Raw genomic sequence first — 144,179 nt, forward strand, 5'->3', positions numbered from 1 at the left:
TTCCGCATTCAATGCATCCTTTGTGTTAGCCAATGAAGCAACTGGGTGAGTCGTGTTGTATCTAATATACCAGGTAAGCACTTTGTCTTGTAACACTGTCACTAGTTGCGCTTTATTCATATCATCATCATTTATCTGCTGTGCTTTCCACATAGCCTCTGCGACGAACCAAAATTGTTCGAGATCTTTTGATCCTTGACCCATGAATACAAGAATTTTCACTGTATTTTCCATACTGAATAGTGGAGGTGGAGGTGTATGATGCATAGGTGAAGGTGGAGTTGGAGTGGTTGGATGTTGAATTGCAGAAGTACCCTGATGTAACATTTGCACCGCACCTCTGGGCATACTAGGGCTACTTCTTTCTCCTTCACTTTCAGACTCTCCCAATAAGGGACTATATTCACTTTCGAAAAATTTGTCTTGATCTACTCTGAATCGCTTTCCACTTCGTGTAGATCCAGTCAGATCCCTCTTAAACATTAAGGTAAATGCATAACCGTCTTTTCACACAAAATAATTTTAATCGATGTTTATAATGATTTCAAATACTTACCTCTCAGACCCTTGAAGAATCGTCGTTCAGCTTCGCTATAAGATACAGACGTATCTATTGTAAATTCAGTGATGAAATCGGCCAAAATATTATCAATCCAGTAATCAACATCCTTCACAACCTTATAATGAGATCTTTCAAGAAATTTGACTAATTCTGGATTCCACGCAATAGGATCATCCTGCTTCCGAGTAGGTTCGCTATCTGCTAATTTGGACATCCACTCGTATAATTCGTAGGGGAACGATGAAAAGACAACTTCATGTACTTCTGTGTAAAGATACCTATGTAACCACTTTTCATTTGATAAGCATGGATTCCTATTCTCTTGGCTTGGAAACTTGTGCAACTTTCGATCTATCCACTTCTCAATTTCCTTCTTAGTCGATATCCACTTATGCCACATCACAAATCCCTCAGATAGATCCCGGTCCTGGCAAAGAAACCATTTGTTGGCTTGGGGGGCTTGGACCCACGTTCTTAGTTAGCCGTGCTAACCAAAAAAACCCTACACTACCGACCCTTTGGGAAACAACCCGCGTAGCACAAGATGTATTCTCACCCGAGGCAATATTGGGGGATGCTAGAACTAGGCTTCTGCATCCATAAAGCTACGTGATGTGGTTAAGGTGATTTCTATAGTTTTAGGTCCGATCGTGAACTTAGTGAACCATTATTCATGAAACTTAAGTGATTTTCAGTTAAAAATAGATACAAACTTTGTGTAAACGTCTAATCATGCATAAAGTAACACATAACAATAGATCCAAATCTTCTTGAAGTATTTAAGACAAAATACAAATAATTACCATTCAAGTGCGTGTAAATACAAAAAATACACAAGTGCATAAAAATAGACACATAATTTCTTCAAATATCTTTTATTACTTCAGATCTTCTTCATACAAACTTTCCAAACCTTGCACACACAATTGCAGGGGCCTGCGCACTCAACTGTGGACTTACCAAGGTCTCCGCGCACTCAGCTGCAAGAGCCTTCCCCTTCACCCGAATACAGAAAGATCTTACAAAATCAACTCAAAAGTATTTCATCCATCAAGTGACTTATTTCCTTAGACTCGCTAAGACACCTTTTTATACTCTTTTCTATTACAATACCATGGTTCGCAAACCATGGGTGGACCTCAAAATAATACCAAAATATAAGGGGTTTTTACTTTCCTAAAACCCCTTGACTCCTATTTGACCTTCGCTACTCATGCTCCACTCAAAATGTGGAGACTTACAATATTTTAACAAAATTGACCCAGGGGACCTCGTCCCAACAGTTAGGCACCTGGAAGGGTTGGTTGTCTCCTAAAGGGTATGTGGTTCATGAGTAAGGTCAGATTGGGTTTGTTTTTTTGGTTCCTATTAGTTTTAGATAAAAATGGTATGTTCTATACTTTAGCATAATTTACTTCAATGATATTTATCATCCCAATGACAATTTCCAATTATATTCAGCAGAAATCACATTAACTTAAACACATTGATAGTAAATGCAGATAGAACATAAAAACATGTGCAAAAGACAAGCCAAGACAAGAGGACACAAGATATGGCAGATGCCAGGGACAAACCCCAATGTGGGTGTTATCACAAAATCACTACTGAGGGCTGCAACCAAGCAAGATTTCATGTAACTCTTTCAACCTAACTTTAGATCAAAGCTTAGCCTCTTTGATCAGAGAGGGCTCTCTCACAAACTCTTGATAAAAATCATTCACTACAACAGATGGCTAACTCTTTACTCAGTCATGAAAGCAAAAGCTGGTTGGAAACATATCAAACTGGTTTTCATTGGGCTATGGAGTCTCATATACTAAGTAAACAGGAAAAACATAGTCATTTCATGGAAGTCAAGGCTCTTTGCATTACATGTCAAACATACTCCATCAAAACCACAGCTTGCCAAACACACAGGAAGTCAGAGCATAAGATTATGAATTCTGAGTGATTGTGTTACAACAAGGCTGTAAAAGAACATAAAATATAAAACACCATCATTATATTTGAACACAATAATCCATCGAGAATCTTGAGAAGAAATCAACACTGTTTTACTATTACTGTCACAAGTCTTACAATGGCCCAAATAACTATGTTTTTCTATAAAATGTCCAACCCTTTCTACATCTAACATTGATCCATATATAGGCAAGCAAACTTAACCACCTCGAGCTTCCTCCTCCAGCATGAGGGGAGCCTCGAAGGTGGCTATTGACTATCCCTATCTAGTGCATAACTAACTTATTAATTACATAATGGCTAAACTGAAATTACAAATGGTTTTCATTTAATCAAAATCCACAATCTTTGCTCCTCGTAGCATGATGCTTTTCTGGCTCTTGACACATGTCCTTTCGCTGCTTGGGTTAAGATGGCTGAGCTACAGATGCAATGAATGCTGACTTTGGATGCTTGAAAGCGCTGATGGCTCATTAATTGACCAAAAGATGTGCTCCTACTTTAACGTTCTCTGTCTCCCAATATTCTCCGAAAGTTCAGCAACATGTCTCAGCTCTTTTAATAACCCCAAGTATGGAATGCTACCATGTTTCTGAATGTGCTGTAGGTGGTATTGATAGACAGATGTCTCTCTTCCACAACTCCCGCTCACAGTATCACACTAGCTGCTCTGCGCTTTAAAATCATCACCTACAGCAGTTTCGTAGCGCGCTACGAAACTGCTGTGTGATTTCAAAAACACAGTCTTCTTCCCTGCCTTTAAAAAATTCACCATGCCTAATTGATGCTTTGGACAAGGTTATGAGAACAACCTGTAAATGAGTATGGTTAATAGCCTCAACCTTTCTGCACAGCGTTTAACACATTTACAATTAGTGCAAGGGCAGCTGGTGAAGTTTTTTGCTTGATTTGCTCTGTCATGATGATGGTACTGCTTAAAACATTTCACATGCTACCCTACCTTTAGGGTTCATCTATTCTTCCTTTAGTGCAGTCTCACAGCCACACTCTGTACTGTCTTCATTTTTTGCCTTCATAGATCTGTTCTTTGTAATCTCCATCTTTCTTTCAAAAGGGAGGGTTATTATTGACAAGATTTTCCTTTGGCTAGTGCTTAAACACAATGAAGACATTACTATCAAAACAAACCGAAAGCAGAAATATGTTTATCATAGAAAATTCTACTTCATGCACAGGCATCATCTTGAAAAGTTGACCAGCCAATGTTCTTAGCAACAGAACACGAGCTCAAATGCTGAGGGTCCCCTGTATTTCTTAGATCCATCCATGGTGCCATAGCTGATCTCATACTATCATAATGAATGGCAGTATTCACCAGAACGGAATTGTTTAAAGCGGTAGGCATAAAACTTCTGACATAAGAGCTATTCGGAGGCATTAAATAGAATTAAAAACAAGTCTGCTACCAAAGGACTTGTTGTTTCCAAACTGAATGCTATTGGCATAGGATCCATGTATCCCCAAATCTTCTAACACTGGCATAATTGTCTCTGTTGGAGGAAACCTGTGTTGAATGTTGGAATCGACGTCCATCCAAGGCTGCAAAAGGTCTGGTGAAGGATAACCGCCATTGATTGGTGGATAAAACAGAGGAGAAACCTCATGTTGAAAAACTGGTAGATGATGTCTGGCAACCTTTGGATACAAGAGTTCTCAATATCCTTCCAATACATGTCCCTGTCTAGCTGGCTGGAGCATATCTGTGCTTGAGCTGTTTTGCGAATAACCGTTTGTATATCACTTTCTTGCCCAACTCTCGGAGACTCAGGTTGTGGAAGTATGAATCTCGCTCTATCAGCTCTTCCTGCATTTGAAGTTTGTTTCCATTCGTGAGTAACTCTGACGAAGACATCACTGCATTTAGACCATATTTGGTTGCGGCCATGCCATAAATTTTTCATTTTCTTCTCTCGGCCTTTTCTTATGCGCTCCTCAACCCATACAAAGCAGGCTCTGACTTCATTATTTTGTTCATAGTTTGGGCCGAAAGAGGCGGCTTTGAAACAAGAAAGCAATTACCAAATGCAGAATGTAAATTGCAAACAAGATCGATTGCAATCATAACACCAGTGGGTGATGAATAAATGAATATATTATCTGTTGTAAAGTCTAAGAATTTAGCTCTCGTACACCGTTCACGGTCATGAGGATCCGATCTATCATGATACCGATTATGTGGACGCATATAGATCAACCAAATGGCCAAACCTATCTCCTTCAGCGCCATCTGTATAATCACTTATGTTGGTGTCAAACAAACGTCCTGAAATTTCGGCTCTTATTAAAAAGTGCATTATGTCCACTTTATGACCACCGCAACCTTTGCTTGTACAACCTTCTCTTCAGAAAAACCCTCTTCATTTTCTCCAGTAAGCGAATAAAATTCATCATCTTGTGTTGGCGGTTTATGTTCAGGCCGTCATTCCTCAAAACCCTTTAGTAGCTCAACCTTAATATCCCTCAGTTTCATGCCAAACTTGCTGAATCATTGCAGATATATATATAATGCTTTGAGTTACTTAAATTGCGTCTGCAGAGTGAGGAATTGTTGGTATTTCCCATTCAACTGTATTTTTCTCTGGATGCCACTGTACAGCAGTCACTGGATTATTGAAGGCCTCCATATTTGAGACATATGTCATGGTGACAGCGTCCAAAGGTGTAGCATTGTCACAGCTTAGTTGAATTTATTTGGTGATATGTTCTCCACACAGCTTGAGAAGCCAAGCAATGTAACCATGCCAACATTGATAGATGACACCGACGTTTTTTTAATCATTTGTATGAGATTGTGGTTTCTGTATGCGCAAGAGGGCGCCACAGTAAAGAGCATTGCTAGGCAGAGGCAACTCAGTTTTGTTGTTTTATCTCTGAATTCACAACCCTTACATATGTTTCCTGACCCAGATACCAGGTATCTAGATTTTAAGTTCGGAGATTCCACATGCCAACATTATCTAGAGATACTAGAATTGCTGTCCAGGCATTGGGGAAAACCTGCGCTGTGGCACGAGCAACTCCATCCCATTTATTGTATGTTCCTCAGCTGTCTTCGATCCAATCTCCATAGTCCATCCCGAGAACGAAAAAGGCATAACCATCCATGTGATAACTTTGCACAGTTGTATCATTTGCAACTTCAGAGATACCTCTCTCGGCCCTTTCCAGAGCAGGGAAAACAATTCTCTCTTCCATTTGAGCATGTTCCATTAAAACCTTCAATTCTCTAAGAAGTGGACACTCCCCCGCGCAAACATTATGGCAATCATTTTTGAGACACTGAATGTGGTCTTCCCATCTGTGAACACTCGAGCCAATGTTCCAGCTCCTATGGACAGCAAACCACCTTGTAGGCCCTTCGTGCTAACCTTGAGGACATGACTTTTGATAATAAGAAAAAGTTCACACCTTCAATAACTTCTGGTAATATGCTGTGACAACACTCGACTCAGGAAACAATATGACCATTGCATACTTGAGCATAAAATATATCAAAACTTGCACCTTTACATGCTTCGTGACTAATTTATATGCCTCAACAATTGAGCTTGTAGGTTTTCGACTGTCCTTTGAAATACATCATAGACTCACAACCTGTGGATGGTGTAAAGACCTTGGAGGATCCCTGAGAAAAACTGTTGGCATGAAGCAACCAGCAATTCTGCATTCTCCTCGAAACTATACTCAATCCAAAGCAGCAGAAAACCTCTGTTTATCCTCTGTAATCAAAGATACTCTAACATATTCCTTTGGCTTAAATGGGCATTTTCATCCGAGCATTAGCTGAGAAATCTTCAAGATTTAGCCGATAAGTAAGACTATCAAGAGTACCACCTGCAGTTTGCATTACTTTGTTTGGTGATTGCTCATGTGTGTTTGTAAAGATGTTCCTTGTTGCGCTGACTGCCTTTGTTCCAAGGGTCACAAGCAATCTTGGGTCAAGACCATCTGCAACAGGCTGGGAGAAATAACCCACTAAAGGAGCCATATGTATCCTGCCTATAGTTCAGAACATCATCGGAATGTCTGAGTTGTTTATTTTCAAGCCTGTACTCATGCATAACTCAATGGATTTTGATAAACATGACAGCTGGTGAAAATGGCAATGGTTTCGGACAAATTCCCAATTTGGTAGCGCAGCCAGTGCAAGGTCAGTGTTTTCGCTACGAAATCACTAAAACAGATGGCGCTGCTAAACTGCTAACGAATTTATGCGCTGCGAAACTGCTAAAAAGAATTCAGACGCTGCGAAAACACCCTGGTCTTTAAACTAGGCTAAAAATTTTTGGCAACAGCATTTTCAGTGATAACAGTGGGGAACCCTTTGATAAAATATTCTTATTATTCTTCAATATTTCAATAGAGAGAGAGAGTACAAATATCAAATTAACTTGCCCAAAATAGTCCTATCAAAATCAGCAGTCAACAATAGTCAACTGCAACCATGACCAGAAAGTCAACACTGGTCAAAGAAATATGAAAATTTCCTCCAAGTAGCTCGGTCAACAATATGTTAATTCAACCTTCCAACATAGTCAAAATCAACCCGGTCAAACCAGTCAAAGGAGAGAGAAAACACTGCTATAATTTTTGCAGTCAAATCTGAAGTCAATGCTGAAGTCAACACTGGTCAAACTATCCCAATCAACTGGATTTATGTGTCAATGACTGCATCCCCAAAAATCAAAATTTTGCCCTCAAGATTGAATTCAACAGAGCTCAAACAACAAGGGTCAACGTTGCCCTATACCCCTTAAAATTTTGGCCTGCAAACAATCCAAAAATTTGGCCTCCTGCCACACGTTCGAAGAAGAGAGAGACATTGTCTTAGAGCTGTACGAACCAATCAAGAGAGGAGAGAGATGATGGGATGTGTTGATTGATGTCCAAATGAGGAGAGAGGTTACTCCTATTTATACACTTCGTTGAGGTTGAGGAGACACATCTAGTAGGCTTCATGAGCCTACATTTGATTGAGGTCGACCTTGACAATTTTTGCCTGAGAGAGAATAAATTCAAAATTCTATTTTTTCTTGTCAGAATGAGATGATACTTATATCAAAATTGGACCTCTCAAAAAGTGGAATCCGATGCAATAATCACATCTATCATGTGAGTTTTCATAAGGTGTAATTTTTCCCTAGTTGCTAAATTTAACACTCCCTCTCAACTAGGGAGAATTCCATCTTCCAATCCACATATCATCATGCCATCCTGTAATGCCTTGTTATACTCTACTCTGCTGAACCATGAAGAACTAATGAAGAAGAAGTGATTTAGAGTCAGTCATAAGATCATACCACTCTCCACTGACAAGAGTCAGTCCTTGATCCCATATCAATTTATTAAACACCAAGAATCCTAGTCATAGGGAGTACGACAATACATGATACGTCCATTAGTGGTGCTATGGTCCCTAACCATATTTTCCCAACTCATTGGCCATATAAGAGGTACTTCCCATGAGTCCCGGACTCCATGGGTAGGATGCATGCTATAACATCATCAGGAGAAGGTTAACTACCCATCCTTCTCATATGCCATAGGAGAAGGTGAACCACTCATCCTATGCAGATGTCAATCATAGGGGAAGATGAAATACTCACCTTACATACGTGTGTCTTGGTAGGGGAAGGTGAACCACTCAATCTACATACATGTAAATCATCATTAGGTATCACAAGGGAAGGTGAACCACTAACCCTGTATCTAGCGCACCACTAAGGGAAGATGAACCACTCACTCTATGGTCGTTCATAGCTCCAAGAAGTATCCCAAGCCCCTAGGAGATTCCAGAGCTCAGTGTCCAACTGATACGAGACCCTCATAGGAGAGTCATTCCATGAATACAAGTCTCTCTTACAAGGTTCAGAATTTTACCTTCCCTGAAGGCTTTGTGAGAATGTCTGTGACCTGCTCATCTGCCCTGATGTGTTGGAGTCTTATTGGTCCCCATTGTACATATCCCAGATAAAGTGGTACATGATATCAATGTGCTTGGAGCGGTCGTGGTACACGAGATTCTCTGATAGGCGAATCTCACTCTAACTGTCGCAGAGGATAACAGTGGTATCCAACACGTGTTCAAAAAGCTCACTCAAGAGCTTCCTCAACCAAAATACTTCACAAAAGGCCATACTCACAACAATGTATTTGGCCTCGGCGGTGCTTAGTGCAACCGATTTCTGCTTCCTACTCATTCAAGATATTGAAGAAGACCCTAAAGAGAAGAAACACCTAGACTTTCTCTTATGATCTACCACACTGCCAACCTAGTCAGCATCTGAATATCCATGCAGCCTAAAGTTCCTGATAGTGTATCTAAGTCCATAGTGGATTGTGCCCCAGAGATATCTCAAGGGATTCTTAGCAGCAATCCAATGAATTTGATGAGGCTCAACCATAAATTGACTCAACATGTTCACAACGAAGCATATGTCAGGAAGAAAGTTGACCAAGAATGTCAGGGGCCACATAAGTTGATGATACTCTGAAGGGTTTGCTAATCCGGGCCCAACATAACTTCCACACAACTTCATAAAGTTGAGTTCCATCAGAGTAGTCATGGAATTGCCGTCCACCATCCCACGTCTCTCAAGAATCTTCACAATGCATTTTCCTTGAGAAAGGAAAATCTCACCTAGATTTTTCCAAACCTCCAGACCTAGCAAGTAATGCATTAGTCATAGGTCTTTCATCTCAACTTCAAAATCCAACTCCCTCTTGCATTAATGAATGAGAGGGTCACCACCTGCCAGAAAGAGATCATCCACATAAAGGACCAGAATAAGGGGCTTGCCCTTTTCAACCTTGAAGTATAGGTTTGGGTCAGTATCTCTCCTTGTAAATACCAACTTCATAAGATATCTATCAATCCTCTCATAACAAGCCCTAGGGGCTTGCTTCAACCCATATAGGGATTTATTCATCTTGCATACATGTGTCTCACGATCTTGAAGTTCAAACCCGTTGGGTTGTTCTACATAGACTTCCTCCTTAAGATAGCCATGCAAGAAGGAAATTTTGACATCCATTTTGTGTAGGCTCCATCCTTGCGAAGCGACAAGGGATATGATCGAACAGATGGTGGTATATCAGGAAACTGGTGAAAATATCTCATCATAGTTTACTCCTTCCTCTTGTGAGAAGCCTTGAGAAACAAATCTTTCCTTGAACGTTTCACCACTCCCATCAACTCCATGTTTGACCTTGAACAGACATTTGTAAGTGACCACTGAATTATCTTTAGGTCTAGGAACCAAATCCCAGACATCATTATTCATGATCAACTCATATTCCTTGTTCATCGCATCCTTCCAAACTTGGTGTTTCATGGATTCTTCGAATGTGCAAGGCTCATATTGTACAATGGTACTCATGGAAGCTAAGTAACCTTGGTACCTATTCAGCTTCTTTCTTTCATGAAATGTCCCCCTCGATGCAACATGTTTCTCAACATATTCAAGAGTATCTTTGAGCCACAAAGGTATTTTTCTTGAAGTAGTGGGTTCACTAGGAGGTGGATCGATGGGATCCATCGTACCTTCAACATCGGGCATCGGTTCATCAGACAGAGGTTCATCCTTCTTTTCTGCATCAGCATCAGCATTTTCCTTCTTAGGGATAGGAAGATCTCATACCTTTCTAAGAGAAAAATCTTCATCAAAAGTGACATCATGATGTAATTCCACTTCCCTTTGACCAAGCACATAGATTCTATATTCCTTCAAAGTTTCACTATAGCCCACAAACGCTCCTGTCTTCCCAGATGCATATAGTTTGTTTCTTTTCTCTTTCGGCACATGAAAATATACAGGACAACTAAAAATTCTAAAATGATAAACATCAGGTTTCTTACTGGTGAAAACTTGTTAGAGTGTCTTGAAGTCCAATGCTTGATGTGGGCATCTGTTTTGACCATACACATCGGTGTTGGTAGCTTCTCCCCATAATAAATTCGGTAGACCTTGGTCATGAAGCATGGCACGAGTGGCTTCTATGATAGTATGATTCTTCCTGTCGACAACACCATTTTGTTCAGGAGAATATGGAGTAGTGGTCTCCCTATTAATTCCAACTTCTCTACAATAGTCTTTGAATTCATTTGACTCATATTCGGTCCCATTATCGGTTTCTCAATAGTTTGATCTTCTTCCCTGTTTGATTCTCGACCAAGGCTTTGAAAGAGCAAAACCATTTGAACACTTCATCCTTCTTCTTTAAGAAATAGATCCATATTTTGCGAGAGAAGTCACCAACAAAAATAACATAGTTAAAATATCCACCTAAACATGTCACGGACAACATACCTGATAGATCAGAATGGACCAATTGAAGAATATCAGTGGTTTGAGTTTCACTTGAGGGGACTGGTCACCTTGTATGTTTTCCAAATTCACAAAATTGACAAACGCCTTCATGGTATAAGTTGAATTCTAGCATACCTGTTACCATATTACTTACATCAGGTAAGGATTTGAAATGAAGGTGAGCAGATATCCAGTGCCATAATTCAGATTGAAGAGAAGTATCACAAGTCATTGCTCCCAATGGACTTCCTCCAACTAGATAGAGACCTTCAACCCTAAATCCAAGAGTGAATGCATCTCTTGGGTTCTTTTGGAAAACACAAACTTTCCCATCAACGAATGTCACCTTAAAACCTTTATCTTCCATCATAGAAATAGAGACCAAATTATTTTTTAGATCAGGTACATATAACACTTCTTATAATAAAGAGTTTGACCTTGATTTAAGTGGAGAGTAACAATTCCAATTCCTTTCATGAGATTTTTGGGCACAATCCAAGTTGGTCCAAGTTTGGGGTCAAATAATTCACGTTTTGAGGACCGAAGCTCGCGGAGCTGGCGAAGTTTTATTCATCGCACGATGTTTTAGGGGATTTAGGGTGGGTCAAAGCCCCTTATTTTGTAACGAGGTTTCAATATTAGTCATGGTTTTTTTGAATCCGTGTTATATGAACCATGTTTTTTGTAATGATGTAATGTATATATGGAGATGTAATACTTTATAATATATCATGATGATAGAATTAGAGATCATTCGTATTCTCTATCTGGAGTCTGTAATTTTGGGGAAGGCTCTGCAGCTGAGTGCACGGAGGCTTGGAAGAGTTTGTAGCTGGGTGCACAGGTTGAAGAAAAGCATGTATTGAATATCATTACTAATAAATAATAAGTGTTGGCGAAGTATTGTGTATCTTTCTATGTTCATTCTATGTTGTTATTATCGTTATGCATGATTTTTATTGAATTGTGCGAAAGAATGCATGGTATACTGTTTTCTATTATTTGATGCGATAAAGGTAATTCTATAATTTAATCATGAGGGAGAGGTTATTCATGTATGTGAAGTTATAGGAAGGTAGAAAACATAAGTAAATACACAGACGCAACAACGCGCGTATCCCTATGGTTTCGTTGACTTGTTTCTCCAGCGTCCCATAACCGCTTCGAGTGAGGCTACGATCTGCTTGCAGGTCATTGCCGAAAGGGCCAGTGGTTGAGGGTTTTGTTAGTGTGCAACACACTCTGAACCTGGGTCAAGCCCCTTCAAAACAAAAAATGGTTCCATTGTCGAGACTGGGATGTGCTTAACGGATATGTTTTGGTGCCCGTTGAAGAAAGAAATCCAGGAGTGGGTTGAATAGAAAGAAAGAGAATTTTCTGAGAAACATAATAGAAACCCTTGGTTATCAACTGAAGAATGGTTGAAGAAGTATATCTTCGAAGAGAAATATGAAATCTTATTTGGTTTGTTCCACATTGAATTGTACGAGTGGGTATCTAAGTTGATCAAGCATAAGACTTGTTTCAAGAATGACGAACCTAAGGAGTGGAATCCTGAATTGATATGGTGACTCAAGAACATCAGTAACAATATATCTAGGGTTGTTGATTTTTGGATCGATAGAATTTTGGGAGGATTTATCACTGAGTTCACAATAGATGCGATCGTGTCTTATAGTGAATATGAACGAATATTTTTCAAAGGACCACGAGGTAAGTTCTTAAGATATTTTAATATCTGGATTAAGATGTTATTGTGTGAAAATGGGATTTTGCGAATGCAGTCAGATTAATGTTTGGATGAAGAGGAAATAAGCCTGAACCAAGGTCTACGTGAAGTGGAAAATGATACAGAACATATCCGAAGAATTTTATTGAAACTGACTATAGCCCCTTTTTAGGAGGATCTGAGAGTGAAGAAGAAAGAAGTAACCCTACAATCTTGTGATATTCCCCTACCCATTCGGAAGGTAGGTCGAGGTCAGGAGCTGAGAAGAATCAGGGTGTCTTTGGGATTCCCCATCCATCCACCCCCCTTACACCCCATCCCCCTCCCCATAATTCCCCTACACCCCCACCCCCTCCACCTAGCCCCCTGAGAAGAAACATGGCTGACGACATTAATATGCCTATTTTCAAAGGACTGGGATCATAGGATCCTGATCAGTTCTGGTTTGTAGCTAATGTATTATGGAAAAAAGGACAAATCACTAATCATGGTGTAAAGAAGGCACAACTCGCCACGTCACTGTGAGAAAGAGCGCTAAACTAGTATATGAAGTACTCTGTGACTAACCAGACTGCTTTGTTGGATGAAATTAAGAAAGCATTGGTATCCGAATTCAAGAAGCCGAAATTAGAATCACAGTGTATCACAGAGCTAAAATAAATTAAATTGAAAACAACTAAATCTGTGTGGGAGTCGAATCAACGATTCAAGGTGTTGATGGGTCAAGTAAGTTTTGATATAACCCAACAACAACATAAAGAATGGTTCATAGTCACGATACTGCCACATATTAGGTTACCTTTGATACAACAGAAGATCACGACTCAAGCTGAAGAACTAGAGATTGCGATGAAACTGGAAGCTTCACCGATTAGGGATACTCATGCAGAAGTACAAAAGATATAGAGTCAGTTAGCCAATCTGAACTTGGAATTGCAGGACCTCAAGAAAGGTAAAGAGACCAGATCAGAAGTATGGTGTACAAAATGCAAAGCAGAGGGTCATTATAAGGATCAATGCCCCGTGTTCAGAGATTATATTGCAAGTGGAGCACCTAATCCAGTAAACCCAGGTCTGTGGTGCGATATTTGTAGAACGAGAGGCCAACATCACTCTAAATACTGCTACCTATTACATAAGTATGTATTGACCCCAAAGCAATTTTTTTTTTTTAGCTTCTGTAGATTTGTAGGCCATTATGAGAAAAATTGTTGAAGTTATGACTTAATGATGGAGCACATTGCTGATAGTTATAGACTACAAGCTGAAGGACATACACACGAGGAGCAAGGCCAGCACGCTGGTCAATGAGGATTTCAATGGCGAGGAGGAGGACGAGGAGGAGGAGCTTGTTGAGGATGTGGCCAGATTATCTGTTACAACTGTGGACAGGTTAGACACTTCGCAAGAGACTTTCAGAACCCTACGAAAACCTGCAGTTACTGTAAGTCTTTTGATCATGTGATAGAATAATTCCTTGTCCTTATTGCGAAGATGAAGGATAAAATAAACCAACAACCTGCAACAAATATCCAAATGATGACAGCTAAGCCAAGGGAAGATCAACTGTGCATCGCTATTGTAACAAGAAGAGGAGCTGTGACTGGAAATGATAAAGCCAATGGGAAAAAGGAATTTGAACTGACATGGGTAAGAAAAACTACTGGAAAATCTCCAACATTTGATATCCTGATGAAAAAGCAAGTATTCATGGAAGCGAGGTGAAGATTTATGGATGATAGAGTCTCAACCTCTACCGCAAAGCTGACTCAGAAGGATAACTGTGAGATAATAACAGTTGCGGCACAAGATGTGGATCCGAATATTTTGAAGTATTTTCTACAAACTTGCATGAACTTATTAAGAAATCAGAAGGCCATAGAGGGATTGCAGGAATTGATAGATTCTTGTGCTCCTAAAGAGGTACCGTAGAGTGAGATGTGCGTAGTGAATAATCTGAATAAGCATAAGAAGCAGACTGGAAAGGAAATGAGGCTTACAATGCAGATTGGGGAATATGACATGGATAAGGTTATCTTGGATCTAGGATTTGATGCCAATGTCTTGCTAAAGAAAACTTGGGAATTGATGGGTAAGCCGAAGTTGCAATGGTACCCTATCTAGTTGAAGATGGCGAATCAACAGAAGATCATCCCTCTAGGAAGATTGTCAGGAATCACAATAGACATTGATGGAGTGTGCACTACCACTGACTTCGAAGTGATTGAGATTGTGGATGACAGTAATCCCTACCTCGCGTTGCTTGGATTGGATTGGGAATTTGATAACATGGCTATAATTAACTTGAAGAAAAGGAAAATGATATTTGAAAGCAATAATATGAGAGTTATTGTGCCATTAGATCCATTGGAGGGAGCGAGATATACTGAACAGTTTGGACAGGGTTCCCTGGCGTAATTTTTGTAAAATTTTTGTTATTATTGTAAAGTATCCGCATTTTGAGGAGTGGAGCACACAGGTCAATATCAGTCAAAGGGGATTTAGGAAGGTCAAATCCCCTTAGTTTGTTAAGTGTTAAGTTGTTTTGTGAGCTGCCCATGGTTTGTGGACCATGGTATTGTAATAGAGAAAGATATAAAAGGACTCATAGAGGGTCATAGGAAGTCAGTCAAGATAACAAGGAGCATAAATAGGCAATTTTTGGGTTTGTATTGTCTATCCTGTACTTGGGCGAAGGGGAAGGCTCCTGTAGCTGTGTGTGTGGGGACCTTGGCAAGTCCACAGCTGGGTGCACGGGCCCCTGCAACTGTGTGTGCCGGGTTGGAGGAATTTGTAGTTGAAGATCTAAGCATAAAAAAGGATATTTTGGAGCATTATCTGTGTATCTGTGTGTTATTATTTACTTCTGAAATTACTATATGTTCTCTTTGTTTACTGAATTCATCATGAAAAATACTTAATAGATGCGTGAAAGGGGTAGATCTGTTTAATTACATGATGTTATGATTTTTTAGAACAATCAAACGAAGATTGTGCATTTGCTATCTGTTAGTTACTGTAATTTCTTGGTTTTAAGGGTTAGGGTTCGCGAAGGTTGGAATAAATCCCTAAGAGTAACATAAACACATCACATAGTCCTTTGGATTCATAAACCTAGTTCTAGCATCCCCTAATACTGCCTCGGGTGAGACTGCAGCTTGCGCTACGTGGGTTGTTTCCAAAAGGGCCGATAGTGTAGGTATTGTTGGTTAGCGCAACTAACTCTGAACTTGGGTCCAAGCCCCCTGGAACCAACAAATGGTTCTGTTGCCGGGATGAGGATCTATCTAAGGAATGCATGATGTAGCATAAGTGGATACCGACTAAGAAAGAAATTGAAAAAGTGGATAGAGTAGAAGCTGCACGAATTTGCAACCCAGGAAAACAGGAATCCACGCTTGTCGAAGGAAGAATGGTTGAATAAATACTTGTATACAAAAGAACACAAAATTTTCTTTTTATCTTTTCTGTGCGAATTATACGAATGGTTGGCTAAATTGGCAGATGGTCAAGGTACTTGCAAGTTGAGCAACCCTATCGAGTGGACTCCAGAGTTATTGAGGTGCCTGGAAGGTTAAAAAGACAAGATCACGAGGGTTGTTGATTATTAGATTGATAGTATTTTGGGTGGATTCATTAATGTGTTTGCAATTAACATGTCTATCAGTTATAGCGAAGTTGAATGCCACTTTTTCAGAGGACCAAGGGGTAAGTATCTGAAGTGCCAGAAAACTTGGATTAAAATGCTATTGTGTGAGAAACAGGTTATGCCATTGAATTGATGTTTAGACGAGACTTGACGGGAGCTACGCAAAGTGGGAAACCATTCAAAAAATATCTAGATTCAAGTGTTGAGTACAGTCCTTTGTTGGGAGCGTATGATAGTGATGAAGAAAGTAGTCGCCTAAAGACACCTCAAGGTGTGCCACAGACGATAAATCATGGTATTGTGGGAATACCACATCCATCCACTCAACCTCCACCATCACCCCCACCTCCACTTGCACTATTTATTATGGCGAATGAGTTGATGATGCCTATATTCAAGGGTCTGGGGATAGAAGAGAAGATGCTATGTGGAAGTCACAACAGATAATGGATGATGACTTGAAGAAAGCGTAGCTGGTAACATCATTGCAAGATAGGGTGCTAAGATGGTATATTAAGTGTAGTATGGCTCATCCATCTACGACATTGAAATATACAAAAGATGTGCTGAATAATGAATTCAAGAAGCCTAAGTCGCAAGCCCAGTCTGTAATGGAGGTCAAAGAAATCAAGCAGAGGGTAAATGAATCTGCATGGGATTTTGATCAAAGATTGAAATGTCTGTTGCAATAGGCTAATATGCAGATCACGGATGAACAACACAAGGATTTGTATATTTCTTCACTATTACCTCATTTGAGATTGCCACTATCGCAACAAAAGATTGGAGCACAGGCTGAGGCACTGGAGATTTCTATGAAGTTTGGGGCCTCACCTATCCAGGATACAAATTTAGGAGTCCAACATATTTAGTCACAGTTGGCTAGCCTGCATATGGAATTGCAGAGTCTCAAAAAGATAAAATAATTCCAGAATGAGACCTGCATGGAAGTATGGTGTTTAAAATGCAAAGGCCATGGTCACGACAAGGATCATTGCTCGGTGTATCAGAATTATCTAGTTGGGGGAGGTCCTGTCCCCTTGAAGCCAAAAAATACCGTTAGGACAAGTACATGTGTGGTACCTTGGTGTGCTATCTTCCAGGTCACAGGAAAACATACGACGAACAATTGTCATTTGTTGCAGAAGTTTGTGCAGACTCCCCAGCAACTGTTTTGCAATTTCTGTAAGTCTATAGGTCATGATGAGTGCAATTGCCGAAGTTATGAATTAATGATGGACAAAACCCCAACATATAGAGTACAGATGGAGGCACATCCTCAATAGGATCAAGGCGCAATTGCAGCATGCGGAGGATTCCAGGGATGAGGAAGAGGACGAGGGGGAGTTGGAAGAGGTCATGGCCAGATTGTTTGTTATAATTGTGGAGAACCAGGTCACTTTACACGAGATTTTCATAATCCAACACACCCCTCTTGTCAATATTGGCGATAGTTTGATCATGTTATAGAAGATTGTCCTGTGCTCATCGCAAAAATGTAAGAAAAGAATACCTAGACCCAACAACCTACTCAGAACATCCATATGATGAGATCATAACCGTGCAAAGATGGGCCCAGTGTTAATATCATTACGCAGACCGATATAGCTACCGAGGAGGATAAAGGGAAAAAACCAGATGAAAATGTATGGATACATAAGGATGGTGACAAAGATGTTGGATTCGATTTGAATAAGGCAAAGGAAATGTTTATGGAGGCAAAGAGGAGCTTTGTGGACACTGGAGATTCTACATCCAAGGCTCAGAGTACACGCATGGAGAAGCCTGAGGAAGTTAGTGCTACGCAGGAAATAGTTCCTTCATTATTAACATCTTTCTTACAGACCTAGATGAAGCTCCTAAGGGATAAGAAAACAATAGAGGGACTGCAATAGCTGATAGATAACTACGTTGGAAAGGGTACGTCACTGCCTGAACATCACACAATGCATAAGGTGGAAAAAGGTAAGAAAGTGACTGGTCGGGAGAAGAGATTGACTCCTCAAATTGGGGAATTTGAAATAGACCAGGTGATCTTTGGTTTGGGATATGATGCAAATGTTTTGTCGAAACAAACCTGAGAAAGAATGGGAAAACCAACGCTACACTGGTCTCCAATCCAGATTCGAATGGCGAACCAACAAAATATTATTCTTATGGGGTGCCTACATGGAGTAACTGTGGATATTGAAGGGGCATAGACCATATCCGATTTTGAAGTAATCACAATAGTGGATGACAGTAATCCATACCCAACACTGCTTGGAATTGATTGGGCATTTGATATGAACACGGTTATCAACCTAAAGAAGCGCAACATGACATTTGAGAAGAAGAAACTAAGGGTTATTGTTCCATTGGAGCCAACCGAGGGTGCGCAATATACTGAACCATTTCGAGATTATTATAAGGAAGATGAAATTGAACATATCTATAAGCTTATTGCATGAGATGAGGATTGAATCAACCCTATGATGGATGGGCGAATTACTTGGGAGAAGGACAACTCCTGCAACTTGAATTCAGATGAGGAGCTCGAACACTGGCAGAACAGATTGCATGAGGTATTGACGTTGGGATGATGATCTGATATTGATTTCTAATTAATGTTGTGCTAGTATCATTTCCAGATATAAAATTTTCTTTTCTTTGGTTTTCTTATCCATAAAGAGTTTATCCATGAGCATGTGATTGTCAATTCATCTAACTTGGTGAAATTTAGTGTTTTGCATGAACTTAAAAGCATGAATTTATATGGCTGAATAGAAGCATATAAAAACAAAACAAGCACAAATAACAGAGCTCAATACACAAATTTTTGTTGAAGGAGTTCACCCTTCGTGGGCTACATCTCCTTGGTCCAGCTTCATAGTGTGGGCCTTTTTATTAGATTAAATAGTGCTCAAATTGCTGTTACATGCATCCAATTCTCTTGGAACCTATTCCAATGATTTTAAAACATTCAAATCTATAAGAAATGACTATTTTTTTACTCAATTTGGTTACCAGCTGCTCTAGGAATGGCCTCCAACACCTGGTGGCCTTAGGCTTCAAAATGATTCAAGTGACCAAAAACACATTTGGATGACCTCTTCTGCCTCTGAAAACTTATCCAACGAATTCCCAGCATGCCAATTAGCCAAAAATGACTATTCATTTTCGAAATTTGGCTGAGAATTGAGTAATTTATGGCTCAAACAATTTTTCCTAGAAAACCTCCACTAAATCTGGAGAACTGCCAGTTAAGTCCACCAAGTTTGGTGGCAGTTCTGGATTTGGTGGCTCCGCCATAATTTCCACCAACTTAATCAACATATTAATTAAATTCTAATCATCATTAGGGCACACTAATCACGCTTAGCACTGGCCCCTAGCTCTTGGTTTTGGCGCTTGGTCGCATGGGGTGGGGGCTGGCCCGCATTCCCCGCCGTCAACAATTAATTCAGTATTTAAATAAAGTGCTACACACCCTCCTCTCAATTCTACTACCTGTGGCTTAATGATAAAGCATAGTGATAGGAGGGGGAGGTCACAGGTTCAAACCCCGTTGTCCCCCATCACTTTTTTTAATATTAAACATAAACATGCCAACCGAAACTTATTTTGGAACTATCCGCGTTTAGAATTCGAATTTTGTAATTAATATTTTAAAATATATAATATATTATATTAAAATATATAATATATTATATTATAATGTATAATTTAAAAAATTATATAATATAACATAATAAATTTATATAATAATATTTGATTAAATAATAAAAAATCAAATTCCACCTTAGTCAACTAGGAAATTTCACCTTCTTTGAGCCAAACTAGAAAATCTGAAGATGACACTTTTCACAGTGTCACTGGCTGAAACTAGAGAATTTTCTCTGCATGCTCACTGGGCATCCAGTCAACCCTAGTCAAACTTTGACTATGACTATTTTTTACCAAACTTTCAGAAGCTGTAACTTTTGCATACGATGTCAGTTTTATGAACCGTTCATGGTGTTGGAATCCTGGTGATGAACTATATCCAGTCATTCAGGTTTGAAGCAATTCTGAGCACTTTCATTTTTTTAGCCAAAACACTGATCCCTAATCATTCGTCCCCAATAGAAGCCTTTTAGACCCCAAAATCTCTCTTGATCACTAATTATGTTGATGAGGGGACTGTTCCCTCATCCTTCTAGTCTTTATCCATTGAAATTTTCCTAATTTCATCATTTGGAGCTTTTCATAAAAAGTCAAAATTTTCCTTGATTCTAACGACCATCTATTGCTGTCTTTGACACCGTCATGCTGCAATATTTCTAAATTTGTAGAACAACAATCTAATTTTGTAGAAAACATCTTGTTCCTACCTTGGTCAACAATCAAAGGAAACTTGGAATCTTTCTCACCTTGCACTTTGTCTCTATAGCGAGTTTTAGCTGCTTTTGCCTTGTACTTGAGTCGAATCTTGCCCAAGTTTCTTCACCATTGTAATGTGCCTTTTGGAAACCAGCAGTGAACATTTGTGATACCCATGCCTTCTTTTCCAAGCTACTTTTTCGTCTTCTCTTTGACCTTTGCAACTTCTTGCACCGACACCTTGTTTTCAACATCGCTCAGCACCAATGTTGGCTGTTGCAAAAGTTTTTCACCTTTTTTCAAAGGCAACTTGTTATCATTATGAAAAACCTCCTTACAAATATAAGCATATTTATGGAAAGTATGATTCAAAACATCTCTTTATTTGATCATCAACAATGTCAAGTTCTGACTTGCATTCACTAGCCTCTTCATTTGCGCTGCATTAACTAAAGAAATGTTCAGTTTCTTGCGATGAGCTCTCACAATATACTTTACCCCATATTTAAGCAAATGATATTTGTGTTCATAGTGATGAAACACCGCTTTCCTATCATACAAATATGGAATTCCCAAGATAATTCCAGAAATGTTAAGTGGAACCATGTCTAACTTGACTTCATCAACAATGTTTGCAGTAATAGCAAATCTAAAAATTCATTTCCTTGAAACTTGTAAATTGGCATCCTTAACTATCCAATCCAAAGGGTACGGTTTATGGTGTGGTACAGTTTCAAGTTTAAGCTCTTTAACTAAGTCTTCTGAAATCAGGTTTGCTTGTGATTCGCTATCAAAGAGTTCATCAATCTTGGTATGGTTTGAGATTACTCTGACAGTAAACAACTCTTTCCTTTTGCCTTCATTTGGAGTGTTGTTGTGACTATTTGAGGAACTAGTACCTTCAACATGTTGACCTTTCAAAACCATTCCTGTAATTTTTGTCTCATCTCCTGAATCTGACCCTAAGTCTTTTTCAGCTATAGCAACAATTTTGCCCTTCTCTTTGGCTTTCAATCTATTTGGTTTTAATTCTGGATGAAGTTTCCAACAATGGTCTTCATCATGGCCAACCTTTGAACATTTTTTGCATGTGATTTTTTCCTTCTCTTTTTTGATACTTGTATTCTTCTTTCCCTTCCATTTTCCTCCCTTCTCTTTTCCCTTACCCTCACTTTCACCTTTCTCCTCTATGTTTTGTTTTCCCCTTGCCTCAAGATGTGTGGCTTGCACACATACTTCATATAAATTGCTTGGGTTAAACATAAGGATAGTATGTTGCAAATAGGAATGTAAACCTCCAATATATTTCAAGAGTGTGTCTTGTGAATTCAAGTTTACTCCCAACAATAAAGCCCTCTTCCTAAACTACTGAGTGTAATCTTGGACTGTTTGGCCTTTTAGTTGCCTAAAGTTTTGCCAACCCATGATGGCTTTTTGCAGAAACAAATTCAACCCAAGAAATGGATATATTACCATGGATTCTCATTTCCTCTTGAGTCTCTGCTTTCCACCAAACTAGTGCAGCTCCTAGCCTTAGTGAAGCCAACTGGATCTTTATGTCATCTTCTTGAAGGTTCTGAATTCTATAGTATACCTCCAACTGTCGAATCCAATTGTTCAACTTTTCTGCATTCACTTCTCTATTGTACATGGGAAGTTCGAATTTTATGTCCAATTTCAGTAATGGAATTTTTCCTTTTGGTGTTTTGGAATGAGTATGGGCACTTGCGGTAGTGGAAGATGATGCTATGTGAGATGGTGAAGATGATGAGGATGGTGGAGATGGAGGTGGATTTCCACCATTCCCTTTGGAATCCTTCTTCTCATCTTTTTTGTCCTCTGAGCTTCCTTCTCCAAGTGGAGGTTTAGAACTCTCTCCAACCATTCTAGTGTTCCTCTCTTCATAGAGGACTTTAACCATCTCAGTCAAAGTATATAAAGCTTTCTTGAATTCTTCCTCTTCTGAAGAGGGACCTTCATGCTCTCTTTCTCCAGACATAATGACTATGGATTCAGGCTCATAAATTTGTACTGATTGTACCTCTTCAATCACTTCAGCCTCTTGTGCAATCTGTGCCTCTTCTATCTCAACTGATGGAGATGGAATTTGAGGTGATTCAGGTGCTTCCTTGAGTGGTACTTTGGGTGAGGATGGTGCTTTCTCAACCTTCTTCCTTCTTTTCCTAATCTCAGGACTAGCTATCAGTAGCTTCCCTTCTCCTCTCTACAACTTCAACCTTGTAATCATAACAACAATTGCAATTATTAAACCCTTCAAGCAAATCAAGCAAGCAACCTTGTGCTTTGATACCAAATTGATCTGAAATTGATTTCTAGTTAATGTTGTGCTAGTATCATTTACAGATATAAAATTGTCTTTGCTTTGGTTTGCTTATCCATAAAGAGTTTATCCATGAGCATGTGATTGTCAATTCATTTAACTTGGTGAAATTTAGTGTTTTGCATGAACTTAAAAGCATGAATTTATATGGCTGAACAGAAACATATAAAAACATAGCAAGCACAAATAAAAGAGCTCAATACACATTTTTTTTTTTGAAGGAGTTCACCCCTCCTAGGCTACATCTCCTTGGTCCAGCTTCATAGTGTGGGCCTTTGTATTAGATTCAATAGTTCTCAAATTGCTTTTACATGCATCCAATTCTCTTGGAACCTATTCCAATGATTTTAAAACATTCAAATCTATCAGAAATGACTATTTGTTTGCTCAATTTGGTTACCAGCTGCTCTGGGAATGGCCTCCAACACCTGGTGGCCTTGGGCTTCAAAAATCTTCAAGTGACCAAAAACACATGTAGATGACCTCTTCTACCTTTAAAACCTGATCCAATAATTTCCCATCATGCGAATTAGCCAAAAATGACTATTCATTTTCGAAATTTGGCTGAGAATTGAGTAAGTTATGGCTCAAACAGTTTTTCCTAGAAAATCTCCGCTAAATCTGGAGAACTGCCAGTTAAGTCTGCCAAGTTTGGTGGCAATGCCGGATTTGATGGCTCCGCCATAATTTCTGCCAACTTAATCAACAAATTAATTAAATTCTAATCATCATTAGGGTGCACTAATCGTGCTTAGTGCTGGCCCCTAGCTCTTGGTTTTGGCGCTTGGTCGCATGGGGTGGGGGCTAACCCACATTCCCCGCCATTAGCTATTAATTCAGCATTTAAATAAAGTGTTGCACGCCCTCCTTTCAATTCCACTGCCTATGGCTTAATGGTAAAGCATAGTTGTAGGAAGGGGAGGTCATGAGTTCAAACCCCACCCTCCCCATCACGTTTTTTAATATTAAACATAAACATGGCAATCCAAACTTTGGACCTTTTTTTAATACACCATATAACTTTGGAACTATGAGCGTTTGGAATTCAAAATTTGTAATTAATATTTTAAGATATATAATTTAAAAAATTATATAATATAACATAATTAATTTATATAAAATATATAAAATAATATTTAATTAAATAATAAAAAATCAAATTCCACCTTAGCCAACTAGGCAATTTCACCTTCTTTGAGCCAAACTGGCGAATCTGAAGATGACACTTGTCACAGTGTCATTGGCTGAAACTGGAGAATTTTCTCTACACGCTGACTGGGCATCCAGTCAACCCTGGTCAAACTTTGACTTTGACTTTGTTTTTACCAAACTTTCAGAAGCTGTAACTTTTGCATACGATGTCGGTTTTCTGAACCCTTAACAACGTTGGAATCCTGGTGATGAAATCTATCCGTTCGTTCAGGTCTGAAGAAATTCTGAGCATTTTCATTTTTTAAACTAAAATACTGATTCCTGATCAAATGAAACATGCTTACTAAGTCACTCTGATGTATATCCACTGAGGTACACAACTTACAATATTATGATGGTTTAGAAGATGTAAATTTATTTCTGGATAAATTTGAAAGGGATGTATCAGAGGAACATCGGTTCCATGCATTAGAAATCGCACTGAGAGCTACACCTACCAGATGGTGGGGCACACATAGTAACAAATTTTTAGACCGAAAGGAATATCGACGGATGATGAAGTTACTGTTTGGGTATGCCAATACCTGCATTGCAAATAAATATATAGGAAAGGATGATCTGCGTGAGCATCTGGCTTGATGGATGAAAGCATGAGGAGAGGCATCACAACTAGAATGGGTTCATATATTCTTCCACACTTTGGATACTATTTCGATGAACTGGTATCTAGAAATAAAACTATGACACGAAACTGCAGAGTGGGATGTTCATAAGGAAAGTTTTTTGTTAACCTTTAGTTTTGAGGATAGATTTGAGTGTATTGACGAAGCATTACAGGAGATCAAAGATGCAATATTCAGAATGCCTAAAGAACCTGTCACGTGGGTACAATCAGACTGGAGTATATAGCTGCGCCATGGTATGGAATGCTATAATGTGACTGCAGAGAAAGGTGAGGAAGATCATAGGAACATCAGTATTCTTGAGTCAGAAGGACAATGTGAAGTCGTGGGGCTTAAGGCAGAAGTCCCTAACATCTCAAAGCCCTTGAAAACTAAGCAGGTGAACATTGGGTTGGAAGCGCAACCGAATTTTGCAAATATAGGTGATTATTGGGATGAGGACACAGTGGACAAATTTACGGAGTTATTGCAGGAGTATCAGGACTTGTTTCCCACAAAGTTCTTTGATCTAAAGGGAATAGTAGGTGATCTGGGTGTCATGAAGATCACTCTGAAGCCAGATGTGAAGCTAGTGAAGCAATGCCCATACCGTTGAATCCTAAGTACAAGGAAAATGTGCGCAAAGAATTAGATAAGATGCTTGCAACAAGAATTATTGAGCCTATAGAAGAATCAGATTGGGTTAGTCCTATGGTGGATGAAGGGTGAAATTCGGATCTACGTAGATTGAAGAAATTTGAATGATGCTTGTGTCCATGGTACATTCCCGACTCTATTCACAGATGAAGTATTGGATAATGTTGGAGGTCAGGAAGCCTATTCGTTTATCGATGGGTTCTTAGGGTATCATCAAATCAAAATCACGTTGGAGGATCGAAGTAAGACTACCTTCACTACAGAATGGGGCTATTTTCAGTTTACAGTTATGCCCTTTGGGCTTAATAATTCCCCTGCAACCTTTTATAGGGTGCTAGTTGCCGCTTTCAAAGAATTTATTCATAAGTTTTTGAAGGTTTACTTTGATGATTGGATAGAGTTTGGGTTAGTAAAGAAGCATGTTTCTAGTCTTCGCCTCATGCTGTATACTTGTCAAAAGTATAAGATATCCCTTAATCTAAAAAAATGCATATTTTGCGTACCATATGGGATACTCTTGGGCCATGTTGTTTGTAAGTAGGGGTTGATGGTAGACCCTGCCAAAATTGCAGTAATTATCAATTTGGAGCCTCCGAGGAATGTCAAACAGTTGCGTGCAACATTGGGCCATACAGGATATTATAGGAAGTTCATCAAAGCATATGCATAGATCACTGTGCCCATGGAGAGATTACTAAAGAAGGATGCGACGTTTTTCTAGGATGATGATTTCCAGAAGAGTTTGGATGTATTAAAGGAAAAAATGGTCACAACACCTATTCTAGTGTTCCCCAACTGGAAGAAGGAATTCCATTTACATGTAGATGTATCCTGTATAACATTAGGAGCTATGCCTTCCCAACCAAACGCAGGTGATATTGGCCATCCGATAATGTTTGCAAGCAAGAAGTTATCTAGGGCAGAAAATAATTATTCAACCACAAAGCTCGAAGGGTTGGAAATGGTGTATGCACTCCAAAATTTTAGGCATTATTTGTTGGGTGCACACTTCAAAATGTACACAAACCATTCCACTTTGAAGTACCTGGTCGACAAGCTTGTGTTGGGGACGAAAATTGTAGATGGTTGCTCCTCTTTCAAGAATATGACTTTGAAGTAGTTGTGAAGCTAGGACGATTAAATGCTGGACCAAATCACCTCTCCCGGATTGATAGTGGTGACAAGCCTACAAATATGGATGAAGGATTGCCTGAGGCACAACTCTTTGCTATGCACATCGCAGACGAACATTTTGTAGACATAATCCAATTCTTGTCCATGGGTACAACTCCTGAAGGGTATACGATACAACAAAAGAAAGAATTGGTGGTTAGGGCTGCAGATTTTTCTGTGATTTCAAGACACTTATATAAAATGGGATCAAATGAAGTACTGCGTAGGTATGTCCTAGATTATGAAAGACAAATTTTCCTCGCTGAAGCACATGGAGGAGTTGCGGGAGGAAATTATGTGGGAAGAGAAACTGTGCAGAAGATCCTACGAGTAAGACTATGATTGCCAATTGTGCACAAGGATTCCAAGGAATATTGCCCAGACTGTGATGTCTATCAGAGGATGGGAAGGCCATCTCGAAGGCATGAATTTCCTCTAAACTTGCAAGTGTCATTACAGGCATTCGATAAGTAGGCAATAAACTTCGTGGGACCAATTCAACCACTAGGAAATAAGACATGAACAAGATACATCATTACGAAAACTAAATACTTAACCAGGTGGGCTGAGGCGCAGTTCGTAAAGGATTGTAGCGGGTGTAGTTCGTAAAGGATTGTAGTGCGGCCACATCTGCGAAGTTCATTTTTGAATACATTTTATCTTGGTTTGGCTACCCTAAAATTTTGATGAGTGATAGGTGTTCATACTTCTTGAATGAAACAATTCCTACATTGCTTGAATAATTCCAGATGTATCATCAGAAAAGCACGCCATATCATTCTCAATGAAATGAAACAATGGAAACCTTTAATAAAATATTGGAGAATTCTTTAACGAAGATTTGTAATGAAATTCAGAAAGATTGGGATGTGTGCATACAAGCTGTTCTGTGGGCGTATAGAACTACCAGTAAAAAGTTGATTGGGCAGACACCATTTAGACTTGTTTATGGATAAGAAGTTGTGATGCCAATGGAGTACATCGTGCCAAGTTTGCAGATTATTTTAGTTACAAATATGGTTGATCAGGATACCATGGAAGAATGCCTCGTGTAGATAGTTGAATTGGAAGAAGATCACTTCTTGGTTGGTTTTCATCAATAGGTGCAGAAGGCTCGCGAAAAGGCATGGCATGATCACCACATTAAACAACACACCTTTAAAAGTGGAGATTTAGTGCTGATATATGATAGTAAGTTCATGAAATTTCCAGGAAAGTTCCAGATGCATTCTGGGACCATACATCGTCAAAGAGATTACAGATGGAGTTGCAGTTAACCTCGTGAAGTTGAACGAGGAATTGTTTCTAGGAAAGATCAATGGGAAATGGTTAAAGTTTTATAGGGGAAATCCCACCCCTGCACAATGACTATATGGATGCGGGATAGTCTTAGAACTCTAGGCATTTTCAAGGAAGTGTGAGAATATAAACTACGCTAGAAGGATAATATGGCAAAGTGAAGGGGGTGCACAACGATTAGGAGAAAGGCTCAGAGGAGAGATGTGGCGAAGGAGCTGCACTAGTATAGTGGGTCTTGTGTAGCTTGGTCAAAAAGTAACTATTGGAAGCACTGTAGATGATTGGATTACATTTTTTCCATTAAAGGGAGTGGGTGAGAGCATTTAAGGATCATATATTTGGAAATATGTTGCCAAAAGTGTATTAATGACAGGGATCTAGAGGGAATGGATGGATTTGAATTAAAATTGGGCTATAAATATAGCATCCCGCTCCACATTCGAACACTTTGCTTCCTGAGAAATTTCCTTGAGCTTTTGTGCTTTAGTTTGCACCAAGATAATTGTTGCATGTCTGGAGGGGCTTGGAAAGAACTTCGAGAGAAGATTTCGTAGCAAGGATTCAAAAATTTAATTAAGTGGCAGTGCAAAATATTCTTGGAGAGAATGGCTGCAACCTTACCCGATCTGACCCAACCCGTGCCTACCACAGTACTTAGATCGCTGAGGCCTAAAACATTTGCCTCCACGATAAGATAAAAGAAGCAAAAGAAGCCCCAACAAGCGCCGGTGCGACAATCGCCGCGAAAAAATCCAATGAAGGTCAGACAAAAGAGTAAGGTGGATAGAACCAAGCAGACAAAAAAAACTCCTGGACTTAGATGAGGAAGAGCTAACTATGGGCATTGAAGAAATTGATGCAGATGAAGCCGTGCCGATTTCTTGGCTACCGCCTTATATACCACCTAGGAAATCCACAACCAAGGTTACTAAAGAGTTAGGTTTGGAGAAATTCTAGATCTCCACACCATTGCTGCTGGAAAATGTACCTTTTGAGGGTAATCTGCTGGCCCAAATATAGTATTTGAAGATGGAGGATTGGGACCTGGGTGATCACATGAAGTTCCCATAGTTGGAACATAGAAAATACCTGAATAAAGTATACTATGAGGAGTCAGATGTTACATGGCTCAAGCCAATGAAGTGGGCGACTGGAGTTGAGTGCGCGAGGTTTCTCAACATGTTAGGGGTGCCAAATTTTAGCCACAACACCATCAAAACTATTTGTGTGCGTCAATTATTGATGCTGGTTCATAATGGGTGCCTTTGGTTGGGAGGGCCCATTCTAATCATTGATATTCTGATTCATCACATAAAATTGTTGCTGTATCAAGGAGTAGACCCTACAGATGCTTTCATAGGGAAATCGTAGGAGAAGAGGTTGGAAAACTAGATGAAAAGCAACTACAGGTTGGTGAAAAAGTCATGTGGCTATGTGATTAGCTCCATATCAGATGGCGTTGTGCAGTTTTTTGCACAAATATTTGTTGGGAAGATCATCTAGCTGTAGTATATTAAGCTGTGCAATGCGGCAAGGGAGTCCAATATAATTAGGCTAAGTATTTATGTCATGAGTTTTTGGAATATTTCCCCGAAGCCTAGGATGACGACAAGGCATTCCACTACACGTGGCTGCTTCTGTTGATCGTGCTAGTGGCATGGAGGATGCCCGAGGAGAGCCAATTCCCGCAGCATGATCTAGACCTATGCGAGGCCATGAAATTTACCTCGTTGTGTGCAACGAAGGACTCTGAGCGGGTCATGGAGACAAAGATATTTTGGGTACTATTTGAATCTAAGTTGAAGATGGTGATTAACCAATGACCACGGTTATCATCAAGCTCGCATGCACAGTATGTTAACATTGTTGATTTCAAGGCAAAGTTTTATAATCTATTTATCTGCGCAAAGAAAGATGCCACAGGAACATAGCATAAGTTGCCATACTTGGTCACTAAAGATGATATTATGGGGGTCGTCAGTAAATGACCAAGCGACTGGCTCACCCCATATGATGCAGGCACAAGAACCAGTAAGGATGCTGAAGTTGAAGCAGAAAAAAAACAACTATGACAGCAACAATGAAAGATAAGAATAAGGAAGCACAGAAGGCTTCTTCGAAAGAAAAGGCCGCGGAAAAAGAAAAGATCGTGTAGTAGAAAGAGGCTTCTACAAAGGAGAGGGAAGCACCAAAAGAGAAAGTCTGTGCTAAAGAGATAGAAGCACAAAAGAAGAAAGTTTCCACCACATCGCAGGCTACTATCGACCTCAATCATTATGAAACAGAGTGCACCAATGTAGAGGTCGAGACAGAGGGTGAAGAGGAAGGAGGGCAGACTTGGAGTCCCCCTTCATTATTAGAAAGAGGCAGAATCGGAGTTCCACGAGACCTTGCAAGAAGAAAAAGTCCGATAAGTCTGGGAGCATGACACCATTGGTCCTCACGGAAGGGGGCCTGGACGAGATCGATGATGTGGTTCGCAATGCAATAGAGACTATTTGGAACCACATGAGGACCAATACCTTTAGACACTAAACAAGGTGCAACAGGGCCTAAGGAAATTGTAGGTCCAGACAGGGGTTATTCAAGTGAGCTTGAAGCAAGTGAGCAAGTTAGCCTTAACAATAGAGATCACCACAAATCTCTGTGCAGTCCAGTTGCTAGAGGGATCAATACACATTGATACTTCAAAATATCGAGCACATCTATTGTATCTGATGAATTTGAGTCTAAACCTTGCGACACCCCCTATTCAGACATTGCACAAGCTACATCAAGGGTTATCGGATGAGCTCAGAGTAAAGGAACAATGAGAATTACTGGTTATCAGTGAAGTAAAGACCAATAACTGGTAGATGTTAGAGGAAAAGGCACAAGAACTAAAGGAACGAGAAGAATTCATTGTACGTAGTCAATAGCTAGAAGCAGCAATAGTGCAAGCCTGTAGTGAGCTTCTCAAGCTCCAGATTCCAGTAGAAGCGACTTCCACAAAAAAGATCCAGAAGTTAGTTGCCACGTTGAAATAATCAAAGGAGGAATCTGATTTGTGCTGCAGCTGTAGATATCTGAGCTTCAACTTAAGCTACAACCAACTACTCCGGAAGTCAGAGAGGAGCGCGAGACTGATATTGAAAGAAGAAATGACTACACTAGAAGCTGCAGTCAAGGATTGGGACCAATTGTTTGAACAGACCATGGAACTATGGACCTCGCTGCAGGAGGATCCACACTTATAGAAAATCTAAACAGACATCCAAGAAAAACAAAGGTAGTTCGATGAGATTAGAGCTACAACACGGACGTTAGCGCCGGTGCAAAGGTTCACCCGAATGTAGGAGTGGAAGTCATATAGACCAAGATTGATCTGCGTCAGAAGGAATCCATCATATCCTCAAGGACACAACCCTAGGTTGATGAGGCAAGCCAGTTGACACATACGATTCAGAGGAAGCTGAAGGCTGTGGAACAGACACAGAGAACCATGGGCCTTGCCGTTGAAGGTCCAACTATTGAGAAACTGGTTGAAGAGGTTCATTAGGCCGCTATGCAGGGAACAACATATCTTCAAGAATTAAAGACATAATTCAACTTTCTGCAGGAAAAGATCGAGGCAACACCAGCAGAGTGACTCGGGACGAGTCACGACTTTGTGTTGGGGGTCTGTTGGGACAGGGTCCCCTAGGGTAAATTTTGTAAAAGTTTTGTTATTATTGTAAAGTATCCGCATTTTGAGGAGTGGAGCATGTAGGTCAATAGGAGTCAAAGGGAATTTAGGAAGGTCAAAGCCCCTTAGTTTGTTAAGAGTCAAGTTGTTTTGTGACCTGCCCATGGTTCGCAGACCATGGTATTGTAATAGAGAAATATATAAAAGGAGTTATAGAGGGTCATAGGAAGTCTGTCAAGATAGTGAAGAGCATAGATAGGCAAGTTTTGTGTTTGTATTGTCTATCCTGTACTTGGGCGAAGGGGAAGGCTCCTGCAACTGTGTGCACGTAAACCTTGGCAAGTCCGCAACTGAGTGCGCCAGGTTGGAGGAATCTGCAATTGAAGATCTAAGCATAATAAAGGCTATTTTGGAGCATTATCTGTGTATCTGTGTGTTATTATTTACTTATGAAATTATTGTATGTTCACTATGTTTATTGAATTTATCATGAAAAATACTTAATAGATGCGCGAAAGGTGTAGATCTGTTTAATTACATGATGTTATGAATTTTTAGAAAAATCGGCAAAGAGTGTGGGTCTGTTATTTGTTAGTTACTATAATTTACAGGTTTTAAGGGATAGGGTTCACGAAGGTTAGAATAAAGCCCTAAGAGTAACATAAACACGTAAGATAGCCTTTAGATGCATAAACCTGGTTCTAGCATCCCCTAATACTCCCTCGAGTGAGACTACAGCCTGTGATTTGTGGGTTGTTTTCGAAAGGGATGGTAGTGTATGGTTTTCTTGGTTAGCGCAACTAACTTTGAACCTAGGCCCAAGCCCCCTCAATCCATGTTGGCTTAGGGGGTCCTTACCCAGGTTCAAATTTAGTTGCGCCAACCACCAAATCCCTACACTACTGGCTCTTTCAGCAACAACCGGCGTAGTGAAGGTTACAATCTCACCTGAAGCAGTATGGGGGGATCCTAGAACCAAGTTTCTACATCCAGAGACTAGTGTGAAGTCTTTTTAGTGCCTCAAATCTGCCTTTGTGCAGATCTATACGCTCTTAGGCCTCACTGCTGCAACTCTGTCCAGATGGTCTTTAGACCTTCGCGAAGGTCTACGATTAGTCTTTGCAAACCTTTAGCAGTCAATTTATCTACTTATGCGCATCAAAAATCAATCCTAAATTAGGGTTCACGAAGATTTGCTTAAGTTATTAGTAAACATCAGAGAATTCATCCGAGGCTTTGCGAAATTACATAAACGTGCTTGCGCCCATCATTTAACAGTTATTCAATAGATTCGCGCAACATTCAATCAACATTCCATAAAGCACATTATTCATCGACAACATATATCATTAATAGAAATAGAGATAAAAAAAAATATACACAGGAATTCTTCAGTAATTGTCTTTATTGATCTTCAGTTCAGATTTACAGACTCAAAACTACCCTGCGCACTCAACTGTAGGGGTTCGCACACTCAGTTGCGGACTCTACCTAGGCCTCTGTGCAGTCAGCTGCAGAGCCTTTCTTATCCTATCTGACCCACTAATCTTCGCTATCACTTCTCTTCTCTTGAACCATTGCATCATTAACTCCAAGACATGACTTATAATCTCTAAGACACACCTATTTATAGCCTTTTTCATACAATTCCATTGTCTGTGGACCATGGGTGGATCTCAAAACCGACTCATACTTTACATAAAAAAGGGGCTAAACCCCTTTGAATCCTAATCATCTACGTGCTCTGCATCCACAAATTATGGAGACTTTACATTAGTTACAAAAATGTATCAAAACTTATGTTATTTTAACCCCAAAAATGCCCCAGGGAACCCCATCCCAACAGGCCCCCAACACAAAGATCATGACTCGCCCTCGAATCACTCGGCTGGCGCTGTGATCTTACTGCGAAGATCCCCCAACTCCACCTGGATCACTGCAACTTAGACATGCTTTGAGTTGCTGCCTTCTTGAATTCCTCAATTAAATTTTCCGTAGCTGGTCCTTCGGCGGCCAGCCTCATTATCTGCTGTGTCTGCTACAAGCCCTTAATCTTATCTTGAATATTAGTTGTGACTTGATAAGCTTATTCCAACCATGGCTGCAATCTGGCCTTCAGCAAGGCCTCCTTTTTATGCGCTTCCTCCACATGTGTTAGGAGTTTCTTTCCTTCCTGTAGTTTAGCAAGGCACTGCACTGGTGCTAGGGAGTGCGCGGTCACCCTGACTTCATCATACTGTCACTGCAGCTCCCTGACCTTAGTGTTCAATGTATGTAGGTTCAGATCCTCCTGTAGATTGGTCACTAACTCCATTTCTTATTCGAACAATGCTGTGTAGTCAGCAACTGTGGCCTCCAGGGTGGCCATCCCTTCCTTTATCGCGGCGCCACGCTGCTCCTAGACCTCAGGCGGAGTCGTGTGCTGCAACTTTAACTGCAGCTCTGTGATCTTCATGTTGAGTTCAAATTGAACTCGGCCAACATCTGCTTTAGCTTCACGCACACTAGAAACCCGTTTTCTGATCTTTGCTTCTGGCTGTGCATCCTCGGGGATATGAAGCTCATGCACTGTCTTGCATGCATCTGCGACTGTTGACTCTAGTCGTGAACTGCGCGTTTGTAGCACCTATTTTTCTTTTAAAGCATGCGCCTTCTTAGTGAACATCTACCTATTTTTTACTCTACACTCGCTGATGAGGTTGAGGGCGTGTTGCTCTCAGGTTCTCAATTCATCTGTCACCCCTGCATGCAACGGTTGGAGGGTCTCGTTGGAGAGCGCCACTATATTCAGTCTGATGTTTTTGATAGTACTTACGATAATGCGATCATTGGTGGACTCTACGCGAAGTAAACCCTCTATTAATGCTATAGTTCTGAGGTCAAGGGACCTAACTAATTCTGCTGCTTGGCTTGTCCCAAGTGCCAGACTTACTTTCTCTGCGCTCGCTTGTTCGCTGCCCACCTGTATTCTGCTTGCCTAGATATACAGCTTGCGTAGATCCTTTTGGACGCTCCCCAGCGTCTGCATGTACTCCTTCACAAACTTCTGCAACACCTCGGTTGTGGTATCACTGATTTTATCCTCGATCTCATCGAGATTGCCTTCTATTAAGACCATGGGATCCGTCTCAGACTTGTCTGATTTCTTCTTTTTCCTTGGATCTTCCTGTTCCTCCTTGCCACACTTCTTCAGAATGAATGGGGTGCTCTGACCCTCATCTCCTTTGCCACCTTGCTATGAAAGTTCCTCCTCCTCTTTCGCCGATGAAGGTGACTTGTCACCTTCTTGTGACTGACGCTGCTCTCATTCCGCCTGCTCCTTGGTAGCGCATTATTGCTCTACCCGAGCCTTTTTAGTGGCTTCCTTCTTTTTCTGTGCCACGAGGTTACACACAACCTGCTTAGCTGCATCATTTCTTTTCTATGAGGTGGAACTCTCTGCACCTGTGCTTGGTCCAGTAGCTAGATCTGATGGGGCGCGCCACTCTGCAGGCCATCTTGCTACCACCTCCAGTACATCCATTTTTGTTACCAAATATGGCAAGTCATGCCACTTCTATGCTGGATCCTTCCTCGCCTAGATATACACCTTGTGGAAGTTAGCCTTGAATGCTGCGTAGGCTGACAACTGCATGAACAAGGTTGGGGACAACCTCAGATGCTGATTAATGGCCATGCGGAGATCCATCTCCATGAGGACCCAAAAGATCTTCATTTCAGTGATCCACATGGCATCCTTGGTAGCCCATAACGAAGAAAACTGTGCTGCTTCTGGTAATCCTTCCTCAAGTGGAGGAAATTGGCTATCCTCCGTCAGTTTCCATGCAACCAACACAAGGGATAACAATAACCAAGTGTAATGAAATGACTTGGTCTCATCTTGGGCCTCGCGGTAGTTTTCTAGGAAATCCTGACAGAGGTATATGGCTCAATTGAACTGTACGCCCTTCGCGCAATGTGAAGCTAGGGACACTACAAGCACCAAAACTTCGTCTGGACGACATTTCCTCATCACCTTCCTTGCTAATATTTGGGTGGCTATTTGAACTGCAGGGTCTGATATAGACATAATTGAATACCCTTGCGACTTCTTCATGAGGTCGTAATCTTTCTTCATTCTTTCTGTAAGGTCCTTTTCCCCTGTCTTTCCGCCAAAATCCTTGGTCGTGTTCATGCCCTTATACTACGTGATTCTGTGTATCAGCATGTTAGTGATGGGGATATGCCCCCCTAGCCATGGGCACCCATTGTGCACCAATGTGAGCAGCTGGCGCACACAAATTGTGTTAATGGGGTACCCACAACATATTGAGTAACCTTGAGTGCTCCACACCATAGATCCATTCATCTATTTCTAATGCTGTCACACCTGATTCTGCATAATAAACCCGTCTCATATATTTATCTTTTGCCAAATGGGGAAACCTAGCGTGAATTGTGAGTTCCCAATCCTCCATTTTTAATAGTGGGATCTTCACGAACTGCGGACCTTGAAAAGGAACCTGCTCAGGCAGCAGGGGCATGGAATTGGTGAATTTCTTAGAGCCTGGGTCCTTTGTGATCTTCGCCTTCCCCTTTCACGGAGGGATATACTTAGGTAGCCTGGTTATGGGCTCCACTCCTTCAGCATCTATGTCTTCTGTTCCCTGGAATTCTTCCGCCTCCAGGTCGACTACCTTCTTTGGTTTCTTATCTTTCTTTGGATTTTGTGTTTCAGAATGCTTTCATGGGGAGGTGGGCACTGACACTAGTTTCTTCTACTTGTCCTTATTCAATTTGGCTGTTTAGGTTTCTCTGGTACCGGTGGGTTGTTATAGGGATTAATGCACAATGTATTGAGAATGAAGGAACCCTCAAGGGTCTTCCCGGGACCCTTGGTAGACTGTAAGATTATCTGCAGCTATCAAAAATACACATGCATGTCCATATTCAATAACTAACTATTAAATCAAGATGGATTCATTACCTCGAGTCTTCGTGTAGAGTTGCTGGAGAGCGCAATGTAGCTAGGCGGAAGTCCCCTGAGTCGACTCCAAATCAAGTCCTGTACATAGAAAATACAAGCATAATCACAAAATAAAACCTTGATAATCAATGCATGAATATACAAAAGACATCTAGTTGTACATAACTAAGCTACTCATGCTAAAAGACATTGAATAAACATATAAATGAATTATAGTACCAACACCATGGAGTAGACAGTACAAATGGAGTTCTATGTTAATGTCGAAAGAGTGATTACAACCATTGGTTGCATCAACCTTCCCTTACCCCTCTAGCTCCTCTCTCTGTCTCCCTTCTTACCAACTTCTTATGCTTAAGTCTGAGACTCCACTCGAAAATCAAGTAAGCTATCCTTTCAAATGATCTGACCCCTTTCACAATAGCCCTAGCTCTGGTTATGTAGCATGCGAGGTTAGGGTTTCCAAGTTTCTCCATTAGTTTCCTTAGGTAAAATCAAAGACGTTGCAATTCTTTTGAGCTCTTTCCCATTTGCATACTCCATTAGGATTAGAAATCCCCTAAATAGGTCAAACTTTGATGTTTCCTTGCTTTTCTGAGTTGATTTAGGAGAGAATATAGGGATATTTCTTAGTCAATCTGCTCCTCTGACCCTTAGATCCTCATGAGGGTTCACCAATGTTGTACCCGAGGTAACAAGTAGAGTTACTTAGGTCACTAACACACCCTTAGGCTTATTGAGAAGTTTTATAAACTAGGTTTTCAGGGTATAGGCAGCGTTAGCTTGGAAACGAGGCTTGTGAACTTGGTCATTTGCTTTAGTCATAATGTCTTTCCCCTTTGAGCTGATGGGGAGGTCATTTTACTATATAACAGATGCCCCCTAAAGTGTGAGATCAGAGGCTGCGATGATGGCCGAAATACTTTACTTAACTGTTCTGTTCCTTCTTGACAAAAAGAGAGAGAGGATCGGAGCTTCGAGCGATACAGGAAACCTGATACAACACATATATATAAAAAAACTAAATCATGTCTTGAGTCAGGAATTCCCACGCTCAATAGCTATATTAGAGTGATTTTCTCATAAAAGAGATACGACGATGCTGGCCGCCGACAAGCACAATGCGGAACCGGTGTCATAATAGGATCATTCTGATGAGCTGTCTCCAAAAAACAATATACACAACTTGTGAGAGGAAACAAGGTTGAGTGGTGCAAGCCTCTACCCAAGGTCTTGATTTATGCTTCACCAAACAACATAGATCGATACATGTGAATATAGGCGTTGATGTCGAACATGCACGAAATTATCTAATTACCAGTCAATAATGGAGACCGTTAACAGATGCGAGGAAGGCCACCAATAATGGTGATGGTCTCCAAGATGCACAACACAATCTAGTGAGTGTGAATTTTTTTTGTTGTTGTCAAACACATAGAATCATTTAACCAGGAGCCAATAATGAGAACCCCTGATCAAACACAAGGTGACCTGCCACTGATGTTTGGAAGTACCAAGGCACTGAAGTGTTCCTGGGTCGTCTTCCTAGATAGAGTGTTGAAGTCGATAGGAAGAGACCCGTCGAAAGGTAGGAAATAATGTGTCCTACATCAATCGACATGAAATAGGACAAGAATGATTTGTTTTTTGAGGAATCTTTGAGCATTGGGTCAAAATGACAGAGGGCATGATTAAAGGATATGCTTGATGGGTTGATGGAGGAAACATAAGAGAACAGGTTTTCCCTTGAACAATAGAAGGCACGAAAATGGTTATAACCATGCAGCACTAGACTCATGAACACCAAAGAGTGTTAGGATACAAAGATGCAAGAACGTCAGGGTATATAGGCTAAACTCATTGGATGGTAAGATTCATATTGAGAGGTCGTCACAAGGAAGGTTTTGTTAGAAAATTATATATAACAGAGCAATGGAACACATAAAATATTGCAGAAATATAAACATAGAAAACACATAAAACAAGAGAGACATAGATATACGTGGTTCACCCAGTTTGGGCTACGTCCACGAAGAAACAACCAATCCTTCCTTTTATTCAAACTAAAGAGATACAACCTATAGTAGATCCGCTGTAATTCCCTCTTCGCTCTTCATCTCCTCTCTCTTCCTCACTCAGAATACAGATCTACATAGACGCAATACAATTCCCTCATAAATAGCGAGGGGTTTCCTTCTAGGGAAAAAAACCCTAAATTAAACATAACTTCTATCGTCAGATCTTTGCCTAATGAATGGCCCAGATTGACTACGAAATTACAACATTTTACAAGGCAGCCGCCCCCCCTGGTCGCCCCTTGCAGCGAATATTTTACGGGCGGCGTTGCCTCCCCATTACGAACTGGGTTCCAATTCGGCGATACCTTTGAATACAGAAGATAATCAGGCTCCACACCCAACAGGTTTATCTAAGGGAGTGCCATGTTCAAGGGAATGACTACTGCCAAACCACGCTTTCAAATACTAAACATAGTTGTATTGTCCACTTTCCCCATCTGATTAGTTTAGTGAGTCCAGACGGGTAAACTCATCGATATTTTCATATTTTAAGAGTTTGAAAAGGACCGCAAAAAGAGCGACTCTATGCCCTATCTGATTAGTTTAATGAGTCTAGACATGCAAACTTATCGATCTTTTCATGTTTTAAGAGTCTGAAAAGGATTGTAAAAAGAGCAACTCTACTTCACATCTGTGTAATTTAATGAGTCCAGATGAGATAACTTGGTGGTCTTTTCATATTTAGAGAGTCTGAAAAGATCATAAAGAATGACTCCATGGTGGTCCCTTTGTCATAGTTGTTAACCGAGTGCGACAAAGGTTTAATAGTATACCCGATCGGTTACTTTTCCGTGAGTTAATCTACTGAGTCCGGATAAAGAGAAAACTATTCTCAATAGATGTTGACCTCATTTTGTTACGAGTACGAGGAGACAAACTAAACTTGATATTCATTGTGAATTTTTAATGAGTCACGTGATGACAAACTCAATACCTTCATCGAATTTTAACGAGTCAAATGAAGAAAACTCAAAGTACATTTTTCAGTTTAGTGAGCAAGGAAAAAGAGGTAAAAGAACTGTTCATTCCTTCTTCGTAGATTTAATGAGCTCGAAGAAGGGAAAAATCGAGGATTTTTCGATTTTAAGAGCGAGAAATGGTCCCAAAAAAGCAAGTTCTCATATTGTTGCCGTAGATTTTTAACGAGCCTGGTGACAAAAACTCAGGATTTTTTAGTTTAACGAGCGAGAAAAGTACCTAAAAGAATGTGCGGATCATCTTCGTAAGTTTTTAACGAGCTTGAAGAAAAAACTCGGGAATTTTTTTATTTTTTATTTTTTTATTTTTTATTTTTTATTTTTTTATTTTTATTTTTATTTTTATTTTTATTCATTTTTTATTTTTTATTTTTTATTTATTTATTTTTAAATTTTAAATTTATTTATTTTATTTTATTTTATTATTATTTATTTATTTATTTTTATTTTTATTATTTTTATTTTATTTTATTTATTTATTTTTTTTAATTTTATTTATTTTTTTTCAGTTTTATGAGCGAGAAAAAAGCGCCTAAAAAGAATGCTCAAGTGATATTTTTCAGTTTAATGAGCTAGAAAAAGAGCAAAAAAGAGTTGCTCAAACCGTTGTTGTAGGTGTTTAACGAGCCCAATGATGAAAAACTCGGGGATTTTTCAGTTCAAGAGCAAGAAAAAATCCCAAAAAAGAACATGCTCATATCTTCTTTGTAGTAGTTTAATGAGCCCAAAGAAGGAGACTCGAGGTTTTTCGGATTAACGACCAAGAAAAATACCATAAAAATAACGCTCGCTCTTCTTCGTGGTAGTTTAACAAGCCCGAAGGAGACTCAAGGTTTTTTCGAATTAACGAGCAAGAAAAATACCATAAAAAGAATGCTCAACCTTTCTTGATCTCATGCTTGACAATAGAAGGGTATATGCCATGCATTTCCTCATAAGACCAAGGGAAAACATCGTGGAAGTCCTTAAAAGGGTAGGTGAAGCTCACAATTTCCTCAGGATTGCAATTGGCTCCAATCTGTATGTTTTCCACGATGCCTATCTTGACTGAAATATCGATGAGCAATGTCTTTGAAAGATTGCCCATGTTTCTCTCCGAGTCCAAAGTCTAGATAGTTGTATAAGGTGAGGAAACGATTTCAGGTGCGTCAAATGACAGAATTTGCAGAGGCATAATCTACAAATCATACAACATGATGGTGCAAGTCCTCCTAAGGTCGCTCTTCTAAATTAATGATCTCTCCAGTAGCTTCGTCCGTAGGTAGGACTTGATTGAGGGGATTGAAAGAAGGAGCAGTCGTGGGAGGGGCGGTGGTACCGTTGGTCGTGACCAAAGTGATCGGAGACTCAGATGCAGATTGAATGGCCTGGTAGGCTAATTTAGCTGGTGACAACGGAATTTTTTCTCCGTAAGTGTCAATTTCTGAAGGGGCCGGTAGGATCCAAGGATCGGTCGATTCATGAGGAATGGATGAAACAATATTGACCATCTGTGGAACCGCTGGCGGTAGAAGAGGGAAACAAGCCATTAGGGAAGAGCCCTTGAGTAGACCGATACCGATACTGACGTAAGAGTCAGGTACACCACCCACTAAGGGTACAGAGCCACTAGGTAACGAGGAATAATCAGGGGTGCAAAAGGACAACTGGTCCACTGTGACTATATTTCCATCTAATGGAAATAGGATGATGCGAAAGATAGTAGACACAATGGAAGTCATGGCGTAAGTCCAACTGCGACCCAACAAGAGATTATAGTCGAGCTTTCTATCTATGACTTCGATGTCCACCGTTACTATTTTCCCATGCAAGGTGATGGGGTAGCTAACTAGGTAACCTTTTGGGATGAAAGTGTGACCGTTGAAAGCTTTAAGGGAATTCGATAGTGGGGATAGGGTTGGAGAACCCAAAGCGAGCCAACATGAAGCTGACATTACGCAGGTAGAAGCACCTTTGTCAATGACAGTTCTATGTATACATTTACCTTTCAAAAAGATTTACACCTGAAATGAAAGCTGGTGAGAAAGGGGAGGTTTACACTTTTCCATGTCGAAAATTGCAAGCATGGAATCTTGTGGGTCGATACCACCAATGGAAGAAAGCAGAGCTTTCCTTTGTGTTGGACATGTTTGTAATAATTCGAGCTCTAACATAGTCGATGACACTTGCGCCAGTTCTTCTACAATACTGTAGTTTTGGGCGACACATGCTGATGTATTATGCGTTGTGTGAGGAAGTGCTCCTTTAGGAGGGCGAATCACAAGATTAGCAATCAACCTTTTGATATGAAGATCGTTAGGCAGTGGTGGGTTTTGACTTGAGGAGGGTTCCTCTGCATGAGCGACTGGAGCTCCATAAGATTTGGCTCTGGTTTGTAGATCTATCATTTCAAAGGTGTAAACGGTAGATGATCCTTCATCAGTTGAAGGATGATGCGAACTGCCATTACCTCCTTGTGGGGGCTTGGGTTGGTTTGAAATGAGGTGTTGCTGCTTCTGAGCAGGGAAAGGATTATTCAGGACAATAGGGGTCCTCTCGGTGTCCTTTTAGTAATGAAACCCGTGCATTCCCAAAGACGCAGACACATATATGTCATGTGTTCTTGTGCACAGATTTTACAAGGGAATCGGGCGGGTTTATCTTTTCCATCGTCAGAGGGCTCAACAACCTTCTGCTTTGGGTTGTGCTGCTTTGTTGACTGCTCTTCATAAGGGGCGGTCTTTTTCTTATTCTTCTTGTTCTTACCACCAAGTTTTTGTGTATACTACACAGAGTTGATCGCGGTGGTAGGAAGAGCAGTAGATTTGGTAGAGGGGTCCACTAACATCTGGGCAATGTGACCGTTGAGTTTTTTTACAATAGCCCCAGAGGTTGCGCCGATAATCCCATCGGCGTGCACTTCGGGTTGCTGATTAGCGGGAGCATTGTAGTTATGAATGGAATTGGGAATTACGTCGTATAGAGTACCAGACTGTGAATATATTAGATCCAAGTGCTGGGCACGATGAATGGATTGGTCTTCTATGACCACACCACCTAAGGTGACATCCTTAGCGATTTGGGGGAGTATAGACTTGCAGAACCAATCCGCTAAGAGATAGTTTGGGAGGGGAGCTTTGACTAACCTTTGCCTATGTCTCCATTCATGTATATGATCAGAGATGGTGGCGGTATCCGGATGTAATGAAGTGAGGAGTTCCATCCCAGTTTCATAGCGGATGGGTAGTTGGAAGTGCTTTAAGAATTCCATCGCTAGAGCGCCAAAGGTATTGATTGACGCGCGTGGTATCTCAATGTACCACTTGGCTGCATTGCCAGTAAGAGTGCGGGGAAAAAAACGTAACCAGATTCCACCATGGAGTTAGAAACACACCATAAATGATAGGTGGTGATGTGTGTACCCGGATCCTCCCCTTGTTTCCCTTCGAACTTAGGGATGTTTGTCGGTATTTTATGCGGGATTGGCGGCCAGAGTAATTTATGATAGATGGGGTCATTTGTAAGTTTGTACAAGTCAAGGATATTAAGTGTTTCCAAGAAAGGCAGAGTGTGTGATGCCCCCGAATTAGACCAAGGCGATGACATATAACTTGAATATCCTTGCGGTCCTCCTATTGTGTTGTTCCAAATATTATACAAAGGTTGCGTGGTATAGTAGGTGCCTTGGGGTATGGTATTGTAATGTGGATTTCCATAGGGATTGTTAGGCTAGGGGATAGAAGTGCCCCCAGGGTAAGCAGTGCCCCCTTGACTCATTTGAGGTTGTGAGTAGGGTGCCCCCATGGATTGATTGGGACCTCCTTGAGGATTCCCACTCGCCACAGAACTAACCATAAGTCCTTGACTAGCATAAGGAGTGTTCATGTCAATCAGTGACTGACCATGCATGCCTGAAAATGGAGGGGGAACTATTATGTTCCTGGCCGATATATGCATATTGGGAGTGCCCCCAGATACTTGAATCTGGGGGTTAGAACTATACAATGGATTCCAACCATATTGTTGGTTGAAGGGACCCACACTAACTGTGCTATATTGAGCGTTATAAGGAGCGCTATATGTAGCACTTGTCGAAGGTACAGGGTTTGACACTAAAGGGGTGGAACCCAAAATAGACTGGGTTCCACTCGTGGAGGGTGTCATGATAGGGGTTGAACCTAGGACAAATGGGATAGCAGGGTTCACCATCAAAGGTGTGGTATTGATTGTCGACTGGGGAAGTGGTGGGGGACCAAAAGTGTCCAAAACATCCCATGACTCGTTAGTCATCAACGGGATGGGTGGAAGTGTTCCAACTGAAGACAAAGGAGGTACAGATGCAACGGGAACCAAGAGTGGGTCCAACGAATTCTTGATTAGAGGGTTGTATGGAGGAATAAATCCTTCAGTAAATAAATCCTCCGGTAAGCTTGAATCATCAGATGTCCAAACTAATTCTGTGTGAGATCTCGGAGACTGATTTCCCAAAGACGGGGAATCCAACTCACTGGAGCTCAGCAGATCCTCCACAGTGAGTGGGGGAAGTCCCAACAATTGTCTAGATTGACGACGAGGGCCGGATGTAGCTACGGTGGTCGATAATTATATCAGTAAATTTTACAGTGATTTTTATTAAAGTCTCAATGATGACACTCTGGCACCTAAAAAATAAAAAATACACTAAGTAATCAATCAACAAGCAGAGGGAAATTACCCTATCTAATAAGCACCGATCACTAGAGATGAAAATCAGTATCACATGAATAACAAAGAGAGCTGGCTAAATGTACAGGTACGGTTACTCTAGAGCTTCGCCCGAACCTCAGATTGAGGGGCCAAGTACTCTTTTGAAGATGAGCACCCTCCCAAAAATTGAAGACAGAGTAGGTTCGTCTGTGTTAGGTACTAAGGCAGCCCGCCCCAGTCACCTTGTGTTATTCCCTAAAAGTATGGCCACTAAGGATACCTCAGATCATAGACACTACTGGGGGGGACATAGTTGTAGATAGTACGCTGTGTGGGCAGGATACCTGAGTCTCTGACTCAGCTCCGATATCCCCGAAGGGATTCCCGATACACAAAATACCCAAAGGAGATGTAAGCAAAGGCGGGCTACCTTCACTTACAGTCCAATGTTGTCTCATATTTAGCTCCTCTTTTATTGGAGTGGTCCCAGTAGTATGAGTGCAGAAGGATTTCTCTCTTTAATGACACTAGTTTTGGTGTATGATCTTGGGTAGTTTACTAACATTGCCTAACCCAAGATCCTACCCTAAACTAATGTATGTTTACTCTAGAAAGAGTTGCTGATTGATTTTATTAGGTAGATTTTAAGTGTACTTTGTTAGAGTCTTCGGTAGGGGTGTTGACGTATGAAATTTTATGGGACTTTGACTCAAACCATGCAAAAAACAATGCTTGTAAATTTTGAATTTCGATGAATAAGCTGCTTCTACAAAGGGAGAGTCACTCATACATCAATATTCATTCCATGCATCCTACTAAATAAAACACTCGCATAACCGACATAACTTTTCAATGCTCACTAACAACCACTGAAACCAAATAATGCAGAACTTAACCAGCTAAGAAGAAAACAATATTTTTTTTTGATTTTTTCTTTTATGAAAATAAAAAATTTAAGAGGGAAAGCTATTTTCTTAAAAAAAATTTATGTTCAGGACACAGATCAGTAAAAAAAAACACAGCTACATATCCCTTATCAGTGCAAAAGCAATTTTCCCAAACCTTTGAGGTCACATACAAAACTGTTTATCAAAACATGGGTGACTAACGCTCTGTGCTAGAGGTCACACAGAGTTACTGGTGGCACTAACGCTCTGGTTGTGAAGCTATAGTGCTTATAAAGCTCTGCTTACACTAGTAACCTGTGTTAGTGAGGAAAAACACTTCAAAAAAGGGCTATGGGGATCAGAACCAAGGCTGAGCAATGAAAGAAGAGTGCTGCGAGGTCCTGAGTGGTCAGAAAAGGAATGACGAAGTACATGAAGGTCTGGAATAAGGAGAGAACTAGGAACTTTCTAGGAAAACTGGGAACTAAGGTGTAGTCCCCAGTGGAGTCGCCAATTCTGCTATAGGGATTAATGCATGGTGTATGGAGAATGAAGGAACCCTCAAGGGTCTTCCTGGGACCCTTGGTAGACTGTAAGATTATCTGCAGCTATCACAAAGATACATGCATGTCCATATTCAATAAATAACTATCAAAGCAAGACGGATTCATTACCTCGAGTCTTCATGTAGAGTTGTTGGAGAGTGCAATGCAGCTAGGCGGAAGTCCCCTGAGTCAGCTCCAGATCAAGTCCTGCACATAGAAAAGACAAGCGTAATCACATCATAAAACCTTGATAATCAATGCATGAATATACAAAAGACATCTAGTTTCACATAACTAAGCTACTCATGCTAAAAGACATTGAATAAACATATAAATGAATTATAGTACCAACACCACGGAGTAGACAGTACAACTACAGTTCTATATTAATGTCGAAAGAGTGATTACAACCATCGGTTGCATCAGCCTTCCCTTACCCCTCCAGCTCCTCTCTCTCTCTCCCTTCTTACCAAACTCTTATGCTTAAGTCTGAGACTCTGTTCGACAATCAGGGAAGCTATCCTTTCAAAAGATCTGATCCCTTTCACAATAGCCCTAGCTCTGCTTATGTAGCATGCGAGGTTAGGGTTTCCAAGTTTCTCCATGAGTTTCCTTAGGTAAAAGCAATGATGTTGCCATTCTTTTGAGCTCTTTCCCATTTGCATACTCCATTAGGATTAGAAATCCCCCAAATAGGTCAAACTTTGATGTTTCCTTGCTTTTCTGAGTTGATTTAGGAGAGAATATAGGGATATTTCTTAGTCAATCGCTCCTTTGACCCTTAGATCCTCATTAGGGTTCACTAAAACTGTCCTTGAGGTAACAAGTAGAGTTACTTAGGTCACTAATGCACCCTTAGGCTTGTTGAGAAGCTTTATAAAGCAGGTTGTCAGTGTATAGGCAGCGTTAGCTTGGAAACAAGGCTTGTGAACTTGGTCATTTTCTTCAGTCATCATGTCTTTCCCCTCTGAGATGATGAGGTGGTTATTTTACTATATAACATGGGTTTTGGCCTAGGCGACCTCGACGCTGTAGGCACAGGAGCTGGAGCTTCCATAATTAAGACTTTTGACGCAACTCCCTCAGAGGCAACATAGCCCGTACTCACAGTCTCAGCAGGACTTAGGCCAAGCATTTTCTCCAGGATAAGTTTCTAGTTCACCTCAGACAACTTAAAAAATGTAGGGCTCGTGACTAAATCTTCCCAATATGATTGGTTCATAGGCAACATACATCAAATATCACTAAAATTTTTGAGAGTGCAAAGTGTTCTCTGTTGGACCAACACGTGTAATTTATAGGGGTTTTTGAATTCGAATCCGATTGTTACCCCCAATTTCTTACAATTAATGCTATTTTGGTGCAGATTTTCAAAGGTTTTTCCCTTAAATTCCACCAACCCACTCCTCTTAAAAATCTTCTGGCTGTCAAGTCATGAACAGTGACTCCAACGTTCACTTTTCTGTTGTGCTGTGTGGCACCTCCCTCCATGGTGCAACTTCCTAGGCTGCAACTTCATTATTTTCCGTGCATGCCGCCTACTATGTAGTCCTCCAAACCTAGCAGTGTATTTTATAGTCCCGTTCTCCCTTGCAACTACCTGGAGCACTAAGACTATCCTTTCGTCATATTGTCATTGCGCATGATCCCTTATATACAGCTTCAATCGGCTCCCATTCACTCTTCCCAGAAAAGGTTCTCCATTCAGCTTCGCGAGCTGAACTGTGCCTCTATATGTAATTTCTTTGATAATATATGGCCTTGGCCAATGCATTTGGATTTTCCCCGAAAATTTAGTGAATTTAATATCATATAACAAGAAAATATCATTTACCTTTAACGTGTGAATCTTGATGTGGCGATCGTGCCATTCTTTTTCGCGTTCCTTCTATACTTGTTGATGAAATCCTGTAAAAAATCGATCCTCTTCAAGCTCCATCAGATGCGTGAGCCCTTCCTCCAAAGCCTCATGACCCACCATACTTGTGAGAGCTTCTTGCGTAGGCTAGGCACAATATACTCCATCGGCGTTACCGCTTCTTCACCATATACCAATATGAATGACGTTTTCCCTATCAGCTTCTTGCAAGTAGTGCTATAAGCCCATAGTACAATAGGTACGTACACATCCCAGTCATTTCGCTGCCCATTGCAGATCTTCCTCAGGGCGTTCTCCAAAATCTTGTTGAAGGCTTCAACAGTTCCATTGGCTTGCGGGTGATACGGTGTACTCTTTTGATGGTAGACCTGGAATTCTTCTGCCAACGCGCTGATCGTTTCGTTCAGAAAGTGCGTACCTCTGTCGCTCATCAACACTTTTGGGTAGCCAAATCTGGTTAAGACATACTTAAAAAAAAACTTTTCTACTATAGCCTCGGTACAATCCTTAACTGGCTATGTCTCTGCCCATCTAGTTAGATATTCCGCTGCGGTGAGGATATTACGCACACCAGTTTTCTTCCCTGGGGGCTGAATTGGCCCTGTTATCACAAAATCTGACCCTGATAGGTTGCTAATCAGGTAGACTCTGAGTAACTCTTTCAAACCAATCTTTTGGTTGAGGCTTAGCCTCCTCAACCTGAGAGGTCTCTCTCAATAGGTTTAAGATTTTTAATTAATGATTAGATGGCTAACTCCAGGAACAAAATGGACAAATGTATAACTAGTTGATTGGTTGAATCAAAGATTAGCAAACATCTATTGGGATATGGAGTCAAGATAGTCTTCAACAAAACAACATGATCAACAAAACATGGAAGTTAAGGCACTTAGAGTTTAGGTTTATAAACAAAAAAATAACACAATGAATCAACACAATTTACAAGCATGTGAAGGAAGTTAGAGAATTTTCCAATGAATTCTAAGTATCACAAGCTCATACCACTGAAAATAATTAATTTAACAAGGCCATAAGAACATCATACACGTAAAATCCTTGTGAATCTTGAGTAGTTAAATTGATCTCTGTATTAAGCATGAAAAACCACAGTTTCTTACAATAACACAACTTCTTTTGCTAACGAAATTACCAACCCCGAGGAATTCGATTCTCAAGATTTATATAGAGTTTTACAATCTTGGATACTATGATCCATCTTTAGGAGAATTCTAATTCCTAACTTTGACACCTATCTTTTCATAAAACAAACTATTTAATTACAACTTGATAGCTAGCTGTCTTTAAGAGTCCTAATACAAATAGGAGTGAAACTCCTAAAACATGCTTCCAACGACCTTATCTATGAATTCAATACATTCTTTAATTAGCTACCAACCCATGTCTTCTAGCTTGATGATGTCCACAACGCTGTTACAAGACTTGCTGAGTCATGACCTAACTATCCTGAAAACTAGGTGACAGAGTTCCTCCTTTTAAGGCCCTTAATCCTTAATGCTTATCTTCAAATAGTTTTGCTGGTGTACATGTGGCATGCATTAATATTCCATAAAAAATTCATTTTCCACCTGTGCAAAAAAGTAAACTCGAAAATATGGAGGAAAGGATGAAATATGACTGTGTTGCAAACATACTCTGTTTTCGTAGCACAACCTTTACATTACTTATGAAATAATTATTGGAAGTTTGCTTTCTACACCACTGCCATCTGAAACTTCATATATGATCCCATGTCTACCAGCAAATTCAAAACTTGGAACTAATCATACCTTACCTCCGTAAAGCATCCATAAGTGCTAAATGATCATCTTCAACAGTTTTGTAGCGCGCTACGAAACTGTTGTGTATGCTCTTTTTCAACACGGCCTTCAAAAATCTGTAGTTTGGGAGTTTTTTCAAAATTCCATGAAGAATGATATGATCAACCAAAAATAAAAACCACTTACCCTTATAAGATGTTCTTCTTCACAATTGTTCTTCCTTTTATATGCCAAAACTCTTTTTATGTGCCAAAATTGTTTTAATATATATCCTTCACTGCCCTTTTTCATCACCCTATTTCATTATTGCTGTAGACCCTTTTCCAGATTTGGTTAGTTGTATTTCTAGGTCTTCAATTTGTCTCTTCAATCTCCTGTTTGTAGCTCTCAGCTGAGCATTAATCCTCCTTACAAATCTGGCTTCTTTGATTGCAGGAACAATCCAGGTGTAGTACTGAGTTTCACTGTTTACTATTTCTGGTTTGGAAACCTTTTCAGCTTCCTAGAGAGCCTTCATCCTTTTGAAATCTATCCTTTCAGTAGCATGCCCTCTTGCTCTCACTCTTAGTCTAGCAATTTCATTGTTAGCAGCTTTTAACCTTTCTTCCATAACCTCGTAACTGGCTTTTTCTGTTTGAGTGGTAGGAACTGTGTTTTTGTCACCTTCAGGTCTTGGAGACGGAAAGTCTATCAACTCTTCTTGAACAACAAAGGCTTCTTCTGTTCTCTCCAGCTCAATATTGGACTCTTGCATCTTCTTAGATTGCTTGGTTAAGGGTTTTTGGGTTTGAAAACAAATGCTGTAACATCATCCTCAAATTCCAATTTCTTGGAGGGTTTCATTTTCTTCGACTTTCCTTGATCAAATTTTATCACATCTGCCTGTACCAAAGGGGATTCTACAATATCAATGGCTTTTAAAATATCATTTAAATCACCCTTCAAGCTTGAACCTTCTCCTGAGATCACTGTTTTACCTTTCTCCTTTGCAATTTGACTTCTAGTCAATCTCCTTTGAACTGGTTTGTTGGTTGACTGTTCTTGTGTCATTCCTTTAACCTTAGATATCTTTTCCTTTGTAGATTTAGGAGTTTCAAGAATGACTACTAGTGTTTTTCTTACTTGCTCTTTCACTTGCTTCCTAGGTTTCAACTTAACATACCTTTTTGCCCTGGACATTACAAACTTGCTGGTTTCTGCTGATGGAGTTCCTTTAACCCTAGGGCTAATGTCTACACCTTGTTTTTCTGCCCCAAAGTCACATAGAAACAAAAACGAAGACCATTCCTTGTTGATCCTTTTGAGTTCATGTCGAACTATCAGTTTAATTAAACCATTATGAAATAGGGAAGTTTCACATCCTTGAGATTTCAACTATACTTTATCTGCCATCTTAGCTACACTTCGAAATAAGAAGTAAGGAAAATCTAAAGAAATCATACCAGTAAAATGTAATAGGAGTTTAAAATGATATGAATAAACCTTTTGATATATGCCTTCACAGGTAAAATAACGTTGAATGTTGAAGAGCAAGTTGGCATAGCTGTCCTTGATGTAGTCTCTAGGAACTGCCTTGGTTAAGTCAGTTTCTACAAACTCTGGCTTTAGAAACACCTTACATGGTTCCATGTCAAATCTGAAGTTTTTGAACCATGTATCTTGCCCCCTAGGAATCTTTGTCACCAAAGCTATGACCTCTGGAGAAATTTGCAAGTTTAGGATTCCGACCTTTGTGCTTGAGCCAGTGAAATGTAGTGAAAACTCCTTTGTCACCTGAGTATGTCCTCCCTGCAATTTCTTACAAAACTTCCAACATCCTGCTTTCTTGAAGGCTTCTACAACTAATTTATCTCTGACTAAGACCTTGGTGCTTTCAGGCTCTGTTCTTAAACAATGACCAGACCTGTGACGTTTCTTCTCCTCTGTCATCTTTCCTTCTGAATTCCTATAACAAAACTGGCCTCACTTGAAATTCTATTGATCAGCCTCGCTTGCCAATGGTGGTCAGCCTTGCCTGAATTATGGATGAGGAAGACCTTGTTGAAAAATTACCAAAGCTTACTGTTTGAAAACAATTCTGTTTGAGGGTTTGCATGTAAACTAAAACGATGAGACTAGCTAGCCCTTTCGAATTTGAAATTATCTTTCATAATGAGCCCTAAATTCGAAATGATGAGTTTGGATGGTGGCATGCTTAAGGACTGACTCCTAGCTGACACCTAATAATGAAAATTTTAATGGAATATTAATGGATTGATGTTTGACAAGACTGTTCTACGAATCTGTGCTTTCGTAGCATGCAGGGAAAAGCGCTACGAAAAGAGCAACATTTTCATAGCGCAAAACAAACATTTTACACTGTCTGTGCTACGAAAACGTGGTTTCGGGGCTAATTCCAAAAATTTTCAAAATGGCTTAAGCTATGAGTTTCTAAAAAGAATGTAAGACTCATGAAACATGGAAAAAGGATGTTAGACTTTATTTGGATATGAAAAATGAAACCTTTGAGACTCCTAACCTATCACCTACCCATTAAAACATAGGGTGACTTGACACTTATCTAAGACCATGACTAGGAACAATGTAAACCCCTATTTTGGTGATAACAATGGCTCCACTTGGGATAGTGTACCCCTGTGGCACACTAAGAACTCATAGATCCAGTGCTATCCATTTTTTTTAGTAAAATAGAAATACTTTTATTTGATTTGACAAGCATCTTCTTCAAATTGTTGGGCCTACAATCCGGGCTTAAGCTCTCTATTTCAGCTTATCATTATTAGCAATAAAAACTGACAAAAATGGAATATATACAATGTCATGAGTGGTTGATGAAACTTCAGCAAGTATAATGCTTTAGGAACCTGCCATTGACAGGCCCTCCAACATATGATCCTCCATCAATTTCCTGCAATATATAAGTGTTGTTCCCATGAAAACCAACAATCTTAAAAGGACCCTTCCATAAATTCTCAAACTTACCATGCTTTCCCTTTTCCTCAATTTTGGCCTCCCATTTCAGCACTTTGTCTTGTATTTGGAAACTGTCTTCTTTAATCTTCCTGTCAAATGTATTTTTAATTCTGTTTTGAGCATGCTGATGGTTTTCATAGACTTCATTCCTCTTTTCCTGCAAAGCTATCAGCTGGTTTATCCTCCTCTGTATGGCATTTGGTTCTTCTTCAAGTCCTTGAATTAGTTTCATGACCGGTACCCCCAGTGATGTCGGAAAAATAGCTTCAGCACCATAAACTAATTCATACGGTGAAGTCCCAATTGATCTCTTTGTACATATCCTATCAGCCCATAAGGTGTACTTCAGCTTTAAGTGCCAAGATTTCTTGTTCTCCTACAATACCTTTTTGATGATTCTTACAATACTCTTATTTGATGATTCAACAAGACCATTTCCTTGCGGATAGTATGCTGTAGAGTGTCCAAGAGTGATGTGATATTGATGACAAAAATTAATCATTTTCTTAGACTTGAAAGCTTGAGCATTATCTGTTATAATCTTCATGGGGCAGCCAAATCGAGACAATATATTATTCTCTAGAAAAGAAATAATTACAGAATCATTAGCTTGCCTTGTTGGGATCGCCTCTATCCATTTGGTGAAGTAGTCCGTTGCTATGAGAATCCAGCAATGCTGTCCTGATGATGATGGATGTATTTCTCCAATAAAGTCTAACCCCCACTGCTGGAAGGGTGCTTCCACATAGATAGGAACCAAAGGTAGAGGTACAAGTTTTCTTCTTCCTTCAAAAATTTGGCATTCATGACATGCAGCAACTCTTTTGTAAATGTCTTTAAACATTGTTGGCCAAAAATATCCCACTCTTAGAATCTTATTTGCTATAGCCTTCCAATAATGGTGTCCTCCGCAATCACCTTTATGGAAATTTTCAATGAACTTTTCAACCTCTTCTTCAAGTAAACAATTCAGTAAAATTCCTCCTATATCTTTCCAAAACAAATTTCTGTCAAATATAAAATATCTCAAAGATTTCAGCTTAACGAACCTTGCTTTGGATTTTGTTAGATCAGTGGGAGTTTTGTGATGTTGTAAAAAAAATACCACATCTTTGTACCAATCTAAAACAAGATATTTCTCATCTATTGGAACCAATTCTTCCTCATCATCAGAAATTTATGATATTTCTGCATTCAGATTTATGTCAAGAATATCCAAGTTTGACTTAGTCATTAACTTTTCCAACCCTTGTCCCTTCACCAATTTGGTTGGTTTGATGTCTATATCATATTCCAGCAATTTTGCGATCCATTTTCCCCTTTTTCCATCAGGATCTGCCTAAGTTAGAATGTCTTTCACCATAATACTTGGAACATATGCCACAATGTGAGAATGCAGAATGCAAATTCTGAAGTCTTTAATAGCTTTTACCAAAGCATAAGCCTGTTTTTATAGAATATTATATTTCATCTCATCATTAGCTAATGTTCTACTAAAGACAAAGATAGGCTATTCAGTACCTTGCTTTCCCTTTTGAAGAAAAACTCCAGCAATTGTATTTTCGGAAGCAAATGTAAAAACCAAAAATTCTTTTGAGAAATCTGGACTGATGAGTACCAATGCTTGTGTGAGTGCCTTCTTAATTTGCTCAAAAGAATTCTTTGCCTCAGCTGTCCATTTAATATCAACTCCTTTCTTTAACATCCTTGTTATATCTTTGACAATCTCAACAAAGTTAGGAATGAAGCGCCTAACAAAATTCACTTTCCCAAGAAATGATTGAATTTCTTTCCTACTTCTTGGCAAATCTACCTTTTGAATGGCGTTAACTCTGTTAGGATCAATCCTAATTCCATCTTCAGAAATAATATGACCAAGTAATTTGCTTGTAGTTAAACCAAAGATGCTTTAAGTAGGATTAAGAGAGATACCAAACCACCTACATTTCAACAGAAATTTTTCTAGGTGTTTCAGGTGTTCTTCTTCTTTCTTTGAAAAGACTGTTATGTCATCAAGACAAATAACCACCATCTTGTCCTTTTCTTCAGAAAAATCAATGTCCATTGCTCTTTGAAAAGTAGCTCCCGCATTCATGAAACAAAAGGCATCTTGGCGTACATGAATGTGCCCCATGGTGTTGTGAAGGCTGTTTTCTCCTGATCATCTGGATGCACAAGAATCTGATTTTAACCTGAGAAGCCGTCAAGCATAGACATTTTTTGTGAACCAACCGTATTTTGCAGAATTGAATCCATCTTGGGAAGAGGATAATTGTCCTTTAATGAAGCCTTATTCAAATTCCTGAAATCAATACAAATTCTGATTTCTCCACTCTTCTTTATAACTAGAACCAAATTTGCAAGCCAATTTGAGAATCTGATTGGGACAATGATTTTAGCATCAAAAAGCTTCTTAATCTCCTTTTCAATCAATGGCATGAGAAGGGGATTAATTCTTCTCAACTTCTGTTTGAATGGTTTCTCATTTTATTTAATAGGAATAATATGCTGAATAATGGAAGGATCATACTGTTTTAAGTCGGCATAACTCCAAGAAAAAACAACAACAAACCTCTTCATCATCTCAATATATTTGAATTTCATATCAACTGAAAGAAACTTTGAAATTTTTTGATCATTTTAGGCAAAGTTGATATACCTAGATTACAACTTTCTACTTCTTCTTCATGAGCTTGTATTTTTGGCGTTTTGAACACATCATTCTGATCAAAAAGCTTCTCAAGAGGAATAAGACCCTTTGGTATTGAATTATTCTTTAATTGCAAGACTTCAGAATTTTCTTTAGACTCAACAAGCATGTTTTGTTGATATACTTGAGTACTTTCAAATTCTTCTTTCAACTCAATAAAATTCTTTACCTGTTTATCATCTTCAAAAACTTGCCAATTGGTGATATTGTCTGGTATAGCTGGTCTATGAATAACTTCAATCTCATATTTCTCAGAAGAATGAATAGGAATGACAAAAAGACTCACCGAAACAGCAAGAGAATCAACAATGGAATTTTGGTCTCTAGTTTTGACAACGAAAGAATAGGCTTGAAAATTCTCCAACATGTCTAAAACTAGATTTTTGTAGGCTCTCATTCTTACATCCTTTGTTTGATAGACACCTTCAACTTGTCTAATAACCAATTCATAATCTCAAAAAATAGAAATATTCCGAGCCTTCATTCTTATCAAAACATCTAGACCCAAAATCAAAGATTCATATTCAGCCATGTTATTTGTGCAATCAAAATTCAGTTTGTAAGAGTAAAACTTACTCTCGTCATTTGGACTTGTAATCCAAATTCCTGCTCCTTCCCCTTCTTTTCCTACTGATCCATCAAAGTACAATGACCACCATCCCTCCATTTCTTTGTCATTTACTTGCTGATTTTATGAGTGCTGATTTTCTGCTTTCATTTCTTCCAGACCACTATCAACTGACTCATTGAAAAGAATGGCAGATCCAAGTTCAGTATCAAATGAATAAATAGGAAAATTCTGAGGTTTATCTTTGCTGCTTATCATATAAGCCATTCTAGTCTCCCAATACAATCTCCTTTTTTCACCAAAGACAGGAATTGTGGCATAAGTAAGGCCCATCTGCATTGTGCCTTTAATTTTTGTTGCCCATGATCTTGATAGAAACATCCCAAACTTTGGCAGAATATCAACTGTTAGCGCTTGAATTTGGCCTCAAGCTGAAAAAGACAAAATCCAAGGCAACATCAAACCACTTAGCCTCGTAGCTAGCCCTACGGGGACAGGAGAGGGCTCTCTCTGGGTATATCTCGGCAAAAGGTTTTCAAAGGGATGAGATGACCAATAAAGAACACTGATTTTAGGCTAGTAAACTGATAGGGAAAGTTTGATTTTAAATTTTAGAGTTTTGTTGGAAAACTGAGCACAACAATTTTGGGTGCGGGGATGAGACACAATTTTTGCAGAGGTCTTTTTGGGGCAAGGTAGGAGATTGTATTGATGCCTTTGAAATAAGTGAATGGATAGATATGACCGGTGAGGAGCTAAGGAGAGCAAGAAACCATCGAGAGTTCTCCTTAAACAGATGAAAACATAGATATTAAGCAAACTTAAAGGCAGAGCATAGAAACCATGAATTCTACCTTAACACTTCATTTACTTAATTTGCAGAAGAGAAGAGTGGGAAAATGATACACATAAAAAACTTACAAGTACATGAGAGAAACACACCATCAACACAAATCACCAAAGGAATCCCAAATAGTGCTGCAAAACCTTGGTCCTTCCTTTGCCAAAATTGCAGAGATACAAAGAGTAATACAGTCTAAGCTTATCCCTCCAGAGTCCAACCATGAAAATGACTAAGAAAATACATAATATAGGAAAGCTAACACATTCCCTTGCCTCTAGGGGTCGAGCTCATCATCCTAGGAGCTGTTTCAACCAATTCTAAACTGAGCACTACAATCTAGGCAATCAAAACAACTTGCCTCTATAAGCTAGGTAACCAATTCATTCATTAATTTTTTGCCATTTTATGAATGAATCTTCTAGAATAGGTAAAAAAGTGTCATGTAAACATGAAATTACATCAATTACATCAAGGAGGATGAAAAATCCCACCAAAAAGTCAAAACTAGTCAAATGCTGCGTTTTCCTGAGCTAAAGGTGAAAAATTGAGAAAATGTCCTGATGCGTAGCGCGCCATTTCTCAACGCGTAGCGCGTCTTTGAGCCCACGTTTGGGGCACTTCCCGGCATCCAAATGAGGCACAAGTGGGCTTGGTGGAAAGTTCTGGATGTATACTCTCCATCCCAAGTGGAATTTCTCAATTTGGTGGCCATTTGCCCCTCCAAAAATGTAATCTCCCAAGACTGCTTCCTGTGTGTCCAAAAAGTGGCAAAAGGTCATTTTTTGCTTGTTTTTTGACCTTTTGGGGGCTCAAATCTCCATGAAATGTCTTGGCAATGGCTGAGCAAGTGTAATTTGTCATGAAAAATCAAAAAATGTTGAGTTTTTGTGAAATGGACCTCCCCAACTTAAGGGTAGCGCGCGGCGCGCTATGCGTTGAGGGCAAAAACCTGTTTTTAGCAAAAAAAATTCAAAATTGACCAAAATTGCTCCAAATTTTCTGAATTTTGAGCTGAGGGTGTATCATTGAGCACCATGCTCCTTCAAGGTAGCTTCAGCCAAAATTTGAAGTGGATCGGGCCTTTTCCTCCGTTTTAGTGCCTTGGCCAAGCGTGCTTTGAGTACCTTCATTTTTGCTTTGCACACATGCATGCGGGCCCAATAATGATTCTTCATGTGGCGGAGCATATATTTGTCCCTGTTTGCCTTGGCTATCAACCTCTCTAAATGAGTGTTCACCTGAATGAGCATAGACCCTTGCTCAATAGGTGTCAAATCACCGGGTCTCTTGCGAGCCAAGTTCCGGTCTTCTCGGATCCTCCGCAACTCATCAAGAGTGTGTTCATCCTCTAATTGCTTGTTGCGCTGCTCTAAGTATGTGATTGTCCAATTTTCCATTTCCAACTTTTGCTGCAACAAGTGATTTTCAGCCTTTAGTTGCTGAATGATCTCCTTTGGCTCCGAGCTAGGAGAACTGATGTCAAGGTCAACAATATCTATGTCCGGATCACCTGATGGCCCCTCAACAATCATGGGCTGCTTGCCTCTCTCTTGTACCTGTGCTGCTGTCGAAAGCGAGGCCCCTTCCACCTGATGTGGAGATAACACTCGCTGTGCTGATGAAGAAGGCGAGACCCCTTCCACCTGGTGTGGAGATAATACTCGTCGTGTAGATGCAAATAAGGCCCTGTGGCCTCTCTGGTATGTAACACATGCTGGAGTGCTGACATGCTCGGGCTCTGGAATGTGAAACTGTTGTGAAGGCCCCCCCTCATCATGGACAATCTCAGGAGGTGGCTGTGGCACCATGAAGAAGTCGCGAGAAATGAAATCCTCCCAAGCAATACCCTGCTGTGCCAACTGATGCATCACTATGATCTCGATCAGTGCATAATGATATATACTTTTGTGTTGCTGAGCGGGGTTCTTCCTTTGCACTACGGGCACCATCTTCTCTATATTTCGGCACATGAAAAATGGAATGTTCATCATTCGTACCCAGGTGAAATGCATCAACAAATGGATATGGTACGAATATAAACGTGAAAATCTGCCCTCACAAGTGAAATAGCGCATAATGAGCCTCATCAAGGGTGCATACTCATCCCTTAGGAATCTGAAAGGAAAAACAGAAGTTAGGTGTCTCATGCATCCGGGTTTGATGTATGGTTGATAATGAAATCTGTCCAACTGCTTGCGCTTGGTCCACTCCTCCCCAACATTTGGTATCCCGGTGGCTTGAGCAACAATTTCAGGTGATAGAGTGAAATCCACTCCTGCAAGGTTCACATGACCATTGTGCAAATGTAGGACAAACAAGCGGACTAGTTCTCTGTGATGTTGAATTTGTGAGATTCGCTCACAATATCCAAGGCATGATTGATACTGAAAACATGTCATTGCAAGTGGACAAGCTTGAAAATGAGCCAGAGAAGTGGGCTCTTCCCTGACATGCCGACCACCCTTACCACCCTTGTGATGCCTCCTTGGCACTTCTACCTCCGGTGTTGATTCACTGTCATAACTCTGCTGATAATCTGATTCGGTTTCTGACATGGTTTTGAAGGCAAGATGGCTGAAATGTAATGCTGAATTTGCACCCAATTAACTGTTGTTTGACTTTTTCAAATGTTGTCACCATGGGGACATAAATACAAGGGGATTGTTAGGGGAAGGGGAACATGAGGGAAATAGGGAGAATAAACAAAAATAAGGAATTTAGGGAAAGAAACATGAGAAATCATAATATTGTGGGACTTTAAGGTGGAAATGGGGTTTGGGAATTTAGTAAGTTTTAGGGATTTTAGAGAGGAAAATTATGAAATTTTATGGGAAACTTTGAAGGAGAATGTTGATGGAAATAAGGGAAAAGAGGGATTACAAATGGGCAACCTTGGACATCAAAAGAAATTTGAAACCCTAGCACCATAAAGACTTTAAATCTCCCACAGCAATGAAGGGTTTTGACTTTTCATTTTCATGGCATTCAAGCATATTAGTATCTCATTCAACTTGCAAAACCAAATTTAGCCATGGAGGAGAGGCCTACCTGCAATTTGCTTGAGAGAAAAGTCGATTTGATAGCTTGCTGGCTGTTTGTTGAGCAGAAAACCCAACGGGTAGCGCCCCTCGCCCAACGCATAGCGCCCCTTTGACGCATAGCGCACGTGCAAAATAACACTGAAAAAGGCAGCCTGATGCGTAGTGCGCCCCTGACGCGTAGCGCGCCCTCCCTGATGCGTAGCGCGCCTCTGAAACTGCCCAATTTGCTCAATGACTCATAAAATCGCCTTTACAAGGATTCTCTTAGCTTGTGAGAGGCAAATGAGTTGCTAATGAAGAGTGATGTGCTTTTATAGGCTTCCTTTAGATTTTTATTTGCCCAAAACCCACTTTATAATGTTTGAGTGTTGACACTTTCTTTGAATTAATTAGCTCTGACTTTTGGTTTCTTTTCTTTGAAAAATTGGTTGAAATGATGATTTCTTCTGAAAATTTTTGCAGGGATAGCTTCTAGGATGCTTTGGCAAAGGAGACCAAGGCTGCACTTCGACATTTGAAGAATTTGAAATTTTGAGAATTTTTACAAAAATGAGATAATGACCCTTGTTTTTCAAAAACAGAGTTTTTGAAAACAAGGTGAAAGTTTAGCTGTACAATGATGAGAATTTTTGAAATAATGTTTAATGAAGGACATCCCTCTGGCCTGCTGGTCCTTTATGACCTCTCAAGACAAAAATGGACTCAACCCTAGACCTAAGACCTCGAAACTTAAAGCAAGATGAATGAACCTTTGAAGATTTTATTAACTTAAACAAACCTGAACCAGCAGTGCCAAACAAGAGGGGAATAAAAAGACACAAACTCCCTCCACCAGGATTATGGCATGCCTAACGGAATGCAACATGATCACACTGATGGGACACCTAATCATGAAATGCAAAGAGTTTTGATCTCTGGTGAAGGGCTACTAGACCGACTCTAACATTGGCTCCAATGGGGATGGTAGCTCCTTGGAGATGCCAAGAACCTCAGACTTCTAGGAGAGCAGACCAGTGCTTTCAACCATTGGGCGATGGAGTCATTATTTACTCATTTGACACAAACTCTGACAGCTTTAGTGACTGCAGATTTGACTGAAAATTGGACACAACTTTGACCCAAAATAACTCAATTGTGGACAGAAAATGGACTGATAAAAACACCTTGACAAACCTCAAACCAACCAATCTTCATCTTCAGAATTATAGCCTTCACCGCGGGCCCCAGACTAAGGATGAAAGATCAGTACACACATGCGATAAAACAGAAGTAAAACAGTATATACAATGATGGTGACAAGAACAAAAAATGCTCAGACATGGTACCTCTTTAGCAGCCGACCATTGATCGACCCTCCGGAATAATCATCTCCGTTCATTTCCTTGAGAAGAAAAGCATTTTGGCCATGATATGCTGTGATCTTATAGGGACCCTTCCATAAATTATCAAATTTTCCGTGCTTCCCTTTGTCTTCATTGCGAGCATCCCACTTCAAAACCACATCATCTATTTGGAAGTCATCTGGTTTTGCTTTCCTGTCATAAATCTTCTTTATGCGCTCTTGCAACTTGAGAGTATTGTGAAGAACCTCCTCCCGTGTCTGCTGTAAATGAATCATTTGATTAATCCGCCTCTGCATGGGATCTTCCTCACTATCAGCTTCTTGAAGCAATTTAACTACCGGAATAGCAAGCGAAGTAGGAAACACTGCATCTGTCCCATACACCAACTCAAAAGGAGACATGCCAATTGAATTTTTCTGACTTACCCTATCAGCCCACAGTGCATTCACTAACTTTTTATGCCAGCTCTTCTTATTGATTTCCAACAACTTTTTAATGATGTTTACCAAGGACTTATTTGAAGATTCTGCCAACCCATTTCCTTGCGGATGGTAGGTGGTAGAATGCCCCAAGCTGATATTGTATTTGTAGCAAAAGTCAACCATTCTCTTTGATTTAAATGCTGCTGCATTATCTGTAATTAACTTACTTGGACAGCCAAAACGTGACAGTATATTATTTTCAAGGAAAGAAATAATTACCGCATCCGTGGCCTGCCGGGTGGGAATGGCTTCAATCCATTTTGTGAAGTAATCTGTAGCTATCAATATCCATCTATGCTGTCTTGATGATGCCGGATGAATCTCGCCGATAAAATCCAAGCCCCACTGCCGAAATGGTGCGTTGAATTCAATTGGTTTGAGAGGCAATGGCTGTAATTTCTGTTTCCCTTGAAAAATTTGGCACTCATGACAATTCTTAACAACTTTATATACATCTGAAAACAATGAAGGCCAATAAAAACCTGCCCTTAGGATCTTATTTGCTGTAGTCTTCCAAAACAAATGGCCCCCGCAGTCACCTTTATGAAAATCTTCCACAACTGTTTTGGCTTCCTCCTCGACCAAACAATTCAGCAATATTCCACCGGGGTCTTTCCAATATAGTGCAGATTTAAGGATGCAAAACTTGGCTGCTTTCAACTTCAATGTCCTACTTTTATTTCGAGGCATCCTGGGAGGTGAAGACAAATTTTGAAGTACATATATAATATCAGCATACCAAGGAGAAGAAATAAAGATGTCAGATACCTGTTGTGCTGAATTCTCCTCATCTTCATCGGACATGGCAGCTATCAAATTGATGTCTAGGACATGTAGATTTGTTTCAGCCATCAATTTGGCAAGACCTTGCCCTTTGATCAGCTTAGTGGGTTTAATTTCCACATCATACTCCAATAATGCAACAATCCACTTACCCCGCCTTCCTTCCGGTTCTGCCTGTACCAAAACATCCTTTACTGCTGCGTTAGGAACATATGCTATAATGTGGGAACACAATATATACACACGGAAATCCTTCAATTCCTTCACAAGCGCAAGCGCTTGTTTTTCGATGATGTCATACTTCAATGCTCCGTCTCTTATAATACGGCTGAAAAAAGCAATAGGCTTCTCAACTCCATCTCTTTTTTGCATTAGTACAGCTGCCAATGTGTGCTCAGAAGCAAATGAAAATAAAATAAAGTCTTGTGTGTAATCCGGACTGATTAGAGTAGGGGATGAAGATAGAACCAACTTTACCAAATTGAAAGATTTCACTGCCTCTTCGGTCAATTTTAGCTGGCTTTCCTTTTTTAGCATGTTTGTGATTTCTCTAAGATGCTCAGCAAGATTCGGAATGAAGCGACGCAGAAAATTCAACTTACCATTAAAGGACTGTATTTCTTTTTTGTTCCGAGGCTGCTCAAGTTGCTGAATAGCTTCAACACGTGCAGGATCTATACGTATGCCGTCTTTGGAAATGATGTGGCCCAAGAGCTTGCCTTCACTCATGGTGAAAAGACTCTTCTTTGGATTCAGCGAAATACCATATTTTCTGCACTTTTGAAAAACCAAGTTGACATAAATGTTCTTCATCAGATTTTGAAAATACAGTCAAATCATCAAGGTAAACAACTAAAAAGACATCTTTCTCATTGGCAAAGGCCATGTCCATCGCACGCTGAAAAGTGGCACTTGCATTTTTCAAACCAAATGGCATTTTTGCATAATGAAATGTTCCCCATGGAGTAGTGAATGCAGTTTTGTCACGATCATCCTCATGCTCCAAAATCTGATTGTACCCGGAATAGCATCGAGTAGCGACATCCTTGATGCTCCAACTACTCGCTGCAATATATGATCCATTTTGGGCAGCGGATAATTGTCCTTTAAAGACACCTTATTCAAGTTTCTGAAATCAATGCATAAACGGATCTCACCGGTCTTCTTTCTTACGGGTACCAAATTGGATATCCAATCGGAAAATCTGATAGGTACTATGATTCCAGACTTGTACAACCTATTTACTTCTTTTTCTATCAATGGCAGCAATTTAGGATTGATTCTCCTCAACTTTTGACGGAAAGGTTTCTGATTTGGCTTTATAGGAATAGTATGCTGAATGATATTAGTGTCATATGTTTTCAGATCTGAATAATCCCATGCAAAGACATTAGAAAACGAAGACAACAATCTGACATACTCCTTCTTTACCTTTGGTGACAATGACTTAGATAGCTTTACCATCTTGGGATTCTCAGCTGCTCCAATGTTTACCTCCTCAACACCTTCTTCAGTTGGTCTCAATGTCGGTTTGCGGGCCACATCATCTTGATCAAACAACTCTTCCAAAGGAATCAATCCTTTAGGAATAAAATTGTCCTTAAGTTGCAGCACATCCATTTGATTTACTTCATCTGGTTCAGTATCTATGGAGATGTCCTTAAACTCACCTTCAATTTGCAGAAAATCTTTGATTTCTTCATCATCCTGGAAGACTTGCCAACATCGTTGATTATCCGGAACTGTGGGGCGGTGTTTCACATAAATCTCAAATTTGTTGCTGGAATTCATTGGAATTTTTAAGTTACTTGCTGCCTTGGCCAATGCATCAGCAACACCATTTTGTATGCGGGGCACACATGTCAAAGTATGTTCAGAAAATAATTTCAAAATATCTAGGACAACATTTCGATATGCCCTCATGCGAGGATGCTTGGCCTGAAACTCACCTTTAACTTGCTTTATCACCAACTCGGAGTCACCATAAACTGCAATCTTCTTTGCTTTCAGCTTGCGAAGAATTTTAAGGCCAGCAATGAGAGCCTCATATTCTGCCTCATTGTTTGAACAATCGAATGCTAGTTTATAAGAACACACTCTCACCTTGCTTGGGACTTTGTCTTAGGCAGAAAAGGGACTTCAAATCCATACACCAATACCAGCACCATCGCTGCCCACAGCGCCATCGAAATCCATGGTCCAAAGACCATCTTCATCTTCTTCCAACTGCTGAAACTGTGTTGCCTCTGTTTTTTCTGTTTGCTGCCCCTTAGCTTCAGCTGTTTGCCTCATGGCACTTGACTTTTCTTCTCTTTCCTTTTGCAGAACTTCTCTAAAATTTTCAGTAATCTCTGGTATATCCTCTGCCTGAACTAACTGACTATCTATCTCATTAAAATTATCAGAAAACAAAACAAACGACTCCAAATCTGTATGTACATAATTTACAGGATGATTTATTGGCTTTTCTTTGCTAGCTATCATGTATTTCATATTTTGCTCCCGATATAACTTTCTCATTTGACCAAAGACTGGAATTTTAGCATAAGAAAAATCTAGCTGAAGTGTACCTTTCAACTTAGCTCCCCAAGACCTTGAAAGCAACATACCAAAACGTGGAGGAATATCCGCCACAACCACATCCATCAAGACATTCTTAGCTGGAATTTGATCTAGGCTTACCAGCAAGTCCTTGATCAATCCAATACACTTTACCCCGCTCGAATCAAATGAATACAAATCATGATATTTTCTTGTGATGTCTAATCCCAACTTTTCCATGATTGCTTTCGGCATCAAATTGTGCGAAGCACCCGAGTCAAACATAGCATTATGTAAAACATACTCGTGCAACCTCAAACTGATATAGAAGGGAGGAACATCATTTTCAGGAGACTCACCATTTAAAGCAGGCCCAAAAATTAATTCCGGCTGATCATCTTCTACATTTACCGTGTCAAGCATTGGATCAATATTCAAAATTTTAGAAATTTGACCTCGATAGCTGGTGTTTTTCATGATTTCAGTCAATGGAATAGACACTTTTAGCTTTGAAATTTCATTCTCCAAACTAAATGCTGAAACATTTCACCTTCTTTGGCCGGAACTTCTCTTCTTTCAACTTTATCCCTCATTATGCTTGGTGGCTGATTTACCTTATCCACTGAAGATGATGGACCTGCTTGGGGATCAATTATATCTTTTCCTTTTTTCTGTGGGGAAGTTGAATCACTTTTTGCTGAAGCATCTTTCTTCTTCTGAATGGGATTTATAGGAACAACTCGATTTCTTAATTGTCTCTGCTGAGCGGACAAAGCATTGAGATATCCTCTTTGGTACTCCTCCGATTCTTCCTCAAGTGCTGCATCATTTGATAAGATATAATTCTCATCTTGATGGATGATGGAGTTTCTCACAAATTCTTCTTCTTCTGTAATATAGGTAGGCAAATCATCAGGAGTGAAAAAATGATTTTCCTCCCCAATAGTATCACCTTCATCCTCGGATTCTTGGCTAACAAAATTCTGCTGAAGTGGAGGTTTTATTTGCTGCTGAACTGCTGATTCTTGTGCCCTTGTTTCACGCTGCTTAATTCTGTATTGTGGCTGCTGCGGACCTCGGAAATTAGGATTGCGAATCTGCGGTTCCGGCTTGTCGAGATGAGCGTTTTCGAGCAACCTTTCTACCTTGCGAAGGAGCTGATCTAATGTAGAAGCTTCTTCTTTGATTGTCACTCGTTTTTCGGCTTTCATCCTTGCTCTTTTATCATTCAAATTCGCTTCAACACTAACAGCGATTTTCTGCATATCCTCCAAGGTAGGCAGATCTCTATCTCGCAATGAATAAGCCATCTCCGGATCAAAGCCATCCGAGAATTTGAGAAGGGCTGATTTTCTAGATGGTCTTAAATCATCTGGAATAGCATTGTAAACTGTGTTAAATCTGATAATGTAATCTTGGACAGACTCACCATGATTACGTTTGATATTGTTGTACTCGGCATTGATCTGAAGTGGATCTTTTCTGATTTCCCATCGATCTAAAAACTGCTTCTGAAGTTCATCCAATGTGGGTATGCTCCTAGCTGTCAAACCTCTGAACCATTTTCTTACTTCTCCTCCGAATGTTTGCACAAACAAACGCATAGTTACATCTTCTTCATCTATCTCATATAGATCAAAGAATGTTGTCATTTTGTCTATATGCTGCTGAGCGGAAACACCTTGAGGAGTGCCATCAAACATGGGAATTTTACTCTGATAATCAGCTGGCATATCATGCAGATTTTGAGGAAGAGCAAGTGGGGCAAACCGGGCAGCCATTGCTTTAGGTAGATTGGGTCTAGGAGTAGTAGGTGGAGTAGGTGTAGCTGTAGTATGAGGGGTATAGGGAGGTGTAGGTGGAGGAGAAGCGATATGAGATGAAGAGGGAGAATTGACTGTAGATTCAGGATGTGTAACTATAGGGGATATAGAAATAAAAGGAGGATTGGTCTGTTCATGCGGAACTGAAGCTGTGATAGTAGATCAAATATTACCAGATATAGTTTCGAGGAAATCAGCAAGATTAGTGACTTGGATATCTGTCTGAAGGTGTCTTAGGATGAAATTTTCAACCAATTTATTGTGTCTCTCGATTTCAAGGGCAGCAGCAAAATCAGGGCTGGGAACTAGAGAATCAAGTGCACTTTCAGATTTGGTTTTGAACAGGGACAACTCAAAACTCTCGTCAAAATCAATGTCTTCAAGATACTCAAAAACAACTGGACATGAATGAGATTTGAATATATGACTAGAATCTGAAGCCAGTTTGGATATCAAGGAACAAATAGCCAATCAGCCTGTGAAAACTCTCAACTTATCATCGAAAGGTCAGATTTTACAAAAGCACTGGGGTAATGTAATCGAAGTGCTGTATTCACAAGCTCACGGAGATTGACTGAAGCAGCGTTTATCTACTTCCGCTTATGCAAAGCAAAAGCGTTTCGAAGGCTACCTGGCATAACTTCAGGCTCCGTCTAAGACTTATGAAACAAACACATCAACCCACAAACAAGTTTTTTCTCCCCAGTATGGTCGCCAATACGTTAGCGCTTGAATTTGGACTCAGGCTGAAAAAGACAAAATCCAAGGCAACATCAAACCACTTAGCCTCGTAGCTAGCCCTACGGGGACAGGAGAGGGCTCTCTCCGGGTCTATCTCGGCAAAAGGTTTTCAAAGGGCTGAGATGACCAATAAAGAACACTGATTTTAGGCTAGTAAACTGATAGGGAAAGTTTGATTTTAAATTTTAGAGTTTTGTTGGAAAACTGAGCACAACAATTTTGGGTGCGGGGATGAGACACAGTTTTTGCAGAGGTCTTTTTGGGGCAAGGTAGGAGATTGTCTTGATGCCTTTGAAATAAGTGAATGGATAGATATGACCGGTGAGGAGCTAAGGAGAGCAATAAACCATCGAGAGTTCTCCTTAAACAGATGAAAACATAGATATTAAGCAAACTTAAAGGCAGAGCATAGAAACCATGAATTCTACCTTAACACTTCATTTACTTAATTTGCAGAAGAGAAGAGTGGGAAAATGATACACATAAAAAACTTACAAGTACATGAGAGAAACACACCATCAACACAAATCACCACAGGAATCCCAAATAGTGCTGCAAAACCCTAGTCCTTCCTTTGCCAAAATTGCAGAGATACAAAGAGTAATATAGTCTAAGCTTATCCCTCCAGAGTCCAACCATGAAAATGACTAAGAAAATACATAATATAGGCAAGCTAACACATTTCCTTGCCTCTAGGGGTCGAGCTCATCATCCTAGGAGCTGTTTCAACCAATTCTAAACTGAGCACTACAATCTAGGCAATCAAAACAACTTGCCTCTATAAGCTAGGAAACCAATTCATTCATTAATTTTTTGCCATTTTATGAATGAATCTTCTAGAATAGGTAAAAAAGTGTCATTTAAACATGAAATTACATCAATTACATAAAAAAGGATGAAAAATCCCATCAAAAAGTCAAAACTGGTCAAATGCTGCATTTTCCTGAGCTGAAGGTGAAAAATTGAGAAAATGTCCTGATGCGTAGCACGCCTTTGAGCCCACTTTTGGGGAACTTCCTGGCATCCAAATGAGGAACAAGTGAGCTTGTTGGAAAGGCCTGGATGTCTACTCTCCATCCCAAGTGGAATTTCTCAATTTGGTGGCCATTTGCCCCTCCAAAAATGCAATCTCCCAAGACTGCTTACTGTGTGTCCAAAAAGTGGCAGAAGGTCATTTTTTGCTTGTTTTTTGACCTTTTGGGGGCTCAAATCTCCATGAAATGTCTTGGCAGCAGCTGAGAAAGTGTAATTTGTCATGAAAAATAAAAAAATTCTGAGTTTTTGTGAAATGGACCTCCCCAACTTAAGGGTAGCGCGCGGCGCGCTACGCGTTGAGGGCAAAAACCTGTTTTTAGCAAAAAAAATTCAAAATTGACCAAAATTGCTCCAAATTTTCTGAATTTTGAGCTGAGAGTGTATCATTGAGAACCATGCTCCTTCAAGTAGCTTCAGCCAAAATTTGAAGTGGATCGGGCCTTTTCCTCCGTTTTAGTGCCTTGGCCAAGCGTGCTTTGAGTACCTTCATTTTTGCTTTGCACACATGCATGCGAGCCCAATAATGATTCTTCATGTGGCGGAGCATATCTTTGTCCCTGTTTGCCTTGGCTATCAACCTCTCTAAATGAGTGTTCACCTGAATGAGCATAGACCCTTGCTCAATAGGTGTTAAATCACCGGGTCTCTTGCGAGCCAAGTTCCGGTCTTCTCGGATCCTCCGCAACTCATCAAGAGTGTGTTCATCCTCCAATTGCTTGTTGCGTTGCTCTAAGTATGTGATTTTCCAATTTGCCATTTCCAAATTTTGCTGCAACAAGTGATTTTCAACCTTTAGTTGCTGAATGATCTCCTTTGGCTCCGAGCTAGGAGAACTGATGTCAAGGTCAACAATATCTATGTCTGGATCACCTGATGGCCCCTCAACAATCATGGGATGCTTGCCTCTCTCTTGTACCTGTGCTGCTGTCGAAAGCGAGGCCCCTTCCACCTGATGTGGAGATAACACTCGCTGTGCTGATGAAGAAGGCGAGACCCCTTCCACCTGGTGTGGAGATAATACTCGCCGTGCAGATGCAAATAAGGCCCTGTGGCCTCTCTGGTATGTAACACATGCTGGAGTGCTGACATGCTCGGGCTCTGGAATGTGAAACTGTTGTGAAGGCCCCCCCTCATCATGGACAATCTCAGGAGGTGGCTGTGGCACCATGAAGAAGTCGCGAGAAAGGAAATCCTCCCAAGAAATACCCTGCTGTGCCAACTGATGCATCACTATGATCTCGATCAGTGCATAATGATATATACTTTTGTGTTGCTGAGCGGGGTTCTTCCTTTGCACTACGGGCACCATCTTCTCTATATTTCGGCACATGAAAAATGGAATGTTCATCATTCGTACCCAGGTGAAATGCATCAACAAACGGATATGGTACGAATATAAACGTGAAAATCTGCCCTCACAAGTGAAATAGCGCATAATGAGCCTCATCAAGGGTGCATACTCATCCCTTAGGAATTTGAAAGGAAAAACAGAAGTTAGGTGTCTCATGCATCCGGGTTTGATGTATGGTTGATAATGAAATCTGTCCAACTGCTTGCGCTTGGTCCACTCCTCCCCAACATTTGGTATCCCGGTGGCTTGAGCAACAATTTCAGGTGATAGAGTGAAATCCACTCCCGCAAGGTTCACATGACCATTGTGCAAATGTAGGACAAACAAGCGGACTAGTTCTCTGTGATGTTGAATTTGTGAGATTCGCTCACAATATCCAAGGCATGATTGATACTGAAAACATGTCATTGCAAGTGGACAAGCTTGCAAATGAGCCAGAGAAGTGGGCTCTTCCCTGACATGCCGACCACCCTTACCACCCTTGTGATGCCTCCTTGGCACTTCTACCTCCGGTGTTGATTCACTGTCATAACTCTGCTGATAATCTGATTCGGTTTCTAACATGGTTTTGAAGGCAAGATGGCTGAAATGTAATGCTGACTTTGCACCCAATTAACTGCTGTTTGACTTTTTCAAATGCTGTCACCAAGGGGACATAAATACAAGGGGATTGTTAGGGGAAGGGGAACATGAGGGAATTAGGGAGAATAAACAAAAATAAGGAATTTAGGGAAAGAAACATGAGAAATCATAATATTGTGGGACTTTAAGGTGGAAATGGGGTTTGGGAATTTAGTAAGTTTTAGGGATTTTAGAGAGGAAAATTATGAAATTTTATGGGAAACTTTGAAGGAGAATGTTGATGGAAATAAGGGAAAAGAGGGATTACAAATGGGCAACCTTGGACAACAAAAGAAATTTGAAACCCTAGCACCATAAAGACTTTAAATCTCCCACATCAATGAAGGGTTTTGACTTTTCATTTTCATGGCATTCAGGCATATTAGTATCTCATTCAACTTGCAAAACCAAATTTAGCCATGGAGGAGAGGCCTACCTGCAATTTGCTTGAGAGAAAAGTCGATTTGATAGCTTGCTGGCTGTTTGTTGAGCAGAAAACCCAACGCGTAGCGCCCCTCGCCCAACGCGTAGCGCCCCTCTGACGCGTAGCGCACGTGCAAAATAACACTGAAAAAGGCAGCCTGATGCGTAGCGCGCCCTCCCTGATGCGTAGCGCGCCTCTGAAACTGCCCAATTTGCTCAATGACTCATAAAATCGCCTTTGCAAGGATTCTCTTAGCTTGTGAGAGGCAAATGAGTTGCTAATGAAGAGTGATGTGCTTTTATAGGCTTCCTTTAGATTTTTATTTGCCCAAAACCCACTTTATAATGTTTGAGTGTTGACACTTTCTTTGAATTAATTAGCTCTGACTTTTGGTTTCTTTTCTTTGAAAAATTGGTTGAAATGATGATTTCTTCTGAAAATTTTTGCAGGGATAGCTTCTAGGATGCTTTGGCAAAGGAGACCAAGGTTGCACTTCGACATTTGAAGAATTTGAAATTTTGAGAATTTTTACAAAAATGAGATAATGACCCTTGTTTTTCAAAAACAGAGTTTTTGAAAACAAGGTGAAAGTTTAGCTGTACAATGATGAGAATTTTTGAAATAATGTTTAATGAAGGACATCCCTTTGGCCTGCTGGTCCTTTATGACCTCTCAAGATAAAAATGGACTCAACCCTAGACCTAAGACCTCGAAACTTAAAGCAAGATGAATGACCCTTTGAAGATTTTATTAACTTAAACAAACCCGAACCAGCAGTGCCAAACAGGAGGGGAATAAAAAGACACAAAATCCCTCCACCAGGATTATGGCATGCCTAACGGAATGCAACATGATCACACTGATGGGACACCTAATCAAGAAATGCAAAGAGTTTTGATCTCTGGTGAAGGGCTACTAGACCGACTCTAACATCAACCACCACAATGTCCATAACAATTGTCTTTGCTGGGATTTGTGTTAGACCAACAACAACATCTTTGATTAAACCAATACATTGAACTCTTTTTGAGTCAAAAGAAAACAAATCCTTATATGGTCTTGTTACCTGTAACCCTAACCTTTCCATAATTACTTTGGGCATGAGATTATGAGAAGCCCCTGAATCCAACATAACATTATGTAAAGTCATATCATGAATACTAATGCTTACATAGAAAGGAGGAAACTCTTCATTTTGATCATCTTCTAACCTTGGACCCAAATATATAGTAGGATTATCTTCTTGGACATTTAAAATATCAGCAGCTCCTGGTTGTGAATTCAACATCTCAACAATCTTGCTTCTATATTGATTTACCTTGAGAATCTCACTAAAAGGGACTGATATTTTAATCTTTGAAATTTCATTCTCAAGGTTGAAAACAGAAACAGACTTTTCAGCTTCTTTGATAGGAGGAGGAAGTTGAGTGTCTTTTCTACCAAGTGGAGAGTCTTTCTTACCTTCAGCAACCTTTGGGGTATCATTTTTGGCTTCAACAACCTTTGAAGCATCTTTCTTAGGTTGCGCTTTGTTTGCAATAATCGACACATTTCTGTTTCTAAGATTATATTGTTTTTGCATTTCAAAGATGGCATGTTGATACCCTTTAAGATAATCTGAAGGTTCTTCTCCTTGATTGACCAAATCTGACTCATCATGCTCTTCTTTAGTCAAGAAAATTCCTGACATCTCTTCATCAAGACAATGGATAGATTCTTCAGGAATTTCAGGATCATCTTCTTCATCAACCAAATTCTGCTGAAAAGGAGGTCTCATTGGAGGGTCAGGTTGCTGATTTCTATTTTCTCTTGGTCTTTGTTGGTTTTGAGGTCTCCTGAATTGAGGGTTTCTAAATTGAGGTTCATGTTGTACAGGAGGAGCAGAAGTGTTTCCAAGAGCTAACCTATCCATCAACTTCTCCATGGTTTTCATCATTGAGTCTAATTTATCTTCAGGAGTTGAAGAGGAAGGTTTCTCTTCTTCTTTCAATTTAGTTTTTCCCATTTTTGACTTTTTAGCAGCTATCATGTTTACCTCTACCTTTACAGCATTACTCTGCATTTCAGCAAGTGTAGGTGATTCTCTTTCTCTCAACAAAAGAGAAAAGTCATAATCAAATGCTTCAGCATATCTCATTTGTGCAAGGGCCTCTGGGGGTTTCAACTAAGCTGGAATTGAGTTAAACACTTTATTGAATCTTTTTGAAAATTTTTGAACAGTTTCATCAGGTGCCCTTCTAAGGTTGTTATATTCAGTAAGTGCTTGAACTGGATTAGTTATGTTTCCCCATTTTCTTAGAAAACTGTCTTCAAATTCAACCCAGTTTCGAATGCTTCCCGGTGTAAGAGCTTTAAACCATTTTCTAACTTCACCAATAAAGGTCTGTGCAAATAGTCTTAGCTTCACATCCTCATCATCGACTTCTTCTCTGTCAGCAAAATCATTAAATCTGTCTACATGTTCTTCTGTTGTAATTTCTTCATCACCACCCCAAGCAGGGATCCTAGCAGCATATTTACTAGGAAGGTCATGTAAAACAACATGGAGCACGAGTGGGGCATACCTAGCAGGTGTAGCCATGATTAAAGGAGGAACAGTAGTTGTAGGAATAACAGGAATAGAAGATGAAGAATTGATATGAGGAGGACTGCTTGGTTTCTGTAAACCACTAGGAATAGCAGAAACAGAAGATGAAGAACTGATATGAGGAGGACTACTTGGCTTCTGTAAACCACTAACAAATGAACTCAAATTTGGAAGAGGTAAACCAGCTTTAGATTTCAGCAGGACTTTGAAAGGGTCAAGTTCTTTCAATTTATCTAAAGCCTCTTTTTCTAACAATAGCTTAGAGGTAACAACTTCCCAAAACTCTTCTTTGTCTTCTTGTGATACTAGGGTTGAGGTGTCAATTCCCCTCTTTTGTAGGTCTAAGATAATACCAATGAGTTCCTCTTCATTTTCTGATCTAAACAACACTTCATGAATTTTATCATCAACATTTTTGTCTTCAAGACTTCTTGAGAATTTAGAGAGCAAAGATTTTGAATAAGATGGAGTACCTAATATTTCTGAAAATCGTTAACGAACTCTTGAAGCAGTGTTTGGATTGTCTCCAATGGTAGGTGGATTGGGATCAGGATTGCTCCGTGTGTATCTCCTTCTCGAAGCCACCTTTAAATCTTTGAAAATATATGGAGTCACCAAGGTAGATTGCAGCCTCAAGAAACTTTCTGAGCTCCTGCTACCTTCAGAAGTTCAGCTTCTTGATTTTGGGAATGAGTAATCTTCAGGCTCCCGACAGACGCACCAAAATGTTATCACCAAATATGACCTTGATAGGCTGCTGATCAGGTAGACTATGAGTAACTCTTTCAAACCAATATTTTGGTTGAGGCTTAGCCTCCTCAACCTGAGAGGGCTCTCTCAATAGGTTTAAGATTTTTGATTAATGATTAGAAGGCTAACTCTAGGAACAAAATGGACAAATGTATAACTGGTTGACTGGTTGAATCAAAGATTATCAAACATCTATTGGGCTATGGAGTCAATATAGTCTTCAACAAAACAACATGATCAACAAAACATGGAAGTCAAGGCACTTAGAGTTTAGGTTTATAAACAAAATAGTAACACAATGAATCAACAAAGTTTACAAGCATGTGAAGGAAGTTAGAGCATTTTCCAATGAATTCTAAGTATCACAAGCTCATACCACTGCAAATAAGTAATTGAACAAGGCCATAAGAACATCAGACACATAAACTCGTTGTGAATCTTGAGTAGTTAAACTGATCTCTATATTAAGTATGAAAAACCACAGTTTCTTACAATAACACAACTTTCTTTTGCTAATGAAATTACCAACCCTGAGGAATTCGATTCTCAAGCTTTATATAGAGTTTTACAATCTTGGATACTATGATCCATCTTTAGGGGAATTCAAATTCCTAACTTTGACACCTATCTTTTCATAAAACAAACTACTTAATTACAACTTGACAACTAGCTATCTTTAAGAGTCCTAATACAAATAGGAGTGGAACTCCTAAAACATGATTCCAACAACCTTATCTATGACTTCAATACATTCTTTAATCAGCTACCAACCCATGTCTTCGAGCTTGATGATGTCCACAGTGCTGTTACAAAACTTGCTGAGTCATGACCTAACTGTCCTGAAAACTAGGAGACAGAGTTCCTCCTTTTAAGGCCCTTAATCCTTAATGCTTATCTTCAAACAGTTTTGCTGGTGTACATGTGGCATGCATTAATAATCCATAAAAACTTCATTTTCCACCTGTGCAAAAAAGGAAACTCGAAAATATGGAGGAAAGGATGAAACATGACTGTGCTGCAAAAATACTCTGTTTTCGTAGCACGACCTTTACATTACTTATGAAATAATTCTTGGAAGTTTGCTTTCTACACCACTACCATTTGAAACTTCATATATGATCCCATGTCTACCAGCAACTTCAAAAATTGAAACTAATCAGACCTTACCTTCGGAAAGCATCCATAAGTGCTAAATGATCATCTTCAGCAGTTTCGTAGCGCACTACGAAACTGCTGTGTATGCTCTTTTTCAACACGGCCTTCAAAAATATGTAGTTTGGGAGTTTTTTCAAAATTCCATGAAGGCTGATATGATCAACCAAAAATCAAAACCACTTACCCTTATAAGATGTTCTTCTTCACAGTTGTTCTTCCTTTTATATGCCAAAACTCTTTTTATGTGCCAAAACTGTTTTAATATATATCCTTCACTGCCCTTTTTCATCACCCTATTTCATTATTGTTGTAGACCCTTTTCCAGATTTGGTTAATTGTATTTCTAGGTCTTCAATTTGTCTCTTCAATCTCTTGTTTGTAGCTCTCAGCTGAGCATTAATCCTCCTTACAAATCTGGCTTCTTTGATTGCAGGAATAGTCCAGGTGTAGTACTGAGTTTCACTGTTTACTATTTCTGATTTGGAAACCTTTTCAGCTTCCCATAGAGCCTTCATCCTTTTGAAATCTATCCTTTCAGCAACATGCCATCTTGCTCTCACTCTTAGTCTAGCAATTTCATTTTGAGCAGATTTTAACCTTTCTTCCATAACCTCGTAACTGGCTTTTTCTGTTTGAGTGGAAGGAACTGTGTTTTTGTCACCTTCAGGTCTTGGAGACGGAAAGTATATCAACTCTTCTTGAACAGTAGAGGCTTCTTCTGTTCTCTCCATCTCAATATTGGACTCTTGCATCTTCTTGGATTGCTTAGTTAAGGGTTTTTTGGGTTTGAAAACAAATGCTGTAACATCATCCTCAAATTCCAATTTCTTGGAGGTTTTCATTTTCTTCGACTTTCCTTGATCAAATTTTATCACATGTTCTTGTACCAAAGGGGATTCTACAATATCAATGGCTTTTAAAATATCATTTAAATCACCCTTCAAGCTTGAACCTTCTCCCGAGATCACTGTTTTACCTTTCTCCTTTGCAATTTGACTTCTAGTCAATCTCCTTTGAACTGGTTTGTTGGTTGACTGTTCTTATGTCGTTCATTTAACCTCAGATATCTTTTCCTTTGTAGATTTAGGATTTTCAATAATGACTACTGGTGTTTTTCTTACTCGATCTTTCACCTGCTTCCTAGGTTTCAACTTAACATACCTTTTTGCCCTGGACATTACAGACTTGCTGGTTTCTGCTGATGTAGTTCCTTTAACCCTAGGGCTAATGTCTACACCTTGTTTTTCTACCGCAAAGTCACATAGAAACAAAAATGAAGACCATTCCTTGTTGATCCTTTTGAGTTCGTGTAGAACTATCAGTTTAATTAAACCATGATGAAACAGGGAAGTTTCACATCCTTGAGATTTCAACTGTACTTTATCTGCCATCTTAGCTACACTTCGAATAAGAAGTAAGGAAAATATAAGGAAATCATACCAGTAAAATGTAACAGGAGTTCAAAATGATATGAATAAACCTTTTGATATCTGCCTTCACAGGTAAAATAACGTTTAATGTTGAAGAAGAAGTTGGCATAGTTGTCCTTGATGTAGTCTTTGGGAACTGCCTTGGTTAAGTCGGTTTCTACAAACTTTGGCTTTAGAAACACCTTACATGGTTCCATGTCGAATATGAAGTTTTTGAACCATGTATCTTGCCCCCTAGGAATCTTTGTCACCAAAGCTATGACCTCTGGAGAACTTTGCAAGTTCACGATTCCGACCTTTGTGCTTGAGCCAGTGAAATGTAGTGCAAACTCCTTTGTCACTTGAGTATGTCCTCCTTGCAATTTCTTACAAAACTTCTAGCATCCTGCTTTCTTGAAGGCTTCTACAACTGATTTATCTCTGACTAAGACCTCGGTGCTTTCAGGCTCTGTTCTTAAACAATGACCAGACCTATGACGTTTCTTCTCCTCTGTCATCTTTCCTTCTGAATTCCTGTAACAAAACCAGCCTCGCTTGAAATTCTGTTGATCAGCCTCGCTTGCCAATGGTGGTTAGCCTCGCCTGAATTATGGATGAGGAAAACCTTGGTGAAAAATTACCAAAGCTTACTATTTGAAAACAATTCTGTTTGAGGGTTTGCATGCAAACTAAAATGATGAGACTAGCCAGCCCTTTCGAATTTGAAATTATCTTTCATAATGAGCCCTAAATTCGAAATGATGAGTTTGGATGGCGGCATGCTTAAGGACTGACTCCTAGCTGACACCTAATAATGAAAATTTTAACGAAATATTAACGGATTGATGTTTAACAAGACCGTTCTACGAATCCGTGCTTTTGCAGTGTGCAGGGAAAAGTGCTATGAAAAGAGCAACATTTTCGTAGTTCAAAACAGACATTTTACACTCTCTGTGCTACGAAAACATGGTTTCGGGGCTAATTCCAAAAATTTTCAAAATGGCTTAAGCTATGAATTTCCAAAAAGAATGTAAGACTCATGAAACATGGAAAAAGGATGTTAGACTTTATTTGGATACGAAAAATGAAACCTTTGAGACTCCTAACCTATCACCTACCCATTAAAACATAGGGTGACTTGACACTTATCTAAGACCATGACTAGGAACAATGTAAACCCCTATTTTGGTGATAACAGTGGCTCCACTTGGGATAGTGTACCCCTGTGGCACACTAAGAACTCGTAGATCCAGTGCTATCCATTTTTTTTAGTAAAACAAAAATACTTTTATTTGATTTGACAAGCATCTTCTTCAAACTGTTGGGCCTACAATCCAGGCTTAAGCTCTCTGTTTCAGCTTATCATTATTAGCAATAAAACTGACAAAAATGGAATATATACAATGTCATGAGTGGTTGATGAAACTTCAGCAAGTATAATGCTTTGGGAACCTACCATTGACAGGCCCTCCAGCATATGATCCTCCATCAATTTCATGCAATATATAAGTGTTGTTTGCATGAAAACCAACAATCTTAAAAGGACCCTTCCATAAATTCTCAAACTTACCATGGTTGCCCTTTTCCTCAATTTTGGCCTCCCATTTCAACACTTTGTCTTGTATTTGGAAACTATCTTCTTTAATCTTCCCGTCAAATGTATTTTTAATTCTGTTTTGAGCATGCTGATGGTTGTCATAGACTTCATTCCTCTTTTCCTACAAAGCTATCATCTGGTTTATCCTCCTCTGTATGGAATTTGGTTCTTCTTAAAGTCCTTAAATTAGTCTCATGACCGGTACCCCCAGTGATGTCGGAAAACAACTTCAGCACCATAAACTAATTCATACGGTGAAGTCCCAATTGATCTCTTTGTACATATCCTATCAGCCCATAAGGCGTACTTCAACTTTAAGTGCCAAGATTTCTTGTTCTCCTGCAATACCTTTTTGATGATTCTTACAATACTCCTTTTTGATGATTCAACAAGACCATTTCCTTGCGGATAGTATGCTGTAGAGTGTCCAAGAGTGATGTGATATTGATGATAGAAATTAATCATTTTATTAGACTTGAAAGCTTGAGCATTATCTGTTATAATCTTCATGGGGCAGCCAAATCGAGACAATATATTATTCTCTAGAAAAGAAATAATTACAGAATCATTAGCTTGCCTTGTTGGGATCGCCTCTATCCATTTGGTGAAGTAGTCCATTGCTGTGAGAATCCAGCGATGCTGTCCTGATGATGATGGATGTATTTCTCCAATAAATTCTAACCCCCACTGCTGGAAGGGTGCTTCCACATAGATAGGAACCAAAGGTAGAGGTACAAGTTTTCTTCTTCCTTCAAAAATTTGGCATTCATGACATGAAGCAACTCTTTTGTAAATGTCTTTAAACATTGTTGGAAAAAAATATCCCGCTTTTAGAATCTTATTTGCTATAGCCTTCCAATAATGGTATCCTCTGCAATCACCTATATGAAATTCTTCAATGACCTTTTCAGCCTCTTCTTCAAGTAAACAATTCTGCAAAATTCCTCTTGTATATTTCCAAAAGAGATTTCTGTCAAATATAAAATATCTCAAAGATTTCAGCTTAACAAACCTTGCTTTGGATTTTGTTAGATCAGCGGGAGCTTTGTGATGTTGTAAAACAAATACCACATCTTTGTACCAATCTGAAACAAGATATTTCTCATCAATTGGAACCAATTCTTCCTCATCATTAGAAATTTATGATATTTCTGCATTCAAATTTATGTCAAGACAATCCAAGTTTGACTGAGTCATTAACTTTGCCAACCCTTGTCCCTTCACCAATTTGGTTGGTTTGATGTCTATATCATATTCCAGCAATTTTGCGATCCATTTTCCCCTTTTTCCATCAGGATCTGCCTGAGTTAGAATGTCTTTCACCATAGTACTTGGAACATATGCCACAATGTGAGAATGCAGAATGTAAATTCTGAAGTCTTTAATAGCTTTTACTAAAGCATAAGCCTATTTTTCTAGAATATTATACTTCATCTCAGCATTAGCTAATGTTCTACTAAAGAAAGAGATAGGCTGTTTAGTACCTTGCTTTCCCTTTTGAAGCAAAACTCCAGCGATTGTATTTTCGGAAGAAAATGTAAAAACCAGAAATTCTTTTGAGAAATATGGATTGATGAGTACCGGTGCTTGTGTGAGTGCCTTCTTAATTTGCTCAAAAGAATTATTTTCCTTAGTTGTCCATTTAATATCAACTCCTTTATTTAACATCCTTGTTATATCTTTGACAACCTCAGCAAAGTTAGGAATGAAGCGCCTAACAAAATTCACTTTCCCAAGAAGTGATTGAATTGCTTTCCTACTTCTTGGCAAATCTACCTTTTGAATGGCATTAAATCTGTTAGGATCAATCCTAATTCCATCTTTAGAAATAATATAACCAAGTAATTTGCCTGTAGTTAAACCAAAGATGCTTCTAGTAGGATTAAGAGATACCAAACCTTTTACATTTCAACAGAATTTTTTCTAGGTGTTTCAGGTGTTCTTCTTCTTTCTTTGAAAAGATTGTTATGTCATCAAGATAAACAACCACCATCTTATCCTTTTCTTCAGAAAAAGCAATGTCCATTTCTCTTTGAAAAGTAGCTCCCGCATTCATGAGACCAAAAGGCATCTTGGCGTACATGAATGTGCCCCATGGTGTTGTGAAGGCTGTTTTCTCCTGATCATCCAGATGCACAAGAATCTAATTGTAACCTGAGAAGCCATCAAGCATAGACATTTTTTGTGAACCAATAGTATTTTGCAGAATTGAATCCATCTTGGGAAGAGGATAGTTGTCCTTTAATGAATCCTTATTCAAATTCCTGAAATCAATACAAATTCTGATTTCTCCACTCTTCTTTCTAACCAGAACCAAATTTGCAAACCAATTTGAGAATATGATTGGGACAATGATTTTAGCATCAAAAATATTCTTAATCTCCTTTTCAATCAATGGCATGAGAAGGGGATTAATTCTTCTCAACTTCTGTTTGAATGGTTTCTCATTTTCTTTAATAGGAATAGTATGCTGAATAATGGAAGGATCATACTGTTTTAAGTCAGCATAACTCCAAGCAAAAACATCAACAAACCTCTTCATCATCTCAATATATCTGAATTTCATATCAACTGAAAGAAAATTTGAAATTTTTATCATTTTAGGCAAAGTTGATGTACCCAGATTACAACTTTCTACTTCCTCTTTATCATCTTGTATCTTTGGTGTTTTGAACACATCATTCTGATCAAAAAGCTTCTCAAGAGGAATAAGACCCTTTGGTATTGAATTATTCTTTAATTGCAAGACTTCAAAATTTTCTTTAGACTCAACAAGCATGTTTTGTTGATCTACTTGAGTACTTTCAAATTCTTCTTTTAGTTCAATAAAATTCTTTTCCTGTTGGTCATCTTCAAAAACTTGCCAATTGGTGATATTGTCTATTATAGCTAGTCTATGATGAACTTCAATCTCATATTTCTTGGAAGAATGAATAGGAATGACAAAAAGACTCACTGAAACAACAAGAGAATCAACAATGGAATTTTGGTCTCTAGTTTTGACAACGAAAGAATAGGCTTGAAAATTCTCCAACATGTCTAAAACTAGATTCCTCAATCAGTTCTATGATGCCTGCTTCCAACACCTTATTTAGCTCTAGGCACACATTTTCCTTGTACTTAGGATTAAGGCGATACAACCTCTGCTTAAATTATAGGCTTCACATCTGACTTTAGAGTAATCTTCATAATGCCCAAATCTCCCACTATGTCCTTCAAATTCGAAAACTTGGTAGGGAACAGATCTTGATATTCGCAGAGTAACTCAACAACTTTATCCATAGTAGCGTCATCCCAATAATCTCCAATCTTTGCAAACTTCGGTTCTGCTCAGTACCAATGTTTACTTGCTTTGTCTTCAATGGCACGGTGATGTCTGGGTTGTCTATTTGTGGGCCCCTAACTTCGCGATGTCCTTCTGCCTTTGGAATATTAATGTTTCTTGGAGCTTCATCCTCCTCTTCAGTGGTCACATTATAACATTCTAGCGCATGGCATAGCTGGGTGCTCCAGTCTGGTTGGACCCACTCCATAGGTTCTTGCGGCGTTCTGAAGATAACTTCCTTAATCTCTTGTAGAGCTTCATCGATGCTTACGAAGACGTCTTCAAAACTGAAGGTCAATAAGAACCCTTCCCTCAATATATCCCACTATGCAGTGCCATGATGGAGCTCTGTTTCCAGATACCAATTCATGGGAATTGTGTCCAAAGTATGGAAAAATATGTGTACCCACTCTGGCTCCGGCTCCATTCCCCAAGCTTTAGTCCATTTTGCTAAGTGGTTACACATATCATCCTTCTCGCTATATTTCTCAGCGATTTAGTGTTAGGACGCCCAAACCATAACCTCATCATTCTTTTTTAATCCCGCCATCCATCAAAGCTATCCTTATGTGTACCCCACCATCTTGCGGGCGTAACACGCAGTGCCAAATCTAATGCTTGGAAGCGGTGATCCTCAGGGAATTCACACTCAAATTCATCCAAAAAATTTTCCACATTAGTTAAACCATCATAATAGTCTAATTTCCTTACTTCTGATGAAACACAGTGCAACGACTTCGTCATCATATTACATCGCAACGTGGATACTTCATGCAAACGATTCTACCAATGCTCCAGCTCTTCTTCTGAATGAGAGGTGCAGGAACTCTCCCGATCCCATGCAATCCATCCATCTGCCATCAGTTTGATCTAGCCCTAGTCTCGTGCTATTATTTTATAGATTTGATCCAGTTCATCATCGCTTTCTTCATAGTCGTAGATTGGTTCAGTGTATTGCGCCCCTTCTGGAGGGTCCAATGGTACTAAAACTCGAAGCGATTTCTTTTGAAATGACATTTTCCTTTTTTTTTTCAAATTGATGACCCCATTCATATCAATGGCCCAGTCAATTCCCAAGAGCGTGGGGTATGGATTACTGTCATCAACAATCTCTATCACCTCAAAGTCGACCATCGCGCTCGCACCTTATATATCAATTATTACTCCATATAATCGTCCGATATGGATGATTTTCTACTGGTTCGCCATTCTGAGCTGAATCGGAGACCACTGCAGTGCATGTCTCCCCATTCTTTCCCATGTTTTCTTTCATAGTATGTTCACATCGGACCCCAGATCCAAGATGACTTGGTCCATCTCATAATCTCATATCTACGCGGTGAGCCTCATCTCGCGCCCTGTTCTTGCCTTATGTTTGCCAATTTTTCTAACCAACCGGTGTCCATTAGGGACCTTCTTTTTTCTGGTGCATTTGTTTAGCAACTACTGCAAACCTTCCACAACTTTTCTATCATGTAGAAGCTTTATGCAGGTGTCCAAAAACATAGTAATAACAAAGGGATCAACCTCTGCAGGCACGCTAGTTTCTTGCACATTGTCCTGACTTACTAAGGTGGACGCCTCAGTGAAGCTTTTGTTGGCCTCCGTAAATGTTTCCTTTGCGAATTTAAATCAAAACTTACTTCCTTCTCTAGGGCCTTGCGGACCCATTCGTCCTCTTCAGGCTATTTATGTTTATCATCGCCAGTCGTTATTCCACTTCTAAGCACTATATTCATGCTTTGATCTTCCTTGCGGGGCTCGAATCTCATCATATGTAAGTTCTGCGTAGGTTGTTGAGGCTACACTTTATTTTCTTGGATTTTAGCTATTAGCACTTGACATTCCTCTATAGTATGGTCAAACTGGCTGCAGTATTGACATGACGGGCATGTCTGATTCTAACATTCTCGTGCATAGTTCCCTGACATTTCGCACTTGTAACATATAACCTGACCCCAACCTCTACCAGGCCCTCCTCCTCCTCGACCCCGTCCTCTTCCATGATAACCTCTGTGCACTCCTTCAGTACCCTGTTCTGGAGGCTGATTTTTTTCTTGAATCCAATATGTAGGTGTTCTTCCCATCATTAGCTCATAGCTGCGACAATCGTGCTCATCATGGCCCACCGATTTGTAGAAGTTACAAAACAACTGCTGGGGTGTCTAGATGAACTTTTGAAGTAAATGACAATTATCCATTGCGTGTTGCCCAACAACCTGACAAATAGTGCACCATAGCGCAACCCCCACACTCAGCCCTGCTGGAGCTTCTGGCCTTAAGGGAATTGGTCCCCCTCCTGTAATATAATTCGAGTACATGGGACAATGGTCTTTATCGTGCCCCTGGCCCTTGAATTTCAGACACTAGACTTCTGCGTGCACCTCTGGTTTAGTCTCCTTGTCTTTCTTCAAGCTCTGAAATTCTAAGAAGAGGCTATGTAACTAAGAGTGGATCTGCTGTACCCCCAAGGTTGCATCCTGAATAGGCGTTGCATGAAACCTCATTGTGATTTACGAAGATTTCGCCTGTGTTCCTATCTTCTATTACGACAAAGCAATCCTTAGGTGGGGCAGAAGCGAAGCTATAAACTATTTGCGATGCTGACCATCTGTGAGATACATATTAGCTTCTCAAATTTGAGATTTCAACCTTTGATCTAATTCCCAAGGTGTCTCATTGACCCTCATCATGATTTCCTTAAATCCAATTATTGACTGCGAGTCAGAATTAGGCTTACTAAACTCCTTATTTAAAGAAGCCTTAGTCTCTTCTAGCGATGCCAGAGGATTATCAGAACAATACTTAATATACTAAGTCAGCGCGCGATCCTGTTGAGAGGTAACCAACTGTGCCTTCTTGATATTGTCATCCGTAATCTATTGCATTGTCCACACAACATTCACAACAAACTAGAATTGCTATGTATCTTCACTCTCTATGCCTTTGAAAATCGACAACTTCATCGTATTTGCCATGTTGAATGGAGGTTATGGAGGTGGAGGTGTGGACGAAGTTGTATGCGGTGGAGGTGGGGGTGGAGGCGAAGTGGACAGATGATGTGTTCGTGGAAAACCTTATGTTATCAGCTGGACAACACTTTGTGGTGAGGCCTGTACCACTCCCTTGTTGTCACTCGAAGGAAGTCTGACAACGAGCTACATTCTGAACCTGATCTCTCTCGATCTCTAAAGAGTTTTTCACTTTGTGTAGCTCCGAACATCAAGGCAATGGCATAACCCATTTTTCACATAAAAAAATTTTAATCCATGTATTCAAAGATCTTAAATACTTACCTCGTGATCCTTTGAAAATTTGCCGCTATGCTTCGCTATAGCTAACTGAGGTATCAACTGTGAATTGTGTAACAAATACTCCTAGAATCCGATCAAGTCAATGATCAACAACACGCATAATTTGGTTTTTAGAGGCTTCTAATCGTTGCACTAATTTAGGTGTCCACACTATAGGATTATCAAGCTTCCACCTTCCTTGGCTATCTGTCAATTTAGCTAACCACTTGTATAGTTTAATGGGAAAAGTGCAGAAGAAGGTTTTGTGTATGTCTGTATACAGATACATGTTCAACCACTCTTCCTTCGACAAGCGTGGATTCCTGTTTTCTTGCACCGCCAACTCGTGAATCTTCCGATCCAACCACTTTTCAATTTCTTTCTTGGTCGGATTCCAGTGATGCGACATCACACATCTCTTTCAAGCAGATCCTGTTGTTGGCTTAGGGGGTCCTGGCTGAGGTTTAGAGTGAGTTGCGCCAACCAACAAATCCCTACACTAATGGCCCTTTTGGCAACAACCCGCGTAGCGCAGGTTGCAGTCTCACCCGAAGAAATATGGGGGAATGCCAGAACCAAGTTTCTGCATCCAGAGACTAGTGTGATGTCTTTTTAGCACATCAGATATGCCTTCGCGCAAATATATACACTCTTAGGTCTCATTGCTCCAACTTTTTCTAGATGGTCTTTAGACCTTCACGAAGGTCTACGATTAGTCTTTGTGGACCTTTAACAATCAATTTATCTAATTACGCGCATCAAAAAGCAGTCCTAAATTAGGGTTCACACAGATTTACTTAAGTTATTAGTAAACATTAGAGAATTCATCAGAGGCTTCATGAAATTACATAAACGTGCTTGCGTACATCATTTAACAGTTATTCAACAGATTCGCACAACATTCAATCAACATTCCATAAAATAGATTATTCATTGACAACATATATCATTAACAGAAACAGAGATAAAATAGATATACACATGAATTCTTTGGTAACTGTATTTATTGATCTTCAATTCAGATTTACAGACTCAAAACTACCCTGCGCACTTAGCTGCAGGGGTCCGCGCACTTAGATGCAGAATATACTAGGCCTCTGAACACTTAGCTGCAAAGACTTTCTTCTCCTATCTGACCCACTACTCTTCGCTATCACTTCTCTTATATTGACCCATTTCATCATTACTCTCTAAGACACACCTACTTATAGCCTTTTGCATACAATGCCATGGTTCGCGGACCATGGGTGGATCTCAAAACCGACTCATACTTTACATAAAATAATGGGCTAAACCCCTTTGACTCCTAATCATCTATGCGCTCCGCATCCAAAAATCGTGGAGACTTTACATTAGTTACAAAAATGTATCAAAACTTGGGTTATTTTAACCCCAAAACTGTCCTAGGGGAGCCCATCCCAACAAGCCAACATGAACATGTCAGAGAAGAATACAATGCAGATGACATCGACAACATTTATCAAATATCAACAAAAGAAGAATAATGGATCAATCCTATTGTGGATGGAAAGCTGACTTGGGAGCAAGATAGTTCCTTCACTTTAGATTCAGAAGAGGAATTGGAAAAATGGCAGAACAAGTTGCATGAAGTGTCTACAAGGCGATGTGTAAGGATTACTAAAGTATCGCGTTGCATGACAACTGAGGTACGTAAATTACCTTTATATTATGGTTTGGGTTATGTAAATAATTTCTTTAGAGATTATGAAAGACGGGTACCTGAATGTTAGAGACTATTAGCTTTGGATCAAGCACTGAGGGCAACTCCTGCTAGATGGTGGGGTACTCATAAGTAGAATATAGGAGATTGGAAAAAATGTAGAAGGTTGATGTGGGTAAGATTTGGACAAGTAGAAACAAAGCTCGCAGACAAGTATGATGGCCAAAATGATTCTAGAGACTAGATACAACTCTATATGGTAGCTTGGGGAGAAATTCCATGAGAAGAATGGGTGCATGGCTTCATCCATACCTTGGAGACAATTCCTTAGAATTGGTATTTGGAAACTGAGATTCTACATGGTACTGCTAGCTAGGCAGAGATGGTTGATGGATTCATAATGACATTCAGATTTGAAGATGACTATCCACATATAGATGTATCTCTGAATATAGTTAAGAAGAAGATTTTTGAAAATGAAGTTCCAGTTATTTGGAAACCTGATTGGGTTGCGCAAATACACAATGTAATGGAATGCTATAATTTCACTATCGTAGAGGATGAAGATCCTAACAACATTGACATGAAAGAGTCATAAGGTCATCGCGAAGTAAATAGACTTGAGATGGAGATGCCTGATATAACGAAGCCATTGAAGACTATTGAAAATAGCAACAAGAAATGCTAAAAATAGAAGTGCTAAAAATATCACTACTATAAATAGAATTTCAGGATACATTCCAATTTTATTTAGTCCCTATACTAAAATTGAGAATTAAAATTAGAATTTGATCTTAGCAATAGTTTGTAAAATGATTAATTAATTCATCTTGAGTTAATTAGTTGTAGAAAATCAAACATGAAGTCTATGTGAAGACATGCAATAGTTTCCCCTTTGATTGAGGAAGTTATCCCTTGATTAAATAGATTAGGATGAGTTGTACTTTGAGTTGTAATTAGTTAGCTCAGTTAACTGAGTTAAGTCCAGTTAGATTAGTTCCAACAATTTGTGGAACTGATTGTGAGTTCAGTTAGTTAATGCATGCATGCATGTAACTAATGCACTTCAGATAACTGAATATTCTCTCATAAATAACTCATGCATGTCAGTTCAGTCAGAGACCCAGTTGAGATCAGATGATGGGACAGTGTACTATCAGTTGTAGGAATATTCCATTGAGGATATCTCTTGCATGCAGAAGGAATTCATTCCTTGAGGATTGCGCAGTTATTTCTGAGTTTTGATGAGTGTGTGATGTGGGAATTCACACAGGTGGCAACATTGGACCCTAGGAGAAACTGTGCAAGGAAATAGGAGGCTTGGAGGATTGGAGGAAGGCATATGTTGTGTCTATTCAGACTGTGAGTTGTATTGAGGGATTGTACTGAGATCTGGATAACTTGTGAGCTAAACCTTTGTGTAATCCTGAGATATTTCCACTTGTATGATAATACAAAGATCAGGGTTTTTAGCTGAGGCTTTCCCCAGAGTATTCTTCTGTGTTCATGTGTGATTGCTTTCTCATTCTCTGTTATATGTGTTCTAATTGATCTTGTTCATAATTGATTAAGCTTCCAGAAGTTTGTTTGTAGAAGTAGATCAAGTATTTTGCTTTATTATATTGCATTATCAGGTGATCGACAATGGGAATTTCTACAAAGACGAGGAAGGTGAACATAGGGTCATAGGCTGAACCAAAATACACAACAATAGGAGATTGTTGGGATGAATACATAACCAACAAGTTAACAGATCTCTTGCATGAATATCAGGAGTTGTTCCCTACTAAGTTATTAGATATGAGGGCATATTAGGAGATTTGGGAGTCATGAGGACTCCTATGAAGCCGGATGTTATGTAAAATTATTCTTGAATTGTACGAAAAGAAACTACTTTAGGATGTGGATGAAAAACAAACCTAACAATAAAAATGGCTATTAAAAAGTGTAGATCTACAACAAATGATCAAAACAAAACCTGCCAAATCCATGACCTATGTCACAGACATAGTTAAACAACAAAATGGAATAGTAAAATAAGCATAAATAACTCCAATAATCCAATGGAAACCATATATATAAAGAATATATTTTATTAAACAACACCTATGAAGGGAACACATAATGTTACCAATCCCCCTCTATGGGATGGGTTGTTGGCTATCCTCAATGTCTTCAGCTTTTGTAGAGTCTCTCTCCTCTATAATGTGTAAAATCTAACAAACAAAATGTTTGAGCTCAATGAGAACTCAAATGAAAAAGAAGATGGTGTGCGACAGTGATAATAATCATAGCTGCAATAGTGAGTGCAACAATGAAAATAATCGAAAGTGAAGAATGAATGAAAAACCCTTCTATTTATAACAAAATATTAGGTTATCCTCGAATAATGAGAAATAATAAAATATTATTAACCCCATTCTAGAATTAACCATTTGGAATATTTTATATATTTGGTTTGGAGGGAAAAAGTATCTAAAATTTTATTTAGAAATAATAAATAAATAAATGATTTATTTATCATCTCAAGGAATATGGTTAAGGAATAATAAACAAATAATGATTTATTTAATTATTCCTAAGGGACTTGGTTAAACTTGACAAGGAATAATAACTAATTAGTGATTAATTAATTATTCCTAGAGAAAAATAAGATAATTAATGATTTATATATCTATTTCTCGTAATTGGGTCAAATGTGACAAGGAATATTAATTAAACAATGGTTCAATTAATTATTCCTAGAAGATAATTAAATAAATAATGATTTATTTAATTATTCTTCATGGGTTTAATTATAAGTTACTTAAAAAATGTGGTTTATTAAGTAATTTCTCACAGTAAAAGCAATTTTACAATGGTAAAATTGGCCCTACATGGTGTACTTCGATCCATCTAGTAAATTATGGTTAGATGATCAATTTTTTGTGATAACACCGGATGCGAAGCCTGTCAAGTAGAGACCTTATAGACTGAATCTAAAATACAAGGAGAAGGTGAAAGAAGAATTAGACAAAATGTTAACAGTTGGGATAATTGAACCTGTCGAAGAGTTTGAATGGGTAATTCCCATGGTGGTTCAGGAAAATAAGGAAAAAGGGGAAATCATAATTTGTGTTGACTTAAGGAAATTGAATGATTCATGCTTATAAAGCAAGAGCAAAGCAAGAGCATTTCGAAGGCTACCTGGCTAACTTCAGGTTCCGTTTGTAGTTTATAAAGCAAGAACACTAACAAACAAATAAGATTTTCTCCCCAGTATGGTCGCCACTATGTTAGTGCCTAAATCTACCTCAGGCTGAAAAGGTAGGATCCAGGGCCAACATCAAACCACGCTCAGCCTGGTAGCTAGCCCTACCAGGTTAGGAGAGGGCTCTCTCCGGGTCAATCTCAGCAAATTATGATCGATGAGGGCTTGAGATGACTGATAGAAATACTGATCTTAGGCTAGGTATATGTGAAAGAGAGTTTGATTGAATAAAATCATGATTTTTTTGGCTTAGATGGAAAGACAAATTTTGGGTGCGGGGATTGAGGCTCAGTCCTGCAGAGATCTCAATGGGGCAAGGTAGGAAATTGTTTTTGGCACTTAAAATTGAATGAGATGGAAGGAATAGACAGGTGAGGTGTTGAAGAGGGCAAGAGAAATCATGGATCCTCCCCAAACAGCTGAAAACATCAAGAAACTAAAGCAAACTTCAAGTAGAGCACTGCAATTTCAATGGATTCTACTTACACTCTTGTTTGTTTAGTTCAGAAGAAACCAGATAGAGAATGGCATACATGACATATAAGAAAATTCACAATTACAAAAGAAAGCACTCTACCAAGACAAATTGCCACATGGATCCCAACGAGTTCTGCAAACCCTGGTCTCAATTCCTTAGCCAAAATGCTGATATAAGTGTACAATGAAGCTCAAAGCTTTCTCAAAAGTCCAACCATGCTAATGACTGAAAAACAACATAATATAGACAAACATAGCTCATCCTTGCCTCTAGGGGTCGAGCACACATGTTTAGGAGCTGTTTCAACTAATTCTAAACTGAGAACTAGAAATTAGGCAACAGAACAACATGCCTCTAGAAACAAGGGAACTGATTCATTCAGTTTCAAACAACCTTTAAACTGATGAATCTACCTCTACAAGTGAAAATTTAACATATTTACATCATGATCCATCAATGTACATCAAATTACATCACAAATTTTCCATTAGGAAAGTGAAAAAGTCAAACTAGCCAAAGCTGGGCGAAAAATAGAGCAAAACTTGGTCAAACTGGCAATTTTTCCTCTATGCGCTGCGCCTGATTCTCTATGCATAGTGCCTGTTTGGACCCACTTTTGGAGGCCTTCCCGGTGTCCAAATTCACTCCAAGTGTGCTTTTTTGAAAGGTCTACCTATCTACTTTCCAACCCAAGTGGAATTTTTCAATTTGGCATCCATTTTCCCCTCCAAAACTTTGTTCTCCCAACACTGCTTCTTGTGTGTCAAAATAGGGGTAGAAAGGCCATTTTTAGGGTGTTTTTGACCTTTTTGGGGGCTCAAAACCTGTCAAAATTTCTTGGCCATTTGTGAGCATGCATATTTTTTCATGAAAAATCCAAATATGCTGAGTTTTTCTCAAAATGATGCCTCCATCAAAAGCGAGTGCCGGGTGGCGCGGCGCATAGAGCAGAAATTTCTGTGTTTTAGTGCCAAAAATTCCAAAAATGCAAAAAGTGTCCCAATTTTTTTGAAATTTGGGCTAAGTCTCCTCCATCAAGCATTGTGTTGGGCCAAGGAAGCCTCAACTAATATCTGAAGTCTATCATGCTCCTTTCGCCTCCTCGATGCCCTTTTCAACTTTGCTTTCAAGCTCCTGATTCTTGCCTTGCAACTTTTGTTTTTTGCCAAGTAATGGTAGGCCATGTGCCTCAAAAATGTCTTCTCTTTGTTGGCCTTCTCTAGAATCCTTTCCCAAGTGCAAGTTTGTCCTCTCAAGCCAAGATTCACGCTCAACTTGAATTTCCCTTTCAAGTGTTGTCGACTTGGTTTTCCTTCTCTTAGCAACTTGCCGGTTGCTTGCATGTTTTTGAGTTCCATGGATGAGTGGGACTGATGAGGGGAGGATTTGAGGCTAGCTGTAAGGTTTTGGGGAATGAAAGGGTTTAGGGAATAGTATTTAGGCTTTGGGATAACAATTAGGGTTTGGGAATAGTGGGATTAGGTATTAGGGTTTTTAGCTTTAGGGATAAAGGGATAGGTGAGTGTGAATGAAAAGGGAGAGGGAAATTAATATGAGTGAAGTGTAGTGAGAGAAAAATGAAATTGGGGATACAACGACAAATTGCAATTTTGCAAACCCTAGGCAATTTTCTCAACACAACTTTGCAAGGAACTAGGGTTTTGTTTTTAACCTATTGAAACACCATAAACACTAATGGAAACTCATACATTGGCAATATGGAGGTGTTAAATTACTTAAAAACAAGAATATTGAGCAAAATTTTCAATTTGGGAGAGTTTGTGAGTGAAATCAGGCTTCCAGCTCTATGCGCCGCGCCACAAACCCAATGCATCACGCCTCCAAGCCCTATGCGTAGCGCATTTTGAAGGAGACTTTTGGAGGCCTTCCTGGTGTCCAAATTGGGCACAGGATAGTTCGTTGGAAAGGTTATTGAGTATAATTTCTAACCAAACTATAATTTTTCAATTTGAAGTTCATTTTCCTTGTCAAAAATAAAATATCCCAAACTGGTTAAAATGAGCAGAATGAGGTTGCCTAAAGGCAGAGTGCTGTTGCAGTCAACTTTGGAAGGTCTTCCTCAACTCCAAATTGAGCTCATGATAGCTCATTGGAAAGATATTTGTGTCTAGTTATCATTGGAATCATCAAAAAAGTCATTTGGCCAACCAATCTAGGAGAAAAATTGATTTTTCCAAGGTCACTTTAGAGATGCATCAATTCTCCCAAGGCAACTGTATTTTTGGCATTTCTTTGAAACCATGACACCTGTGTAAAAAGTGAAGGAGGTGTTTCTTCCTTGACATATTATGGAAAAAAATTTCTCTCATTTTTTCGAAATTCATCTTTTCTTGCTCAGAAACATCATTGGAGTAAAACCTATCCCAATGTGTGGAACAAGGTATTTGTCGAAATGAAGCGAAATGAAGGGGTTAAGTGTCTTCTAAATTCTTGAGAAAATTTTGGGAAGTAGGGAGAGATGTTAGGAAGCAGGGAAAAGTGGAATTTCAAAGATTGAGTCAGGGGAAGGGGTCCAAAAGGGAAAACACAGGTCTAGCCTAGAAAATTGCCAAGTTGTAGCAAGAAATTAGGCTTTGTGAAAAAATGAGGAATTCGGGGGATCTCAGTGATGGGAAGTGTTTAATAAGGTACATTAAGGATAGGGGAAGGTGTATGAAAATTAGGATACAAGTTTTGCTGATGATTTGACCATCCAAGAGAAATTGCCTTCAAAACCCTAGGAGAAGGAAATGAACCTTACCTTGGCGCAACTAAAGCATGAACAAGGTGTGAAATGACCCATTGGAACCTGACATGATGATGACAACCCTCTGAATGATGGTACACTCAGTCGAATGGTGACATGGAACGACATTTGGACAACTTTGAAAGGAGTGAAAACAAACCCTAGAACTAATACCTAGTGACCAAATTTTGTTTGAAGACTCACTGAAATGACAAAATTTGACCTTGAAACCTTAAAATCACTTTGTAAGAGAATGATTGATCACTGGAGGAAGGCTGCAAAGACTGACACTAACATTGGCTCCAATGGGGATGGTAGCTCCTTGGAGGTGCCAAGAACGGCAGATCTTTGGGAGAGCAGACCAGTGCCTTATCTAGTGGGAAATGGAGTCAAAAACTCAAGCTGAAATGCATGACTGAAAACTGATGACTCGACGACACAAATTGATTCTCACTCAACTAAAAACTGACTTGATACTTAAACACAACCGACAAACTAGAAAATAATGCTCAAAGTAGAGCTTATTCATCAAAACCTACTCTAACAATTTCATTCATTACCTGATCAAGTGAAATGAAACAACCAATGCAACCAAGTAAGTATTCCGGCTGCTATTTGAATTCTCCGCAAGTGCTTTCTTATGAACAACAAGAGAGAACTACTGAAAGGCAACTCCCATGAAAACTTGTGAATAGATCTGTTGAGTACTATAGATTCTCTATTTGCCTCCAAAAACACTGCATAAAGATCTTGAAATTCATGTACACTGAGAATTAGCTCATCTAATGAATTACTTCTCTTCTCTTCATACCATGAATGCAATCTTTGATTTGAGCTTTGTGACGAGACTCCTGCTGAAAATGACAAAGAGACTGGCTTCCTGATCAAGTTTGTATCAATACTTTTGTCAAGCTCACATATAGTCAATTGGGAAGGACTTTGACTGCAGACATCATCCAACACATCAGCTATTGGATCATGAAAAACATGAAAAGACTGCTGCAACCCATTTTCTATTGGTTCCGATGAGATTCCATGATTTCCTACAGGCTGCTCATCCTTTACTGAAAATGTTCTATGCAAATTTTCCTTCAAAAACTGAAATGATTCAAAACAGAAAGGTACAGAATCATCTTGCATCATTTGATCATACGTGCCAGCTTCCAAGTCTTCATCTGCAACTTGACAATCAATGGCATTCGGGGGCTACAAATCTGGATATGAGAAGTCTTGAACAAGGATTTCATTGCCCTCAAAAAGGTTCAGATCAAGACTTGTCGACAGTTGATTTCTGATTGCATGAATGTTGTCTCTGATGAACTGAAACGAATCAAAACAAAAAGGCAAAGATCCTTCACTTACTTCAAAATTTGCTTCACTTTCCTCCTCACTTCCATAGCTGATATGCAATGACCGATCACTGTATTCGGGCTGCTGAAAGTGAACTTCTTCCTCCCACAAACTAGCTGTTGGTTTGTCTGCAAGATTAGCTTCTGTTTGGAGAACATAATCATCATCATACTGATCAAACTGAGGCAAATCGTCAGTATAAAACACATCATCAAGCATACATGTCATATCAACAGATCTCTCTTCTCCAAGATGATCTACAAAACAATCATTATCAGATCTATGACAGTTGGGATAAGAAACAAAATGTTTTGGATCAGCAACTTGTTCTTCTTCAATTAGTGAGCCATGGGCTTGAACATCATACTCATTCCTTGTGGTGATCTTCTGCATCATCTCTTCCACTACACTTACCAAAATGTCAAGCTTTACCTCTAGAGATGTCGATTCCTCCGGATCTATGTTTTTCATCTCTTCTTCCTTCAACTTTTCCCTTCTGATCAGCAAATGAGCCTCTACATCTATTGCATTGTTCTACATCTCTTCAAGTGTTGCAAGGTTCCTTTCTCTCAGCTGAAACTCCATTTCCGGATCAAAGGCACCTGGGTAGTGCAAGAGAGCGGATCCAAGAGGAGGTCTTATATTAACCGACATCGAAAAATAGACTTTGTTAAACCTGGTAGAAAACTGTTGTACTGTCTCCCCTGGCAATCTTTTCAGCTGGTTATACTCTTCTATAATCAAGAAAGGGTTTTGTCTTACCACCCACCTGTTGAGGAAAACTTTGATGAATTGCTGGAAATCTGAGATGCTCGCATCAGGTAGGGTTTTGAACCAACTCTTGACTTTGCCTTGCAAAGAAAGAGCAAAAAGCCTAATACTAACATCTTCTTCATCAACTTCAAAAAGGTCAAGAAAGGACTCAAAATTCAATACATGTCTCTCAGCAGTGATATTGTCACTTTCACCATCAAATCTTGGTAGATATAGGTCATGATTTTTAGGGAAAGCATGGGATATAGGAGATAAAATCAGAGGCTTGTATCGATCTGGAATTTTACAAGGTATAGGGGTATGTACAGAAGGTATAGAATTAATCTTGGTCTCTTGAGGTTCATCAGTTTGAAGATGGTCAACACAAGATTCAAAAAAAGGGTCTTGATCAAGCTCAAAGGCATGAAAATCTTTGGTATTCACAATCTTCAAAGGGAAAGAATCAACTGCAAGCCTGAGATCTTTTCTTAAGCATAGAATACTTTGCAAAGCCTTCTTGACATTCTCAGGAAAAGAGAAGAAATAATTTAGAACAAAGAACAAAATGTCTTGGATGAAATTCCAACTTGAATACCTGATCTGTCCATATTGTCCTTTCATGTTTTTGCTGGTCGGGTTCATCCTCCAGTGGAGTCTTTGGATCTGATCTCGAAAATAATTTGGAATCGCCAGGTGAATGATTTTAGCCTTTCCGATGTCTGATCGTTGTCCACCATCAACAATCAGATCCAAACTTGATACATGCTACTGGGGCAATTTGCAAGTCAGATGTTCAGCTTATAAGACTAGACTGGAGATTCACTGAAGCGACTTTTATCTACTTTCGCTAATGAAAAGCAAGAGCATTTCGAAGGCTACTTGGCTAACTTCAGGCTCCGTCTGTAGTTTATAAAGCAAGAACATTAACAAACAAATAAGATTTTCTCCCCAGTATGGTCACCACTATGTTAGTGCCTAAATCTACCTCAGGTTGAAAAGGTAGGATCCAGGGCCAACATTAAACCACGCTCAGCCTGGTAGCTAGCCCTACCAGGTCAGGAGAGGGATCTCTTCGGGTCAATCTCAGAAAATTATGGTCGATGAGGGCTTGAGATGACTGATATAGATACTGATCTTAGGCTAGGTATATGTGCAAGAGAGTTTGATTGAATAAAATCATGATTTTGTTGGCTTAGATGGAAAGACAAATTTTGGGTGCGGGGATTGAGGCTCAGTCCTGCAAAGATCTCAATGGGGCAAGGTAGGAAATTGTTTTTGGCACTTCAAATTGAATGATATGGAAGGAATAGATATGTGAGTTGTTGAAGAGGGCAAGAGAAATCATGGATCCTCCCCAAACAGCTGAAAACATCAAGAAACTAAAGCAAACTTCAAGTAGAGCACTGCAATTTCAATGGATTCTACTTACACTCTTGTTTGTTTAGTTCAGAAGAAACCAGATAGAGAATGGAATACATGATATATAAGAAAATTCAAAATTACAAAAGAAAGCACTGTACCAAGAAAAATTGCCACATGGATCCCAAAGAGTGCTACAAACCTTGGTCTCAATTCCTTAGCCAAAATGCTGATATAAGTGTATAATGAAGCTCAAGGCTTTCTCAAAAGTTCAACCATGCTAATGACTGAAAAACAACATAATATAGACAAACTTAGCTCATCCTTACCTCTAGGGGTCAAGCGCACATGTTTAGGAGCTGTTTCAACTAATTCTAAACTGAGAACTAGAAATTAGGCAACAGAACAACATGCCTCTAGAAACAAGGGAACTGATTCATTCAGTTTCAAACAACCTTTAAACTGATGAATCTACCTCTACAAGTAAAAATTTAACATATCTACATCATGATCCATCAATGTACATGAAATTACATCACAAATTTTCCATTAGGAAAGTGAAAAGTCAAACTAGTCAAAGCTAGGTGAAAAAGAGAGCAAAACTTGGTCAAATTGGCAATTTTTCCTTTATGCGCAGTGCCTGATTCTCTATGCGTAGCACCTGTTTGGACCCACTTTTGGAGGCCTTATCGGTGTCCAAATTCACTCCAAGTGTGCTTGTTGGAAATTTCTACCTGTCTACTTTCCAACCCAAGTGGAATTTTTCAATTTGGCCTCCATTTGCCCCTCCAAAACTCAGTTCTCCCAACACTGCTTCTTGTGTGTCAAAATAGGGGCAGAAAGGCCATTTTTAGGGTGTTTTTGACCTTTTTGGGGGCTCAAAACCTGTCAAAATTTCTTGGCCATTTGTGAGCATGCATATTTTTTCATGAAAAATCCAAATATGTTGAGTTTTTCTCAAAATGATGCCTCCATCAAAAGCGAGTGCCGGGTGGCGCGGCACATAGAGCAGAAATTTTTGTGTTTTAGTGCCAAAATTTCAAAAAATGCAAAAAGTGCCCCAAATTTTTTGAAATTTGGGCTGATTCTTCTCCATCAAGCATTGTGTTGGGCCAAGGAAGCCTCAGCCAATATCTGAAGTGTATCATGCTCCCTTCGCCTCCTCGATGCCCTTTTCAACTTTGCTTTCAAGCTCCTGATTCTTGCCTTGCAATTTTTGTTTTTCGCCAAGTAATGGTAGGCCATGTGCCTCAAAAATGTCTTCTCTTTGTTGGCCTTCTCTAGCATCCTTTCCCAAGTGTAATTTTGTCCTCTCAAGCCAAGATTCACGCTCAGCTTGAATTTCCCTTTCAAGTGTTGTCGACTTGGTTTTCTTTCTCTTAGCAACTTGCTGGTTGCTTGCATGTTTTTGAGTTCCATGGATGAGTGGGACTGATGAGGGGAGGAATTGAGGCTAGCTGTAGGGTTTTGGAGAATGAAAGGGTTTAGGGAATACTATTTAGGCTTTGGGATAGCAATTAGGGTTTGGGGATATTTGAATAGGGTTTGGGAATAGTGGAATTAGGTATTAGGGTTTTTAGTTTTAGGGATAAAGGGATAGGTGAGTGTGAATGAAAAGGGAGAGGGAAAGTAATATGAGTGAAGTGTAGTGAGAGAAAAATGAAAATGGGGATACAATGGCAAACTGCAATTTTGCAAACCCTAGGCAATTTTCTTAACACAACTTTGCAAGGAACTAGGGTTTTGTTTTTAACGTATTGAAACACCATAAACACTGATGGAAACTCATACATTGGCAATATGGAGGTGTTAACTTACTTAAACACAAGAATATTAGCAAATTTTTCAATTTGGGAGAGTTTGTGAGTGAAATCAGTCTTCCAGCTCTATGCGCCGCGCCACAAATCCAATGCACGACGCCTCCAAAACCTATGCGTAGCACATTTTGAAGGAGACTTTTGGAGGCCTTCCCGGTGTCAAAATTGAGCATGGGATAGCTCTTGGGAAATTTGATTGAGTCTTATTTCCAGCCCAACTAGAATTTTTCAATTTGGAGTTCATTTGCCCTGTCAAAAATCAAATCTCCCAAGACTCATCAAAATGTGCAGAATGAGGCTGCCTAAAGGCAGAGTGCTGTTACAATCAACTTTTGAAGGTCTTCCTCAACTCAAAATTGAGCTCATGATAGCTCATTTGAAAGATATTTGTGTCTAGTTATCATTGGACTCATCAAGAAAGTCATTTGGCCAACCAAGCTAGGAGAAAACTTGATTTTCGCAAGGTCACTTCAGAGGTGCATCAATTCTCTCGAGGCAACTGTATTTTTGACATTTCTCTGAAGCCATGACACCTGTGTAAAAAGTGAAGGAGTTTTTTCTTCATTGGCCTATTATGGACAAAAATGTCTCTCAATTTTCCCAAATTCATCTTTTCTTGCTCAGAAACATCATTGGAGTAAAACCTATCCCGATGTGTGGAACAGGGGATTTATCGAAATGAAGTGAAATGAAGGGGTTAAGGGTCTTCTAAATTCTTGAGAAAATTTTGAGAAGTAGGGAGAGATGTTAGGAAGTAGGGAAAGTGGAATTTCAAAGATTGAGTGAGGGGAAGGGGTCCAAAAGGGCAAAATACAGGTCTAGCCTAGAAAATTGCCAAGTTGTAGCAAGAAACTAGGGTTTGTGCAAAAATGAGGAATTCGGGGGATCTCAGTGATGGGAAGTGTTTAATAAGGTACATTAAGGATAGGGGAAGGTGTATGAACATCAGGATACAAGTTTTACTGATGATTTGACCATCCAAGAGAAATTTCCTTCAAAACCCTAGGAGAAGGAAATGAACCTTACCTAGGCGCAACTAAAGCATGAACAAGGTGTGAAATGACCCATTGGAACCTGACATGATGATGACAACCCTCTGAATGATGGTACACTTAGCTGAATGGTGACATGGACCGACATTTGGACAACTTTGAAAGGAGTGAAAACAAACCCTAGACCTAATACCTAGTGACCAAATTTTGTTTGAAGACTCACTGAAATGATAAAATTTGACCTTGAAACCTTAAAATCACTTTGTAAGAGAATGATTGATCACTGGAGGAAGGCTGCAAAGACTGACACTAACAGAAGTATTGGACAATGTAGGAGGACAAGAGGCCTATTCTTTCACAGATGGCTTTTCAGGATACCATTAGATCAGAATTGCACTAGAGGATAGACATAAAACGACTTTTGTGACAAAGTGGGGCTCTTATTAGCACACGGTGATGCCATTTGGATTAAATAATGTGCCTACTATATTTTCCAAAGTTGTGATTGTGACTTTCAAAGTATATATACATAAGTTTCTAGAAGTCTACTTCTACGATTGGTCAGTCTTTGGTTTCTTAAAGAAGCATGTGGCAAGCTTAAGGTTGATATTGGGTACATGTAGGTATATTATTGGGACATCGGATCTCATTGAAATTGAAGAAATGCATATTTTTTGCACCATTTGGTATATTATTGGGACATGTATTCTATAAACAGGGATTAATGGTGGATCTTGTGAAGATTGCAATTATTGTGAACCTGCCAACGCCAAAAACAATGAGACAACTGCGTACGACCATTAGGGGAATTTTGAGTTAAAAAATGGGCCTCATAAAGAAATTATAAAATAATAGTGGAAATAATAAAATAAGATTAGATTACATCATCAAGTTTTAGAGGGAAAAAGGAAAAAAACTATTTTTTCAACTCGTATTTTCAACTTATCTCCCTATGGGTTTACTCAAATTTCAAGCAGAAACACTCATTGGATGCATAATTTGATTCTTCATCCAAGGAGTACCCATGTTGCATACTTTCGATGGACCCTGCTACACGAAAAATTAGAAATACATGAAAAACGTGATTGCAATCACGTTTTTTCATGTATTTCTCATTTTTCATGTACCAGGGTCCATCGAAAGTATTGAAAATGGGCAATCCTTGGACGAGGAATTAAATTTTTCATCCAACAAGTACTCCGACTTAAAATTTGAGTAAAACGTTTGGGAGATAAGTTGAAAATACTAGTTGAAAAGGTAGTTTTATTATTTTTTAATCTTTTTACCTTTTTACTCCAAAAATGGTGAATCATCCCCCATGGTTGACATCATCATCTTGAATCATATTGGTTCTTAAAAAGTTTATTTTGGTTGTACATTTTTCTTAGGAGGCCCATTTTAGACCTTAAAATTCCCCTAATGATTAGGACAAACTGGCTACTATAGGAATTTTATAAAGGGGTACGCACAGATCACTGCACCGATGGAGAAATTACTGAAGAAAGATGTGACTTTTCAATGGAGTGAAGAGTGCCAAAAGAGATTGGATGTACTGAAAGAGAAGATGGTAACTATGCCTATTCTAGTTTTCCTAGACTGGAAGAAGGAGTTCCATGTACATGTTGATGCATCTTACATAGCATTGGGTGTAGTGCTAGCGCATCCAAGAGTAGGGGAAATGGATCATCCCATAGTATTTGCAAGCAGAAAACTATCCAACGTGGAAAAAAACTATAGCATGACAAAAAGGGAGGGATTATCTATGGTGTATGCATTACAAAAATTTAGGCACTACTTGTTGGGGGCACGTTTCAAAATGTTCACTGATCATTCTGTGCTGAAATATTTGGTGAATAAGACCGTTTTAGGAGGAAGATCTGTCGATGGTTGTTATTATTCCAGGAATATGACTTCGAAGTTATATTAAAGACAGGGAAATTGAATGTTGGACCCGATCATCTATCAAGAATAGAGACAGGAGAAGAACCCACAAATATCGAAGATAACTTGCCTGATGCACAACTATTCACAATTAGAGTCATAGATGATCACTTCATGGATATTATTAAGTTTATGACCACATGAATGGTTCCCATAGAGTACACTATGAAGCAAAAGAAGGAGTTGGTCATTCGAGCAACTGATTTCTCATTGATTGTTGGACACTTGTACAAAATGGGACTAGATGAAGTACTACACAGATATTTCCCCGAACATGAATGACATAGTATTCTGACAAAAGCTCATGGAGGAGTCACAGGAGGGCAATATGTAGGAAAATCCATTGCACAGAAGATCTTGAGAGCTATGTTATGGTGGGCCATAGTACATAAGGATGCAAAATAATTCTTTCAAGAATGCAATGCATGTCAAATGACAAGAAATCCATATAGAAGAGACGAAATGCCACTAGTGACACAAGTAACTTTGAAGGCTTTTGATAAATGGGTGATTGACTTTGTTGGACCTATCAGTCCTCCAGGAAAGGTGACTGGTGCGAGGTATATAATGACTACAACTTATTATTTGACAAGATGGGTTGAGGCACAACCAGTGAAGGATTGTATCACATAAATTGTTGCGAAGTTCATCTTTGAATATATACTGTCCAGGTTTAACTGTTTGAAGATCTTGATGAGTGACCAAGGCACACATTTATGGAAAAAGACTATTGAAGCACTAATTGAGGAATTCCTGGTTTATCACAAGAAGAGCACTCCTTATCATCCTCAGAAAAATGGAATAGTGGAAGCTTTCAATAAGATTATTGAGAATGCATTAATCAAGGTATGAAATGTGAACAAAGATGACTAGGATTTGAGAATTCCAGCGGTGTTGTGGGAATATAGAACATCGCGTAAGAAATTGACAGGGCATGCACTATTTAGGTTGGTATATGGATAAGAGGTAGTTATTCCTATGGAATACATTGTGCCTAGCTTAAGAATTGCAACTGTCACAAATATGACAAACCCTGACATTATGAATGAAAGAATGCCATAGATACTAGCTCTAAAAGAAGACAGGTCCATAGCAGGGTTCCATCAACAAGTACAGAAAGCAAGGGAGAAAGCCTGACATGACATGCATATCAAGAAGAAGAAATTCAAAGAAGGAGATCTGGTATTATTATATGACAACAAATTCATGAAGTTCCCAGGAAAATTTAAAACACATTGGTTAGGACCATATATCATCAAGAACATCTCTGATGGTGGTGCAGTTCAACTCATGAAGTTGAATGGTCAGCTGATTTCAGGACAAGTGAATGGTAATAGATTAAAGATATACAGGGACAACTTTTTCCCAGGATCTTCACACTAAAAATTGAAAGGAAGGAAGTCTTAGTGCCACCTGCAGTTGGAAGTGGGAACTGGACTATAAACTACTCTACAAAAAGGGACTTCACTAAAGGGAGATTACTGCATGATATTCAGGAATATGACGAAGTTTGAAGGAAATGTGAAAAAGAAAAGGTGACTATGCCACGAAGAAGGGTTCGTCGAAGTTGGCTGGAAATATGACTGTTGGAAGGAAAAATCTACCGTTAAAAGGGAAATTTTCGTTAAGGGACGCGGGAAAAGAGAATTTATGAAGCACAACTGGTTGTATCTAGCCCCATACCTGCATTAAATGAGAAAATATTGAAGCAATCATGAGGCTGGAATTAAAATTTGTTATAAAAACCACATCCCATGCCACATTTGACACTTTGATGTCTGGAGAAATTGATAAATTGCATAGAAGAGAGCTACTGTATGTTTGAGAGGATTTTTGAAGAACTTGTTGGAATATTTGCAAAGAAAGGATTAGCGAGTATTATGGAGGCACAAGGAGCGAAGGTACCCATGTCCCCAAGATGCTAGAGGTCGCCAAGAAAGCAAGTGTCCACAAAACCACAACCACAGAAGAAGCAGGATAAGAGATCAACTGAGGTCTCTGGGGTGGAACTTAGAACATCCCCGAAGAAGAAAACACAGACGAAAGTCTGCACGAATAAAAAAGAAGGTAAGGGGAAGAAATCAATGCAAAAAGGAAAGAGGCCGATACAGCAAAAGGTGCCTGAACATATCAATGATAGCAAAGAAGAGGCTAAGTTTCAATGCATGCAGACAGGGGATGAAGAGATTCCCACTACTCTCCCACTGTACATGCCACCAAGAAAACCAAATGCCAAGATAGTTAAGAAGCCCAAGGATGGAATGTTGGACATGTTCACTCCGTTGTTGTCGAAGGAAGTTTCGTTTGAGGGTGAAGTGTTGGGGAGGATCCCCTAGCTAAAAATGGAAGACTGGGACTTTAATTATCGAAGAAAACACCCTTAGTTTGAACCAAGTAGGAATCTAGAGCAGGTTTGGTACCTATACAGTGGAGTCATGAGGCTGGAACCATTCTAGTGGCCAGTAAGATTGCATAGATCATGACTCTTGAACATGATGAATGTGCCACACTTTGGTCGAAGCACAAATAGTACATTCTGTGTGTGGAAACTCCTCTTACTGGTACATGACAGATGCATTTGGTTAGGGAGGAGGATCTCAAGTGATGAGATGTTAATTAGAAAAAACACTGTGTTGCCTCATTAGGGAAAATACTGATAGAATAATTTGTGGGAAAGAATAAGGATAAGGAGATGGCACAAATGATGAAGGAAAAGTTCAGCTTAGTGAAGAAGTCACGGGGATATGACATCAACTCCATTGATGACCAAGGAGTGTGTTTTACCACGCACATCTTGGTAGGAAAGATAATGAGGAAGTGCAGGGCCAATGAGGTGCCTGCAACTGTAGTATCTTTGGCTGCATAGTGTAGCACAGGAGTCCATTTTAACAGGGCTGCATAAATGTGCAAGGAATTTTTGATAGACTACAGGGAAGCACAAGAAGAAGGGAAGCCATTCCACTATGCTTGGTTGTTAATACTCATCGCACTGATCACGTGGAAAGAACCAGAAGACTCACAGTTTCCATCTGTCGAGGTGGATGTTTGTGAGGCAGCAAGGTATGCCTCCCTCTAGTTTACTAAGGAGCTGACGCACACAACATAAAATAGGATTTTCTTTATGGTGATGGAAATGGATCTACACATGGTGGTGAATCAAAATCCAAGGCTGTCACCTAGTTTGTATAAGAAATATTGTCACATTGCAGATTTCAAAGCAGACTTCCACAAAGCTTATGTGAAGGCGACGAAGGACCCAACTGAGACATGGCACCCATTTCCATACTTAGTGACTAAAGATGATTTTCTCATTGTAGTACAACAATGGCCAGAAGAATGGATGACTCCACTGGGTGGATCAGTTGGAACAAAGAAGGGTACCTCGCAGGATGCAAGTACAAGTGGAAAGGATGCAGAGGTGGAAGCAAAGGAAACTGAGTAGGAGCATGAGGATCCCCTTAGTGATGTAGGAGTATCAGAGGAGTCACCTTTCATTGTCAAAAGAAGAGACACAACTGTGATATGCAAGAGGAAAAAGCATAAGGCGGTTAAGTCCAAGGGTATAGAAATGCTTTTCCTCACTGATGGGGACATCGACGAGATCTGAGAGAAGATCCAAGAGATCACGGTGGATACCTGGGACATAATTGATAATCGACATAGAACTATATTAATTGAAGTACAAAAAGGCATCACAAAGCTGAAGGAGTTTCCGCAAGTATCAAAAGAACCATAACAAATATCTCAGTCACTACAGGAAGAGCAAAGGACAAAAACATAATTTGGTGTTAGAATTATGTAGGTTCTAGCTAGGGCACTTCACTGGTACGCACTGGAGGACAAAGAGCGAGCTAAAGTATGGAAAAATTTTAGCATAAATATTGTCGCGCTGCCCATTCAGATGTTGCACGAAATCAATCAAAGTCTAACAACTGAGCTAAAGGAGTGAGAGCAACGAACCTCGTGATGAAAATGAAGAAGGAAAATGAGAAAGCTGCACTGAAGAAGATGTTGGAGGAGGTGTCTAAGGACATAGATGATGCAATTCAATGATAAGAGCAGTTGGAGAAATCTGTCCAAGAGAGTTGTAGCATAATCCCAAATGTGAAGATTGGTGATGAGGAACCACCAACATAAAAGGTTGCGAAGCTCACCCTCGCGATCAAGGAATCGAAGAATACATTGGCGAAGCTCAAATTTGATTATGAAGTGCATATATCAGAGCTACAAATAAGGCTGCATCCAACCACACCAGCAGAAGTACGGGAGCAGAGACAAAAATATTTAAAGGCAACATTGAAAGGCATCTCTGACACAGTGGTGGACTACAGGAAGCTATTGGATGACACGATGTAGATTTGGACCTCATTGCAGGAGGATACAAACATGAAAAAAATATAGGAATAATTACAGGTGAAGCAGAAGAAATGCAACGAGATCCTGGCAGCTGTAAAGACCTTACTATTCTTGCAGAGACTCACCAACATTACTGAGGGGATGAACCTCCAAAATCAGATAGATGAGCTCCAGAGAAAGGAGAAGATATTACAAGAAAGGACTCAACCATGGAAGGATGAGGTGCTCAATCTGTCTCACGCAGTGGACAACAGGCTCAAAGAATTAAAGAAAAGGGAGGCAAAGATACTGCAGAAGGCTGTTGGCCCAACCATAAAGGCATTGCTGGAAGAGATGCGCAAACACGAGAAACAAATGGCAGAGAGAGTCCAGTAGTATAATGCAATATAAAATGAAATTGCAACGAATATCAAAGGAATCACAATTGAGTGACTCAGGACGAGTCACGGGTGAGTGTTGGGGGCCTGTTGGGCGCAACCCAACTTTGTCCAAGTTTTAGGCCAAGGAATCCGCATTTTGAGGAGCGGGGCGCGCCTAGATGGCAAAGTTTTATTCATCATGCAATGTTTTAGGGGCTTTAGGGTGGGTCAAAGCCCCTTATTTTGTAACAAGTTTCAGGTATTAGTCATGGTTTTTTTGAATCCATGGTATATGGACCATTTTTTTGGTAATGATGTAATGTATATAAGGAGATGTATACTTTGTAATAGATCATGATGATAGAAGCAAATATCGTTTGTATTCTCTGTCTAGATTTTATAGTTTTGGGGAAGGCTCTGCAACTGAGTGCACAGAGACCTGGAGGAGTCTGCAGCTGAGTGTGCAGACCACTTGTATCTGGGTGCGCAGGTCGAAGAAGACAATGTATTGAAGATCATTATTAATAAAGAAGAAGTGTTGGCAAAGTATTGTGTATATTTCTGTGTTCATTCTTTGTTGTTGTTATTATCATTATGCATGATTTTTACTAAATTGGTCGAAAGAATGCATGGTACACTGTTTTATGTTATTTGATGCGATAAAGGTAATTCTGTAAAGTTAATCATCAGTGCGAGGTTATTCATGTATGTGAAGTTATAGGAAGGTAGGAAACATAAGTAAATACATGGACGCAACAACACGCATATCCCTCTGCTTGCAGAAACGTGGTTCTACATCCCCCCATAACCGCTTCAGGTGAGACTACGATTTTCTTGCAGGTCGTTACCAAAAGGGACAGTGGTTGAGGGTTTTGTTGGTGTGCAACACACTCTAAACCTGAGTCAAGCCCCCTCAAAACAACAAAGGTAAGTGGCATTATCCCCAAGTATAATCTCCATATTCATCTTCTTTTCAATTAAGTTAGAGAGAGCTTCTTTGTACCCAGTGAAGTGCCTTGAGGCACCACTATCAATCAACCAATGATCTAATGTATCAAGAGGAGAGGCAATGGTGAGGGCAGAAATAAGATAAAATTATTTTTTCTTTACAAAATTAACTTCTTCATACTTATATTTTCTTGACTTCTTGGGAGGATGACCATATCCATTTCGAACAACGAGAGCCTTCCTCTTTCCTTTGTTGTTGAAACTATTGTTCCTTTGATTTCCATTTCCTTTGTAGTTGTTGTTATTATTGTCATAATCTCTTGGAGTATCATTCTTGTGAGGACACTTTTTAGCGAAGTGGATAAACTCGTTACAATTGAAGCATCTTCCTTTTCTTCCTTCTTTAAATCCAGACTTGAACCCTTGACCTTGATTTCTTGGACCAACATTTTTATTCCTCTTAGAATGAGCGAAGAAGGCGGTAGGATTGTTTCCATTTGAGTGCTTGTCTCTTTCCATCATATTTATTTCTTGTTGCGTGCATCTAGACAATAATTTGTTGAAATATGGCAACAATAATATTCCAATTTAATTTTTCCTTGAATTAAATTGTGAATTAAAATCGAATTTAGTCTTAACAACTACTTGGAAATAATTAATTAATTTATCTTAAATTAATTGGTTGGAGAAATTCAAGTTAGAAGTCTTTCTGAAGTCATACAAGAGCTATCCCTTAAATTAAGGAGATAAGATTAAGTTATATTTGAGTTGTAATTAGTTAACTTAGTTGACTGAGTTAAGTCCGGTTAAATTAGTTCCAAACAATTTGATGAACTAATAGAGAGTTAATAGTCAGTTGATGCATGCATGCACTCAACTAGTGCTACTCCAATTAACTGAAGATTCCCTCATCAGAAACTCATGCATGTCTATTCTGAGAAAGACCTAGTTGAGATTAAAGTCAAGGATAGTGTACTATCAGTTGCATGTGTTTTCTTATAAAGAAAACTCATGCATGAAGTCAAGGCATCATCCTTGAAGATTGCGCAGTTTTGGAGGAGATCATCCACTTGGTAATAGGAGAATCATCCACAAGGAACAACGCAAGGAAATAGGAGCTTGGAGGGCAAAGAGGAAGGCTGGAGAGAAGCCAAGATTGCCTGTGAGCATCTGTGAGGATTGTACTGAGAGCTGGCTAGCTGTGAGAGCTAAGGCTTTGTATAATTCCTATGTATTTCCACCATGTATGATAATGCAATAGTGTGGGGTTTTTAGCTGAGGCTTTCCCCAAAGTATTTTCATGTGTATTGTGCCATTGATTCTTCTTCTCCTGGTTATATTGTTCAGCTCAATCTTTAAGCTTCCGCAAATTGATAGTAGAAGTAGGTTATAGTATTCTTATTTGATTTAGATTGCATTATCAGGTTAACCTACTAGCAGATTTTCTACTTTTTATCAGAGCTGTGAACAATATACGGAGAAGAGAATTCGAAGTTTGAAGTTCGGGGTTGCAGGTGAAAATCGAATTCATATCATACTTTAAGGTTGGCCAATGGCGTTCTATGGATTGAGACTCAAGTATGCCTTGGAAGGTAGCTCGAATTACATAGCATGGAAAGATAAAATGGAGGCTGTATTAGAAGACAATGGATTGAAGGAATTCATTGATCAAGAAATCCCAAATTCAACTTCAACTAATGCACAAGAGTGGGCTGAGTGGAAGAAGTGTGTGGCGAAGGCGAGAAGGATCATCCTTGAGGGAGTTCGAGACCATATTGTCTTGAGTCTCCATGGGAAGGATACTCCATTTTCAACGTGGAAGACATTGAAGGACCTCTACTAGAACAATAGCGACCAAAGGAAATTGGCACTCAAGGATAAGCTTCAAAGAATCAAGATGGAGAAGGGCGATACTATTTCCACATATCTAGAAAATCTCGCCACCTACAAAGATGAGCTTGGGAGTGTGGGAATAACTACTGCTAATGATGATATGGTGAGCCTTGCTCTCCTTGGCCTTCCAAAGAGTTGGAATAGCTACTAGGACTCTGTGAATGGAAGGGAGAAACTTCCAGCTTGGGAATGACTGTGGTTGGATCTTATGCAGGAGGAGATCAAGAGGAGCACACGAGGTTCTTCATCCAAGAATTATGATAAAGAAAATATGGCCTTAGAAATTAAGGCAAGGAAAGTGAAGGGGAAGGCTTCCCATTTCAAATCGAATTCTTCTCATGGAGGGAAGAAGGGTGACATGTCTAGAGTAAGATGCTTTAATTGTCACAAGGTTGACATTATGTGACTCATTTCCCATCGAAGAATTCCAAGAAGGGATCCTCAGAAGGATCGGAAGGTGACGCATTAGCCTCTCAGTTCAAAATGGACTTTACCCTCATCGCATGCATGGTGTCATCGTTGATGGGTTGTGTCTGGTATCTTAACAGTGGAGCCTTGTTCCACATGACCAATGATAAAAATTTATTCAGTGCCTTGGAGGAGAAAGACCTCAAGATGCAGATAGAGGTGGGTGATGATGGAAGGTATAGTGTTTTAGGAGTGGGCATGGTTGCTTTTTAGAGGGAGCATGGAGCTCCTCTCACCTTGACAGATGTGATGTATGTGCCTGGACAGAAGAAGAACTTGGTATCGGTCACGATGTTGGATGAAAAAGGCTACGATGTTGTCTTTAGTAAAGGAAAGGAATTCCTAAGACACATAGCCATGGGTCATACCAAGAGGATAGGGATTTGGGTGAAGAATCTCTATAAACTAGAGGTAGATGATTGTGCGGCATTGAGTACAAAAGTAGAATTGGTGCAAAGCCAAGACTTGGCAAGTTGTGGCACAGGTGGTTGGGCCATTTGCATCAGGGGGCTTTGAAAATAATGCATCAGATATCTACAGGACTTCCCAAAGGTAAACTTGAGAAATTTAACACATGCAAAGGTTGTACCTTGGGAAAGTACACCAAGTCTTCCCTTCATGATCGATACAGTCGAGTAGACGCTATCTTAGAGCAATTTCATACTGATTTGTGTGGACCATTCTCGATGGAATCCATAGCGAAGCAAAGGTATTATGTGACTTTCATTGATGACTATTCTGGTAAATGCTGGATTTATTTCATGCAGAAGAAGGACCAAACTTTCACAAAGTTTTGTGAGTTCAAAGCTTTGGTCAAGAAAGAGTCAGGGAAGAAGATCAAGGCCTTGAGAAGCGACATCGATGGAGAATATGTCTCTCAAGAGTTTAAGGACTTCTGTGGAGCAGAAGGAATTAAACGAGAGTTCACGACACCTCATAACCCACAGCAAAATGGGGTAGTCAAGAGGAAGAACAAAAATATTGTAGGGGCAACAGGAGCAATGCTGCATGACCAAGGCCTACCACTTCACTTGTGGGCTGAGGCATGCAACATAGCAGTCTATTTTTAGAATAGAAGCCCACATCACATACTTGGGATGAAGACACCAAAGGAAGATTTCTCTGGTAAGAGACTAGATGTGGGTCACTTCAGGATCTTTGGCTCATCGGTATATTTCCATGTGACAAAGGATGCATGGAAGAAACTTGAGCTGACAACAGATTTAGGGATATTTGTGGGGTACACTGATACACCATCGAGTGTACTTGCCTACCAGTCGGAGGACAGTGGTTTGCAGAGATCTCAAGTTTGATGAGCAGAAGGCCATGCGAGTTTCCCTTGAGAGGGAGCTCCAACTACAGATGTGGAGGAATTGTTGGTTCCTAAGGAGGAGGAGCCTTAGACTAATGTGGAGTAGCCGCATGCAGAGGTTCTAGGAGTGGAGACATCCACTCCAGCATAGTCTTCCAGAGATGGACGGAAGCGCACAAGAGAAGTTGACAGATTGTTGGAGGATGAGAGAGAGAAGGTGGGAGCACCATCTTCTCAGCGCAGAAAAAGGAGGTCACCTGAGAGGTACACTGGATACATGGCCATTGCTGGGGAATGTGTTGATACCGAGCCATGTTCCTTTGAGGAAGCAGTGCAACATCCGATTTGTGTTGATGCTATGGTGGAGGAGTATGACTCCATAGTTCGTAACAGTGTTTGGGATGTGGTTCCGAGACTGGAGAACAAGTCAGTTGTGAGTTCCCGTGGCTTTTCACAGGTCGGGAGGATCATGTTGCTGCAGTATATTTCGACAGAGGAGCAAGATGTTGACATTTTGACAAAGGCATTGTCAAAGTGTAAATTTGAGTTCCATAGAGACAGGATCGGGGTGGCAGATAATCCCTTTCTTGTTGAGAGGGAGTGTTGAAATATGGTGACAAGAATATTCCAATTTAATTTGTCCTTGAATTAAATTGTGAATTAAAATCGAATTTAGTCTTAACAACTACTTGGAAATAATTAATTAATTTATTTTAAATTAATTATTTGGATAATTTCAAGTTAGAAGTCTTTCTGAAGTCATGCAAGAGTTATCCATTAAATTAAGGAGATAATATTGAGTTATATTTGAGTTGTAATTAGTTAACTCAATTTACTGAGTTAAGTCTAGTTAAATTAGTTCTAAACTGTTTGAGGAACAAATAGAGAGTTAACAGTGAGTTGATGCATGCATGCACTCAACTAGTGCTACTCCAGTTAACTGAAGATTCCCTCATCAAAAACTCATGCATGTCTATTCCGAGAAAGAACCAGTTGAGATTAAAGTAAAAGATAATGTACTATCAGTTGTATGTGTTTTCTTATAAAAAAAACTCATGCATACAGTTAAGGCATCATCCTTGAAGATTCCGCAGTTTTGAGGAGGTCATCCACTTGGTAACAAGAGAATCATCCACAAGGAAATAGGAGCTTGGAGGGCAGAGAGGAAGGCTGGAGAGAAGCTTAGATTACCTATGAGCATCTGTGAGGATTGTACTGAGAGATGGCTAGCTGTGAGAGCTAAGGCTTTGCATAATTCCTATGTATTTCCACCATGTATGATAATACAATTGTGTGGGGTTTTTAGCTGAGGCTTTCCCCAAAGTATTTTCATGTGTATTGTGCCATTGATTCTTCTTCTTCTGGTTATATTTTTCAGCTCGATCTTTAAGCTTCTGCAAATTGATAGTAGAAGTAGGTTTATTATTCTACATTGATTTAAATTGCATTATCGAGTTAACCTACATCAGATTTTCTACATAATTCATCAATTCCTGATCTCATGTCATTGTTGACGATGGTGGCGTTGAACACATCCCATTCTCTTGTGAGGCCTCCAAGAGAAATAAGAGTAAGAACCCTATCACCAATGACTTCTCCAATAGATATGCGGTCATTCTTGATCTCGGTAATCCTCATGAAGTAGAATTGGATGGATTCTCCTCTATCCATCTTGATGTCTTTCAAATTGTTCTTGAGAAAGAGAACTTGATTTGAATTATTTACTTTGAACATCCTAGCCAGCTTTTCATACATCTCCTTAGATGTTTCCAAATTAGAAATATAGGCAACCAAAGGCTTGTGAATAGAATCATTAATGATTTTCTTAGCTTCAACCTCAACTTTATTGTACTTTGATTGTGTATCTGGAGATTCATTTGAAGGAGGCTCCACTACTCTTCCTTTGACACAGTCCATGGTATCATTTTCTTGCAATGTCAGATCTAGAGACATCTTCCATGAATGATAGTCGGATTTGTCCTTAAGCTTGTCCTTGGATTTGAAGTAAGATGTAGTCATCATTGGGACTAGTTCCAAGTCCTTGTCCAACAACTTCCCTTAGTCATTTATTTTCCTCACTCTTTCTTGGGACGTGTCTTCACCTGAGCTTCAATACCATGTTAATTTTAGATAAAAATGGTATGTTCTATGCTTTAGCACAATTTACTTCAATGATCTTTATCATCCCAATGGAAATTTCCAATTATATTCAATAATAATCACATTAACTTAAACACATTGATAGTAAATGTAGATAGAACATAAAAACATGTGTAAAATATGAGACAAGACAAGAGGACACAAGATATGGAAGATTCCAGGGACAAACTCCAATGTGGGGAAACCCTTTGATCAAATCTTCTTATTATTATTTAATAGTTCAACAGAGAGAGAGAGAGAGTACAAATATCAAATTAACTTTCCAAAAACAATCCTGTCAAAATTAATAGTCAACAATAGTCGACTGCAGCCCTAACCAAAAAGTCAAATCTAGTCAAAGAAGCATCAAAATGTCCTCCATGCAGCTTGGTCAACAACAAATTAATTTGGCTTTCCAAGAGAGTCAAAATCAGCCCAAAATAGTTCAGTCAAACTAGTCAAAGGAGGGATAAAACACTACTATAACTTATGCAGTCAAATTTGAAGTCAACTCTGAAGTCAACCCTGGTCAAACTATCCCAATCACCTCGATTTTTGTGCCAATGAGTGCGACCTACAAAAATCAAAATTCTACCCTCAAGATCAAAGTCAACGGAGGTAAAAAGAAAGGTTAAACACTCCATTATACCTGTTAGCACTCCAGGAAACTCTCCTAGGTTGTAGCTCGGAGATGCCTAGTAAAATATAAATCTTCAATATCGTTCTTGAAACTATTGGAATGGATGATGGTTTGGATCAAGTCAGATGACTGTTTCAACTCTATTTTCACTCAACACATGCATGAACACCCTCAGCTTTACAAGTCTTTAGACAACTAATGCTCAATAGTTTATAGATTCAATGGATAGATGGAGAATACTGACTGTACTAGTAGATGCATACATAAACAAATATGAATCGCTAGCTACAGAAAGTAAATGAAGCTTGCAAATCTAATTTATCAACACAGAGATAAGATGACAGTTATTTAGCATTAGACACAGAAGAAAACATGAATAACCTATTCAAGCGCAAGCTTAGAACATAGGATAAAATGGGAATTGAACATGTAATAGCAAAATAAGCTTATATTGCTGGAATGAAGATGAGACGCTGAGAGGAGCAGAGTCTCCACAATCTCCAAAAGTTGAACCTTTGATCCTCTGAAATTTCAACCTTTTATAGGCCTTTTACAATGCTCTCGAACCCTCTGAGGCTCAAGAGGTCTTAATCTATCCTCTATATCTTTTTAATGACATGATGCCATGACTAAACATGCATGAGCTCGAAGGTCTCTTTTTCTAACAACAGAGTAACCACATTCCGGTAATTTTACCACACTTTCAGGTAGCTCACTTTTGCTAGCGATGCTCTGTGACCATTTCTTTTGGTTCGGCTGTGTTGTGCTGTTGTTTTTCCCTTTTTTGGCTTTTTGTCTCCTGGTCTCTGTCTGCTTGAATCCCTCTTATAGCATTACAAAATCATTGCATAATGCATAAAGGGGAGGTGGCCACCTATTTTGCAACGTAAGAGGGCCTCGGGCCTTTGGAATCCTTTGGAATGCCAAAAATGATCGTTTTCTGTTTTACACAGAGAAACGCCGCAACACTGTGAAATTCTGCCAAAACATTGTTGATTTCAGACTTCAAAAGTCCTTAAATATGGTCTATTCCTCTATCAGGTCCGTCCTCATCGCTATCGCAAGTCGCTTCGACCTTTCTCCTTTGTATTTTTTAAATACGTTAAAAATCGTGAAAACAACATAAAAATGGCTTATGGCGGATCTGACATAATATATAATCGCTTCAAGGAACCCTTCCGGTCCGTTTTATCGCATCAGACATCTATATAGGTATAAGCACCGCTCCTTTGTGAAGCTCCAATGCGATATCGCGATGCGATTGATCGCAATCACATATCGCGATAACCCCGGGCCATTTGGTGAGCACTCTGTTGTGTTGGCCAATTGTGATTCTGCGATGCAACATGGGCCGTCATTCTGCATGCTTGATCGATGGTCCACGTTGACTCCGTCGATCGCCATTGCAAGTTCCACATAGTCTGCGCCGATATCCGCTGATTGCCACCGCCGATTGCGATCCGTCGACTGGATCTGGACCGTTGATCGGCCAGATCCGATGGCTCCTGTGCATTCACTGTTGCCACCGCCGATAGCTCTGTTTTTCTCTATTTCCTTGGGTTTTTGCCTCCCGATAGTGTTTTTCCACCATTCTAAGGGCTCTTCTCATGCGGTTGTTTTGATCTTTTGAATGATTTTTTAGAAGGTTTCGAAGACTTAGAGAGTGTTTTGGATCCATTTTGGACCACATGCCAATAGGGCTAATAGTACCCTTGAAATTTTCGGCTAGCAAAAAGTCCAGAAATTCGGTCTCCTGCCACACGTGCGAAGAAGAGAGAGAGGATGTCCTTGAGATGTATGAACCAATCAAGAGAGGAGAGAGATGATGTGATGTGTTGTTTGATTTCCAAATTAGGAGAGAGGTTACTCCTATTTATACACTTTGTTAAGGGTGAGGAGACACATTTATTGGGCTTCATGAGCCTACATTTGACTGAGGCTAACCCTGAAAATTTGTGAATGAGAGAGAATAAATTCAAAATTCCATTTCTTCTCGTCAGAATGAGATGATCTTATATCAAAATTGGACCGCTCAAAAAGAGGACTCCAATGAAATAACCATCTCCATCATGTGAGCTGTCCTAAGGTGGAATTTGTCCCTAGTTGCCAATTTTAACAGTTCCACTTCCTTAATTGTACATGGGGAGTTGAATCACATCATAGTACCCTATAGACACATGTTTAACCTAGTGGACCAATTAGCTCAGATAAATATGGGAGGAGGGTGTTATAGAGTGATATCAGAGCATGGTTCACCCCTTGGATTAGATGGGAAGAATGTGTTTGTTATGCATACATGTCGATTACACGATGGTGGTCATGGTTGTAGTTGTGACACGATGTGAAAGTCGATGGTGTTTTTTTTGGATGTGGTCATCATGAGCATATGTCAGTTATGCACTTTTTATGCATGTCAATTTTAATACATCATTATGCATACATTGACATGGTTAGAGTTATTGTGCATGAGATCATGGTATGTGGTTGGTATGGTCATGCATTGATAGCTAGATAATGGTTGAAATGATGATTATATACTGATATGATTATGTTTATACATGTATTGTGCTAATCTAGTTATCCTCCCCTGAACTATACTAAGCTATGTTGGTCATGTTTATGTTTTGGTTTAAGCTGACATAGTATACTTGTAGGAATAAGATCAAAGGTGACTAGCAAGATGGTAGACTATAGTTCACAAGACACTCCCTATGGATCAAATGAGCAGCGTGGTGTTGGGAACTCTTCTGACATAACAAAAACATTGAGAAGTTTAAAGGAAGAAATAAGAATTTGCAAGGGAGATAATGATAGAATCATCTAGGTACAAGAGAAATAAGTAGAGGTTTATTTAGTTATCCTTTAGAGTTTGTCATATTTGTAGAAATAAGGACCACTTAGGATCAGTCATGGGCAGGAGGATAGGACTAATGGGGCATATGGCAGTAGGTCTCATGGTGGGAATAGGTCGTATAGGGATGAAATGATGAAAGATGGAAGACTCTTGGATACACCAGATAAGAGAGGTGATGGACACATGTTATATTCTATTTCTGGTTTTGACAGGTACCATGTGTAGAAATTCCTTGTAGATCCAAACTTCTTATGTAATATACTAAAACAAAAGACTTGAATCTACTCTACTCATCAGTGGAAACAATTAATCGATTGAGAAATAATAACATAAACATGAGACAACATTCAATCACATATGATCAGAGATTTATATAAGGGGAAATAAACTGCTCAAAACCCCTTCCTATTTGTATTGTATTATTTATAAAATAGAGAAGAAATACAATGCTTGTTCAAGCTTGAAAAATCTCCGCACAAGCACAATTTATCTCATTACCTCACATGTTGAATATGCCCAATAATTAGCCAATTATTCTATTTCCCAAGCTCCAATTTCCTTGCGTTGTTTCCTTGGGAATTAGCCCTCTATTAATTAGGGAAATACCCATCTTGAATTGCACAATCCCTATAAGTCTTTCCTTGATTGCATGCACCACTTGTACAACTCAGAAAATTATACAACTGATGGTACATTTCCCTTGAACTCCAATCTCAACTGGGTGACTCAAATTTCATGCATGCATGAGTTAACTATGGCTGATTTATTAGTTAATTTGTTGAACATTGAAGCTTCACCCCACTATTATACCTCCTACTAGTTCCTCCAACAGTTGGAACTAGTTTATCTGAATTTAACTCAGTTTAACTAAATTAAACTATTACAACTCAAATTAAACTCACCCTAGGCTCCTAAAATTTAGGAAACAATCTACATGAATCAAGTTAGGCCCTGAATTCGAATTAAATAGCCAACTAAGTGAAATTAACTTAGTTATCATGTACAAGTTGTCTTGTGACGTAGAATTACAATTTTCTCCTAATTTAATTCAAGGGAAAATTAAATCAAGATTTTCTTGTTTCAATTTTAAAGACTCCCTCTCAACAACAAAGGTATTCACATCTACCCTGATGTAAAACTTTTGGAATGTATTGCATGCAACACCTATCACTATTTTTGCTACTACTGTAACATTTGCAATTGAGAATAAAAAATAAAAAATAATCATTGAATCAATCTGCAACTATCTACTGCGAAAACTGTGTTGCTGCTGACTCTACTACTGAGCCTCCTAGTCTACTTTCAACTCTTCTCTGCACTCCTCAGTATATGATTTACATTGATCCTTATACTAATGATTACTGTGGGCCCCTGTAGCAAGTAATGATCCATGAGACAAAAACACCTTAATGGACCCTACCCAAATTTTTGCAACTCTTGGGACTATTGCTTCACATCACCCCACCTCACACCTGGAGGTATGTATGCATGTGCTCCCTCTACCAACTTGGATCAAAATTCCCCCCTAATGTAGGTCTATCCTTTAGTGGATGTTTCCAATCTGTCTCCTATATGCTTCTCCATTTGTGGTTGCTCCACAACTTGCTGATGTTGCTTTTGATGCTCCATTTTGAGAGGTAAATCATGCTCCCTCTCAACCACCAAGTCTCTAACCTCTGCCTTTCTCCTCAAGGATTTAAATGCATCTTTGACCTTAAGTGAATATAGGTTCATTATTCTCACACAAAATTTCTTCACCTATCTTGTGGCGATGTGTCTAAGGAAAACCTTCCCTTTGCTAAATATCACATCGTAGCCACGGTCTTCCAATACTGTGACGGAAACAAGATTCTTCTTTAGACTCGGAACAAAAATCACATCCTTGAGTCTGAGAGGGGAGCCATACTTGTTCTAAAAAGTAACTAATAGTATAATCATGCTATACCTTACATCATCTCCAAACTCAATGTTCTGCTTGAGGTCTCTCTCCTCCAAGTCACTGAAGAGATATCTATTCCTTGTCATATGGAATGAGGTGCCCCTGTCGAGATACCACATGCTTCCCATTAATCTTCTTGCCCTGCATGTAATGAGAGTAAAATCAATCTTGACTTGTGTATCTAGAGCTTCACCTGCTACTGCTACTGCATGCTACTTCTTGCTTGCCTTCTTCTGTGGACATTTCATGGCATAGTGCCCGAATTCATGACAGTGAAAGCAATTGATGTTCGAAAAGTCTTTCTTATTTCTCTCTTCGCCTTGGGAATTATTTCCCTTGTATTCTTTCCTTTTCTAACTAATGTATTTTCCTCTTCCTCTTCTTTGGATGATGTCCCATCTCAGTTGTCCGACCTTATTTCTTCCTGCACTAGATCAGACCATAACCGCTCCCAAATCAGTAGTTTGTCTCTACCATTCAAAAAATCTTGATAACTATGCCAACTCTTGGGAAGACCCAACAGAGCTAGAGCTACCAAATCTTCTTCAGGGATAGTCACACCGACCCCGCCAAGTTCATCATGACACCATGTAAACTTGCTTAGGTACTACGGAATTGTGTCATTCTTTTGCATCTTGATACTTCAAATCTTGTCTTTGAGTGCTAGATAATGAGCGCCAATATTGTAGCAAGAATGATGCAACTCTTGGGCTACCAAATTTACTTTATCAACCCGAGGTTCATACAAACTTGGAGGTGACAGTGCTGTATACACAAGTAAAAGTGATGGTTCTGCCTTTTGTCACTGTTCAGCTGGCGAGAGACCACTAGGGTTTTCAAGCCAAACTTCTATGGGGTCATAAGAAGTTTTGTTTCTTGATGGAAGAAAGGGAAATATACTCTAAGGGAGAGCTACTCTACTGCAATAATGAAAAAGACCAAAATTCAATGCTAAATCACACCATTTCCTAATTAACTGCCAACAAACTATGCTTTGCAATAATGCTGAATTAACATGAACCAAATGCTACTATCTAAGCATGGAAGTAAAAAACATCAAACATCACTAATGTGTAAGTAAAGGTACTGAAATAAATCTATTTTTGTCTTTTTGTCTTTTCATGCAAAATCAAGTATGCAAACTGTTAGACTCCGTCTTGTCAGCTCACTGTAGTCAAATTCACCAAGGTTCATCTCTCGTCATTCGCAGTCATTGATGTTACTGTGGTCCAGAAAAGAGTCATGTTACTTCTTGAGTCTAGGGTTTTGTCTCCAGAAATGTGAAATAACGCTTGCAGGCCAGAGGGAGGTTGAATAAGTCTCTTACTTCAAGAGTTTATCATCGGTAATGCTCGAAAATGATCCTTCTCCAAAACTCTGTTTTGGGGAAGAAATCGACAAATTTGTTTTTGTAATAAATTTGAATTTTAAAGCCTTCCATCATGGAGTACTTCGAAATATAGGCCTTGGTCATCTTGCTAGGTTCAATAGCCCCATCAGTCTATGTAAAAAGGAGGACTTATCATAAGTGTTGAAAGTTCCATAAATAAGATGGCATATTCTTGATTCTACTGAAGCTGGAGATCGACAGGATAATGCTGCAGCCATGTCAGATGTTGGAAGGACAGAACTAAGAAGAACTCCACCGATTAGAATATAGTGTTTCCTTTATACGAAGTCAGAGAATGTACCATGTGGCTTATTCAACGGAGGATGACATAGCTACTGTATGTTTCTTGGAGAAAACTTGAAGAGCAGATACCTCTGGAGATAAATAAACTTGGAATATCTAAAGGATTTCCATAGAAAGAAACTTCACTTTTAGAGGGAAACATAGTTTCCATCTCAGGAAAAGTTCGCTGAAATGATTAAGGAAGCAGGCTTTGAGAAAGTTGAATATGAGACCTTTCAGGTGGAGTAGTCGCAATTCATGCTGGATTCAAATTATAATTCACATATATAAGATTTTGACATTGCTTTTGTAGAGCAATTACCTTAAAAGCTATTGAAATGGTATGTGAAATCGAAAGCTAGCAAACTCTGCCTGTGTGGGGCATTGTTTAGAAAAATCTGTCTAAGCTGATTTTGGCCATTACAGTGTTTGATGGGTCTACTGTTTTAATTACTATTTGATATCTCAAGGAACATACAAAGTTGGTCAGAAAGATTGTGCAGTGGCAATTCAAACTGATAAAACTATCTCAAGTGTGCATGCGGAGATCATAGTTGAGGCAGCCTCTTCTTAGAAGGCCTTGCAGTGCTTTTCAAGCGTCCCTTCACCAGAAATTCACCTGAAGGATCTTTCAAAGTTTGGCACATTTGTCAACAAGGAAATTTGCTCAAAGCCCGTGTTTTCTTTAGCAAATAAGGAGACAATCCTAAGTAACAGGGACTTGATAATGCTTGGAACAAATAATTCAACTTTCAGGTTGAACTTCATTCCATTCTTATTCTGTATACCAGCTCTAGAAAAATTGAACCGGAAACATGGTTTATGTACCATTGTGTCATCAATGGGAGCCTACGCAACAGAGAAATGGATGTCAGAGTGTACACATCTTATTGTTGAAGATTCTTCTCCTAGAATAAAAAGATTTAAGCATGAGGTCGAACAAAACTTGTTTTATAAATCCAGCGCAGTAACGCCAGCAAGGTAAACGACACACAGGGTGTGCGCTACTCATATAGTGCGCGCTACGCACTGGGCTTCACCAGACCGTGTTAAATATCAAGTGCTCTACGCACTTGCTGCGCACTACCCATTGGGCAGGGGCGCTACCCATACAGTGACAGAGCTCAGAAATTTTTTGTCTTGCGCCCAGTTTCTTATCAAATCGGCTCCATCAACTTGCAAGTGGATCGATAAACCTGTACACCTCATCGCTCCAACCAAAAAGTATATCCCTGCATGTTATTAGTCATTAGCAGGTGGAATTTACCTTCCTTGTATATTTTAACTGTTGTCACATATTTGCTGCCTAAATGCGGTTTCGGTGTTTTTCCTCATGTTTCCCATGCTAAAGCGGTGTATTGAAAGGTCAAACTGGCGCATTTGTGACATGGTGGCAACAACCTTTCCTGTACGCGATGTTTTCGATTCTACTTCTTTGGATTCGTGCTTTAGTTACTGCATAAAGATCTGCATAAAGCTAAGACCACTGGTTAGGCAACCAAAGGTGATCATGCGGATGAGTATTGGAAATTATGAATGGCATGAGCTTTTCCCACAAATAAATGGATATGTATGCGCTGATATTAGAGAAGATATTGCACTATTTTTATTAAAGATTAGTTCTTATTCAAAGGCAAAGTAAAGTCAAACCCAAATTAAACGCAGATTACCAACCTGAGCAGAAAAATAGGGACAGATTGATTATCTTTGTCTTCAGTTATGATTTGGAAGGTTCACACTACAGCTTCACACTTTTGTATTGGTCACAAAAAGTCTCAAATGAAAATGTAACACTGTTCTTTAGAACCGATGATGGCTCTTTTACTATTTTTATCATTTCAGTTGAAACAGTTCCATACTTTCATCGATATGTTTTCTCCTGGGCTTATTTATTGTATGAAAAAATCATTTTGTAAAAGGAGGGAATTCTGAGAGCTGGTGGAGGAGAAATACAGAGTTTTTATTGTACAGTTAATGACAGAGAAAAGAATTAAATGGCGCAGCTCTGATTTGTAAGATTCTTGTGGTGTGAAAGTTTAGCATATGTTTTTCTTCTGTTTCATATGTCTTTGTAATGTTTCGTAGTTTCATTCATTATCATTTCCAGCTGAATGCTTTACAGTGAGGGAGGTAGAACCCAATTTATTTTCTCTGCCTCGAAAGAGCGTTTCAGTATTTGTGTAATTGTCTTCTGTCTGTAAAGAACTCATTGATTAATGCCCTTTTCAGCTCTTTAAACAATCTTTTCATCCCATATTATTTCAAAGTTAATTGTTAAACTTCACTCCTACCTCGCCTTATGAAATAATCTGTGCCTTTGATTAAATCTATGCTCTTGCTGTCTTTGCCCCATGCAGCCCAGAAAACCCAATCATTTATCAAAAAACCCCTTTCTATCAATTTACTAGCCTAAAATCAGTTCCAGTTTGAAGTCATCTTGCATCCTATTGGTCATTTTCTCGAGATCGACTGGAGAGAGAATTCACTATTGGTCATCTCAACTCCTTTGAAGATATTTTGCCGAGATAGACCCGGAGAGAGCCCTCTCTTGTCCTCGTACGGCTAGCTATGAGGCTGAGTGTGGTTTGATGTGGCCTCGAGTTTTGCCTTCCTCAGCCTGAGGCAGATTTGAGTGCTAACATAGTGGCGACCATACTGGGGAAGATGGTTTGCTGTTGATGTGATATTCGACTTGTTGATTGTCTTGTCCCAGTACATGAAATCAAGTTGCAGATCTGATGCTGATGGTGGACAGTAGTCAGACACATATGAAGGCTGAAACATTCACCTGACGACTCCAACTCGATCCAGTCATATGATTTCCGAGACCCTAAAAAGTTCTTGGAAACTCTTCCTCCTTCGAAACAAGAAATAATAGAGTTGCCTACAGATGTTTGCATTGGCAGTGTGCAGCTGGATGTATGTATTGTAGAGTTGGGAAAACAAATAGAGTCTAGGTTTCGCGATCCTATTGCAACATACATGGAAATGTTTTTCAGTTTGATTGATAGATCAGGCTGTCTTTTACGTGACCAGGCTCATTACGTGCATGAAGGGCTGCCAACAATTACATCTGTGTCCTGGTGGAAACATTCTCAAGCGGCATCATTCTCAGGTTTACTTGAATGGTTAATCTGGCATTTCAGTATTACCTGATCTATTGTTTGTACAGCAAAGTAGGGTAAATTTTGTAAATAAATAAGCAGCCATAAGGCAACATTTCGTTCTGAGTTTCATTACAGTTTTAGTGTGAAGTTTTCCGAGTCAGTTTTTTTAAGCATTTCAGTCAAGTTTCAGTCCATAAATGAGTCGGAAGTCTTGTGTTGTCTGTTGAAATAATGACTCCATAGCCCAATGGATGGAGGCACTGTCTGCTCTCCCAAAGATCTGCAGTTCTTGGCACCTCCAAGAAGCGGCAGCTGCCATCCCCATTGGAGCCAATGTTAGACTCCGTCTTGTCAGCTCGCTGCAGTCAAATTCACCAAGGTTCATTTCTCGTCATTCGCAGTCATTGATGTTACTGTGGTCCAGAAAAGAGTCATTTTACTTCTTGAGTCCAGGGTTTTGTCTCCAGAAATGTGAAATAACGCTTGCAGGCCAGAGGGAGGTTGAATAAGTCTCTTACTTCAAGAGTTTATCATCAGTAATGCTCGAAAATGATCCTTCTCCAAAACTCTGTTTTGGAGAAGAAATCGACAAATTTGTTTTTGTAATAAATTTGCATTTTAAAGCCTTCCATCATGGAGTACTTCGAAATATAGGCCCTGGTCATCTTGCTAGGTTCAATAGCCCCATCAGTCTATGTAAACAGGAGGACTTATCATAAGTATTGAAAGTTCCATAAATAAGATGGCATATTCTTGATTCTGCTGAAGCTGGAGATCTACAGGATAATGTTGCAGCCATGTCAGATGTTGGAAGGACAAAACTAAGAAGAACTCCACCGATTAGAATATAGTGTTTCCTTTATATGAAGTCAGAGAATGTACCATGTGGCTTATTCAACGGAGGATGACATAGCTACTGTATGTTTCTTGGAGAAAACTTGAAGAGCAGATACCTCTGGAGATAAATAAACTTGGAATATCTAAAGGATTTCCATAGAAAGAAACTTCACTTTTAGAGGGAAACATAGTTTCCATCTCAGGAAAAGTTCGCTGAAATGATTAAGGAAGCAGGCTTTGAGAAAGTTGAATATGAGACCTTTCAGGCGGAGTAGTCGCAATTCATGCTGGATTCAAATTATAATTCACATATATAAGATTTTGACATTGATTTTTGTAGAGCAATTACCTTACAAGCTGTTGAAATGGTATGTGAAATCGAAAGCTAGCAAATTTTGCCTGTGTGGGGCATTGTTTAGAAAAATCTGTCTAAGCTGATTTTGGCCATTACAGTGTTTGATGGGTCTACTATTTTAATTACTATTTGATATCTCAAGGAACATACAAAGTTGGTCGGAAATATTGTGCAGTGGCAATTCAAACTGATAAAACTATCTCAAGTGTGCATGCAGAGATCATAGTTGAGGCAACCTCTTCTTAGAAGGCCTTGCAGTGCTTTTCAAGCGTCCCTTCACCAGAAATTCACCTGAAGGATCTTTCAAAGTTTGGCACATTTGTCAACAAGGAAATTTTCTCAAAGCCCATGTTTTCTTTAGCAAATAAGGAGACAATCCTAAGTAACGGGGACTTGATAACGTTTGGAACAAATAATTCAACTTTCAGGTTGAACTTCGTTCCATTCTTATTCTGTATACCAGCTCTAGAAAAATTGAACCGGAAACATGGTTTATGTACCATTGTGTCATCAATGGGAGCCTACGCAACAGAGAAATGGATTTCAGCATGTACACATCTTATTGTTGAAGATTCTTCTCCTAGAATAAAAAGATTTAAGCATGAGGTCGAACAGAACTTGTTTTATAAATCCAGCGCAGTAACGCCAGCAAGGTAAATGACACATAGGGCATGCACTACCCATACAGGGTGTGCGCTACCCATATAGTGCGCGCTACGCACTGGGCCTCACCAGCCAGTGTTAAATATCAAGTGCGCTACGCACTTGCTGCGCGCTACCCATTGGGCAGGGGCGCTACCCATACAGTGACAGAGCCCAGAAAATTTTTGTCTTGCGCCCAGTTTCTTATCAAATCGGCTCCATCAACTTGCAAGTGGATCGATAAACCTGTACACCTCGTTGCTCCAACCGACAAGTATATCCCTACATGTTATTAGTCATTAACAGGTGGAATTTCCCTTCCTTGTATATTTTAACTGTTGTCACATATTTGCTGCCTAAATGCGGTTGCGGTGATTTTCCTCATGTTTCCCATGCTGAAGCGGTGTATTGAAAGGTCAAACTGGCGCATTTGTGACATGGTGGCAACAACCTTGCCTGTACGCGATGTTTTCGATTCTACTTCTTTGGATTCGTGCTTTAGTTACTGCATAAAGCTAAGACCGCTGGTTAGGCAACCAAAGGTGATCATGCGGATGAGTATTGGCAATTATGAATGGCATGAGCTTTTCCCACAAATAAATGGATATGTATGCGCTGATATTGGAGAAGATATTGCGCTATTTTTATTAAAGATTAGTTCTTATTCAAAGGCAAATTAAAGTCAAACCCAAATTAAACGCAGATTACCAACCTGAGCAGAAAAATAGGGACAGATTGCTTATCTTTGTCTTCAGTTATGATTTGGAAGGTTCACACTACAACTTCACACTTTTGTATTGGTCACAGAAAGTCTCGAATGAAAATGTAACGCTGTTCTTTAGAACCGAGGAGTGGCTCTTTTACTATTTTTATCATTTCAGTTGAAACAGTAAAAGGAGGGAATTCTGAGAGCTGGTGGAGGAGAAATATAGAGTTTTTATTGTACAGTTAATGACAAAGAAAAGAATTAAATGGCACAGCTCTGATTTGTAAGATTCTTGTGGGGTGAAAGTTTAGCATATGTTTTTCTTCTGTTTCATATGTCTTTGTAATGTTTCGTAGTTTCATTCATTATCATTTCCAACTGAATGATTTATAGTGAGGGAGGTAGAACCCAATTTATTTGCTCTGCCTCGAAAGAGTGTTTCAGTATTTGTGTAATTGTCTTCTGTTTGTAAAGGACTCATTGATTAATGCCCTTTTTAGCTCTTTAAACAGTCTTTTCATCCCATATTATTTCAAAGTTAATTGTTAAACTTCACTCCTACCTCGCCTTATGAAATAATCTGTGCCTTTGATTAAATCTCTGCTCTTGCTGTCTTTGCCCCATGCAGCCTAGAAAACCCTATCATTTATCAAAAAACCCCTTTCTATCAATTTACTAGCCTAAAATCAGTTTCAGTTTGAAGTCATTTCGCATCCTATTGCTCATTTTCTCGAGATTGACTGGAGAGAGCATTCACTATTGGTCATCTCAGCTCCTTTGAAGATATTTTTCCGAGATAGACCCAGAGAGAGCCCTCTCCTGTCCTCGTAGGGCTAGCTACGAGGCTGAGCGTGGTTTGATGTGGCCTCGAGTTTTGCCTTCCTTAGCCTGAGGCAGATTTGAGCGCTAACACAAACTAATTTCTTTTGGTGATGTGGCAAGTGAATTAAGGATGTTGGAGGATGGCTGGAAGGGTTAGGAGATGGTTGTATGGTGTGGGATACACTTGGGTGACTTTTGGTGGCTTCCTATAGGTTTTCCCTCAATTTGGCCTCAAAATAGGCCATTACAGGAAAACCTACAGGATGTACTGGAAACCTATAGGATTCCCTGTAAACCTATAGGATACATTTGAGAGAAAAATGGGAGGTGTTGGAGGTGATGGAAGGCTTAGGGAAGGCGAAAGATGGGTGGAATGAAGTGAGGAAAGGTCTAGGATCACTCAGAATTCAACAACAAGGATAGAATATGGTTGGATTCACTCAATGTGCTTGGAAGAATTTTTATGTAAAATGATAAAAACTAGTGAAGGCAATGGTGAAAACAAGGAATGACTATGGTGGATGAAGTGGAAGGTGGTTGTTGGCTATGAAGTTTTTTTCTACTCTTGAAGCACTTGCTCTACATAAAACATGTATAATTTCCAAAACGCTATGTAAATAAGAAGCATTCTCGTAATGAACTAGCTGCCTACATTATGCATGAGGAAAGTTGCGGAAAGGAATTAAAGCATGGATGAGATTTACTGCAAGAATGAAGATAGAAGAGATGGAAATGAAATACTATTTTGCAAAACTGATCAAATGCTAACTTAAATACAGTAAACTCTAAATCTCATACAAGAAATATAAATCTGCATTTTTGGGGCTGCATAAGGGCCCCCTCCTCAAATCATGATCCCAAAGGGAGGAAATGAGGCCAAGACACCTACTGAAAGCCTTGTGGTACTCCTTTTATCCCTGCTAACCTAGTACTATAGTAAGGCACAAATGGAATCAAACTAATAAACAACCAATCCAATCTACACTACTTGCAATGAAAATACATCTAAAGGCAAATTAATAATGAATCTATGAGACTAATCTAAACATATAGATACAAGAAAGAGGAGCCTTAGCTACTAGGGTTGGTCCCTAACCCAAGATCTTCATCCCTATGAGTTAACTCAGTGTTGGCTCAAAACAAAACTCATTCTTATTACCAAAACAAAAAATTACATCAAAAAAACTTCCACAAGTATGGAGCTCGAAAATAACTTAGAGTTTTACAACCAAAAAATTGAATCCTAATGAGGCTCTAGGCCTCTATACTTATACAACTGAATTCCTCAATGAATTCCTTAAAATTAGGGAGGCTCGACTCCCAAACTCGAGATAAACTATCTCTTTGTTTCTCACTTGCTCAGCTGCCTTCTAATCCTCATGGCTTGGCTGCTTGCACTCCGAGCTGGTGTGATGGATGGAGGAATATTCGAATTGGGGAGAAGTAAATGAGGAGGATTTACCTCCTACAATCCCTCTCCCTTATCCCATTGGAGTTTTAACCTTAGTATTTGCCAAAATTTCTTGATTTTCTCCTTCAATGTTGCATTCAATGCATATTAGTCCAGTAGGCATAATATCCAACTCTAACTCATATCATAAACAAAATCTAATAAAAAACATGTAATAAGTTGTGAGAATATTTGGTTTGACTAAGTTAGGAGGTGAATTAAGGCCCATATAATTACCCAATGATGAGGCTCATCATCACCCCCCTACTGAAAGTGTTGCTCATCCTCTGAGCAACTCAATCAATATCCATATCCTTCATAGCTCTAATGGCCTCCCTGACATCCCATGCCTCTGATGTCATGTCCTCTTCTTGTTCATAGAAGTTTGCTTTCTTTTCTACCTCCTCCCACTACCTCTTTTTTTCATCTTCCTTCCTTCCTTCTAGCATTCCTAAGAGTAGTGGTGGATTGAGTTTCAAGCCAATCCAATTGACTTTCAGCCTTTGCATAGATTGCTTGTACATGGGTGTCTTGTTTAGAGTTGGGTTGTGTTATATTCTTTCCACGACTAGCCCATGTAGTTAACCGGGGGGTTAAAAGGGGGGCGAAGCCCCCCCTTCGTTGTGCCGATTGCGTAGCGGGGGGGAGTCACAGGGGGTTTGAGGGGTGCGGGTAACCCCACTCTATGGGGTCCGGGGCAGCGCCCCAGAAAATTTTGGTTTTGGACCCTATATTAGGTTGGGTGGACCTACCTATGGTTTTGTGCATGTTTTTTGCAGATGGTTTTGGACGCGATGGTTTTCGGTCCATGGTTTTGGACGCGATGGTTTTCGGTCCATGGTTTTGGACGCGATGGTTTTCGATCCATGGTATTTGGTGCTTCGACACGTATAAATATGTATTGTAACATTGAAAGGAAAATAATGAAAAATCAAGTTGGTAGTCCCAGTTTTGGGATCCAGGGTAAAATCTCTGTGTATATGTGTTTTATGTGTTATGCTATCGCATTGTTTATTTTCTATGTTTTAGAATTCGTATGAAAGTAATTTCTGTATGGGGTTAGAACCTACATTTGGTATCAGAGCTATTTTGGCTTCAAGGGGACGCCTTTTTTGCTGAGGGATTTCACTCGGGCCTGTGGTATACCCTGTTCAGTGGGAGATTTGCAAGATCGATTCTGGTGGTGAAAGAAGATGGCGAGCAGTGGAAAGATAGAGATCAATAAATTTAATGGTCAGAGTTTTGAGTTGTGGAAACTCAAGATGGAGGATCTGTTGGTGGATAAAGATTAGTGGATTGCGGTAGATCCAGGTACTAAACCAATGGGAGTGTCTGATGAATAATGGAAGAAGTTGGATCGGAAGGCAAAGAGCACAATACGATTGTGTGTCTTAGATTCAGTATTGCTGAATGTATCAAGGGAAGCTATGGTGAAGTCTTTGTGGGACAAGTTAGGGACTTTGTACCAATCTAAGTCTCTAATGAATAAACTGTTCCTACGAAAAAAGCTGTATAACTTGAGGATGAAAGATGGAGACTCGGTGACAAAGCATCTGAATAACTTTAATACTATGGTAAGTCAGTTATCATCTGTTGATATCAAAATTTCAGATGAAGATAAGTGCATTAGTTTGTTATGTTCTCTACCAGATTCGTGGGATAGTCTAGTTATTGCAATAGGTAGCAATGTAACTGCCTTGCAGTTTGATGAAATAGTCTCATCCTTGCTGGCGGAGGAGATGATACAGAAAAATATGGAGAGCTAGAATGGTGATGCCTTGTCTGTACGAGGATGGTCCCAGAACAGAAACAAAAATAAGTCATCGAGTGGGAGATCTAAATCTAGAGGGAGATCTAAATCTTCAGGAAAACCTGTAAAGGTGGTGTGTTGGAAATGCGGAAAGGAAGGGCACTATAAAAGGGACTGTAAATATGAAGCTCTTGACAAAGGAAAGGGATCTGATGATGCTCCTTCTACAGAGGCGAAAACCACCTCAGATGAATGTGGGGATGTGTACTTGGCTTCTTCAAGTACACATGTAGATCATGAGGCATGGTTGATTGACTCAGGTGCATCTTTTCACTTCACTCCCCATAGAGATTGGTTAGGCAAGTATGATAAATACGATGGTGGTGATGTCTTCTTAGGGTATGATAGGAAGGCTAGAATCATTGGTCGAAGAAAAGTAAAGTTGAAGTTGCAAGGTGGAAGGGTTAGAACACTTCTGGGTGTTCTACATATTCCTGCATTGGACAGAAATTTGATTTCTCTAAGCAAGCTGGATGTTGCAGGTGTAAAAACAGTGTTCGAGAAGGATACCTGCAAGATGGTTCGGGGAGCACTGGTATTGATACGAGGAGTTCGGATTGGAACTTTGTACAAGCTACAAGGTAGCACTGTTGTTGATGGGTGCAACAGTTACGTGGTTCCTGAAAGTGGAGGAGAAAATCTAGTGGTCTATGGAGAGAAGAACATGCTGTGGCATCAAAGGCTTAGACATATTGGAGAGAAGGGCCTTCGAATACTTCATGGTAAAGGTATGGTAGAAGGTATGAGTAATAGCTCTCTGGATTTTGATTTCTGTGAAAATTGTGTATATGGGAAGTAGAATCGGGTGAGTCTCCCCTCTGGTGGTAAGAGGGCGAAACATATATTAGAACTTGTGCACAGTGATGTGTTTGGACCAGTGAAGGTTCCATCACTGGGTAAGTTTGTGTACTATGTATCATTTATAGATGACTTCTCAAGGAATACATGGATATATTTTGTTAAGAAGAAATTTAAAGTCTTTGACAGGTTTAAAGAATTTAAGGCTCTGGTGGAAAACCAGACAGAGAAGAAGATAAAGGTGTTGAGGATAGATAACGGTGGAGAGTTTCGCAATAAGGAATTTGAAGAATTTTGTAAGAAGTGTGGTATAGCAAGGTAGAAGACTACTCCATATACACCTCAGCAAAATGGAGTTGCAGAAAGAATGAACAAGACATTGATGGAAAGGGAAAGAAGCATGCTCAGTGGTGCCGGGTTAGGACAAGAATTCTGGGAAGAAGCGGTGGAGACATGTTACCTGGTCAACAGATCACCTTCATCAACGTTGGAGGATAAGACTCCACAAGAGGTATGGACTGGTAAGAAATCCTCTCTTTCACATCTGAGGGTATTTGGATGTGATGCATATGTACATGTTCCAAAGGAGAAACGAACCAAGTTGGATAGTAAATCTGAAAAGTGCATCTTTATTGGGTATAAGGATGGTTTGAAGGGTTATAAGCTTTGGAACCCAGTAACAAGGAAGGTTGTGTACAACCGAGATGTGATGTTCAGAGAGGTGAAAGATGTTATTAAACATGAAGTCCAACCAAAGGAACCTGAGAAGATAGAGTTTGAGATAAAGGAGGAAGAATCAGACTCTACAACAGAGGAGGAATCAGAAGATGAAGAGCCACAAACTCCGGGTGTGAGAAGATCAGTTCGAGAAAGAAGGAAGCCAGAAAGGTATAGTCCATCTGCTTTCTGTTCAAATTTTTCTTTATCTATTACTGATGATGATCCCAAAACTATGAAGGAAGCAATAGATTCAGAGGATGGAGAACTCTGGCAAGAGTCCATGGTTGATGAAATGGCATCTTTGCACAAAAATGAGGCCTGGGATCTAGTGGAGTTTCCGGCTGGAAGGAAACCCATTGGCAGCAAATGGGTGTTCAAGAAGAAGACAAATGCAGAAGGAAAGGTGGAGAAATAAAAAGCTTGGTTGGTAGCAAAATATTATTCCTAGGTGACGGGAATTGATTTTGGTGATATTTTTTCTCTTGTTGCCAAGGTAACTTCTATTAGATTACTTTTATCTGTTGTTGCTGCTTTTGATTTTGAGGTAGAACAGATGGATGTGAAGACAACATTTATTCACAGGGATCTGGAAGAGGAGATCTACATGAAGCAACTTGAAGGCTTTGCAGTGAAGGGTAAGAAAGAATTGGTATGCAGGTTAAAGAAGTCTCTGTATGGGTTAAAACAGTCACGAAGGATGTGGTATCGGAAATTTGATACATTTATACGGGGACTTGGTTTCACCAGAAGCAAAGCAGATCACTCTGCGTATTTTAAATTAATTGGTGACCGTGTTATTTATCTGGTCTTGTATGTGGATGATATGTTGCTAGTTGGAAACAATAAAGAAATTATCCAGGATTTGAAGACGCAATTGTCCTCCAAATTAGACATGAAAGATCTTGGTGCTGCAAACTATATTTTGGGCATGGAAATTAAAAGAGATCAGACAAAGAGGAAGCTCTAGTTAAACCATAGGAAGTATGTCGAGACAATATTGCATAGGTTTACTATGCAGAATAGTAAATCGGTGAAGGTTCCTATTCCTGTAGGTGTAAAGTTATCTGCTGAATAGTGTCCCAAGACATAATAAGAGGAAGAGGATATGTCCCGTGTTCCATATACAAGTGTAGTCGGTAGACTGATGTATGTGATGGTTTGTATTAGATTAGACATTCCACATGTAGTGGGAGTATTGAGCAGGTTTATGTCAAAACTAGGGAAGGAGCATTGGACAACAGTGAAGCGGGTTTTCAGGTATTTGCGTGGCACTAGTGATTATGGTTTGTGCTATCAAGGAAGACCAGGATTGGACAGAGTTTTGGATATACATGGCTTTGTTGATGCAGACTAGGCTGGAGATCTGGATCAGAGAAGATCTACAAGTGGGTATGTGTTTAACCTATTTGGAGGTGCAGTCAGTTGGATGAGTAAGAAATAATCTGTAGTGGCACTATCAACTACAAATGCAGAATACATGGCAACCACTCATGCAAGCAAGGAATAAGTTTGGTTGCAGAGATTGTGTTTAAGTATGGGGTTAGTACAAGGAGCTATAAGGATAGACTGTGACAGCCAAAGTGCAATTTTCTTGGCAAAGAACCCTGCTTACCATTCAAAGACAAAGCACATTGATGTTCAATATCACTTGTGAGGGATATGATAGAAGACAAAAAGGTGTTGCTGGTAAAGGTGGACACTTTGAAGAATACTACAAATGCATTGACAAAATATGTGAGCTCTGAGAAGTTCTCTTGGTGTAGAGAAACAATGGGCATTACAGGGCTGGATAAATGATTAAGCTTTCTTGTGGCTCCTTGTGGAAAGAAAACAAGAAGTGGGAGAATGTCGGGTTGTGTCATATTCTTTCCACGACTAGCCCACATAGTTAACTAGGGGGTTAGAAGGGGCGCAGAGCCCCCCCTTTGTTGCGTCGATTGCGTAGCGGGGGGAGTCACAGGGGGTTTGAGGGGTGCAGATTAGACCCTATATTAGGTTGGGCAGACCTACCTATGGTTTTGTGCATTTTTTTCGCACATGGTTATGGATGCGATGGTTTTCGGTCCATGGTTTTAGACGCGATGGTTTTCGTTCCATGTTATTGGATGCTTCGACATGTATAAATATGTATTGTAACATTGAAAGGAAAATATTGAAAAATCAAGTTGGTAGTCCCAGTTTTGGGATCCAGGGGAAATTATCTGTGTATATGTGTTTTATGTGTTATGCTCTGGCATTGTTTATTTTCTGTGTTTTAGAATTCGTATGTAGATAATTTCTGTACGGGGTTAAAACCTACATTTAGTGCTTCTCTCAATCTTTGAGGAGAGTGGTACTCTCTTATCTTTAAGTTGTATGGAAATGTGTTCCATCTCCTCAGGAAAGCATGTATTCTATCATCCCCTAACAACCTGAACATGTCCTCAAAATGTGAAATTTCTTGCTCTTGGGCAACAAGATACCTGGGTGCAAGCTGAGGATCATTTGCAATCAAATTATGGGTACTGATGAGGGCCATGGGATCTGATTGTTCAGCTCTGATCATAAGAGGTTTAGTTTGTTCTCTTGCCAATATCTTCTTCATCTCTACAACCCTTGATTCCTCATGGTTCATCCATGATGCCAAAGCCATCAACTTTAAATCTCCTAGGTTGGCATTAGGGTCCCATACATTCATGTCTGTTAAGGTCATGTTGTGAAAATAAAACTCAAACATCTTGGCCCTATATCTTAGTGTGCTATGATCACAAAGATCAATGAACTACCTGTAGTCCTGAAATGGCATGGTGCCTCTTTGTGCTAGGGTCTTGATTTGGAACTGAAACCACTGTTCCAATTGATTCTCTCTTTCTTGTAGCTGTCCTCTCAACCATGCATTTTCTATTTCTAGTTGATTTTTCATTATGGGCTCTCTATCTCTCAAGCTACTTAGCTATCTGCCCATCCCCTTAAGCTTCTCCTCCTTGTGCCCAATGTCTTCCACCCCCTTGTATTTGGAAATCTGCATCCATCAATGAGTTCTGGCTCTCTCCTTCTCAAGCTCGAAGAACAGTGGAATAGCAAATTTTTGAGGACTGACCCTACCTCCTTCAATAAACCTATAGTACGAGTCAAGGTTAGGTTGGGGGCTAGGTTATTTTGACTCTGGGTCCTCTTCTTTTGTTTCTATTGGCCTCCCTCCTTTTCCAATTTTTGTGTCTCCTGTAGGTTCAACAGAGTATCTTGTAGGACTACTTTTGCTTCCTATAGATCCTGCTGTGTATCTTGTAGGATTGCTTTTCCCTTGGAGGAGGTGGATCTAGTCATAGGCCTTCTCACATAGGTGATAGGAGACTTAGGAGAAGGAATTTTCTCATATTTTTTAAGTGAGTCCTCAATCACAATGGGAATTTTGGTTGGTGTTTGGGGTTTCCCTTGCCTTATTATTGTGAATTTCATTGTCTTGAAATATAAGGGGGTCTGCCTCTGTCTTTTGCCTTTTTTCTTGATGGGGGTGCTAAGAGCAGTGAGGGAAGCTGCTGCCTCTCTCTCAGTGGGTTATGGAGACACCCTAGGTGACTCCTCCTTGTCTTCTACCCCCTCTTTCCCATTGCTTTCTTCACCTATGTCTTTCTTTTGTTCTTCCTCTTGTAGATCCTCATTTTCTTTATCAGTTTCCTCCTTAACATCCTCCTTCTCTTTCTCCTTTTCTTTTTCATATTCCTCATTTTCTTCTGTTTCATCTTCTTCTTCATCCATCTCATCTTCATTTTCTTCTGTTTCATCTTCTTCTTCATCCATCTCAACTTCATCTCCTTCTGCATCTTCTTCTTCCTTCTCTACTTCTTCTTCCTTTGCTTTAGTCTCTTCCTCATCCTTTCCACCGACAATAGGACTAACATCATATGTGAGAGCTTTGATGTCCTCCTTTGCCTGCATGTCTCTGAAAACTGACCATTGTATAGGAATTCTGAGGTTTTGGAGGGAATATTCTATGAGGATTCTAATTAAACCATTGTGAGATAACTGTTGGGATTCTTGCAAATTGATGCTTGTGTTTATCAGTGATTGCAAAAATAAGTATGGTATGCTGAGCTTGTGGTGAGGGGGTGTTTTTGCTCCAAATATCAACTCTTTAAGAAGCCTAAAATGATAGCCACAAACCACACTATACCTACCCTCACATGATATGTATTTGATAAGTTGGTAGCTCACCTCATTCTAGGGATATGGAAGACTTGCTCTCCTTACTCCATTTTTGTCCTCAATGGGTTCCTCACCTTCTAAAAATAATTTCCTTTTGGCAATTTGGCTATCTCCTTTGTCTTCCTTCCTCCATGGTACTCCTAGGGGAAGTGCGGTAACTCTGTTGATGAGTTTAGGGGTGAGATCTATGGAGAGGCCTCTTACCACAACAATGGCATGGAATCTGGTAAGTGGAAGGAGGCAGAGAGAAAAATCTCGGGCCACATCATCATCATACCTCCTTAATTTTTCAAAATACCCCATCCAATTATGCCTTGTGAAGATTTCTATCACCTGAGAGTGTTGTTGGATTCTCACAGTGTTAATGGGCTCCCTTCTATTAAACCCTCCTGTCATCTTGGTTGGTGAAGTTTGAGGAGATGAGATGGTTGATACAATTTTCAAATGCAGAAGTAAAAAACTAAAATGACTATGTGGACAATTCTCTTGCACAACTGCCAAATTCACTCAAACTAGAGGATTTTTTGTTCAATTTACTTGGAAAGAGGGATGTAATTACAGAGCCTACCTCTTCATAGTGTTTGATGTGGCCAACCCCTGTGTTTTCCCCTTTGAAAATCCTCTCGGCCTATCCTGTAGACTGTCTCTATGTATCCTGTAGGAATCCTGTGTGCAATCCTGTAGGAATTCCTGTGCAAAAAAAATGATGGAGTCTTCCTTTCTGTAGGTTTCCTGGGTATGAGAGTGACTTGTGAGAGAGAGCCTCAAGGAAATGAATGCATGAATGCATGGGGATGACGATTATTTCCTCTTATGGTCATTTGGGGTGAGGTGGTGTGCTGGTAGCTGAGGTACGGTTTCCATTTTTGGACCATTGGTCCCCACTACCACCTCATCATTCCCCACTCCTCATAATAAATTCCCACTTCATGCTTCCATAGCCTTACTACTTTTGTACTTCTCCTTTCTGTTTTTGAGTTGACTACTGCCACGTGTGAGAGGACAAATTGTTTTGTCTTTGTTGACTGATTGAAGGTGGCCAAGTTAACTGGCCACCTTTCGCTTATAAACCAACTTAATCATAACCTTTACATCTTTTGACTACATTATGCACATGAGAGAGTGAGTGGGATACTTACCTGTGGTGCAGATGTTGAAGACCAGAGGTGCTTGCTATGTGTATTGGCTGCATGCTATTTTTCTTCCCTTTTTTGTTGTTCTCTGATGATTATTTTGTGGTGTAGGTACCTAGTGTTGAAGATGATGGTGTTGCTGCTACTTTGGAGTTCCTTATGCTCTTGGATCATCATGCTTGAAGCTTGCTATTCTCATGATTTGTATTTTGTGGGATAGGCTGCTACAGGATTTCCTACAGGATGTCCTGTAGTTGCTTCTCCCTCAGAACTCTTAATCATATACTTTGCTGGGATTTTGAGGATGGTGACATGGATGGAGAGGGAGACTAGGAGTGTGGAGAATGAGGAATACTCAGGTGATGCTCCCTATTTCTCTCTGTTTCCTTATTTTATCGAAGACTGTGATTTTTTTTTTGAAACTGATTTTTTTTTTGGGTGAATGTAGGGGTGATGAAGGTGGACATAGGTATGGTCATGGAATGATGATGTAGGGGTGCTATTTTATTGACATAGTAGGTCATTTTTTCCCTTAGGGTCGTTTCCTGTAGGATTTTTGGGTCACTGTAATTCCTACAGGATCATCCTGTAGGTTTTCAAGGGATCCTATAGGTTTACAAGGGATCCTATAGAAAACACAGTCCCCTTGTAAATTGAAGGAAAGGAGTGGAAAAAATGAAAGAAATGGTGGAGTGATGAATGACAATTACTGGAAAAATAAAAATGTGAGTGAAATAGGTCTCTTTGTGATCCTTCTTTTCTCTCTAGTCGTACTTCTTGTTGACTTGCAAAATAGAAATTTTCATGATTTTTCACTTTTCCTCCTTTTTTTTTTTTGAAAATAACTAGACTGCCTCTGAGAGGTTTTCATCCTAGCTGTTTGCCCTGGGCACCTCAAGAGAGGTTTTCACCCAGGGATCTTTTTATTCTCATTTTTTATTGACACCATTGGGCTGCCCCAAGAGGTTTTCAACCCGATAGTGGGACTCAGGCGCCTCATGGAGGTTTTCACCTGAGTCCTTATTCTATTAATTTTTTTCTTCTCAGTGATTTGATGAGGTAGGATCTGAAACTTGCTCCATTACCATCACTATTTTATTGATACCATCAATGAACTCTTGTTTTGACAATGGTCTCTTATAAATTTTCAATCAGTGTCCATTAACAAGTACAAGAATGGCCTCTTCATATGTGGTTCTGATCTATACTAAACCATTATCATGGTATCTTTCTACAACATAAGGTCCTAGCCATATTGTCCTTAACTTACCCTTGAAGTCTTTATACCTAGAATCATATAAAAAATCCCAATCACCTTCTTGAAATTGCTTTTCCTTGATGTTCTTATCATGCCAGATCTTCCTTTGAAGTTGAATTAACTCTATATGTAGGAGGGCCTGCATTTTGAACTCATCTAACCATTCAACTGGAGAAATCTCTCTTTTTGTGCACTGCTGAGATCTAGATCTAGTTGGGCTGCCATCCTTAATGTGTTATACTCGAATTCAATGGACAACAAGGCCTCTTTCCCATAGACCAGATCATAGGGTGTGAATCCAGTGGTGGTCTTCCAGGTGGTATTATAGGCCCAGGTGGCCTCAACTAGTCTATTTTCCCATTCCTTCCTGTTGCTGCTTACCACTTTGGTCAAGATTCCCTCCAACATTCTATTGGTCACCTCCACTTTCCCATTAGCTTGAGGATGATAGGGAATGGAAGTTCTATGCTTGATCTTGTGCTGGCTGAGCAAGTCTTCAATCATGTTTGAGGTAAACTGGCTGCCTTGGTCTGTGACCAGCTCTCTAGGGTACCCAAATTTTAAAAATACATTCTCTCTTAGGAACTCAACTACCTTCTCTTCTGTTGCTACCTTAATTTCCTTGGTTTTAGCCCACTTAGTTAGATAGTCAGTGCACACAATGATGTACTATTTTTGCTTGGAAGGAGGGTCAATAGGTCCAATGAAGTCCATGCCCCACTTGTCAAATGGCTTGAAAGTCACTTGAGGCTGCAAAGGCATTTCATCTCTTGGAGTAGGCCTTCCCATCCTTTGGAACCAATCACACTGACTAGTATATCTTTTCACATCCTGATGAAGAGTGCACCAATAATAGCCTGATTGCAACACTTTGAATGTTGTCCTCTTTGCTATAAAGTGACCTCCACAAGGCCCAGCATGACAGTTCAGAAGGATGTCAAAGACTTCCTCCTCCCTGACACACCTTCTCAAGATTTGATCTGGGCCAAGTTTGAAGAGATTGCCCCCAATCCAAGTGAAGGGGGCGCTCTTCCTTACTATCTTGCTTTTCTCTTTGGAGGACAAGTTCGGTGGGAATTGTGCAGATACCAAATAGTTTGCTATATAAACAAACCATGGAGAGAGAACTGAAATAGAAAATAAGCGCTCCTCCGGTAATTGGTCATCAACCATTCCCTCTTCACCTACAAGCAAATTTAATCTGGACAAAAAGTCTACAACAACATTTTCCTTACTAGGCTGATCAATAATAGTTAGATCAAACTGCTGTAATAAAAGTAACCATCTTATAATCCAAGCATTCACATATGGGTTATTCATTAAATATTTGATTGCGACATGGTCAGTATGCACAAATGTTTGATAGCCTATAATATAATGCCTAAAGTTGTTCAATGAATGCACAACAACCATGAGCTCATTTTCGGTCACTGTGTAGTTCAGCTCAGCCTTTGACAAATTCTTACTAATAAAGTAGATAACATAAAGAAAATTTTCATCTACCTGACCTAGAGCTTCTCCTATGGCTTTGTGTGAGGCATCAACAAGAATATGAAAAGGAAGGGCCCAATTTAGGCCTCGGAGAATCAGTGCAGTGGTTAACTTGTTCTTTATGGTGTTTAAGGTCTCTCGACAACTTTTTGACCATATAAACTCAGAGTCCTTGGCCAACAAACCAAGCAAAGGAGATGCCAACTTGCTGAAGTCCTTTATGAACCTTTGGTAGTATCCATCTAACCCTAGGAAACTTATGGCATCTCTCTACTTTTGAGGAGGTGGGACCCTTTGGATGATAGCTATTTTGTTTAGGTTCACCTACAGTCCTTGCTGAGATATTGAATGACCTAGCATGGTCCCTGCAGTCATCAAGAATTCACATTTTTTGGGACTAAGAGATAGGTTCATTTCAATGCATTTGTGCATTACTTTTCCTAGGTTGGACATAGCCTCTTGAAAATCACAACCATAAGGTGTAAAATCATCCATATAAATTTCTACTGCATCATGGACTAACTCGGTAAAAATACTCAGGACTACTCTCTGGAAAGTGGCAGGAGCATTACATAGGCCAAAAGGAAGGACCCTATAGGAAAAAGTACCCCAAGGACAAGTGAAGGTGGTTTTATCTTGGTCTTTCGGGCTGATCTGGATTTGGTTGTACCCGCTGAATCCATCTAGGAAAGAGAAAAACTTTTTCCTTGCTAGGCCATCTAGCACCTGGTCAATGAAATGTAGAGGAAAATGGTCCTTCTTTGTGGCTTTGTTCAACTCCTTGTAATCAACACAAATCCTCCACTTTCCATTTTTATTTGGAACTAACACCAAAGGATATACCCACTCACTTTCGGAGATAGGGTAACTGAATCCTGCATCTAGCAGTTTTTGCAGTTATTCTTTGACTATATCTTTAAGAGTTGGAATCATCCTGCTTTGGGGATGCCAGACTGGCTTACAACCTTCTTTGATGTATATATGGTGAGTACACACTGAGGGGTGCACTCCCTTCATTTATTTGTAACTCCAAGTGAAGGAATCTAGATGTTCCTTTAGCATGTTGCATAACTTATCTTCTTGGAGAGCAGAAAGAGATGGATTACTTTTCAAGGTTCTCTCAGGGCCGAATTCTATGGCTTTGACATGGAGAGGGTTGGAATTGGCCAAGCATAGGTCAATTGGATGATTTTTATGATTTTCATTTACTACATCTTCTAAGGACAATGTACTAGGAGTTGGACTTTGGAGTAGGTGTTCAATCAAATCATCTTCATTTTGTTGTTCTCCTCCCATGGTTGCTTCTAGAGTATAAAGTTCAGAATAAACTTCATCTTCTTCCTCCTCTTCCAGCCATAAAGGTAAATCATGCTCTAGAGATGGCTGAGCAGGAGGGTATAGGACTAACTTCTTGGACATATGCCCATTCTTGATGGTCATATTCCTAGCTCTGTAGCTGATGTAAGCATCGATAGTGGCCAACCAGGGTCTCCCAAGGATGAGAGGGTAACCAGTAAGGTTAGCCTTAGGCTGGAGAACTAGGAAATCTGTAGGGTACTCCCAAGAGTCAATGGAGACCATCACATCCTCCACAATCCCCTCAGGGGTCACTGTGGAGTGATATGCCAGTTGCAGAACTGTTGTTGTCTTCCTCAATGAACCTTGGAGGTTGAGCTTGAGCATGGTGTCCTTGGTCATCACATTAATGGTAGCCCCAAGATCGATCAAAGTGTGTGGGACAATGGTGCCATTGATGTGCACATCTACTACAGGGCTTCCAGGGTCCAAATACTTTGGACAGATTACTTGCCCCAACATTAAGTCGGACAACTGTCCAATGACATTAATGGTAGGGGAATCTCTTATTCTCCTCCCTAGATGCTTGAATAACTTCTCCTTAATCAACTTATTGTAAATAGGCACATCTTTTATTGCTTGGAGAAGTGGAATCTTTACACATAGATTTTTCAATTCTCCTAGAAGTTCAGTCTCTTCTGGGGTAGGCTGGAGTGGTTGGGTTAATCTCTCAGGAAAGGGTGGATTTACTTTAAGAATGATTTCCTCTCTTTCTTCCTCAACCTCCCTAGGTGGAGGTGGAGGTTGGTTATTCGGGAGAACTCTCCTAGATCTCAGGTTAATCTCCTGGATTTCCACAACATAAGCTGGATATGATGTCTCTCCACTGTATACTTGCTGAGCCTGTCTGTTTTTTGGGTTTAGATTTGGTTGGGCAGGCATCTAGGGCTATTTGGGTGGAGCCGAGTGTAACAGATGTGGTTGGGCAGGTGGTGGAGGCAATAGAGCTGGAACATTGTTGTATTGGGGCCTCCACCTCTGGGGTGGTGCGTTCCACTAAGGTTGTGGTAGAGCATATGGTTGAAATGACTGGCTGGCTGGTTGGGAGTGATACTGAGATGCAAAGAACCAAGGAGGAGGTGTAGACCAGGAAGGATGAGCAGGGGGTCCCCAAGAAGGTATGGATGTGGTCTGGTTGGGGTTTTAATATGCATGGGATGACCCTTGCATGCCATGTTTGTATAGTCTAGGCCCATGAGGTATCCTTTGGTTTATGTAGCAGAGCTACTCAGTGACCCCTTAAACTCCTTGATATACAACTTTGAGTCTAGGCAAAGAAGGGCACTTTCCTGTGGAGTGGTTTTCTTCATAAGCTGAGCAAATTTCAATAGAATTTAATGGACCTTCATTCCTAGGGTGCCTCCTGGTGCATCTAGGACAAAAAATGGCCAAGGCTCTCTTTGCTTCCTCATGCTTTCTATTAATGTGCATAGTGTCAATTTGTAAGGAAAGGGTTTGCAACATCTCACTCTTGAAATCTTCCAGCATGTTTCCAATTTCACCCTTGATGGATGAGTTGGAAGAGGATGTACTGGCCATAGGTTGACTACCCCTACCCTTTTTCCTAGCTTCCCTAGAATGGTTTCTAAAGACAGTCTTGATATCCTCATAGGGTAATTGGTAGATATCTCCTCCTGCTAACAAGTGTAGGGTATCTAGAAGATCTTCCCTTACTCCCCTAAGCAGGACCAACTTTAGTGACTTAGGGTCAAGTGTGCACCTGGCCCTTTTGTAACTAAGCTGGAATCTTTCTTCATAATCCTCTAGGGATTCATCATTGCCTATGGTCATCCTAAAAATTTCCTCTTTAGTATCCTTTGACCTACAATAGTATCAATACTTGTTGTTAAAGGCTTGTTGCATCTGAGCCCAAGTTGTGATGCTATCCCCAGGTAAACCCATGAACCAACACAATGCTACATCCTTGAGGGTAGATGGAAATAGTTTTAACTTATGCTCATCATCTGTATAGTCATAGGTTCGACATATAACATCAAACTCAAATAGGAATGTGTCGGGGTCTTTTGTGGTCAAGCAATGGAAATGAGGTAGGGCAAAGGGACTTATATTTTTCATCTTAGTGTCTCCATTGGTTTCCCTAATGGGGAAGGCACCCTCGACTCTCTCTCTATTCCCTCTGTCATTTCTGTTTTCAGCCATTGCTTTAGTAGGAATGGGTTCTTCTTCTTCTTCTTCCCCTGTAAGCTCTTCAAATATGCTAGGTTGCTCACCTAAGGGTTCCTCTAGTTCATAGCCACCGAAGAAGAGGGAAGGTTGGTTGTTTGATGCAGTGGGGGTATTTGGCAAAAATTTCACGAAGTTATCCCTATTCCTATGAGGCATGAAAGGAAATGTTTTTGGTTTGGTTTTGCATTTTTTTTCAAACTTGGAAAGTACTTTGCAAGAATCGAAATTGCTGATTAAATGAAAACTACTGACTGAATGAAAAACTACTTGCTGAATTGAAATCTTTCTTGCAAAATGGAAAGGAAAGCAGAAAATGTAGAATGAAAAAGGAAGCAACTAAATTACTTTTACAGAAATAAACTAATGGCAGAATATTAAAGACAAGAAATATAAGAAAGAAGCAGTAATCACATATTACTCAGACACCACACTGGTAATGGTGCCAAAAAATGATGAGCACTAGTATTACAACAAGAATACTGCAACTCCTGGGCTACCAAATTTAATTTATCAACCCGAGGTTCGTACAAACTTGGAGGTGACAGTGCTGTATACACAAGTAAAAGTGATGGTTCTGCCTTTTGTCATTGTTAAGATGGTGTGAGACCACTAGGGTTTTCAAGACAAACTTCTATGGAGTCAGAATAAGCTTGGTTTCTTGATGGAAGAAAGGGAAATCTACTCTAAGGGAGAGCTACTCTACTACAATAATGAAAAGGACCGAACTTCAATGCTAAATCACACCATTTCCTAATTAACTGCTAGGAAACTATGCTTTGCAATAATTCTGAATTAACATGAATCAAATGCTACTATCTAAGCATGGAAGTAAACAACATCAAACATCACTAATGTGCAAGTAAAGGTACTGAAATAAATTTGTTTTTTTCTTTTTGTCTTTTCATGCAAAATCAAGTATGCAAACTAATTTCTTTTGGTGATGTGGTAGGTGAATTAAGGATGTTGGAGGATGGCTGGAAGGTTTAGGAGATATTTGGATGGTGTGGGATACCCTTGGGTGACCTTTGGTGGCTTCCTAGAGGTTTTCCCTCAATTTGGCCTCAAAACAGGCCATTATAGGAAAACCTATAGGATGTACTAGAAACCTACAGGATACAGTTGAGAGAAAAATGGGAGGTGTTGGAGGTGATGGAAGGCTTAGGGAAGGTGGTAGATGGGTGGAATGAAGTGAGGAAAGGTATAGGATCACTCAAAAGTCAACAACAAGGATAGAAGATGGTTGGATTCGCTCAATGTGCTTGGAAGAATTTCTATGTAAAATGATGAAAACTAGTGAAGGCAATGGTGAAAACAAGGAATGACTATGGTGGATGAAGTGGAAGGTGGTTACTAGCTATGAAGTCTTTGTCTACTCTTGAAGCACCTTCTCTACATAAAACATGTATAATTTCCAAAAAGCTATGTAAACAAGAAGCATTCTCGTAAGCTAGAAAAGCAGAATTAATGAACTAACTGCCTACATTATGCATGAGGAAAGTTGCTGAAAGGAATGAAAGCATGGATGATATCTACTACAAGAATGAATATAGAAGAGATGGTAATGAAATCCTACTTTGCAAAACTGATCAAATGCTAACTTAAATACAGTAAACTCTAAAGCTCATACAAGAAATAGAAATCTGTGTTTTTGGGGCTGCATAAGGGTCCCTTCCTCAAATC

The sequence above is a fragment of the Pinus tabuliformis genome, chromosome X (genome assembly GCF_031772625.1).
Source record: "Pinus tabuliformis cultivar Carrire ecotype Pingquan chromosome X, CPIR1, whole genome shotgun sequence".
NCBI lineage: Eukaryota > Viridiplantae > Streptophyta > Pinopsida > Pinales > Pinaceae > Pinus > Pinus tabuliformis.